Source organism: Fringilla coelebs, assembly GCF_963513975.1.
Source record: "Fringilla coelebs genome assembly, chromosome: 2".
Classification (NCBI taxonomy): Eukaryota; Metazoa; Chordata; class Aves; order Passeriformes; family Fringillidae; genus Fringilla; species Fringilla coelebs.
In genome coordinates, this window is record NC_140029.1 from 87,901,279 (window position 1) to 88,023,174 (window position 121,896).

The window sequence follows — 121,896 nt, forward strand, 5'->3', positions numbered from 1 at the left end:
GGGGTCGAATGCTGGGGAAGTGGTGCAGTAGCGGAGGTCTGGGCTTGGGATATAGGAGGGATGCTCAGGAGAAGGGATGCGGGAGTAATAGTCAGGGAAAGAGGTGCAGGAGGGATGCTCGGCGTGAGAGATGCAGGAGGAACGCCCGGGGTGACGGATGCAGGAGGGATACTCCGGTGAGAGGTACGGGAGGTGTGCTTGGGTGAGGGATTCAGGAGGGATACTCGGGGTGAAGGGTGTAGGAGGGATGCTCAGGAGAAGGGATGCAGAGGGAGTAGTTGAGAAAAGGAGTCCAGGAGGGATACTCGGGGGGAGGGATTCAGAAGTGCTCGGGGTAAGAGGTACAGGAGGAGTGCTTGGGGTGATGAATGCTCAGGGTGAGGGATTCGGGAAGAATACTCAGTGAGAAGTGTATAGGAAGGGTGCTCAGGGGAAGAGATGCAGGAGGGGTAGTCAAGGAAAGGGATGCTTGGGGCATTGGGATGCTGGAGGGATGCATGGGATGAGGGATGCTCTGGGTGAGGGATGAGGTAGGCTGCTCAAGGGAAGCAGTGCAGGAGGGGTGCTGGTGAAAAGTGTTGCAGAAGGGATGCTCAAAGGCAAGAATGCTTGGCAGTAGGAATAAAGAAGGTTTTTCAGGGGTCAGGATGCAGGAAGGAGCTGTAAGTAAGGGCTGCTTGAGGGTCAGGATAGAGTTGGTGTTCCCAGGAACTGGAATGCTCCAAGGGAGGGATACTCAGGATAAAGGGTAGGGGTGCTTGGGAGGGATACTCAGAGGGATGCTCTGGGGTTGCAATGTAGCAGAGGGCTTGGAGTGAGGTGTAGGAGAGATGGTTGGTGTGAGAGCTACTGAAAAGGCTGAGATGCAGGAAGGATGCTCAAGAGAGGGATTCTTGTAGGGAGGAGTTTGGGAGAAAGGGCGGGGTTTTGGGATTCTCAGAGAGATGCTTGGACAGAGGTATGCTCTATGGTCAGAGTGCAGAAGGGAATGGTGGAGGAGGGGTGCTTGAGCATTTGGCTTTTTGGGAATCAGGCTATAAGTGAATGCTTGGAGGGAGAAATACAGGAGCAACATTGGAAAGTGGGAGTGTGTGCATTCCCACACTGCCTGCAGGGCTTTGCAAACCTGTTTACAAGGCAGCATCTTGTTATAATAAACTGGCCAAGACAGATTCAGGTTTTTCCCAGGGAAGCTGACCTGGGGAGAGATGCCTTGGGATGTTCCCATGAGATAGGGAGCCAAAGACTCTAAAAGTGAGGGTCAAATTCAGATTAGCTGAGATCCAATCCAATTTTAGGTTAGATCTGCCCTGGCTTGGATTTTGCAGGTGTTACTGAAGAATAAAGCAGATGTTGGAATATTTGCACTGCTATGATGTTTTCATACCACTTTGGGTGCTCAACTAGGCCATGCTGCAGCTGGCAGCAGGGAAATTTCAACAGCATGCCCTACCTAGACTGAAAGGATACAACTGAGCTTTCACCTGAGAAGGGGTCTAAAAATGCTTTGGGCACCTTTGTGATGGAGTCCATAAAGTTTGTCATGGTCTCACTTTGCATTCCTGCTTTCTGAATTGGTAGATGCAAAGCGAAATATATGGGGGCTGGAGGGGAACTGAGGTCTCAAATGGGCATCATACCCCATTTTTCCTTTCCTGAAGGCACCGCCAAAAATTGGAGATCTCTGTCTCCAAACAGTGAATCAGTGTCTGACGAATCCCAGGCAGCGTTGGCAGTATCCGCCCTCAGTCTGGTATGCTTTGGTGAACAGGACGTGGTTTTTCCTTGGGTTATATCCAGGGTTTTAATTTCTATACAGAGACAAAAGCAGAGAGAAACCTGAAGAAAGAAGAGGGATTTTAATGCTATAAATACCTTCAGGAAAACAACCAGCTTTCCGGAGTAGATGTATTTACAGTCTCCAGGGACAGTGATAGAAAGGACCTTGGCCTGAAGGTCAGTGCAGGATCTGGGCACTCCCAGCATAAAGCCTTATGGAAGTAGGGTGTCACAGCCCAGGCTGAGAGCAGCTAGCTAAGCAGGAAAGCAGAAGTCTTTCAGGGAAAGAAAAGGAAGACGCCTTCAGCTGGAGGATGTGAGGAGGAAAACTGGGAAAAACTTACCTATTGCAGGCAGGACAGAGCTTTTGGGGTTCCAATGCCAAATAAATTCAGAGAGATGAAAAGCAGCTGTGGTGGGTTATTTTTGTGTGGAGTTGGTGCTGGGCTCAGCCACAGAACTAGTGGTTTGTCGCTGCTGGTCTGGTGGTTTGAGCAAGCCTTGCTTCACTACCCTTTCTCTCCTGCTGGTTTTCAAGGGAGAGAGGTACTTGATTCCTCATGTCTTGCTTTCTGTATCCATACCAGGATGGTTGATAGCTAGTGATGTTTTTGAGATGCTTTATTAGAAAAGGATACCAGTAGGTATTAGAGATGTGTGTGTGTGGTTGTTGACTGAAGGGGAGAAATGGAGCTGGGGGGACCAGTCTGGAGAAAGAGAGGATGAAATGTTAGAACCATAGCTTTATTTGGTGGTGCACTGAATGCTTCGACATCCAGCCAAAGCATTTTTTTTTTAATTTGGTGACTGAATGCCTAACAGCAAAAAAAAAAAACCACAGAGCAAGTGAAGAAACTCAGGGATCTGTGCACACCAAAAGGGATCAAAGAAGAAGCACTGAAGAAATAAGAGAGCAGGGTAGGGTAGGTGGGATAGATGGGTTGAGATAGGGCAGTCCTGCCCAGCACTGTTGTCAGTTGGAGAGGGCTGATAGAATTGTATGATGTGGTCAAACATATTTATGATGTTTTAGAGGAAAAAAAGAACTGTGAAATACATGGTACCATAGAAAAAAGGAAAAGGGTCCGCAGTGGTCTGTGGATCTAAAGTATCAACAAATTTTTAAAATGGTAGGGACTACTATATGATAAATTTAGGCTGATTGCAAATAGGTGTCTTCTGGTTGGTTACATTTTTCAGACCTTTAAAAGAGCATGGCCACAAGAGAGGAACTCATTGTTCCCAAAGTGGAGCTCCTGATGTGCAGCAAAGCCATGCAAAATGCCAGCAGTCCAGTTGGGTGACAATGCCTTAAATAAACCTTCACTCTGGAGAGAGCTGAATGTCCTGCAGAGTGTAGGGACAGCCTCCTGCTCCGAATCTGCTACTGCCTGTGGTGCAGGGCAATGTCCTGCTCCAAATCTGCTGCCTGTGGTGAAGGACAATCTCCATCCGTGCTGAACTAAAGGGTGGTTCTGATTCCGAGGATAAAAAGCATGAAGAGTCTCATCAGCCAAAAGTAATTCACTCTAGTGAGTAGGAGACACACAACACGAGTGCAATCTGCCACTGGAAAACAGTCTGGACAGGAAGCAAGGAATACGTGATCTCCTCGAAAAGCAAAGGTGAATTTAGAAAGGCAGATTGTAATCAGATGCAAAAAATTCAGTTAGGCTTCTGTGTTGGCAATTTTTCCCTGTTATGACTGCAAATGGGTAGAGTCTCACTTCTTTTTCTAAAGGGCTATTTAATGGGATTTTTCTGCAGTTATTATCTCTAATTTTCTGGTTAGACCTCATGAAAATTGCCCTGGTGCTCTGCTCTGCTATGACACTTTATGGGCTTCAACTCAGACAGCAGCTGAAAGCAAAGGACAGTGGAGCATCGCCATTAATGTATTTTGTATTTGCAGATCTGGAGAGGCTTGGCTGCTAGCTCTGTCACAACCTATTCCATCTCCTTGAGCAAATGCTTTGGTCTAGATAGTTTTTAAGGTCCCTTCCAGCCATTCTGTAATTCTATGGTCTAGATGTGCCCCAGTTTTCATATTACTACAATAACATGGGTATCTATTATTACCACATCTATTAGATGTGGTAATAATGTGCAGGCTGTGGTTTCCCCTTCTTAGCTGGATGAACAGAGATGTACTTTGAACAAAAAGAAACCTTCTTTGCCTATGAATTCATTGGACATTTGTTCCCTGCAAAAAAAAAATGTTGTTACTACGCAATTACTTTGATTATTTCTGGAAAACAGACCCAGAGAGGTGACAACAGGGCTGATCCTTGCAGAAAGTTTTATACCAAGTCATGGCAAATTTTGTAGAAACTTTAGAGGACAGAATATTTTTTGTGCCTGTTTGATAGTGTCTATCAAGGCACTGTGAGCTCCCTTTTATCCTGCAGCAGCTCAGCATGCTGCAGGATTGAGCCCTAATTGCCTGGCTGCCTGGAGGATGCAGCAGGAATAGCAGTAATGTCTTGGCTGACAGAAAAGAAACCATTTTGGCAGGAGTTAAGGACAATAAAAGGTGAGTTTCATTTCTGTACTTTCAGACCTCCAGGGAGTTCAGAGACGGAGATATTTTTCTTCTTTGTAAGTCAGAAACAAACTATTTTAAGTATCACTCTACGTTTGGATGGTGGGAATTATTTTTCCTTCTTTAGTGGTATTTATCAAAGTCTCTATGATGCCATTGTAGGAAATATGCTGAATTTATTACTAAGGTTCCCTGAAGGTAAGGTACATTTTGCATCTATGTTTTCAGAGTTTTGTTAAGACCTAGGGTGTGGGAACTGGTACCACACTCTGCAAAAAGTACTAAGGAGACTTTACTGGAAATCTGCTGCTGGCAGGGATAAAGGAATGAATTGATTTAGAAGTAATTGGATAGATTTCAATTGAAATGAATCCTAATTAAAGAAAAAGAATGGGCAGAAGAGAACTGTAAGTACAGCTCGAAACAGTACAGAGTATGAAAACTAGATCCAAGCAAAGCCAAAGATGATTTTTCATCCTGAGGTTGGGTTTTGGGGATTTTTTTTGCAGTTTACTCAGTTTGGAGAGTGACACTAAGCTAGCCAATCCAGCTCTTTGCTTAAATTCATTTCCCCTCTCTGGTTTCTAGAGCATGCTTGGGTGTCTGTCTTTGCAGGGACCCATCTTGTGGTCAGCAAGCATCTTTGATGTCAGTAAGGCTTTTGAAATGATGTCCTGCACCATCCTGATATCAAAAACTGATGTGTGGACTGCTAATTGGGTAGGAAGCAGGCTGGAACTATCCTAGGACTTTTCTGTTGCTATGGAACATGAAAGAACACAGGCGCACACTGCTGCTCTCAAGGTGAAGAGCAAAAAGGGAAGTTTATTTTCTGACTCTAACATTTATAGTTTTCCAAAAGTGACAGTGGACTGGAGGGTGACAGTGCCACCTCTCCAATGACACTGGACAAACCAACAGTCTATCAAAGTTCTCCTCTTCCATAAAGGAATGCAAAACAATGTGCTATTTACAGAAAGCCTGTGAGAAAGTTCTCTAAAAGAATGTCAACATCAGAAAGCTTAGAAAATCGTAAAAAATCAGGGTGACACTTTCCTTTTTCATATTTTTTATGAATGATGTGGAGGAAGAGATGAAATTAATTTAATCAAATTTGTGAGCGTGGCCAGAGTTGAAGAATAGTCAATATGCTTGGGGGCAGGGCTGTCAAATGGGAGAGCTAGGACATGCTGTGGCTGATGTGAACCTCATGGAATTCAACAAAGACAAATGCAAAATATTTTGGGATGGACACTGGGAATGGGCTCAACTGGGATGGACTAACCCCTTGAACTGTTGAAGGCTGGGCACTGACAGATAGCAGCTCCCCAGTGCCTACAAGGAGGTTATTGAGGAGATGAATCCAGGAGTACAAGGCAGGTGAATGAAAAAAACAGACACAAATTGAAACAAGAACTTCCAACTGCAAATAGGGTAAACCTTCCCACTATGACCTAATTAGAACAGGAGCAGGTTGCCCAGAGTTGTTGTATGATTTCCATCCTGGAATATTTTCTAGACCTTAATGGATAAAGCCCTAAGTAGCTGGGGTTGATTTCAGCTGTGGACAGGGTTTGGGCTAGAGACCTCCCAAGGTTCTCCTCATTCTGTGATTTTGCATGTGTTATTCCTGCCAGTCATTCACTGGGGTAGCAGAACAGTTTTGCCATTTCCTGGGATGTTTTGTTTTTCCCTCCAAAGCTCACATTGTGTACTCTGTATTTTATGTGAGCTACATAACAGATAGGAACCTCAATGTGACTCTTCAGTTTAATAATTAACTCTTTGACCTTCTACTTCATCCTTGTGTGTTCCAGGAACTCGGTTCTGTTCACAAGCAGAAATGAGCTAATCCTCCCAGCTCTTCAGTGTGTTGTTAATGCTGCTGAGAAAGAAGTGCAAAAGGTTGTTCTACTTCAGGAACACTCATTACAGAAGCCTGCTTGTCTGAATATTTAGTCTCTTTATTTCAGTATTAAACAGAGGAGAACCAGAGACCAGATCTCCAAGGTAGCATTCAGCTGCTCGACAGTGAACCGTCCTTCCCTCTCCGGCAGTTCCCTGGGTTATTTATGACACACTTCCAATTTCTACAACAAATGAGACACTGATCTTTCAGACAACACTCCAAATCACTTTACTCCTCCGCTGCAAACCCTGATTCACTTTCCAGAGAGGTCTTAGGGGGAAAAAAGTTAATATTAGCTGCTTAAACTAATATTGCTGTATATTACTATATTAATTAGTTAATATACCACATATACATACAATTAATATACATTAATATAGACACAATTAATATAGATTAATATAGTAATATACAGCAATATATTAATATTGCTGTATATTACTATATTATATATAACTATATTTTGAAAGCATCTGGAGCTGTGCTTGTCTTGAATTAGCCATCTCAATTCCTAGCCTTTGACATGTGAAGGATTTTTAGTTTGAATGCTTTTTTAGTGTAGTTTTACGACTATAATATTTATTATTGCATATTACAAAGCCACTTAAATGTTGCTTTCATGTCGTTCTAAGATTGTAATATATGGTCTGGCTGGCATCCTCCATCTTGCCTTGTCTGGCCCAAACCCAGGGAGCAGTTTGGTCTGCCCTGATACACAGCAGAACCATGGGCTTGTCTGTCCCCTCTGGCTGACACAGGGTGGTTGGAGAGGTGCAGGTGGGACTGTATTACCTGAAGTCCAGCCTTGTCCTGCAAAGCCCTTCATTGGTGAGGAGAGCATGGACCCTTCACCACAACCTCAAATCAGGTGGTTCTTCCTGTGTGTCTTCAAGGCCCTTATGTCCATCATCCAGTCATTATGATGTTTCCTGCTGAGGAAGGTCTTTTGGGACTTGTTTGCCTATTGACTGCGGAGGGAGTTTGTTTCAGACTTGTCCTACTACAGAATGTCAGATGTGACCCAGTTACACTCCATCAACACTCAGGAAGCCCACCCTCCTGTCCCTTTCTGTGATCAGCCTGAGGAAAAACTAAGCCCTTTTAGGAGATGCAAGTTTATCTCAAAATTCAGATGAAATTAGACTCTCTGCATCAAAAATTTGATGAAGTTTGGCAATGCTAAAGTAGCTAAAAGCACAATCATAGTGGGGACAGTGGTGGGCAGCCATCATATCTGAGAGGGACTGCGAGGGCACCCAACACCACATACACCAGGGGACTGTGGTGATTTATGGGGTTAGGTCTAAAAGAACTGTAGCCACTGTGTGACCATCCTGCCTGTGTCGTGTTTCCAAATCACTGTGCCCAGCTCAGCATGGATTGCTCCAGGGAACTAATAGTGAGACATAACCAATGAGTACTCTAGATCCTCCTATCACTTCCTGGCCCCTTATCTATATGCTAGATGACTGGGGTGTCTGGGATCAGGCTGGGAACCTGCAGAGAGGAGGTGAGAGGGCTACCAGCCTGATTGCAGGTGTGTGATAGTTTGTGTTTGGCCAAGGCCACCACTGAGCTACAGCAAGGACAAATGCTCCTCCTGATTTTGGGCTGTCTGCAAGCCCCATCTGCTCTCTGTTGAGGTGAGAAGACATTATCTGTGGGATTTTGTCTTCTCCTTTTATCTTGTCCTTGTTTCCCACTGGTTTAATGCAGGCTGGTCCCTCAGGAGTCCTGTTTATGTATTGTATCCTGGGAAAACAGTGTGATGGAGAGCACTAGCTCTGCCATAGCTTGTTGCAGGGAAGGCAGCAGTAGTGCTTGATGGGAGAAAAATAAATCCAGCACATGAGCAGAGGAATGTATGAGTCAGCAGGCAGGGGCCAGAAAGGGCAAGGTGGGTCTTGGAGAGGCATTGCAATGGAGCCTGCGGTCATTGCTGGATTGGAGGTGGCTATATATACATGTATATATATTTATCAATAATGATTTTTTGTCTTGTGAGATTGTGGGCAAGCAGTGATGGGAAGAGGTAATATTTGGTGAAGTGGGAAGGCTTCCCAGCAAGCAGCTGTGAGTCAGAGCTTGATGTTTGTGTCTGGCATGGTTTTACTTCTCCACCCTCAAGCAGTTGTCTACCAGGAGAAAAGATACTCTCTGGCTCATATACAGGCTTACTCCAGGGATGGCATGGTCCTTGGATGGCATCTGCTGAGGTCTCTTCTGGCTGTCATCTGTGAAAATCATATTTGGGGTACATGTCATCTGCATATCTATTCTTTCTAACCCTGTCCACTTGAAATCAACTTCAAATGCTTCCCAAGTGCTAATGAAGGATCTTTCCACCAGCCCCTCTAGGAGTTTGTGCATGTTGTTCTCATTTCACAGATTAGGGACCTGAGGAACAGAAAGGTGGGGATTATTATTCTGGTCAGATACACGAGTGTGACTCATTTTAGGCTATAGGCAGGAAGGGGCCTTCTCCAAATGTGTATTTGTGCACTGCATTGTGCTGGGTGGGGGGACCTGCTGTGGATGAGCCTTTTTAGACTCCCTGTAATACATTATAAAAAAATCCTGACTGTCTAATTTTATCACTCTGTAATGGTTTGGTTTTTGTTGGGTTTTTTGTTTGTTTTTTTTTTTTTTTGAGCACTAGTGCATCCAACAACTGGATATAAATGTTATTCTTAGCTTTTCCTTGGGAATTCCTTGTTTTTTTAAAACTCTTCTCTAATGCTTTCTTGTTGGTGAATTCAGGCTGTGACAAATGGGAAACTTTGCCCGACTCTGCAGTTTCTCTCCCCGCTCGCTTTGGTCCTGCATACAAATGCGGCAGGTCCCTGGGGAGCAGCCAAGACTGCACCACTCAGATGGAGTGGCTGGCAGCATGGTATAAATGTTAAACAAACACCCCTGCCATTGCACAGAGAGGCTGCAATCCCACCTCTGCTTTCCAGGGCTTTTCTCTCCTTCCCTGAATGTGAAGACAATCTTCGGGACCATCTCTGCCTCTTAAGACACCTGAACCAGCAGACACCACTGTAAGACGCGGCTCCCTTAATTCCCCACTTGTCCCTTCTGTGGGTCTGTACTTGGTTGTTTGCAAGACAAAAATGCTCAAATGTGTGATTAATCAGAAGTTCTGTATCTTTGCATATTTATTCCATTTGGGATCTTTAGTCTCAGTCAAACATCACCAGAGTGGAAACTTTTCTCAATGCCACATAAAAAGCCACAAGAATTATCCTCTTCAGAGTGGTTCCAGATAGCTCTTCTTTTTTGACCCCCCCTTGCCCCAGCCTGGGCTTAAAAGCTCAGCAGACCCTCCTTGAACTAACCTGCTGCTCTGTCCCTCTCTCTTAGGAGCAGGGAGCAGAGATGGATAAGATACTGGAAGCTGTAGTGATGTCCTCTTACCCCAACAATGTGAAGCAAGGGCTCGTGAGGCGCGTCATCGAGGCGGCGAAGCAGCCCATGGACAGCGAGCAGTGCTGGTCCATGTTGGAGCTGTCCACCAAGCTTTATCTCACCGGGGACACCAAGTATAAAAGAGAGATTGGGAAAGAGGTTTTGGAGGTCTATGGCCACTATCACCCGGAGGAATTTGAGGAGTTCTTCAACGTCCGCTTCCTGCTGAGTCTCCTCCAGGAAGGCTATGGACCTCTGGGGAAGAGAAGCCATTATGTACTTGATTATATCCAGTTAGGACTGCAGTTTGTCCTGGAAAGCCCATCAGCAAACAGCATCTTCAGCTTATTGAGGATCGAGGTGCTCCGGAAAGTGTGCGAGAGGCCCGGCCCCAAGCAGTGTGCGAAGATCAGCAAACTCTTAACGCAGCACCCTCAGTGCATTCCCACGGGAAAACACCAGCTCTTGTTCTGCCAGCAGCTGATCCGGTGCATCGGGCAGTTCCAGTGCGTCTCCGAGGGGGAAGAGGAGATCATGGAGTTTTTGGAGCAGGTGAACAAAGTGAGTGGTCTGCTGCAGAGGATCTGGAGAACTCAGACCTCAGCCATCCTGCCCTCTTTGAAAGAACTGTTCACTATCATTTCTTCAACAGGTAATTTAAAAATAATAATTAAAAAAAGGCTGGGAATGTAAATGTTGGCTTTGATGAAGTCAAACTCAATTAGTTTGACATCTTGCAGGGTTTTCATCTGCTACAGAAATGCAACCACAGATGAAATATAACAGACAAGCATCTCTAAAAGTTACCAGGGCTCTGAGCTGGGAAAGCAATATCACCCTGAAACCAGAGAGAGTCTATAGACAGAAGCTGTTAACAGGATCAAAGCATTTGCAGCACAAGTTTGTGTTCAGCATTTTCCAGCATCAGCTGGGCTTAAGGGAAAGTATCTTATCTGCAGCTTGTTAGAGTGGAACTTGAGAGCTTTTAGAAATGCCACTCCCTTTTGGCTGACTTGGTGGTGCCCCACAGCCTGCTCCCTTCCAGAGACTAGGGATAAAGCTAAGCAGTTATTTCCCACTGACCTAGAGGTATGAAGCCCTACAGACTGCCTGAAGGGTGGCTGCATCTTAGGGCGAGACAGGCAATATTTATCCAACTTCTGGGGCTTTTGGGGTATTGTGGAGAGTTTCAGTAGGTTTTTGGGAGATACCAGTGCCACGAAAGGCTGGTGAGTTCCTGCTTTAGCTATTCCTAAGACAACAGGTTTTTCAGTATGACAGCCTTATCCATTGGAAGTAAGCCCATTTCCAGGCAAGCAAAATTTAAGTTGCATCCTTTTGCAATTATTTGCAGTATTTAGTAAAAAGAGAGCAAGCAGAGGAAATTTGGTACCTGAGTGGGGCCAAACACGTGCCTATAATCTTTTCCTCCTTTGGGGCTACATATGGCTCCAGGGAACAGCCATCTGCTAAGATCCAGCTTCATTATGTGCTACACTGGGATCTGGGGAATTATCCTCCTAGCACAGCCAGTGGTGGACTCCACACTGCTCATTGGCAGCAGTTCAGAATCCACTCCATGATGTGTGGATGTGGCATGTGGGGATGTGGTTTAGTGCTGGGCTTGGCAGTGCTGGGTTAGGGGTTGGACTTGATCTTAGAAAGCTTTTCCAATCTAAACAATTCTATGATTCTATTTTTTGTGGGCAGAAATTATTTGGTTTTCAGGACAAGAAATGACCTAGTGTGCCTGGTTTTCCTGTCAACTGACATCTTCATTGCCAGGGGTGATCCTTGTCTTGTGTCTTGCAGAGGAACAGGAAGCGCCCTCCAATGCCTTGGCCAGCGTGGTTCAGTTTGTCCCTCTGGAGCTCATGGATGGCGTCATAAGAAACCTCACCAATGATGACAGCATCACTGATGTGCAAATGATGATGGCCATTGGCAGGTAGGAGAGGCTGTGGGAGTGAAAGCTTTAACTCAGTTTGGAGAAATTCTCTGTGTGGTTTTATCCCAAGCAGCTTGGCTGGTGCTGCCTGGTGAGGAGTGTGTAAGGGAAAAGGAAAACTTCTGTATCATTTCTTCTAGCCCTGAGGTCCTGGAGAACTAGAATAAGGAGTGTTTTTTATTATGATTATGACTATTATTTTTTTGGCTTAATTTAGTTTATTTTCTTATCAATAATTGCATTATGGGATGTCCAACATAGGCTGCATTGAAGAGGTTTGATTTTTTTCCCCCTGAAGCTATTAAGGCCTTTTTCTTCCCCAAAATCTCATTTTCAGGATTTCATTATGATCTCTGTCTCCCTTCAGAAGGATATATTTTTAAGCCACCAGTCACAGCTAAAACTTATGTGAGGGAGGTGTGCCCAACTGTTTCCAGGTCTCACCTTGGCCTTTGTCAGGTGGGTGTGCTGCAGCTGGACAGCCAAAGTCAGTAGAGACCTAGTCAAAGCATGATGAAGAGTAGTGTGTGAAAGGCTACCTGACATGTCAGACCTGGACTTTGCAGCACCAGTGCCCTCTTTGGCATCACCAGGTCTTTTTGGCACTCTTATGTCCAAGTCCTACAGCTCTTCTGTGCTCCAGTGCCCTGCTCTGCACTTACTTAGGTGTATCTTTGATCATCTTAAAGGGCATTTTCCAGCCTAAATTATTCCATGATTCTATCTTTAACCCATGCTTCCCTTAGAGGTCTCCATTTAAACAGATGATATTCACATGCAGTGGTGTGTGCACTTAACACATGGTAGCTGCTCTGACTTGATCTCACTAGAAGCACCTTTTTTCCTCTTCTTATTACAGTATTTGCGTGTCCTTCCCAATAAGGTTGCATGACAGAAATAGTTATTCCTGGTGGGAAGTTTATGTATACAGAAAGGAGTTATTTCTCTTTGGCTTGCTAGGGAAGGTCATGGTTTTCCCAGAGTCCAGAGCAACCCAAGACAAAATATTAAGTAATCAATTCAGTTCCTAACCCTCTTCTCCATCTTTTTCTCCTTCTGGACATCTGTGGCTACAGGCTCCAGATGAATCTTCTTAGAATGCCAGTGTCTATATACAGAGGTTGCCAAATCAATTGCATCATTCCTTAAAACAGTCTTTGTCACGCAGAAGGAGGAGTAAATAATTAGCCAGAGCCTACAAAATGTAATTAACATCACTTAGGAGGAATGTTGATGTTTTGGCAGCACGTTTATGGCAGATGGTGCCCCAAAACCATCATGACCCCAGCCTGTTTGATATGTGTGCTCCGTGCCTAGGAAATCAAAGGAAAATGTACAAATTGAAGATCTTTTTGCCCAGGATCCCTGACAAGCTGGTTGCATGCAGAAGTGTTTTTCCGACGTTTGGGTTTGGGAGTAGCAGGGGAATAAACTGGATTTATGTGAAGCTTGTGGTCAAGCCTGTAAAGAACAACTAACTGGTGGTAGAAAAAGCAAGGCTGTCACCTGCTGGCATAAGTGTACACCACAAGCTCTTTTACAGAGTTTGCCTATTTTTGGATAAACTCTATTATTGTGCATCTGTGATGTCAGAGGTACTCACAGATTTTTTTTTTTTTCCCCTGGGGATGTATCTGTTCCAAAGAGCCCAGGTCCAGATGCAGAAGGCATCTGCTGTCACACAGCTATGCAGTCACTTGCCACCTCTGGAGATCTGGGTCTAGGCTTTTAAAAGTTTAGTAGACAAAATCAATGACTCTTCTGTCAAATTCAGGTCATCACTACTAAAATATTTGTGGATTTTGCAATGTGAATTTAAAATGTAATTTCTTCCTATTGTAGTAACGCAGGCAGCACTGTAACTTAGCTACCAGTGCCAGCAAAGTATAGCTTCAATCAAAACAGGTTATTTTAGGCCTGTTTAAAGAAGATAGGGAGAAAAAAGACCTTTGAATCTCTGGATCCATCTCCCTGCTTTTTAGCATTGACATTACAGACCCCTTTCATCAATGTTCAGCTCTGCTCCTCAAAGGAGGACAATGTTCACACTGCTGCTCTTTCACAGCTCTTCCATCACTGGGTTGCTTTAGTGGGTCAAATCTCTCTTCTAACAGCCAGTCTGTGTGTATTTCTGGCCATCTTACAGTTCATTTGATCTTATGCCAACAGAAATAGCTGAAATATCTTTTGCTTCCCTGGTGTTTATTCCTTCAATATGTGCAGGAAAAGCAGTCCATTCCCATCTCTGCTTTTTCTCATGGCTGCCCTAAACAAGCCAGGTTATTTTAAGATTTTCTTGCAGGAAGTGTTCTTCATTTCCCCTACCACCTAAACAGGCTTCTTCCACACAGTTCATTGGTCTTTGGCACAGATGGTGGTGTTTGTGCACCACGTTCCCCATGGCAGCCTGACCACAACTTGAGGTGTCATTGTTTTCCTATGGAGAACACCTTTCCCTCTGCAAAAGAGATGGTGATGGTCCTTTCCATGGCTGCTGGTACACTGGGAGCTTGTAGTCACCTGGCATCTGCCTGGTTGTCTTCAAGCAGATGAGTTACTGTAGCCTCCATTTCTGGTGCCTTGCGTGCCTTTTGAACCAATACATTTCCTTCCAGTTCTACATTTCTAATCCTCAGGGTTTTCCTTCACCTTCTTCTTGTGTTGATGATGACTGACAGCTGTGCATCTTCACATACAGGGATTGCATGGCTTTCCTTGTTCTCCTCTGGTGCAAATGTCTGTGCAAGCTTCTCTGGCATTTGCTTTATTATCCACCTTGGCTTGACTTTTATTACTTTTCAACATCCCAACATATTCTGCTTTTCAAGGTTTTTTTACTGACTCGACTTTAATTTTTCCAATTCCCTGTAAACTTCACTAATTCCTGCTCTTTGCCTTGTGGTGATTAGTTATCTATCTTCCCTTCTTGTATTTTGCATAAGATACAGATTGATAAGTAAAAGGAACTGACTAGGTAAGGTAGCTGAACTGAGGTGTAGCCTGAAGGTTTGGGGTATCTTCGAATCAAAAGTACTGAAATGGCCAGCAAAGTCAGATACTTGGAGATCCCAAGGCTTACTTATTTAGTTAGTTACTTACTTACATTTTAACAGAAACAATGTGTCATCACTTAGTCTTAGGTTGTTGCTTTACAAGGAACTTCTGTAAAGTGCTTATTTCTTGCAGAAAGTTGACAACGTGTTGGTTGAATGGCTAGAAATGAAATTTTTAACCTGTGACATTCAGGAATAATTGGCTTCTATTAGAGTTTCCAGGTGGAGTTTTTTTAATATGTTTTTGGAAATCAATGTTTCCCACACAGAGAACTAAAATATATGAATCTGAATGTTTTTTCCTTACCAGTAACAATGCAGAGATCAAACCAGTATCATTTGTTTTCTAATGGTGACAATGCAGAGGCCTCAATCAAACTCTCACGTGAGTAGTATATAGAGCACATTACCAGTTTTAAAAACTTGAATTTGACTAGACTAAAATTTTTGGAAAAAATCCCCACTTGACTCAGTGGACTTGGGCCTGATCCTCTGATAACCACAGCGTGATGGTGACATTAGGGTATTTCTGCTTCAGGCTCTGTTGTGCTTTGAATAACATGTGAAATGCCTTGTGCAGAGCCTGTCTCATCCCAGTGACTGGACACCAGTTTGGAGGAGGTTTGACCCAGAGTGGAGCTTGACTTTTATTGTATATGAATTAAATTTATTCAAGAGTTTGTGTTTCCTTTCAGGATGATTGACTGGGTGTCCTGGCCCCTGGGAAAGAACATAGACAAGTGGATCATTGCTCTGCTGAAGGGTTTGGCTGCAGTGAAAAAGTTCAGCATCTTGATTGAAGTCACTCTTTCAAAAATAGAAAAGGTCAGTTGGCTCTTTTAAAGGTGAATGTGAACCACAGAAATACCATCTTGCACCTGAAATATCACCTTGCCTTTCAAATGACAAGATGAGATGTATAGAGAAAAAAGAGTTTGCTGTCCCAAGGGATACTGATTTTGCTGCTAGGAATGATGTTCTTCAGAACAACCTGGGATTCTGCAGGTTGTGGTCTGCAGAGGTGCTGATATCTTAAAGGAAATAAAGTAGCCAAGGATTTTCAAACCAGTCGAACACTTTCCTTCCCAAACTATGAAGCTCTTGTAAAACTTGCTTTTGGGAATGTGACATCCTGTCCTTTGACCATGCCTGGGTCGTTGCTGGCTGGCACAGGTAAAATACATATCAGTGAGTGTATTAAAAGCCTACACAGTCACAGGTCAGTTCTAAAGCCTTTGCCCTGGCTTGGTTCTTTTATTAGTGTAGAAAGTTTATTAGTGTATAAAGCCCCTGCTGCCGTTGCCATCACCTGTTTCAGCAGTGAGTACTTGCTCTCCCTGAAAACTGTGATCAAGCACTGAAACTGGTCACTATTTCAGAACTTTTTACATGCTGTGGTCCTACTTTTCCCTCCTTCAAATAATGGGGATAACACCTGGCTGAGCCACCAGAAGTCATCACAGAAGCTACTAAGACTATGTTCTTAGGGACATGGCTTAATGGTGGGCTTGGCAGTGCTGGGTTAACAGCTGGACTTAATGACATTAGAGGTATGTACTCACCTAAATGATACTGCCATTCTATAATTATCAGTACTGGAACATTATCAATAACTGCATTTGTCTTTGTGATCCCTCAAGTGCATTGAGCAGTGGGACAGTAGCCAAGCATCTCTGGCTTTTCTTTCTTTCCTTTCATTATTAATACATAGGAAAGGGACACAGCCCATAAAATAACATGTCATTTTTGGAAATCCTCAGAAATTATGATCTAGCAACAGTAGAAGGTATAGAGGTATTTTGTAAAGTAGAACAAATATAACTATGTAGCCTTTGAAAAAGATACTTGCTTTTTATCTCTTTGTCTGAAAGGTTAGTGATAAAGTTCCAAATATCTGAATAAATTAAATGTTCTAGAAAATCTAGCATTCTGCTGTGCTTGCATAGTTTTTTCATGAGGAGATATGGAGATGCAGCACTGTCATAGAGGCATTACACAAGGCTGAAAGGGTGAGGATAACCCACACAGTATTTTTAAGGGTGCCCTGAGCCAATGCTCAGGACAAGAGATGACTCTGGAGACCTAGTTACAGGCTGCTTGCTTCAACATCCAGCATGGAGTAGGAAGAGACCAGCAGCCATGGTGGATGCCCATGCCTCTGTTTCCTGCTGTTTCCTGCTGGTTGAGTGCTATCCTGCCTTCTCATTTGCTTTTTTTTCTCCTCCACCAGGTCTTCTCCAAGCTGCTGTACCCCATTGTGAGGGAAGGGGCTTTGTCTGTGCTGCAGTACATGCTGCTGAGCTTCCAGCACTCCCACGAGGCATTTCACTTGGTAAGGCTGAGTCTGGCACTTGGATGAGGCCATTGTCCTGAGTGTGACCCTGCTTGGGGCAGCAGGGATAGGGGGGCACCTAAGGTGTGGCAGATGTTGCCACTCTGGCTTTGGAGTGCGCTTGGCGGAGCCTTTGCACTGAGAACACCTCAGAGGGCCCTCACTGTGGAGGGCAGGGAATACATTATTAAACAGCCCTTGCTTTTCCCAGGTGGGTGTCTTACTGTCTGTTGGACTCAGTGGGCCCCATCCCACACGTGACTTTAAATTGTCACCAACACGTGGCACCCATTTCTTTTAGTGGTGGGTCATCTTTGAAAGGTTTGAACAACACCAGTGCAGCAAGACCAGAAGACTGGATCGGAACACTTCACTATACAAATTCTCTGTTAAAAGCAAAAACAAATTTTGGCAACATTTGAATATCCACTTTTCATTTCCACAGCGATATTTTATAGTTTGTTTTGCTGCTGGCACTAAGGCACAGCTCTGCTTCCTGCTGGTGTTGCCTCTGGAATGCTAAATTTAAAAAGTGAGGCTGAAGGCAAAAGCATGCTTATAGTGATTGAACTGATAAAAGCAGCGATGAAAAATTACTCCTATTAATGTTTCATTTTGTACTTTCTGGTTAAAGCCCTTATATTTGGCTTTTCACCTGAAGTTCACAGAATAAACAGATAAGGCTAGAAAAAAGCAAAGCTAGCCAACATTTTCAACTGATGCTTTTTCGTTCCTCAGCTGGAGATACTTTGAAGGAACCTGAATTTCTTGAGAAACTCTTTGGTTTCTAAAAATAGTCATTCCAACATGTTGTCTTCAGTCAGACATCAAATTTTGAAACACTCCAAAAGCTGTGAGTTGCTTTTGGCTTGAAGTTTCCATCTGTAGCCCATAAGCATAAATTTCTTCCTTTATGTAAAAAACCCAAAACCCAACAGGGCCATACCATGTCTTTTTGTGTTTGCCCTGGCACTTTGGAAGAGTTTTGAGAATTGTTCACATAACAGCTTGGCAAAATTCTGATGTAGAAAAAGGTGCTGCAATTGATCTTCTTTCCCAACAACCTTTCTTGTTGGAATGGAAATAGTTAAAATCTCAACATTTTGAAGGGAAAGAAAAAGAGGAGAAGAAGACCAAGCGAGGAAGAGAGGACCTGGAAATGGCTGGACTGGGGTCCTGATACTTTTCTCCAGGATTACACTGGGCTAAAAATAACTTAAAATATAAATATGAAAAAGGTTGTGTAAGTGCCTGGGTCACTCTAGCACATCTGCAGGGCTGGAAATCAGTTATTAATTCTTTGTGCAGCTGCAGGGTCAGCAGAGGGTGCCCGTGAGCAATGGATCATTTGCATTTGCATCTGCTCATGCATTTTTTACGTTTTTGAGATGAGAGCAAAATAAAGAATGTGCTGATTGTATGCCTGTTGCCACCCATCCCACCCTACCAATTCCAGTTCAGTGTATTCTGTATAAAATAACATAGACAGCATTTCTTTTAGGCTAATCCCATCTACCTACCTTGCAGGTTTGAATCCCTGCACTTGGCAGTCAGCATATCCTTTCCACCATGGGTGTGGGATTTAGGGGAGACTAAAGAATGGCAATTGCAGCTCAGCAAAGCAGCAGCACAAACCTGCAGGTGTCATGCTACAGAAAACCCTCAAAGGTTGCCAAAATCAACAAGAGAGTTGCTGTTGAGTTCAAAGGGTGAAGGGTGAAGTGTAGAGTGGCACTGAAGTCAACTCCTGTTCCCTGTCTTTTCTGCCTGCAGGTGGATTTCATTCCCTACATGTATTAACATTCTGTGAATAATGTGGAGTAATTTTTATAGTGAATTTTTCTTTTCCAGCTACTCCCTCACATCCCCAGGCTGGTGGCCTCTTTGAAGAAGGAGGACTCCAATTCTGCAACCAGCTCCCTGGAGCAGCTGGCTGAACTCGTCCACTGCATGTTCTTCCGCTTCTCAGGTTTCCCAGACCTCTATGAACCAGTCCTAGAAGCAGTTAAAGTGAGTCATGCCCTTCTCAGTCATTTTACTGCTTTCCATATGGAAATGGCATCTTTGTCAGTAGCTAGAATAGAGGGACTGTCTGGTAGGGATGTCCTGACCCCATCCCTCACTGGTAGGAATGTCCTGACCTCAACACCTCAGGTGGTGGTAGAAGAAAGGGGATTAAAATTCTGAGTCTGAGCCCTGTGTAGGCAGGTTGAAAGAAGTTACTTCTCTAATGGTGGGCCTGCAGAAGTCCTGATGGTACTTGTATGTTTTAGCTATAACTTTATTCTGAAATGCCTCTAAAGGATTAATACAAACAAGTAAACTCTTCTGTGCATGGAGGCAGGTTCATGTGAAGAGCAGGAAAATTAGTTGTGTGAATGCCTCTAGCAGAGGAGTTTTGCAGTTGCCCATTACTAAATCTTCATGGGAAAACATCAGTTATGGGATCATAGAACACCCTGAGTTGGAAGGGACCCACGAGGATCATCGAGTTCAACTCCTGACCCTGCACAGGACAGAAATCACACCGGTGCCTGAGAGCATTGTCCAAATACTTCTTGGCTTGGTGCCATGACAACTTTCCTGAGAAATCTGTTCTAGTGTCCAGCCACCCCATGCTGAACACTTTTCCTAATATCCAGCCTAAATCTTCCCTGGCACAGCTTCATGCTGTTTTCTTGTGCCCTGTCACTAGTCACCAGAGAGAAGAGATTGGTGCCTGTCCCTCAGCTTCCACTTATGAGGACAGATAATGATTTGTAACACACATCTCTCTTTCCAAGGCTCTCCCAATTCCAAATGAAGACCGGATTAAACACCTCTTGGGACAAAATGCTTGGACCTCCCAGAAGAATGAGCTGGCCTGCTTCTACCCACGCCTGGCATCTAAATCAGAGACAGGAAAGATTGGGTTAATTAACTTGGGAAACACTTGCTACATGAACAGCATCATACAGTCTCTTTTCATGGCTTCAGAGTGAGTTTTTCCTCCCTTGCTCCAGTCCAAGGCTGCTCCAGGGGTTGCTTGTCACTCCAGCCTTGCATGTCCCACACTGATTTTCCATCTCATAGATTGCATCTCTGCTTTTCTTTCACAGCTTTCGGCATTCAGTGCTGAATTTAACTGAGGGCAACTCCCAGCCCCTGATGACAAAGCTCCAGTGGCTCTTTGCATTTTTGGAGCACAGTCAGGTAATTATTTCATGTTTTAGTTATTTGTTTGGGCTGTCGGCTGCGGAAAGGCTCGTCTCCAAGTTGCTTCCTGCTGGCTCTAACTGCTGATAAGGAGCTGTGGATCTTGGTGGGATTTTGTAATGGGACAAATTTTGTTTATATGAAGGAGGCTAATTTTGGGAGAGGTGGAGGGAAACTCCTATCGCACATGAAAATGGGCTAGGCTCACACCAGGCTGCCTCTTTAACTTGTGGTCTTCTTGGGCTGGGCTGATGTCATAGCTAATGGTTTTTGACAATGAAGTGCATTAGGTAATAGTTTACATCTGGGGTCAGCTGAGAAGCCTGTTGGTGTGAAGCAGAGGCTTTGTTTCTTGCTGTGCAGCAAGGGAGAACACTGGAACAGCTTGCTTGTCCCACTGCTGCTCAGCAAAGCACTAGCATTTGCTGAAAAATGCTTTAAAAGTGGTTTTGTTAAAAGGATATAAAAATCCCCTTAGATTACAGATCGTTGAATCCTCTCTATGTGAGGGAAAGTAAAATAAAAATAACACCCTTAAACTAAATGTAAATATTCCCATGACAAATGTGAAATTTCATGGAGTAACTCCTGGAGATACAGTTAGGTCATATCTAATTCCTCTCTTAAAAATATATCTTCCTGTCCCTAGAAAGATTTTGGAAAGTCAGTGAATTTTCCCTTGCTGGGTAGCAAGTCATCCAGACTTCTTCATTTCCCAAGCCTTGACTGGCAGAGCTGGCTGGTAGCATTGTGGTGTTATGTCACTACAGATGACCTGAGGGGGAAATACAGACATCCTGTTAAATTTAATATTTGGTAATAGGAGAGTCTAGGGTTTGATGGCAGGTTAGGGTGCCTGTGTTCTGTGATGAGCAAGTACAGAAGCATGTTGTGTAGCTGATGGTTATAGTTTCCTGTTAACTTCCTCTTGGTTATTTTTCTTCTTTGGGTTGTTCTTGAAGTAACTGTTTTGCTAAAGATGGGTCTTTTTCCGTGTTAATTAAATATCTGTTTCCTAATGACAGCAGTTACATTATCTGGTAACACAGATTACCTGCCTGCAGTGATCAGAATGTTAGGTGCAAGTTTAGTGGGTTTTTTGTTTGCTTTTGTTGTTGTTGTTGTTTTTGTTTTGTTTTGGTTTGGCTTTTTGGTGTTTTTTTTAATGAAAGGATTTGGTGAGAGAGATCCTGATCAAATTAAATGGAGTAGCAAATTAAATTCAGGCTGAATTAAGTAGAATTATCTGGATCAGGCCAATAAACCATTTTAAAATTGAGTGATAAACACATATCCGTGTGTTTATTTTATAGAAGTATACGTAAAATAATGTCTGAAATTCGTCCTTACCATCCTGGCTTGCAGCAAATCAAGAAAATTTTCCTGTGCTGTGGGATTAGCCTTTGTAGGGGGAAAAAAGGAACCTTATCAGGCACAGAACACTGTGCTCCCAGTGAACCAACCAAAAACCACTCCTCTCTTCTCCCCATCCCCCTTTGGGAACTGAGGAAAATCACTAGGATTAAATGCATTTCTTCTGTGTTGCTGCCAGCGACCCGCCATCTCCCCTGAGAGCTTCCTCTCTGCCTCCTGGCCACCCTGGTTCACCCCTGGAGCTCAGCAGGACTGCTCAGAGTACCTCAAGTATTTGCTGGACCGGTACGTGACGAGCGCTGTGGTCTTGGAGCCTGGTGACAGCGGCGTCCCTAAACCCCAATGGAGTGTTTAGTGCTAACCCACACAGGGCACGTGGCTGAGACCCAGAGGAGTTGGGAGAGTGGAGGGGTGGGATAGTGAGACTGGTCTGAAATGAAATTCTGTTTAGGGGTAAGGTCAGAACTTAGTTCAACTTGAAAATTTCTGCCTTTGCTCTGAGGACACAAGGAATTCATAAAATTACTGTCCTTAAGGTTGGAAAAGACCCCTATGATCATTGAGTCCAACCATTAACAAGTCCACCACTAACTCATGTCCCTAAATGCCACCTCTACACATTTTTAACACTTCTAGGAACAGTGATTTCGCTACTTCCTTGGTCAGTCTGTTCCAATGTCTGACTGCCCTTCACCCTTTCAGTGGAGAGATTTTTCCTGACATCTAATCTAAAATTGTACCCACCTTAGAAATTCACCTGACAAGCCACTCAGCCTACTCTGTAAAATGTTGAGTTTTGCCTTTACCTTGAAATATCAAATCTCTTGTGTCCCAATGATCCCTCTAGAAGTATGTGATCAGTACATGAAGACTTCAAGTTCCCAAATCCTGTCAGATTCCTTCCCACCTTTTTCCCACAGCATCAAACCCCTGCGTACAGGCAGGTTAACTAGGATTAACTACTTGCAGTGAAGAACAGGAGCCCTACTTTAGAAACTACCTCTTTGTGTTATATTGATGCATAACATAGCTTTTTTCTCCCCTGCCAAAGATTGCATGAAGAGGAAAAAACTGGAAAAAGAATCTACCAGAAACTCAAGGAATCCAGCTTGACATCTCAGGCGGTGGAGCATCATTACTTAAACAAGACATTGATTGAGAAGATGTTTGGGGGTAAAATGATGACAAAGATCCGCTGCTTGAAGTGCCTGAATGTTTCCTCCCGAGAAGAAGTCTTCACAGACCTGTCCCTGGCTTTTCCTCCATCAGACAGGAATGTGCATGGGAGCACGTCTATTCTACCAGTGGAAGAAATTGGCCCGCAGTTCATTGAGCCTCCAGAAAATGCAGGCCAGCTTATGGGCTCTCCATGGATCCAGAGGAAGGCACCCATGGCCAGTGACCAGGCAGCCCCATCAGTGTCGGTGGAAACATTAGGTTTCCAGGAGCGAGGAGAAACAGCAAATCCCGTACATGGCAATGATGTTGGGGTGGATGCAGCCAAAGATCCTCTCTCAACTTTCAGGGAGCAGGCATGTGCTCCCAAGGACTCCAGATCTGTCCCAGATTTAATCAACTATTTTCTATCCCCGGAGAGACTGACAGCAGAGAATAAATACCACTGTGAGAAATGTGCATCCTTGCAGGATGCTGAGAAGGTGGCAGAGCTGACAGAAGGCCCACACTACCTCATCCTCACACTGCTGCGGTTTTCCTTCGACCCACGGACTATGAAGAGGAAGAAGATCTTGGACAATGTCTCCATCCCTGTGGTGCTTAAGCTACCCATCCTTGTTGCTCCAGAGGAAACTGAAGAGGTTTGCCAGCATGGGAAGGACGGTGCTGTCCCAGGGAGTGGCTTCATGACTGTCGTGTATGACCTCTGCAGTGTGGTGGTGCATTCAGGCATCTCCTCCGAGAGTGGCCACTACTACTGCTACTCCAGGGAGTGCACTGACACCATCCCCCACGGGCAGCCCGGGGATGGGGTGCCAAAACCAGCCTCTGACAAACAGTTGGACTTTGAGATCCAGTGGTACCTCTTCAATGACACCAGAGTTTCCTTCTCCTCCTTTGAATCGGTCAGCAACGTCACCTCGTTCTTCCCCAAGGACACTGCCTATGTCCTCTTCTACCGGCAGCGGCCGGAGCGGCAGAGCTGCCTGCTGCACGAGGCGCTGGCTGAGGCCAGCCGCCTGCATGGAGAACCATCCCTCCACAAGGACTTGATGGAAGCCATTTCCAAAGATAACATCCTCTTCTTGCAGGTAACTCCCGCTGCTGTGCACAGCAGGATGCGATCCTGCAGCTGTCCGACTCATGGGCCACGTTCCCACAAATCCAGGCAGCAGTGGGATCCTATCCTGTGGTTAAAATCCTGCAGATATCCACCCACTCCCTGAAGCCAAATCCCTTTTCATTTTTGGCACCCAGATAAAAACAGGTTATAGGTTCCTGATGAAACTGGGTGCTGACATTGGTACAGGTCACCTTGTGGCTGGGCTTGGGTTTGATTTGCTATTGTCTACTCCTGGAAGTTCAGCCTGAATGTTTCTTTGAAGTGCCTGGGAAAGAGAGGATAATGGAATAGTTTGGATTGGAAGGGACCTTTAAAGGCTATCTAGTCCACCTCCCCTGCAGGATGAGCAGGGACATCTTCAACTCAGATGCTTAGGGCCCCCCGCATGTGGCCTGACCTTGAATGTTCCCAGGGTGGAGCATCTACTGCCTCTCTGGGAAATCTGTGCCAGTGCCTCACCTCCTTCATTTTAAAATACTTGTTCCTTTCAATTTACCCTTTCCTCTCCTTCCCACCTTCACTCACTGGTAACTAGCTGTTCCTTCCTACCACCTCTGATGTTCACCTGAACCATTGCAAGCAAAGTCCTTTTTTTTCCCTTTTTCTCTTCTTATCACGGAATCATAGAATATTTTGGGTTGGAAGGGACTTACAGACCATCCAGTTCCAACCCCTCTGCCACGGGCAAGGACCCTTTCTGCTAGACCTGGTTGCTCAAAGCCCCATCCAACCTGGCCTTGAACACTTCCAGGGATGGGGCATCCACAGCTTGCCTGGGCAGATGGGTTAGCTGGGAATACAAACTAGGACAGATTTCATTCAGCTGATGAAGTTCAGTGCTTTTCACACAAGTCTCTCATACGACATGACCTGCATGTGGGGCGGTTTGGGGAGGTCCCTCCTCTCCCACAGGTGACACGGGAGGGCTGGGTTTGATCACTGAACAGCTGCAATGTTCTGCTGCATCCCTCCTGCTGAGCTCTAGAGCACATGGCCCTCACACCGCACTTTAATTTGAAGGAAGCTCCCAGGGGATACCTTAGAGGCTCTTGGCTCCTCAGGGATGGTGGGAGCATCCCCCCACTTGACTCTTTTATCTGCTGATATCCTTGTGCTATTTTCCCCCCTTTCTTCTCCCAGGAGCAGGAAAAAGAAGCAAGGAACAGAGCCGCCTATATTTCTGCCTTGCCGAAGTCCCCGCTGTGGTGGAGAGACTTGGACAGGGACAAGGATGATGACAGCTCATCGGGGGGCTGCAGCCCAGCAGTGGGCGGGGGCGGATCCGGCTCCTTCCACGGACTCGTCTTTTAGCCAACAGCTTGAACCAGATGGGCAGTGCCACGGGGCCAGCCCAAAGCCAGGAGCTCCTCTTCCTCACCCCGATAACAGTGAGCATCTTGGAGGAGGATTTGAGAAACGTTTCAATGGAAAAGGTCTCAGGGGCTGATTTGGAGGTGCCTGGAGGGTCTCGCTGCTTCCTATGCACTTGGTCTTCATGCCTTAATGTACCTAAGCTAACGCTTAATGAGCAGCTGCCAACGGCTCAGAGAAGTGCCCTTTTGCTTCATCATAGCCATGTCTTGCCTGCTGTGAGCCATGCCACTGGGGAGGTGACAGGGACAGGCATGGGGAGGAGGACAGGCCCAGCGGGGCCCCAGGGATGGAGATGTCCCCCACACATCCTGTCTGCAGCCCTTCCCAGGGCGCTGAGGTGGTTCTGGGGTGACCTCTGCTCAGTTGTTATACTTCTTTTTAATGTGGTTTGGGAACCCACCGTGAAAAACCCCAAAGGTAGAAAAGAGTCTGGAAAATGCCAAAATGTAGCAGTGCTGGTCTGTGAGGCAGTGAGCTTGTAAGACAAGCAGTGTCAGGTCAACCAGAGGGGGTTTATGCTTTTTTATTGCTTTGTTTATTGCAAGACACCCAAAAGAGACTGAGGGGCACAAACCCCTCCAGCCAAGAGAGACTGATCTGATGCATTTGAGGTTTCTGGGCTCCAGTGAAGACCCATTGTGTTACTGATGACTTCTGGATGCTTTTAGTGTGCACAGCAGGCCAAGACACACAGCTGTTTATCCAGATGTGTCTTTAGGACTCCATTAGTCTCTTTCTGCTGCTGTCATTTGATGGCTTTCTGGGCTGGATCTGCCCTTTAAAATTCGAGTTTTCCCTTGGGATACCCTGAACTGAGCAGCAGATGACAGAGCGCCCCTAAAATCACGATTTTATTTTTAAATGCTAATTTGCAAGGTGAGTAGCCCAACCAGATATGTCATAGCAATCCAATATCAGTATATACTGTGTAAACCAACATATTATATAAATCAGTAATGGGACAGGGGCTGATTTTGATGGCAGATGGCCAACTCAAGCCCTGGGCAGCACAACTACAGCTCCCTCCCATGTCCCTCCCCAGCTGTTTGGCCCTGCCTGCTGCTCCCTCGCACCTGTAGTAGAGATTTCTCTGGCTCAAGTGGCAGAGACTTGTGCCTTAGGTCCTAAGTGCAAGGCCCAATCCTGACCATGGCGTATTGGGGTAGGAGTGTGGAGGAAAAGGCAAAGCACAGACATTGCTATGGAAAATGTGAGCAGCAAGTCTGCTAGAGAGGACACTTGGGGTCAAATATCTGGTGTAGACTATCATATTCTTTTATTGTCTTTCCTATATATAAATAAAGGAAATTAATTCAACATACAGACTTAGTGTCTTATTGCAGTACTCATAGATATTGGGCTGATGGGTCAAAAAAGAGATGGGGAAGCTGAGGCATCCATCCTCAAGGATATGGGACAGTCCTGCAGAGTGGTGGCTTGGAAGAGGAGATCAGACAGAGGTGGAATGGGAACCTTGGTGCAGAGCTGTGTGCCCTCATCACAATACATCACAATACTAATAGTGGAGCCTTGTAGAGGAGCAGTTGGAGTGTGTTTGTTGTTTTTAAGTCAGGTGCTGAGAGAAATAAATGAAGACCCAAAGATGAAGTGTCACAAAATGTACTGTGTTTCCTGGTTTTATTACTAGGCTTCTATTTATTTCCCGTTCAAAGAGGTTGCCAAAAGTTTTCCTGTTGCTGTCATGCTAGCTCCTTTCTTTGCTCTGGAATATCACCTAAAGGAATTTTCTGTTCTGTTTGCTGTAAGGTGCTTTTGTAGGAGACTGTCTTTAACTTGATGAGATCATAACCTAAGTAATGGAGGCAGATAGTCAAACCAACATGGAAAATGTTGGAGAGGCTGTATCACAGCTAAGCTCTTTCCGAGTATGTCTTGGTTTTTTCCCCAAGATTTTCTGGGATGAGCAGAGGCAAACAGCATGCAGTTCTCAGCATGGATGGCAGCCTAGAGAGTGTCAGTGGTGTAATGAGCTTGGCTGGTTTAGCCCCTCCTGATTTCCTCTAATATTAGCACTGGACTTCCCTTTTGGAGTCAGCCAATACTTCTATGTCTGATGAAGATATTAAATAGTGTTGGTCCCAGTACAGACCTCTGAGGAACACTACTCATTGCTGGTTTGGACAGTCATTGACTGTAGCTCTTCCAGTGTGGCCATCCAGCCAATTCCTTATTCATCCAATGGTCCATCCATCCATCCATCCATCAAACTCTTCAGTTTAGAGCTGAGAGTGCTATAAGGGACCATATTAAAGGCATTACAGAAGTCTAGCGTGGTGTATTACTATCTGTGCTACACCAATTATAGGATATGCTATATTGGTACTAGTGTTAGTAATGCCAGTCATTTTTGCATGCCATATTGATAAAGTATCTGCTATGGTATATGACATATTATGGCTTGTTTTGTCTGTCACACGCGCCTCTGGTCAAGGAGAGCCCACAGGGGAGTCCTCAGCTCTTGGTTTGGGATTCCACGTGTGCTGCAGATGTAAGATGATGCTACTCTTGTCTAAAAGAGCTGTTACACAAGCTGTGTTTAGGGAGGTGTCTTTTCCCCTTTTTTTTTTTAAAGAAAGTCTTAAAGGGAGGGTTGAACTTTTAACTTTGGAGAAAAAGATCTGTCCTTTTGCTGAGGTTCTCTAGGTGACTTGGTGTCCTGAGCTGAGACTCACAGGTGCTAAGCTGCTGATGGGTGAGGCAGGCAGCATTTGTCCTCACTCTGCACGCAGCAGAGCAGATTTATGGTATGAAATTCAATTTAGCAGCTTAAAAATACATGGCTTGGGTTCTGGTATCAGGAAAAACCCTAGCTACATCCTAAAGGCCCTCCTTACCCCTACAGGACACTTGAAGCTGTAGGAGACACTTGGCAACACGCTGAGAAGATGCTTCAAAAGCTTTAAAGGTGCTACATAATCAAACTTGATCTGCTTATTAGTTTCCCCTTTCTTTTCCTGCTCTGAATCCATGCTGAGAATCACCAGGGAGAGATGTCTTTTTATTATCATTCTTTTATTTTCCTGTTGCTTTTCTGTTGCATATACAGTACTTAAAAATGAGATCACCTTCACGTCAGGCATGTACCATGTTTATTAACAGCAAAAAAAGTATTATCTAGGCTTCACTCAAGACCGATTTACAGGATAAATAACTGTTTCAAATTACTTAAAAAAAAAAAAAACAACCAAACAACGACCCCCCAAAGAATAAATTAATAACTTAAGTGATTAGCTGTCCACAGTGATTTGAAAACTTAATAACCATTCAAACAGTGACACCACAAGAAGACACATACTGTACAGTTTGCCACAGATTACTCTTGTCCTTCCTTCTACAAATGGAAATCAAAAAATTAAAAATACTCCTCTTTAAGAACAGTCATAGGCTTTGAAACACACAAAACATCCCTGCGAATCGGCTGCTGATGCAACAGCTTCACAGCCAGGGCTCCAACCCCTCCTCGCAGCAGGTTAAGAAACAAATGGAGAAAACTACCCTAATCTGACTGGGTCTGTTCCCACACAAGGATGCCCAAAGTTCCCACACAACGGTGGCAAAGTCACGTTGACTTTGCCAAGGGCTGGGCTGAGTGGGATATAACTACTCTAAAGGTTTGGTCCTAACCCTACGGGATTCATCGACAGGCTCCCCGTGGAGCCCAGGGTCCTGCTCCCTTCCCCTCTCTGCAGCGTGGCTCAACCACCACGTCCATACCACTGTCAAAAAACCCATGGTATTGCCAGGGTAAATGTGGCAGCAGAACGCTGAAAACTGTGCAAATGACATTTCCCCCACCCGCCTCAGCCAGAAGAAAATCCTGCCAAGTTTTTTTTCACCTTGGTAGTTAAGGACGAAGGGGTTTTTAACGAGTTCTGCAGAGCAGGATGTGTCGGTGCCATGTATGATGCTGGGCATGACAACAGGGTAGCACCACATGCTGCCAAGCCATTGCCTGCAGACTTGAAACAGCTCTTTGCATTATTAGATGTCAATTAATTACACCTCACGACACATCTGTGAGGTGGGGAAATAAGTACTAAAAACCTTCATTTTACAAGCCGGAGAAAAAGCAGGATACAGGGTTCACATGAACCCTCTCGTCCCACATGAAGATACAGTGTGGTGTCACCCAGAGAATGACAATAAAAATGATGGTTTTCTATCTCCTGGTCTGGGGGAAAACCTCTCCCATATAGTCAACCCACTGGCCTACAAATGAACCCGTTGTATGTTAGCAATGGGCTGCATCAAAAGTTAAGAGCCTGCTGACTGGGAGCAAGTCTGTTGAGAAGCTTTTTTAGCTAAAGAGATGGAGCCATGTGGCCCAGCTTCTGTTTCAGGTATTACTGGCTGGTGTTAAAACTTGAACACCACGTGCCAGGACCAGCTGGCCGTGGGCTGGAATGGGACAGCTGTATTGTGACACCTTGCTACATATCAACTTTTCTCAAGAGAAGACACTAAATCAGCAACCTGATCTACAGTACAACACTAGGAGATAAAGTTGTGACTACGATGATGAGACACCAAGGACAGGCTGATAGAGGGATGAACTGCTCCAGACCAAGGAGGTATCATGATCAAAAAGTGCACATCTTGACCTGCAAGAGCCTCATTAACAGCTGCAAGATCATTGTGTACATGTGGGAAGGTTGAGCAGAGAAGAGAGACACTCAGACTCATCAGAAACCCTAAATTGGCTTATTGGCCCTTGTGATTTGATGCTGGACTGGTCCCTCTGATTTTTTTGACAGCCCTTTGACGGCCATGTGTGTTCTCTGGCTGGTGCCAGAGTTAGGCTTTGCTCTTCCCCCTTCCTGTAGAACTGGTGCTTCTCCATAATCACAGCTCTGCTGCATCCATCTCACCTAGACAGCATCCCTTCAATGGGACACACACTGTGGGTGTCAGCTTTTACATGGAATGGGACTTCCACATCACCAGGTGGGAAAACACCAACGCAATGCAAGCACAACTTGAGAAAACCATCCTCTTACATGCCTCCTGGGCCAGAAAGTTCAGACAGCACCTGGGAACTACTTTAATTTCTTCCATAAGACCTGGACATGGCTGTACCCTGCTCCCCACCCAAGGAGACATGATCATTGGATAGCCAAAACAAGCCAACCCTTCCTGGTATGACAGGGTGTGGAAGTGGCGTGGGTTTGCCGAGAGGTCTGGATCTAGCCTGACAAATTTACAGGTTCAAGCTGTCTCCCAGTTGCTAGAACTGCCTGTCCATGTCCTGGATGACTTGTTCTGGGCCAGCCAACCCTTTCCCAGGTGCAAGGGATGGCCCAGCATGGATTAGGTCTTCTCACTGGGGAGTATGGCCTTAGGGTTGAGCTGTGTGCCTTGCCACTTGGCTCCATGGCCAGAGAAGTCGCCCTGTACCTCTTTTGGATGTTACAGGGCTCCAAGCAACACCTTGGGCCCCCTCCCTCACATGGAGGTGTCTCCACTCAACCCCAGCAGCACAGGGTCTCAGTGTGGAAGAGATGCTCCAAGCAGGGTCAGCTATGGGGTTGACCTAGACTGGTCTTGAAAAACTCCAGGGATGAAGATGGCACCTCAAGGGACAGCCCTATGAAAGCATGGCACTGCTGCCCCATGAACAGCTCATGGGAGCCCCTCAGCAAGGTGTCTCCCAGCATGTCCTGGTCCCCACACATTTCCTGTAGGGTTTCTCCTGCCCAGCTCAGAGCTGGGTGAATGGCCCAAGCCTTACTGAATGCCAGAGCACAGGCATCACATTGTCAGGCGGGATGACCCCCTTGAGAAGCGCCCGAGAGTGGTGGAAGCTACCATCCCACCAGTGCATGGCTTCTACTGAGCATTCCAGAACCCACAAATCTCTGCACATCTGACCCAAGACACAGGCCAAAGGAGCACATTGTGAGGACCAAGTCCCAAACCTTACTGGCAAACTCCCCTGCCTTCTCTTGTCCCAACCCCATGTTCTCTCATATCTCACCCTTGCCAGGGGCTGGTGGCCCAGAGTTCAAATCCGTCCCACTTAGCTCTCAGACAAGCCAAACAGCCTTCTCTGTCCTTTGGTTCTGATTCTGCATTTGGCCCTATTTGCCAGACTCCCAGCTTTGCCCTGGCACACTCTGCGCTCACACTTTATTCTGTTTTGCCAACTTGAGACTAAGCCTAAGCCTGGCATTCATTTAGAGCTGGAAATGTATTTCCCACTGAACACTCAAATGCCAGTTCAGAGCAAATCAGCTGCAAGGCAAGCTTACACATCTCACCAGAGAGGAATGATGAGCAGCATTTGCATACTCACAGCAATGGATACACACTCTTGGAGACTTTTGCCTTTAAAACCACCTGCTTAGTCATTTTCAAGCTTGGGGAAAGTTTTGAGCCATGGACCTGGTGCTTCATAAAACTAAACATTGAGGTCATGATGCTTGTCTCACAGACAACCTTCTCCATGAGCACACACACATGAAGGCACATCCCTTTTCTAAATCAAACCATAGAGCTGTAGAGCAGGCTCTGACGTGAAAGCTCAAGCCAGTTTAATTTCAATTAAAATGAATAATTTGCAATGTTCTCAGTTTCCTTAAATACCTATTTCTAACAAAGGAGCCTGTCATACTTGAGAATCTAAGTATAAAGTGGATGTGATAAACTCAATGCCTTCAGGACAAAGTTCTTGGCAGTCCGTGTAATTAAAGCAGCTGCTTTTCAATATGGTTTAAGACTAAATACTGCACAAACATTAATCACCAGGGACTGCTGTAATCAGCTTGGCAATCGTCATGGGTGACTATTTCCACTGAAGCCATTGATTACTTAATGCTTTCAGGAGGGGTTGATTCAATCATGTCTATGTGGCTGAGAGCAGAGTCTGTGGGCTTCTGCTTAGTTTGGTGGTGCTGTTTGCTTGGTGCTTTGCAGCGGAAAAGGTAGAGGAATGCATCTGTTTCAGTGAAAATACAGACTTTGCTGCAAAGCAGAGAGGGACCAGCAACCAGCAGTTGTTAAGTAGCTGCTTTTGAGCCGTTCTGGTCCTTGGTCTGCCAAATGCAATGGACCAGTTACTAGGGATGCTCATGACAGCAAATTATCAAAACACAGGGTCTGAGCCTGGGAAAAGAGCTATCCCATGCCAGTGGTTGCCCCAAGACATTTGTGAAACGTGGAGAAAATAATCTAGTTTCTCCAGTACCACAAAAGGCTTTTCCAGTCTTAATTAACTCCTAGGATTACACGTGGGAGTGGGCACTGGATGCACCTAGTGCCAGTGCAGAAGCACAGGGCACCCACTCAGCAACTTGCATTCGAACCCACTGTGCTCTCTCTCAAGCCACTAAAGCTAACAGCTTTGAAGAAGAAATAGGAAAAAATCAGCTTCCCAGTAGAGTGACATTCCTTTTGGTGGGGATGAGGAGCTCTATCCCAGATGGGTGAATGGACACTTCAGTGGGCTCTGGATCAGGCCCAATGTTTAGCCTCCCCTGAGATGCAGTGATGAAAGGGACAATGGAAATACAAAGTACTGTGTTCTAGTCTTCATTTTGTCAACTCACCAGGCAAGTGGGGAGGTGTCCAACAGAAGGCAATGGCCCTTGCAGGCTGTAACACACCCCCTGACCTTTAGAAAGAAATTTGACTGTGCTAAATCTTCCCCTTTGGGGCTTTGGGGTTTTTTCCCTTCTAGTAATGATTATTTTTAGCATAAACATTAGGGTATTTGCTTTGTTGTTTCTATAAACGTCCAGCACTTCAATGTCTCAAGAGGGTTGTCAGAGCTTTTCCATTAACACCCTTCCCTTGCATGGCATATGAGAACAAAATACAAAATGGTGTTGAAAGTTCAAGACTTATTTTACCAGCACACAGCAGCACACAGCCCTTAAGGGACTGGTATCCTATCCCCATGTGGGTCACGTCTGGCCCTTTCCAAGCTCAGACCAAGATTAAGCAAATGTGTTAATGCTTAAGCATTAATAATCAATACAACTTGGTGGTGTTGGTGGAACACAGAGCCCACGGTGCTGGGAGGGGTTCAGCTTGCAGAAAGAATAGCTCCAGCTCTTTAATAAATATTATTACCTCATCTTTCTAATGTCTCTTTCGTTTGGCTCTTGGTTTGCGGTCAGCCTGTTTATTCGTGTCAGCGCTTGCTGTCTGGCAATCAGGCTGCTCCATGGCAATCATTAGTCCTTCCTGTTTTCATGAGATCATGAATTATTATCTCTGCATTAAACTGTCTCGTCCTTCTCTTCTCTCTGTACTCAGCAGCTGCCTGGCGAGCGATCCTGAAGCCTGGACGCGTTAAGGATGCTGGCAAGGGGCAACAGCAGACTCCCACCCATAATTAGAACCTAGGGCCATTAATGTCAGCAAGCCCCATTTTTGTGTTGAAGAAACATTGATGAAGCTGAAGGGAAAACACTTCAGCCTTTTGCACCCTCCACAAACCAACCACAATGCTATGTTAAAGCTCATACTGAAACGCCCTGCCCTGACTCTCCTGACCAACCTCTTCCCAAGCCCATGACCTCACCATCAACCAACATTTCAATTACTCTTCTTCTTTCTTCCAAGAAACATTCCACCAGACCTCTTCACCCAGGATCAACCTCTGCAGTATACCACCTGTCTTCTCCCAGACCTCACAGCAGCCTTCCACTCCCTTCTTGTCACTCATCCTTATGCCAGTCCACATACACAGGGTCTCCAGAGCCTCCCTGCCCCCTCATACTCAAACACAGAGCTTCTCACAATGGCCACGATGTACGAGTCTCACTCTATGGGCTTCTTTTAGTGCCACAAAAGGCAAATTTTGGTTTTTAGGGTCAGATTCACAGGAACTGGTTTCAGACAGGCAGGGGGTCAATGCTTAAATTCTACCTTCCAAAGCCAATCCCTCCAGCCCCTTCCAAAACCAATCTCTCCAGCCTGTTCACTTTGAGAGGTAACAGAGAATATAAACAGAAGACACCCCAACAAACTTCATGAGAGCATGTGCTGGCATGTATGTATGTGTATGATGGGGCAAGTCCTGAGCTCCTAAGTCAGCTCAATGGGATAGTGTAGATGGTGTGTCAAGCTCCTGGAGGTTAACAACCCCAACCAAAACCTTGGGGGCTGTCTAGCCAAGAGCAGAGGTTTTGAACGTATTCTTTACAAGAAACAGGACAACAAAAGTGATTTCAAAAGCAATGGTCCTTGCTCATTTTTGGGACTGGGAGGAGGCAGAGAAGAGGACAACCCTAAGGAGTGGAGAATCAGAGCTGGGCAATGATATCCTATGGGAGATGCTGCAAACCTGCATGGCATGGTTTAAGGTACGATATGGCAGAAGACGGGGAGAGATGATGCAGTGTTAGAACACACAAGGTGGCTTTAATAGCTGTAAGGAAAAGATGTGTAGGATGAAACCTGGTATTGCTAAGTCAAAGTTCCTGGATAGTGCATCCAGCAGCTAAAGCACAAACCTAGCCACCAAACCGTTGGCCTTTATCACTGGCAAACAGTATCTGCCAAGTCTTCCCCTGAAATTAAGTTTTGTTTTGTTTTAAGAGAAAAAAAAGAAACCAATGACACCCCCTCCCCTCCACAGACAAGTCTTAGAAATCCAGCCCAAGTGGGTCTGGCAGCCCAGCGAGGCCACAGCTGGGGTAAACCAAGAGGACATTCGCCTGTTTGGCTGCCTGCCGCAGGCACTACTGCTTCATGCTCTTGGCAGGCTCCGAGGACTGCCGCACATCAGTCCACTCCTGCATGGTGCTCTGCAGCGCCTGTGTCTTCTCCTTGTCCACTTGCACGTAATCAACCTTCTCATCTGAGGCGACTGACGAGGTGGAGGGCTGTGGAGAGGAGAAACAGGGCACCGTCTGGTCACTCATCAGCTCCCTGCTCTTCCCTCTCACTCCTTTCTGCAGCAGCACAGCGGGTGCCACAAGCCCACCAGCACCATTCCTACTTTCTTGAAGACCTCACAGCTCATCACCCTCCCTTTGACCTCCCAAAGACACTCGGATAAAGGATTTCAATCTGCTCTGCCTCTTGCTGTCATGAGACTGCAGTGCAGTGGGAGGGTAGAAACAGCATGTGGGTCTCTACCTTCTCACAGACTTTGGGACATGAACGTTTGCTTGTAACTGTGTTCTCTAACTGCTGATTTTTTGAGTTCAGCCTTGCATCTTGCTCATTTTCCTGTAATCTCCAGAACTGTTGGAGATACACATAAAAATACCAGCTCTATACCTTTTAGTTGTGCTGACTCTACCTACCTATGGCACTAGCTCATTTTCATCCCCAAAACAATAGATATGTTTGCAGGGTCTCCCAAGAGAACAAGGAGATACTTTTTACCATAATTTCTGGAGTCCTGAAGTTTTTTCTGACTTTACAAGCATTTCAGAGGACCTCCATCTGCTTGTAACTGGAGCCGTATCATGCTTTTTACCAGTCTAAAATCACTTTCCCAGAAGGGGATATAATTTAAATGGGTGATACTTGAAGAAATATTGCAGAAAGAAACCATCAAGGCACAACTGTCAAATAATAAAAGGACCTAACCAGTGGGATGCTTTGCCTAGGAAACAAGGTAGTGTTTGACAAAGTGAGGCCAACTCACAAATGGTTGCCACGAAGGTTTACACAACCCTAATCCTTCACCTTTCAGGTGCAAAATCCAAGTATGGTCTAGGAGGATGTTGTTTTGAAGGAGGAAAAAAAACAATTCTGATACTTCTTGGGATACCTTCTGACAGCTTTTCAATATATAGTCTCCAGCATAATTTGTGTTCTCATCAGCATCCCTGAACCCTGCACATCCATGCTTCTGCTTTGCACTGCCAGCAAAGCTGCAGACATGCATAAGAGAGATAGTTTGACCTAGAGTAAATATAGCAGTGGGTCACAGAATGGTTTGGGTTGGAAGGGACCTTAAAGAACATCTCATTTCAACCATGCCATGGGCAGAAACACCTTCCACTAGACTGAGCTGCTCTAAGTCCCATCCAACCCGGCCTTGAAGACTTCCAGGGATGTGGCAACCAAAGCTTCTTCGGGCAGTCTGTTCAAGTGCCTCACTACCCTTGCAGTAAAGAATTTCTTTCTAATATCTAATCTAAACCTGCCCTCTGACAGTTTGAAGCCATTACCCCTCGTAGTGTCACCATATGCCCTTGTCAAAAGTCCCTCTTCACCTCTCTTGTAGCCCCTTTAGGCACTGGAAGATGGTTTAAGGTCTCCTTGGAGCCTTTTCTCCTCCAGGCTGAACATCCCACCTGTCTCAGCCTGCCTCCATAGTAGAGGTGCTCCAGGCCCTCCGAGCATCAGAGATTCCCCAGACCACAGTCCAGGCTTTGGACCATGCTGTTGCCAATGTGCATAGAACACCTTAAAAATGCATCACTTTTAATCAGAAGTTTATAAAATCCCCCATACCTTCCTGTGTGGCCCTGGTGAGCTCGGCTGGAAGTCCAGGGCCAGGTAATCCACACTCCCCGAACTCTTTTTAGGCGCTGGGCTGTTGGTACCACTAGGAACAGGAGAAGCAGAAATGGGGTTTTGCTAATGCAGGGAAGAGACAGGAGAGATAATGAGGATTAAAGTGGGAAGGAAGAAAGAAAAAAGGAAATTAACACAAATCCAGAAATGAAACACGTTGGAGGCACCTTTAAAAGAGCCTGGGTATTTGCTCACCTGCCTCTGGGACAAGGATGTGCAAAAACTGCTGGGGTACTATAAATGTTGTATATTGTGCTAACAAATATTTCAAGCTCATGCTCTTGATTTCATGTATCAGAGCAGCTCTGCTGCCTTTGTGCTGATTTTCACATGCCTGACAGCAGACGTGGGCCTTAGCATGTCCCTAGAGCCACACCTCAGCAGGGCCAGGCCAGCTCTGGGATCTTTGCTAATCACAACCATGCTGCACAGAGCACAGATTTCCTCTACCCCATTAGTTACATAGCCTCAAAAATATGCTTCAAGTCAGTGGCTTCACCAAAACAGACAAAATCCCCTCCCTGTAAGCAGTGCCACTCCCTGCTTCTGCTCCGATAGCCCCTGCTCCCACAGAAACATGATGTCAGCAGCTATTAGGGGGAAAAAATTGAAAAAAATCAACCTTAATTAGGAAAATACACCCTGACAGTCTGTATAAAATTTTAAACCCCTCTTAATTCCTGGCAAAGTGGGTGATACATGTTTCTGCTCTCATACACATTTAAAACTCCAACGAGACACGTTGTCTTCAGAAGGAAACACCCTGTTTTGTGCATTGAGGGATGCACATACGGATGTACTCCACACTGTGCTATCTGAGCACTTCCATGTCACAAGCTAGGAATGCATCTGCAGAGCTGGGGAGATTTTATGTCCTGCCAGAACCATCTGTCTTAGCCGTGGGGCCCTTACCATGGCCACGTAGTTCTCCTCGCTCTCTCCCGAGTCAGTGCTGGTGATGCTCTGGGAGGAGACAGGGCGGCAGTACTGCAGAGAGCCGGCGTTGAAGGTCTGCCTGCAAGGACAAGGGCCGAGGTGTCACTGATGGCTGCAGGTCCTGCTTGTCCTTTGACAAGCAGGGATGGGAGAGGGCATCACTGCCATCCAGTCTGGGCATGAGGAAGAGCTGGTGGCATTGAGGTTCTCCAGCCTGTCCTTTCCATGGGTCGGAAATCCTTGGTTTTGGTCTCCTCAATTTTTTCCTTCTAGAATTTTTTAGTAACGCCTTGCTTTCTATGTACCCGTAACTCTCCTGCTCTCATCTACACAAACCAGATTCCACTAACTCCTTCATCTCACAGGAAACATTTAATTTTGGAGGATGGAGGGGCAGCCTTGGTGAAGCCTCTCACCTCCAGCCTCACCACAGCAACAGGATTTGTTTACCATACAGTCCCTATCCAAATTTTTTGCCGGAAAGCAAATCCTCTGAGGAACTGCCTTTCTTTCAATTGGCCAAATTTAATTATACCAAACAAAATAATGAAATCAGCTTCTGGCATTAAAGCACGTGTCTCAAAAAGCTTATTTGTTGCCTTTCAGTAAAGCAGGGTCATATGATTAGCTGATAGGGGAAAAATCCATTAGCTTCTCCAGGGTCAGACCTCTTGTCAATCAAACCCTGCTCGCTGCTTCCCAGCGCAGTGATTTCAGCACACAGCGTTCATGCCCTGCAGTCAGTCTCCACACAATCCAATTTATTAGAGGAGTCATAGCAGCCAAGCTTTGCTTCTGCCTTTTACTGGTCAACATCAGACCATGAATTAGTAGCAGAACTGGAATTGTGTGAATCCTGTTATTTTTGGCTGGCAGACACAGCTCTGAAGTGCTTTGGTTTAATTTTGCAGACTTCCTTCAGGCTAAGCTTTGCTTTCAAGGCAATCAAAACACAGCTTGGTCAGACCCTGAGAGTCACCCTGTGCTTTGAGATGACAGTGGGGTTTCGGAGGGGAATAGCTTGGATGTGAAATCATGCCCCCCACACAGCGTGGCTGAGTTGGTCTGGCTCAGCTGCATCATGAATTGTGGCGGACCACAGGTCCCAGGTCAGAGCCACGGCTCTCCAGTAGTAGTCAGATTCCAGAAACAGGAAATGTCTTCAAGGGATCTTAATTAGCTTGTTAGCCACATGCTGGGCTTTCATGTGAAATCCCAACCTAAATGAATTTATCTTCCTGCCACCAGCTGTGATGTGGGGAATGTTTAATCCATGGCAGAGGTGGCAGCATGGCTACCTGTGGACATCACAGGTAAGAATGAGACCAGAGAGCTGCTGCTGGAGCAAAGCAAGAATTCATCCCCCAGCCATTACTCACGTTGGCCTGGACCAGGATTTTGTGACTGGCGATTTGAAGGGAAGCTCATCAATGACAGTGTTGTTCCTCAGGTCCAGTGGCGATGGCTTTGCTGGGGAGGGGAAAAGCCTTTATTCAGAGGCAGCATGGTCCGACAATTCAGCATCCATGACTGGCATGAAAGTGTCCCCAACAGATGGCTGATTACCTCCCATTCTACTAATCAGCTCCCCAGCCCTCCCTGCTGATGCCAAATACTCAAACCAAAACCCCTGTGCTCATTTATGCCAGAACTGGGAGAAAACAGTGAATTTCTCCCTCTGCTCCACAGCTCCAAAGTGGATGGGTAGTGCTAAAAGGGGAATATGCCTTCTAGGGAATAGTGATCTGCTAAAAATGCCCAAACCCCAAAACCACTCACTAGATATATGAGGTAACTGATGCATTAGATGGGAACAAGACCAGGCTCTGCCAGGCCTGAACTGCCTCTGGGTGGAGTGTTTTCCCATAGGGAATAGGAAAGGACATCTGCTGGTTAGTGTGAAAGCTCTTCTCATCAAGAATGGTTCATTAGGTGGAGGAGTTCTATGCTCCAACCCCAGCCCTTGAATGGGGTGTTCATGGGGTTAGGTGTTGACACCCTAGAGATGGGAGCCCTCCTCCCTGGGATCTCCTTGGCCACCTGCCAGACAATGGATTAGGGAGACATTTGGAGAATGTCAGCAGAGCCCTGAAGGACAAATGGCCTGGAACCAGCCAGCAGGAAACGGTAGGAAAAACTTGTGTCATCTGAATACAACATTGAGATTTTGGGGTGGAGCACAGGGAGGGGTGGAGGCCAAGGGGGTGAAATCCTGCCTGTGACATGCATCTCCTGTAAAGGCCTAGAAGGGTTTGAGATGGACTGTTCGAGCACCATGAAAGCCACATTTGCACTACAGAGCTCCTGAAAGGGGAAGGGGACGGGGGACATCTGAAGGTCAGATTGTACGGGCAGTAGCAAAGCGCCCCCCACCTAGGACTGGACACAACTTCACAGATGTAGTCTGAAGTATTAGGAGAACAGAAGGACTCCTGGAAAGATCTGTGCTCAACCAAAGGTTCTTACCTTTGCGGTCGGGTTTGAGGTTGCGGTTGACCGGCGGGGGCTGGATTTCACTCAGCCGTCGGTGGCACTGAGCCACGGCTCCTCCTTTGTGCACGGGCAGGGTGGCCGAGGACAAGCCCACCAGGTCAAAGTGGTGCGGCCCAGGGCTCATGGGGATGTAGAGGCTTTGGGCATTGTCGTTGGCTTTCTCGGCGTGGATGAGGGGCGAGGAGCCAGGGTTCATGGGGACGTAGTTGTCCTCGGAGTCGGTGCTGTGGGAGCGGGCCACCGCGGCCTTGGCCTGCTGGGGGAGGACGTGCTGTGAGCATCAGGCACTGCTCAACCCCATCCGCTGCAAACCCTTCATTTCATCATAACCAAACAACATCTGAGGGGAGACTCACTCTAAAATCTAAGTACAAAGGCAAGGAATGATCTGTCCCCTCCTTGGACATCAGTTTGCACTGAGAGGTTCTACCTCCTTTGCTTCCAAGACAGTGCAACACCCTGAGTTTTCAGAAAGGTCTTTATCACCCAGACCTGAGCATCTTCTCATGATCAGAGTGAGCTGGAGAAGCATGCTTAACCTGGAAAGTCCTTCTTCCCTAGGCTGTTGTCTGTGACTAAAATGGAATATGAAAGGTTGCTTTAATGTCATTTCCAGCTCAGGAAATCTTAGAAAGTGCACAAAAGAGGCTGTTCTGGCTACATGTCAAAATGTAGCTCAGCGGCATCCCAGGCTTTCAGGAAGAAGGCAAACTCTTGGGTAGTTTTTTTTGGGCCAAAGCTGCAGGCAGATACACTGTGTGGAAGCAAAGCTCTGCACATCATGGTTAGGTGCCACTCCATCTGTTCTCTGCAGGCCACCTTGGCTTTAACAGAAACCATGAACAGACCCCTTCCTGACTTAGCTCTGTACTCCTGGCTGTGAGGGCCAGCTTGGAACCAACCTGTCTCTGGATCTGTAAGGTGCAAGTGGTGCCTGTAGTGTGGGGGCCCACACCAAGGCCAACTCACCAGGTAGGAGTGGTAGCCATCGTTCATGGACTCGACGGACTGCACAGCGCTGCCGCCCCCGTGCTGGGGGTACTCGTACGTCTCACAAGAAGAAGCTGCAACACAACCACAAATTCATGCGTCCCACCACAACTGATAACAAAAAGGGGTCCCTGAAAACAAAATCCAGGCACTGGTAGGGCAGTATCTGTTCTTGTTGATTGAGATGCTGGTGAGAAGATGTGGTCTTTAGCTTGCCACAGGCTCTCTGCTATGCTCCTTCTCAACTAGCATCTCTTTGATGCACCAACACAACTGCACATGCCTGTTCTGCTGAAGTGCTGCAAAATCCCAGGGGTAAAGGCGTCAGATAAGGCAGATCATGGTGACAAAACTGGGTTAAGGGGAAGCTCTGTTAGAGCTTGCTCAGTAAATGTAAGGGCTGGCAGCCTCCAGTAAGGAGAGGATGGGTGCAAAACTCTTAAGACCAGTCTGTTTACTGCTGAGTAAGAATCTGATCTCAGCCTAAGTTTGGGCATTTAGGTAGGAGGAGATGGGAGAAGCATTTCAGAGAGCTGTGTGTATAATTTACAGTGCATTTTCTCTACAGCCACCTTTTCTAAGTTACTTTGCAACTATCTCATCCTAGGCAGGAGGTTTGGAAAGGGCATGTACACCTACAGCCCACCCATGGCCAATGGCAATCGTGGCTCTGCTGCACTTGGGGTTGTTGGGTTTTGGAGACATGCAAAATCAAGGTTTTGCACACCCACCTTCGTGAGCAAAACCAAGGCATACTTCCAAGTTGAAGCATGTTCTGATAAACCTGGTTATGAGTTGAAGTAAAGGTAAGCTAAAAATGGCCGAAATCACAACAATCTGGCAAAGGGCTGCATAAGCAAGCACATTTGGGGTTTTGGTTTGAGGTACAACACAGCCAAAAGCCAGGTGAGCAGCTCTGGTGGGCAGAACTCTGCAGGTGCCTCACCATGACTGCTGAATACAAAAAACAGGGCCAAATCCTGGCTGAGCACAGTTTCTCTGTGTTCTGGCTGATGCCACGTGCCCCCCAGCCCTACCACCCCAGCCCTAGGCAGTGGGACTGATCCACCCAAGGCTGCTGCACAGCACAAAGCCACCCCCCGGTCCCCACCTCCAAATTCACCTCGGTGCAGTCTGCTGTTCTCCACTGCTGGCAGCGTGTTTCTCCGGGGAATGGTGGCTGCCATGGGGGTGAGACCTAAATTTTCACCAGGCTGGGGCCGCTGGGGTGGGCTGCCCCACCGTGGCTCCGTCTGCCCAGGCTTCGGGGGCCGTGGGGGCGGCGCAGCGGGTGAGTCGCTGGCGGCCACGGCCAGAGCGTTGTGGTTCTTGTCCAGTGTAAATGTCCTGGGGATCTGGTAGATGGAGAGTGGGGTGGCAGGGATGTCATAGGAGTCCGTGGAGAGCTCCCCAAACTCCTTGCATAGGGTGTTGTTGGGAGTCTTGTAGGTGTAGACCTCCTCATTATCAGTTTCGGAGCTGGTGAGGCTCGACTTGGGGTGGGTGTAGGAGCCGAAGGAGCGCGGGAGGTCGTAGGCACTGTCCCTGAACTCCGAGTTGTGCCGGCTGGGTTTAGGCAGGCTGTAAAAGCCGTGGAGCTGCCCACCAACGCCGTTCATGCAGTGCCCGTTGCCCTGCGAGAGCTTCTGGACCGCCGTGTCGCTCCGCATGAAGAAGGCAGACCTGGTGGCTTGGGAGAAGCTGGCACTCCTGCAGAGGGAGAGGAGAAAGGGGCTGGAATGGGGGGAGAGCCGGTTCTGGGTGCAGAGAGCTCTGCTCCCTCTGTCTGCCACCTTACTGACCAGCACTGCCCAGCCCCAGAGCGATGAGAACACCTCAGACCCCTCCCTCCAAATATGCCCACGAGCCACTTAATCCTGAAACACCCTCAAAATGCCTCTGCCATAGGTGAGAGGTACATGCACACTGCTCCATGAAAGGGCCATAGGCAAGAATGAGCCTTTTGTCCAGACATAAATTGCTCCAAAAAGGGCAATTTTCACACCAGCTGACATCATCCCAGGGCACAGCTGCAAAGTGCCAATCTGCCAGCATTGCCATCGTGCCTCGACCGCCCATCCGCAGTTCAGGAGGGAGATTTCATCTCACCTCTGCCTTGCAAATGTGTGAAGGCCTGAAAAAATTCCTGATGGGGATTATTTCAAGGTCTCCAGCCATGTCATCATACTGCCCTCTTGCAGGACAAGCACTGGGGAGGTAACAGAAGCCCCCAGCTGGGATCTGCGGTTTGCAGCCCTGATGCACACAGAGGGAGGAATGAACCTCAAGGCTAATTTCAGAATTATAAAAGCCCTGGAGTTGTCCAGGGTGAGCAGGGCAGTGTGGTCACTAGATCCACGCCTTGGTAATGATTCCTTGATTTACATGTGGTCATGCCTGGGGACTCATCAGAACAGGGGCCAAGCACAGAGATCTCAGACCTCTAACAGCTGCTGGCTAGCCACTGCTCCTCTGCTGATTCCCCTCAAGGTACTTCATCTCCTCTTTTATCCCTGCTTAGTCCCTCACATGGATCAGGCTTTTGGGGATCACACTCTCCCAGCCAGAAAGGGCTCAGCCAGCGCCATGTAAACACCCCCCCAGAGAAGGAAGTTCTGCCCTGTATCAATCACTGTGGTGAGAAAAAGTGAAATGGATATGGGGAGAGTTTCCAGTTGGGGCAAATCACTGGGAAAGTGCCAGTCCTTTGGGAAAAGCTGGGAGATGCTGGTTTGCACTGCTCTGGTGTGGTTGATGCTCTGCAGGGACAACAGGACTCTGTTCCATGGAGCCAGCACGAGATGGCGCTCAGAAATAGGGCTTACTTAGGGGAAAAGGCAAGGGATGCTCTCTCTGATAAGACAAATGAATCCCTGCCACCTTTGGACCTCAGCCCACCCAGAAGTGGTTTGTGTTTTGTCAGGGTATTTTTGGTCGACGACTTGAAACATCTCATGGGTTAATTATCTGCATTGCCTGCCAATTAGCTACTATTACCCTCATTTTATGGATGAGTAAAGTAAGAGCTCCAGAGCAGAAAGGGGAGGGATTCCCAGCAGTCCTGCAGCCTGACCCCGTGCTCTGGGCGCTGATCAGAGCATTATTTCTGGCCCAGCTGCAGAAGTTACCACTGGCCAGTTTGTTTCTGCCCACCAAAGCATCGGTGCTCGCTCCCTTCTCCTCCAGGTCCCAGCCCCGTTCAGGTTCTCAGAGGGTGGCTTTTAGGTATCCTCACAGCTGGAGCGCGAGAGGACCAGTTTTTTTAAACACTGTTCCACTAACTCTATCTGAAGTTAATTTTTCTGAGCCTTTTTCCATTGTTGTTTTCTGAGTCACAACAATGGAAAAAGGCTCAGAAAGGGAAAGTCAGCTGCAGCAGGGAAGCCCAGTGGAGGCTGCAGCCCGAGCTCTGCACTCACTCCACGCCAGCTGGGTTCCGACTGTCTCTCCCTCCCTCCCTCCCTCCCTCCTCGCCTGCTCCCGCCAGCCAAAACTCTTCACGTCAAAAGAACTCCTCGCTATTTAAGGCAACCGGCTGGGTCTGGAGGCGGGGATTGTCGCTGGCTCAGAAATCCCACACCGTGCACCATCAGCCGCCACAAGGGGTGAGCGGCAGGGTGCTGCAAACCCTGCCCATCCCTTTGTTTGTCCTTTTTCTGGTTAAGGGCCGGAATTAGGGCCCTGCCTGCAGGATCACAAAGTGGTTAAAGTTGGAAGGGACCTGTAGAAGTCATCTGGTCTAAACCCTTGCTCAAGCAGGGCAACCTAGGGCTGTGGCAGGACTGTGCCCAGACAGCTTCTGAATATCTTCAAGGATGGGGACTCCTGAACTTCTCTGGGCTACCTCTGCTAGTGTTCAGTCACACTCACAATGAAAAAATGCTTCCTGATGTTCAGAAGGGCTCTCCTGCATTTAAGTTTGTGCCCACGGCCTTGGGTCCCTGGCACTGGGCATCACTGACAAGAGCCTGGCTCTATCTCCTTTGCACCGTCCCTGCTGGGAAGATAGCCCTGAGACTTTTCATGTGCCAGTTGAACAGCTCCAGCTCTCTCAGCCTTTCCATTTAAGAAAGATGCTCCAGGCCCCTCAGCAATTTCCAGGCCCCTTTGAACCGGACCCAGTACTGACCCCTGGGGTCAATGTGAGCTGACGACATCTTCCCACTGTCATAACCATGTAATGAGACTGATGCTGGAAAATAAAACAGCTCAAGGCACGTTCCTCAGCAGCCCCGTCCCGTTTGGGATTCGAACACAGCCCCCGGCTGGCGACACCACTGACCACCCTCTGGGTCTGGCCACCTGAGAAGCCAGGAAAGGTGGGAGTTTGTGTGGTCACCTCTCAGACCTCCTCCCAACCACGATGAAATGAGACCACCATTCAGGCCTTTCTCCAGGTGTCTTTTGCAGACCTCCAAGGATGGAGGTGGGTCGAGCCACTCACACGCAGCCCTCCCCTCTGCTGTCCCCGAGTGGGTGGGCCACAATACCTTGCATTTTCTGACTTCCTGCTCATACACTGGTGCAGGAAAAGGTAGTCCTGGGGGGCACTGGCAGACAGGGTGCTCTGGAGGTGGCTGGCAGGCGAGTCGAAGGTGAAGAGGGTGGGCTGGCTGGAGTGGGAGGGCGCGGAGGACTTGCGCTCTCGCAGCAGGTGGTGGCCGGCACCGCTGAGCTCTGCCGGGGAGGAGCGCGGGGCGTGGTTCATGGAGGCGATGCTCCTCAGGGTGTCTGTGCAGGGAGGAAGCACACCTGAGTGTCAGACATAGCCACCCCACATCCCTCGTTCCCAGGGTTTTCCTTACGTAAACGCTCTGGCATTATGGAGGTCAGTGTGGTTTGCCAATGGCTCCAAGGGATCCTCTCAGCTTCTCTACTCCGAGCACGTGCAACTACAGGTACCGTGTATGGAAATAAATATTTATTATGTTTTATCATAACCCACATTTCCTAATTTTATAATACTTTGTCACGTGCTTAGTGGCCTGCTGGGATGCCTGCAGGATGTCAGCCTATGTCATGGGGAGCTCAGTGGGTTGTTAAAACCTGATTTGAAAGAGAGGAGCGTTCACACTGCAGTGAGATGTGATTTAAGTCACCTCCATCCCTCTGTGTAAGGGCATCACCGCTATCCCTTTACACTTGGGTTAACTGAGGAATAGGGTGGGAATCTAGATGGACATAATGACAGCAAAGACGAAAAATATTCTCATGTTTCCTAATTCTGTATTGATCTTGTGACCTCAAGAGAGTTGCTGCTGTTTTCTGTGAATTTAAAGGGATGCAGACCCAAGATGAGACTCTTAGTGCCTGTTCCCCCTGCTCAAGGAGAAACAGACTCTAAAATATTAAATTAATTTCAATGGAGAATACCTCAGAGGTCAGGAATAATCACCCAGCTACTCCAGCCCTCTCATAAGTGTGCTCCATTAATTCAAACCACAGATGAATTTTTACAGCCAAGCTGTAAATCCCCATATAATGAAAAAAAAATCCAAACAAAAACAAAACAAAAAAATCAAAGCAAAACCAAAACACCCAGGAAACCCTCAAGCTGCAGAATATTTTGGAAATGCTGATCCTTCTGTGGTTGCAGAAGACCACACAGAAGACCATCCATGCACTCCTGACATGTGAAAATCACTCACTGTGGTTCGCAGAAGTCACACTTCATATAGTAAGTGTGATTTACATTTATTTGGTGCTCAAACAAAACACAGAAAAAACCCAAACCCTAACAAAAAGGGGAAATCCACACATTTTCTAGCCACCACTAATTGTGGGATCGATCTCAGGTTTCCCTGACATGATGGTCACCAGCTCTTCAAATTTGACTTCAGGCACCCATGCTCCAACACAAGGATGAGTGACTTTTTATAGATTACCAACCTCTTTTTTTTCCATTCCTTCCCTTAAATTCCAGATCCTACCAGAAATTTTGCACCTGACTCCTTTATGCTACAGAGAAATGAGTTCTCTACAAAGTGGCTGTAGTGGCTCAGACAAGGAGAAGCTCCACGCGGGGTGATTTTTCACCAACTTCTGAATCATGTCAAGATACAAAATCAATCTGTCTGCTGCTCATTCACAGCTGCTACATTTTTTCCCTGGTGTTACAGCAAACTTCACCCAGTGCACAAAAAGTACATTAATAAAAGCCAAAGAGCCTGGCTTGACTGTGTTGTTTGGTTTGTGCTAAACACAGAAAGGATCAATATTTAACATTGACATTAATGGTGGGGGATGACAGCTTAAAACTCTGATTCTTGTCTTTTTTGCATGGGCATTAAAGATCCCCTGGGGCTCTTCATGGGAGTAAATGGCCATCTCAGTGTCCCTGGACAAAACAGTGTCTTGACCCTCATTCTTATTAAATATTTATCCTATAGCAGTGCAGAATGATCCCCATTGGAAAAGGAGTCTTGAGAGCTATGAAAATTCCAAAGCGAGCGCTTTGAGATCAACCAGGATGAGAGACCCCAAACCCACACTGCCATCAAAAACAGGGGTGCTGCACCCAAAGTGCCCCTCAGGAGCCCCATCTTGCCACCTCCTGAATCAGAATCAGCACCAAGAATTGCCCATGGCACTGTGCTTTGGCCAAGGCTCTTTGGGCATGGTGAGGATGACGGGTTGGTGTTGTGCTCCCATCTCAGCATGAAGGTCACCTCTGGGGACAGCTATGAACTGCATGGTGTTGAGGTCCCTCCAACAGCTCTGAGCTGTCCTCTCACACTATCCCTGCAGGCTCTGCACTTGCCATTGCATCAAAATATCATGGCAATGCAAAATACACCGAGGAGTTAGAAATAACACTGATTTATTTGTGCTAACACAGCCTGAGGGGAGAGATGGGGCTGCACAGAGGAGACAGCCCCAGCAACACCCTAGGGCACAGCAACTTCCAATGGTAACACTTCATGGAGCCCTGGCATTCTGCACTGCCAAGAGACCTTAACCTTTCCCCAAAAATCAGTCTGATTTGGGGAAACCAGAGAACACAGTGCAAAAGATGCACTCATTGAAATTAGGATTAATTACTCCACGGTTACTCCAACCACATAAATGAAAATGGGGGCTGAAGGGGGGCAGGAGGCAATGCCTGGTAAAAGCATGTCACTTCCCTGGGGAAAGCCACTCTATTGGCATCCTCATCGATTTTCAAAATGAATTCCCAGCTTGCTTCCCGCAGCGACCCGGCCACGGAGAGCATTAGTGGGAGCCAATTCAGGACTCACGTACTCCATTAGGTCTGTGAGATGAACTCCATAATAGTAGGTGAGAGATGGATTGCTTTGCAGGGCTGGGAGGGTATTGCAAGGGCTGGGAAGATAAATCCTGTTGAAGGAGACTGCCAAGATTGGTATGGATTTTTTATGTTGTGGGGTTTTTTGGCACCAGAATAAAGGACAGCTCATGTGTCCAGGTCACACGCTGACAGCGGGTCCTGCTGGAGGGCAGGAAAGGGGGCAAGAAAAGAAATCTTGGCAGAAAAATAGTATTTGAAGAGTAGCACATGCCAAGGGAAAAATCAGGACACCACATCAAGTTAAACATGGACAGATCCCCATGAGGGTAAGGCACAGAGGATGAATACGAGACAGAGATCCCAAAGCCACTTCAACTTGCCATGCTGCAGCACCCAGCTGCCAAGCAATGGGGACAAACACTCCTTTCCCACATCCCTGCAGCGCTCTTAGGGAATAAACTCCTTGAGATCCCATCTGGATGCCTCCAGGCAGCGGTCCCACCTGCACCATGACCAAAGATACTCAACTCCAGCTCTCCACAAGGCAAAAAGAATGAGCATTCTCAATCCCTCATGGCCATCCACCTTGGGGCCATGGATAAACCCAGGCCCCTCCATCATTTAACAGTGTAGACGTAACCCTCTAATCCTTTGGCTTGATGGTGATATCTTGAGTTTATGTTGAGGGAATGTATCAAGTACAGCCAAGGAGGGATAAGATCCTGTGCAGTTCCTACTGCCATTCCCAGGGGGCACAGAGTTAAAGTTATATAGTGGGGCCATGTGGGAAGTGTCATCCTAACCCTATGCCTCCTGGCCAGTTCTCCTCTGAGTTTGGGGAATTGGACTCTCACGGTCTGGAAAAGGCAGTGTTGGACGCCCACAAGTTAAAATCCAATGTCAGCAGCATGATTTACACAAGTACATCTTGCTGGGCTCAGGCTGCAGCTGTTGCACTGTCCCTGCAAGAAGCCAGCAGCTCTGTGGGGACAAACCAGCACAGCCCTGCAATTCCCCATGAAGCCAGTGGCCTTTGGCTGAAGGCTTGAAACTCACTAGTCCAGGTTAAGATATACCTTTTTGTCCATGTGTTACAGCAAAGTGAGGAAAAAAACTTGGAAATCCATCCTCAAAGCAAGAATCCACAACTGTGAGCGCAGTCAGCAATGGGATGGACTAGGCTGGGAGCCAGGAATTTTTTATGAATGTTTTCAATCCCCCAAAGCGGTAATTCCCTCCTTGTTGACAGTTCTGAATTCCCTTGCTCAGAGCACTCGACTACTGCTATGTGCACATAGCTTCACACAGTGTTCCTGGGCTTATCTGAACAAAATAACAACTCAGCCTCCTTTGGAAATTGTTGCTCTGAATGTCCTTTTCCACCGGAGCCGCAACGTCATCTTTCCCTGCCTGAAGGCAGAGGCTGGGACTGCAACTCCCTGTATCTTCACATGATGCTGTGGATAAATTCCTGTGCTCCTGTTGATCGCAGCAAGCAAAGGTGCCAGGCTTGCATGGCATCCCTGAGTGGCACAAAATTCCCATGATCCCCACCAGCAAACTGGCAAGGACTGGTCCAAGAGCTCCTCAGATCTGCTCTGGCCACAAAGTGCCTTGGACCACACCGCTGACTTTGTGCCAGTTAAAACTTGTGGCAAATGAGACTTTCTTTATCAAGGGAATAGCAGAACTCTACTACAAATAATCCCCAGGATGGCACAGAGTAGATCATGCTCATGCACCATCATCTTCCTCACCCTTTGGAGCAGTTCCATCATTTATCAGCAAAAAGAGGGGAAACCTTCATCATGGGAATCTCCCTGCACCCCCACTTTTGTTGCCAGCTCTCAACTCATGCACAAATACCAAGAAATAATTAAAACAAGACAAACAATCCTACCAAAACAAGCTATCCACATGCTTCTCCTGGCAGGAAGAGAACAAGCAACATGTCCAGTGGATGAGTCAACACACCACAGGCTGCCAAGAGGCCCTGGGATGCCATGAGGATTAGCATGGCACCCGAGGAAGGTTTATTTGCTGAGCTTTCCCTATTGCCTCCAAGCTGGATGGCATTAGGAAAAGCTGTGGTCAGTCTGAGGATGAACTGGCAGATCACTGAAGGTTTTCTCCAGCAGGTTGGTAGGACACAGCATCTGATATGGATAATTTCCCCTCTCTCAAAATGGAGAGCTGTGTGCATGGACACAGGTACCCCAATTCTTTTCACTGCCTGAATTTTGGGTGCCAAGAAGGGGCACTTGAGCTTCCAAAAAGTGAGGACAGGGCACAGCTTCATCCCCGACTGCAGAAGAGCTGTAGAGCAGAGAGATAACAGTGACACAGGGCTTTTGAGATTTCCCTTTCCAGTTTCTGATGCTCATTTCCATTTGCTTTGGGAAACTGGTCAGGACAGACTGGCCAAGGGAAAGGAGGAGCATCACCCCTTTACAGACAAGGACCTGCTGCACAGAGGGCTGAGGGCATGGTTCCAGTTATACAATTTCACTCATCTAAATGATACTTAACCTATGCTAGTTTCCTTAGGTTTTCTCTACTGAGAACAGTGAAATCTCCCAATTATTTAAGCATTTGACACAGGTTAGGGAGAATTACCCAATAAAGAGTTATGGGAAAGACAGAGAGAAAAAGATGACAATAAATAAACTGACTTTCTTCATTAGTATCAGTGCTGTGCTTGCATTTGTATGAAACAACTGAAAAATATTGGCAAAGCAAGAGAGCATTTTCTTTGAAGAAGCATGGGAAACAGGAGAAAATATCACAGTACTGGAGAGTGAGTGAGTGAGAAGAGAGGGAAAGGAACCTGACCTCAAAGCACTATATAGCTCACTTATTTTAACAGCAATCAATTCTTTGAAGGATGAAGGGGCAGAAGGGAGAGAGACTGAAACAGAAACAATGCAATGCTTCCCCTTGGAGAACAAAGGTTTGCTTCTGCAAGATGAGGCTGTGCCCCAGATCCCATCCCTGCCCTGGGAAATACCTCCTGGTGACAGCAACCCATCTCTGTTCCATATCAACATGTCCTGGACATGGCAGTTGCCACCTGAAGAGCAAATCTGCCACTTGGTGGTGGAGCTCAAACACTCATGTCAACACTTGGAAGTCTAACACTTGACCAGACTGTGCACACTCCCAGTGTGCACCTATTTATTTTTGTTATAAGAGCTTCAGCGCTTTGAGATAAAAGCAGATGAAGGTGGATGCCCACAAATGTGGCTTATGTGTGCCCTTGAGCATCCCACGTGGGACACCCTCACCTGAGAGCCCTGGAGTGGCACAGTGACCCACAGGGAGGGATGAAGGAGACTATCCCAGGGTGGCAGCACGGGCTGGGCTGAGCCTTGTTTGCTGCATGGAACTAACCTCATCTTGCTCTGCTTCATGGATCATCATTTCTGATATTAGAAAACCAATCTACTGAGGGGATGCCAAACCCATCTGCTTAAATGGCATAAAGAAAAGGCTGGAAGAGAGGAAAAGGGCAAAGATGATGTGGTGTAACTGTAAAAAACACAAAGTCGTCTCAAGGTGGGTATTTTTGCCTTTGTCAGGGTAAGTGTATAAGGTGGCAAACCCAAGGCAATGGGGATGTGTAGATTTAGCTGCTTTCTGTCTGTGGGTGGCACATGTGATTCTGGCAGATGCCAGGGGCACCCTTAGCAAGTCTGTCTGGAGGTACAAGCAGTCTGCGGAGGCCAGTGCTGCAGAACAGGGTTCAAGCTGTTGAAAATGAAGAGCTATAGAAAGAGATGACACATTTATATGAGAAAAATATTTTTTTTTTCCCCCCAGAGGCAGATTCATGATGGCCCAGGATCAAACCAGCTCTCTTACAGTGTGGCATAAAGCTCTGGCATCCTGTTTTGGAGGATTGCACTGGATATTATTATTGGTTATTATAATTGGTTGTTATTATTTATGATGATGATGACTAATGATTTTGGCACCTCCTAACCCAGTTTTCCCTTGGAAATCACACTAGAGCAGTCTCAGCCAAGCACTGCAGTCCAACACGTCATCAAAAAAGTCCAGAAGCTGATGAACCACTGACTTCCACTAGCCCAGGAAAAACTTACTTTTAGGTCCTGAACAATTTTTTCCTCATCCTCTTATCATCCCCTGCAAGCAGTATGGGGGAACCTCTCCTTGCCTGAGCAAACACGAGTGCACGCCTCACTTAGCAGGGATGGAGGAGAAAGAATGAATCCTGGTCTAATCCCTGACAGGGCTTCTTAACAGCCCACTTTAAATTTTATAGTCCTTTTTATAGACAGTGGGAGTGGAGGTCTTTAATGTTCCAGGAGAGCAGAGAAAGACTTTCACTAGGAGAAAATGTGAACCCATTTTACTTATGCATGATTTAGGACCATTTCTATTCAAGGCAGAGCACAAGAGGCCCAAATATTTGCACTTTGTATTATAGAAGAACTGCCATTCCCGGCTCTTTACAGAAGTAATTTATTTCGATCTCACCTTACCTTGGGGGAAGAAACATTACAACTCCCAGTTTGTTGGGGAGTCAATAAAACAGCAACACTGTTATGGGTCTGCTCCACCATTGCTCAGCAAGACAATGCTTGGGGAAAAAAAGAGCACCCCCAAATTTCTCCTCTCAGAGCCCCCTTCCTCATGGGTTCATTTGCACTCATGCATACGACCTAACTGCAGGAGTTTGACTCTGTTTTTCTCTCCTCTATATAAGATTAATGTCATTTTTGCTCTGTGGGTGGTGTTTTAGCTGATGAGTTAAAAGGAAAGGGAGGTGGGAAGGGGGTAAGGGGTGAAGATGAGGACAGATGGTTGCACTAGAGCTCCACACTTCTCACACAGCTTCAGGTGAGCCCGTCATGCCCAGCCCTGCAAAAATCCAGAGAGGAGACAGAAGAAGTCATTAACCCTCGTGGACACAATATTGTGTCCCTGAAGCAGCCACAAAGCAGCCTGGAAGTCAATGCAAGCAAGAATCAGTCCAGCTCCAGAAAACATGCTCATTGGGGGGGAGAATGACTTGTTTGGTTTTTTTTCTTGCTGGAAGTAAGCTTCCCTTTTTCATCTCTGCAGCCTTTTCTCTCAAAACAAGCCTATCTGCAACACATATCCCTGTGGTTTTTTTTTTTGGTTTTTTGTTTTTTTTTTTTTTGTTTTTTTTTTTTTTTTTTGTTTTGTTTTGTTTTGTTTTGTTTTTGTTTTTTTTTTTTTGTTTTCTTGTTCTTGGTTTTTTTCATTTAGGGGAATGGGCATACACTGGGATCATCTGAAGAAATCCTGAAGGCGATGCCATTTTTAAGATATTTGAGGGCAAAATGCAAGAAGCAAAAATCTGTATAAGCAATGGGAGGATTGCACCTTGCCCAGCCACTCTCTTGATGTGTTCTGCAACACCAGCACTCCAGGAAAAATGCAGACAGCTCAAAAAGCCATCCTGGATTTTTCTGCCCATCATTAAAAACCCGAGTCCTGCCCATTAGACTATCTATTAACAGTGCTCAGTGGAAGCAGAGAAAGAAAAGGTCCTTTCCAGCAAGCTGTTCATATTGCATGAGGTTAAAAATGCCTGTGACCCCCAAAGCTTTATGAATTCAAAAATCAGGAGTTCAGATGCAGTAAAGGTCTTCAGTATCAGTTAAAGCCCAGAGGTTTTTCTCTTCCTCTTCTTTTAAGATGCAATGATGGCAAAAGGACTTGGAATTTATTCCCTACACATCGCCATAATCAAATAATATGCTAATGCTATTAGCATGGGACCTTGCATGGCAAATGACTTAGACTCATATTCTCTTTCGAAATACTAGAGTTTCATTTAAATTGGTCTCCACAGCAACCAGAAATGAACTGGAATAATGTCAGATGGAAATTTTCATGTCTGGGCATGGCGGACAAGGAATTTTGCATCAGGGATTGAGGGGAAAGCCATGAAAACAGCCTGATCCCACCAGGGTTGGTGAGCTTGTGCTGGTCAGTTCCTTCCCAAACAGTCAAGTGATGACAAATGCAGGACAAAATTCACCTGCAGGTCCAGGAGGACCTTAAAGCATCCTGATGGAAAAAAGATGAGAAGACATGATGTAGCTCATATAGAGTGAAGCCTGAGAAGGTTTTCTTGGTCCCCTTCCCCACAGATGCTTTCTAAGTGGCCTCAGGGCAGACACATGTGACAACTATTTTCATGGATCCTGAATCAGTTCTTGTCTGTTAAACTCAAACCTGGCTGTTTGCAACTGGTCTGAGAGAACCAAGCTTCTCATCATGGGCCACACTCCTGTATCTCAGGGTTGTACAAGCACAGACCAGGAAGAAAGAGTTTGTTACTGGCTTCCCTCTGTTACAACAGGAAATGCTGCTGCTTCCTTTATCTCAGCTGCTCACAGTTTCTCTGTGGTAAGCACTGTCTCCCACGAGGATCTAGGATGTAAAGGACTTGCAGCATTCTCTCACCTGTGCCCACCAGCAGATCACATGGTTCTGTTCCATTGAAAACACTCCCCAAACCCATTTGAAAATGAGCTGAGCTTTGCAATGCCATGGCTGAAAAGCTGCTGGTTAGAAATTAGCTCTAATTTCCCAGAAAGTGTTTTCCCAGATGCTGTACTCATCTTTCCTGCACTTGTTTCACTCTGTGGTAACCATTACATCAGCAGGCATGGTGTGATCCTCATCCTGGCTGGGGCTTCTAGACATTCCCCTAATCATAAAATGAGTATTAGCAATGTGTCCCACAAAAATGTCTTTGAAAGCAATGTCAGAAAGTGGGAAGCATCTTGCTTGAGAATGGCTGAGAGTTCAGGCAATTAAAAGAAAACAACTCTGACCAGTCTTTCTATTCTGCTTGTAATTATCTGGGTTCTGGTGGGTGTTAAAACATCTGTACTGGTTTGGCAGGGACTGAGGAGCACAGCTTGTGCCAAAGGCAAGAACTGGCGTGGGTTGAAAGCAGTACAATACTTTGGAGTGGTATTTGCACTCAGAAACACAGGGCTGGCAGCTCCTCCCATGAGTGATTTTGTGTTAGGGTCATTCCAGTAGTGTCCCTGTCCCCACATTCCCCATCCACCACGGCTTGTACCCCAAGAAAGAGCTGAGGGTGGCTAAAGGAGACGCAGACTGCGCTGGAGTCCTCAATCCCACTGGGTTTAACATCCTGATAGACTTTGGTCACTATCAGTTCAGCTCCCTCTTAAGTTCTTGTTTTTCTTTTCCCTGTGCATGAGTATTTCCACCTGGACACCCTCCATCTCCCCGTCACATCTGGTCATGCACAAGCAAGTATCTCCCTGCTGGATATTTCTGCACCGAGAAGCAGAGCAAACTCCCAGCATGGATGTTGCTGTTTGAACCCTGTGCACTAAAGCATGGGCTGGTTTTGTGGTTATTTTTAACACCCAGCAGCAGCAGAGCTGCGTTTAGTGGAGCAATGGAGTGTAACACATAGCTTGGTCCTCAGGAGACTCAGGTAAGGCAGATTTATCACAACCTCCTTCACGGTTACAGTTTTGGATTTTGGCATTCATCACCCGACTCAGGTGCAAAACATCCACTGGCATCCAAAGACCAGAGCAAACCATCCCTGCTCTGATTCTTGCTCATGGGTTGGGAACCATCCTGTGGGCTTACTCAGCATTTCCTCACCTCCTCTTCCTTGCTCAAACCAGCTCACAGGGCGGTAGGCTCATTCTTGGATGAGCAGATGACATTATCCCCCTTGCAGCTCACCCATCCGTGCACCCACCACAGCTGGAATCAGCATCCAGAGCAAAATCCACCTCTTCTTGCCTGGTGCCTCACCCGGTGCTTCACGCTTGGCTTAGGGCCAGCTGAAAATCTTCTGACATCCTCCAGCTGGAAAATGCCATTTAATCAAAATAGGAGCTTGCCAAGGGATCGTTTGAAGCCAGAAATTACAAGAAACCGTCAGAGAATAAAAGTGAATTTTAAGTAAAAGGGGAGAAGGTCAAGGTATTTCAATTCATTCTCATCAGAGCAGATCATTTTTTGGGGGCAGATTGCCCCTCTTCGACTGAAAATCAGCATGATGTGCTTTTTAGATGTGAAAGTGCAATTCTTGTTTTTTCCTGAAATTCATTCAAATTCAGAATGAAGAGGTGTGAATCAAAATTGACACTGAAAGAGTATGAAAATGAATACCAGAGGGAGTGAAAACGAAGATGCTGAATTTTCATTGCCTTTGAAAGGGAGTTTGTTTTGGGCTTGTCACCTGCTTCACTTGCTGCAAGAACAGCATTTCCCCAGATTGCTCTGACTCCATATAGGCAACTTCTGAGCACTCCTTCTTCCTCACAGGAATGCTATTTATTTAATTTTTGATTTTAATTACTGATGTGACACATGTGTGAACTTAGTGTATTTGGCTGCTGAGATAGATCTGGGTGAGATCCATCTTCACCCTTCATCTACAGGATGAAAAGTGGAATGGTGACAAATAGACAGTACATTAGACCCATTTTTCTCCAGAGATTCTGGGAAGAATAAGCCAAGACATAATGGCTTTTGGCTACAATCACAGGAATGCAGGGACTACTGGGACCGGATCAGACTAGAAGCCAGCCTGCTCCAACCCCCCAACTCCAACTGCTCTGGAGACATCCGAGAACTTCACAGGGACCACTCATGTAGCAATTCACCCACAGGGAAAACCCATTTGTGCATCACCTCATCACACACAAACCTTATTAGAGCAAATATTTTAACTAATCTAATATGATGGAGGGCATTCTTGGAGTCATGGAAATAATAATTCTTTGAGGCACTTTATCTGCAAAACAAACCACTGCAACACAGGTTTGGCCTTCCCTTCAGATGGTGCCACAAGACACCAGACCAGCAGCATGTCTTCTCATCACTGAGATGAGAGTGCATCTTTTAGTACAAAAAGCTCTGTTTGCCCAGGACTTGGACAGCATGGATTTATCTCCATAAAAATGTTACTGGAGGGCAGAGGACAGGGTGGTCCTTCCAACATCGTGCCAAAGAAACGCAAAGCATTTCTGAGCCTGTACTCTTGAGTTCTTCTTAGAGGTAGAAGAAACAGTGGAAGTGAGTTTCTGGAGCATAACAGAAAAAACAGTGGGATCTCAGATGCTCAGAAGGAGTTATGGTGATGCCAAAGAGGAGATCTACCAGTATTTCAAAACTGTAATAAAACTGTAAAAGCCTGAATGAGCTTCAAATGAAACTCACAAATCCACCTCCTTTTCTTAGAATCACGGGGATGAGGAAAAGCCACAGGAGTCAATAAGCTGGGATTGAGATACATAAAAAAAACCCCAAGACTTAAGAGACATCATAGTGCTTTCTGGGAAAAAAAGTCTTCTGCTCTATCAGGAGTTTTTTCAGACAAATTTCAAGAGACGAAAGCAGCATTTTCACAGGATCATAGAATGGCTTGGGTTGGAAGGGATTTTACAGACCATGTAATTCCAACTCCACACCATGGGCAGGGACACCTTCCACCAGACCAGGTTGCTCAGAGCCCCATCCAACCTGGCCTTGAACACTGTGGGCATCTGCAGCTTCCCTGAGGAACCTGTGCCAGGGCTTTACCGCCCTCAAGTAAAATATTCCCTCATAACATGTAGCCTAACTCTCTCCTCTTTAAAACTGTTCCCCCTTGTCCTATCCCTATCTGCCCATGTAAAAAGTCACTCTCCCTTTTTTTAATAAGCTCCCTTTTTGTTTTCAGCTGGAAGACCATGTGTTGGCCAGGTTTTGACCCTAACACTAATCATCAAAGCAACCATCAAGTAGCAGAAAGATTCATCACAGAATTTATGGATTTCAAGTGGGTATTTGAAAGACTTCATCATGACTCACTGGAGAGCAATATGAACCATCATGGCAAGCCAGCAAAAATAATTATCATCGTAAAGGCTTTACATCAAGGTTCAGTCTGTGCGGAGCACACACGGGCTCGAGGGGAGGGTTTACACACACAGCAAGGTCAAACAAGGTGGTGCTTGGCAGGGCAGGGGATCAGCCATGGGATGAAGGTGAGGATGGAGCCACAGGCAGTGCAACAGCCGTTCATGACACCTTTACAGGTGATGATGAAGTATTTTCGAGCGCCCAGACACCTGCCCAACACTTCAAAAAGAGGATTCATTGTCAGTAATGGAAAAAAAAAAAAAAAAGCAATTGCAATGAGTCACTCCACTCCAGCTGACTTTCAAAAGCACCGGCGCACAAGCACAGGGACAGTTTGGCAGTGGAATGATGGAAGGTAATCATGCCAAAACTTGGCACAAGCAGCTGTGCTGGCCGGGATGGGATTAGGTCATGTGGAACTGAGAGAGCACATGATGAAATTTTTGAGGTGAAATGTTATTTTCCATTTTAATAAACAGATATAAAGGGTGGCAATCAATCAAAGGTGCAAACCAGTCACATTCCTCAGCACGAGACAAGCAAGCATGAAAGGAAGCTACATGCCCAGTAAGTGTTGGAGATGAGGTTTAGTTTGGATATTAGGAAAAGGTTTTTCACCCAGAGGGGTGCAGGGGCAGCTACAGCAGGTCAGGACTGTGCTCAGACAGGTTTTGAGTACCTCCAAGGAAGAAGACTCAGGTTGGTGGGTTTTGTTGGCTTTCTTGGGGAGCTGTACTTCTTTTTTCACACAGCTTTAAGTACTTGCTTCATCCTCTGTGGCTTAAAGTGATTGTAAGCATGGAAAAATGGCAAAGACGGTCCTTGGATATCTTATGGAAACTGTAACTCCCTTCTGTGTCTGAATTCCACAGAGAAGCAGCTGACTGTGGTCAAGTGGGCAACAGAAGAGATACAGAATATCTAATATTCCTAGACAGTCTTATTTTTAAACACATTTTTCACGAGCTGTGGCCAAGTGTCCTTTTAAAGACCATTCCCAGCTTGGAGGGAACAGACACCACCCCTGACGTGCCTCTGTCAGCTAATGGCCACAGGCAGGACAGAAGATGCACCAAACACATCTGTACAGTGCCCTAGTGATGAATCCTTCCAAGCAGAGGCTGCCTTTCTGCTCAGGGCTTGTGCAGCCCCTGGCACAGCAGAAGGCGTGTTTGTTGGCTACAGCCACTCTGTGATGGACCCTTAGAGATGTTCTCAGTCTTCCTGGAGGGAGCTGGCACATGGAAGGAGGGCATCCCTGGATCAGGTGTAAGCCCCACAGCCCTAAGTAATTGCCAATATTACAGCTCTGGTATTGTACCACAATAAATGAATCAAAAGTATGTTTGAGGAGCAGGCAGTAATTATAACCGAGGCATAGAAACCGTCTAGGGAAGAAATGCTATCTTTACAGATAAAATCAGTAATAAATGCTACTGCATTCATAAATAAGAATCAGTCTGGAAACAAACCCTGACTGGTGTCATGGAAAGTTCACAGGAATTGACAGCTTCATGTCTCCTTCCTGCTCCATGTGCCTTCACTTGGAGGCTTTAAAGGCTTCAGAAAGCTTTTCCTTTGCCCAGGCTTGGTTTTAATTGGAAATATAAAGCAATACAAACCAGCAAACAAACAGGCACTGGGGTTTGGGAAATGAGAGTCTAAATCTGTCCTGGCTTTTATCGGGTTTTACAAAGCAGTATGCAGGGCATATAAAACCACGCCCCTCTCAAAGCTTTGGAGGGAACAATGGGAAATGCATGGATTGAAGAAATGGGGAAATACATTTATGTGGGGGGGAAGGGGAAGTGCCACATTGTGAAAAACTGCCAGAAAATTATCCTTTGCAAAAGTTGTTTTTTTCCCCTTGTCCAGCCTGCTTGCACTTGCATTTTGGGGTTCTCTGTCCATTGCATTTGCCAGCCTGCTTCCTACATATTGGGCATCACCTGTGGATCTGTGTCCTGCCCTGATGCCTGAGAAACTCCGCAGACACAGATTCATGGCAGCTCCATGAATCCCAAAGTGCATGACTGGGGCACATGGGCTACAACAGTCCCAAGACCCCTCTGGGAAATATAAATGCAGGCAAATCTGACTGTGAGTTTCCTCTTATTGGCTGACACCCAAAAATGCCTCTCTCCCTCCCTCCCTCCCTCTCTTGGTTCTGCTCAGACAGTGTCACTTCACTGCAAGTCCATCAGCTGTTTTTGTTTCCAAGGGCTTTGCATGGTTTTGGTTTTTGATGCTCTGCTGATACCGTCTGCCACGCTCATTTTTCCACGGTCAGTAAGTCACCCTAAAAATTCCTCTGTGCCCATTAAACTAACAGAGCTCATCTGACAGGGCTCGTAGCCATATAAGCCAATTACAAAACAAAGAGTTATGTCAAATGGGTTTCTGATTCTGGGTGCCAGGCCAGGAGACAGCCCTGCCCAGGGCTCAGATGTGAACTCAGCTTGTCAATCTCTGCTAGGAAACCTGTGCTGGAAAGGCTGGGCAATGCTTTTAGTGCTAAAAAAAGCTCAAACCTCTCAAACTTCACATTTCTTCCTTCTCTCCAAGCTCAAATCCCAGCCTCAGCTCAGCTAAACCAGCGGGACTTTGGCCAGGAAAGGGCAGGATTTTCCCCAAAGGCCCCAGTCCTCCAGCTCTGTATTTATCTTCAGAAGATAAAGTTGGACACCCTTGAGCTGGGCGCCAGCTGGGAAACAGTCAAGAAGAGCTGGAGTATTTTGACTGTTGGTCCTTTTTGAAAGCTGAGCATAAATTTTTTTTATTGCTGGTTGATGGTTTTATTATTTGCAGCGAGATAAGAGCATTTTTTGCCTGCAAACCTTGTGCTCCCACAAACAGCTGCATCCTCTGCCAGTTCCCATCAGTGCAGGGTATGGTCAAAGGAGGTTAAACAAATACTTATCTTCCAATGGGCTCTCTGGGATGGCAGAGTTACGGGTTTGCAAACACAAGGCTCACATATCTTCTGGATTTTTTTCAGTTTTACCTCTTCAAAATGTCCACAGTCACAATAAAAACATCTAAATAAGAAAATGCTAAGAATTCCTAAATTTCCAAAACCCAAACTGTGAAGAAAGCCTTGATCCAAGCATTGCAAATGTCAGAGATTTGATTACATCTGATGTCCTGAAGCCAGAGGCTTGGTATTCTAATCATGTAGACACCTTAAGACCTTTTTCCTTGCTAAAACCTTCTGCAGTCCTTTTCTTCTCCTTGCCTCAGCCCTTTCCTTGGCACCTATATGGGCAGGAAACTTCCTCTTGGTATCAAGGACAGTGACCACCCCGGCAGTGCAGCGTTGACTCTGGTCCTGCAATGCTCCTGGGAAGGCAGCATGCTGAAGAGCAGAGTACATCAAGAGAAATAAGGTATGGAAGAACAGCAGGGGCTGCTCGTTGTCTGGTGTAAATGAAATTATGACAATGAAATCACTGAAGATCCAGCTTGATAGCAAAGGCCTTGAGAGCAACCCTGAGACAGGTGGGATGAGTTTCAGTAGAAAGTGGACACCTGAGCTCATCAGTCCTACTTCCTTGGAGAACCAAGGGAAAGAAATGGCCACTTTCAGGGTGCAAATGATTAGCCTCATTCTAGACATATTTTTTCATTTTCTCCCAAGAAGTGGGCAGACTGCAACCACCCAAACATGTCTCACTCTTAGCAGCATCAGTTCCCTCTCCAAACTGCCGGGGCAATCACAGCAAGGACACCCTGACCAGCTGGTAGAGATCAGCAAGGATCTCCCCCTGTTTCTGTCCTCTAGGAAGCAAATTCCAGGTCATTAGTGGCGCTCTGCTCTTCAGCAGACTCATCAGTACCACAACTAGCTTATCTCCAGAGGGAAAGAGGGAAAAAAGGGGGAAAAGACAGCAGGCAGTTAACTGCTCTCAAGCTGCTCCTTTGTGCCAATACCACTCCATCTCCGGTATTGTTTACACAGAAATAAAAGCTCAACAGTGTCAGATCTTAAAATAACTTGCTGTTTGTGGAGCAGGAAAACCAGGGTCAGGGAAGTTTGGAACAAATTTAAAGTGGCAGGAAGGCTAAGGAATGAACTGTGACTTTGGCAAGAAGGTGCTTGTATGCACCTGAGGTTTAACCATGAGCCTGGTGCAAAGTGAGTTTGGGCTACCGGGTCTCCCCCACCTATTCCAGCGAGGCTGGGTCAAACCTGGGGCTGAGATATGACATCTGCATTTCTCCTCCAGAGAAAATCTGCAGCCACAGCTGTTCCCCTTGTTAGGAACGCTCAGAACATGGAAGAAAAGGATGAGGAGGGTCTGATCTAAATGCCCTTGAGGTGTGCAACCAGTGGATCTAGATGTGACATAGGTGTTTTAGAAGAAGGAGCTCCTTGACACTGAGTGCTGAAAGTATTGATGGGAACACTGAGGAAAAGGCTGCATCTGTATCTATGGTGGGACAGCAGGTCAGAGTGCAGGGCTCAGGACTCCACATTCCTGTCCCATCACAGGCTACCTCTATGTCCTGAATGGGGCTGGGGACAGGTCTTTGGGTAGGTGAACAAACATAGGAAGGTGAGATATCTGGAGAGAATCCAACCAGATATGCCCCGTCCATCCCATGGTCAAGCTCAACTCAAACATACTCTTGCTGTCTGAAGGGACAGAGGCCAGTCTGTCTGTGAGCTGATATCCAAGTACAACTCATACCAGGGCTTAAAGATGGAGTCAAGACCAACTGATTTACAGCAACAGAAGCTAAAAAGTCAAGTGGTACAAGGGGGAATAAATTTAAACTGACAGGGGGCAGGTTTAAATTAGATATTAAGACGAAATTCTTTCCTGTGAGGGTGGTGAGGCACTGACACAGGTTGCACAGAAAAGTTGTGGATGTGCCCCATCCCTGGAAGTGTTCCAGGCCAGGCTGGATGGGGCTCTGAGCAACCTGGTCTAGTGGAAGGTGTCCCTGCCCATGGTGAGGGGTTGGAACTGGATGATCTTTAAGGTCACCTCTGACCCAAAGCATTCTATAATTCAAGGAAGTCATGAGGGCACAAGGCTCCACAAGGGCTGCCTGCTCCGTTGCCCTTAGGTGGCAGTGCTGCCTGCAGATCCCAAAACAACACACAGCAGGGCCCTGGTGCTGTCAGGGACACAAGGACACCCCCACATATCCTCGTCCCCATTTCCATATTCCTCAGCCTCTGCACAGTCCCTGGCTGGGCTCCGGGCTTGTAACTCCTCCACGGCACAAGCAGGGAAGGAAGGAGGCATGTGCTAGGCACTACAGCAAGGAACTACCTGGTCTTGTGTATTTCCCCTCTGCTTTGGTTCTTCCTGGCCATGGGAGAGGCAGTGGTGGCAGGAATGTAGGAACTGTCACCTTGCACGTGCTCCCTGGTGCCCTGCTCCTGCATGCAGGAATGGGGAACACTGCTGACTCGCTAGTGTTTGGGAGAGGTGGGTGGTATACAATGTTCAACCGTGGTTTTACTCCACTCTTGCAGCCCACAGCCTCTTCACTGAGTTTTGGGCAGCTCCTGTCCTCCCAACAAGTCTTCAGGGGTATGTCTGTTGTCTTCTTCTCTGGTGCATCTTGAGCTCCCTTTGTTGGGAAAACACCCAGGCAAACCTGGCTGCAAGGAATCAGTGGGGCTGGAGGTATCACTGGCCTGTTTCTAGGACAAACATGTTTTTGGGAGAGAAGTGAGGAGCGTGCAAGAGCAGCCAGATGGGCTCATAACACAGACTTGCAGGCAGCAGGCTTGGGGGGCGACCAGCCTGTGGCCCATGTGGGACCCCCAGCCAAAGCAAGTCAAGTGAGAGCAATAAATTTGCTCTCATGGGCTGGAATGGGGCAACTGGTGGAGAGTCTGGGGCAGAACCAAGCCAAAGACAGCCAGGCATGCGAGGTGCAGATCTCACCAGCGTGAGCAGAAAGGGACTGGTATCCAGAGGCTGATCCACTAAACTGTTAGAACGAGCGTGTCCGAGTTGAAGGAGGAAGGAGAGACCCAAGCAATGCTCAGCCCTAACCTATGTTCAGTGAGACATTGCTGGGATTTCTCCCTGTCATGATGCAAAATACCAACACCATGCCTTGGAGATGGAGTAGGGACTTAGCCAGAACCCAGAACTGCCCTGGGGCAACTCCCTGACACAAAGTAGAGAAATAAAGAAAAGAAATTAGGTCCCAGATGGACCAAAAAAAGAAGAAGAAAAAAAAAAAGAAGATAACATGCCTGGACTGGGTGGGAAAGGCTGCTGCTGCCAGACACAAGCCATCAGGGCAGGAGCCCAGTGCCATCCTTTTCCCACGCCTTCCTCACCCTCTCCAAGTGGAGGCAGCTTTCAGCTCAGAACAAGGTCATTTACTTACACACAAATATTCCCTTCCCTGGTTTCATGTCTGGGTTAAACCTCAGCACAGGGGCATTAAGGATGTGCATGAATAAGCTTTTAAACTCCCACCCATGTCTGCTCAGGACCCACAAATCCAAGCCCCTGAAAGAGCCCCTTTTCCTTGGAGAAGGTAGAAGAGGAGCTCCAGGGAGGCACTGAGGGTGGCACAGTAAATTGACATAAAGTTAATAAAGTTATTGACTCCTTCAAAATAACAAATCCTTGCACAGGGCTCCTGCAAGGACATGCTCACTGCATGGGCACACACACTGGTTCGTGAGAAATGAAGGGCTGCTGCAGCTGCACCTCTGTCACACTGGGGATGGGACAAGGAGGGGTTTGGGCTGAAGCATCAGCTTCAGAAAGGGTTAATGGCACATGAGATATGTTTAGTGGGATTTGGTATTTTCTTAACTTCAACAAACAAAGCATATGAGAAAATCCAGTTCACAGCTGAGCCCTGGCTGCCTGCCCACTAGGGCAGGGAAAATGCTGATGGTTTGAAATACCCACGTGCTGGCCTTTCTCATGCAGCCTGTGGCCCAGGGTCCCCGGCTGGTCTCCCCCCACTGTATCTGGATCACTCAAGGTGGCAGCAGTGCAAACTGCAGTGTAAAGGCAGCACTGACACAGGAGCAAACCTACTTTCCTTGAGCATGGTCAGCTTCCTCAGACACGCAGAGGAGCTGGGATCCTGTGAGGCTCTGCTTGTTCAAAAATCGTAATTAGCTCTCAAAGTAAATAGGTGTTAACAGAAACAAAGAGCTGTGCCACAGTCTGGGTAAACACTTTAGAATCAATTTAATTTCCCTTCTCCTGGCAGATGTAATCGTGCTGCTCAGCAATTATTTTCAGGTTGGGGCAGGGAACAAAGCCACTGGGGCGGCTTTGCTGAGCAGCTGCTCCTTGGGACAGCGGGCAGGACCCTCTGCTTCACTGACATTCAGGCCCCTGAGGCTGAAACGAGCTTCCTTCCGCTGAACCAGATGTATAATGCAGCTGGAGATCAGCAAACCAGCAGTGAGCCATAGCATGACATTAAACCGCCCTAAAGTCCAGCCTCCTTAATCCTGAGAGTCCCCCTGTCTAGACAGAACATGAAGGACTAATGTGAAAACCAAGTGACAGAAAATTTACACTCTCCTGTTGAGCTGCAAACGGAAAGAAGCATCAAAGGGTGTAAATCTGTTTGCCTTTTAATTGTTTTGCCTTTTGGGAGCACGGGCAGCACCTAAGCACGGTCCCACACTGGTGCAGAGGGTTTTGCTTCCAGGCTGCCCATTTGCTTACTAAATCATGCTAAAAGGTTTTTTTACCCTGCCTTTTCCCTGCCATCACGGGGAGCTGGCGCAACAGGCTTTCACCCAAACTGCCCCAAAAGCTAATGAGTTTGTCCTCCATCACTACTGGCTTATAAGCTAACTGGTGACTGGGGCTCAGCTGATGTGGGGCGTCCCTTCGAGGAGGCAGTAACTCAGCATATGATGGCAACTGCAGCCAATGTGTTTGCTGGTGATGGGGTGTTCCCCTAGCTGGGATGTGAGTACAGCCCAGCTGGGAACAGCCTGGCTGTGGGGCCAGACCCAGCAAGGCTTTTGGTATAAAGCAGTCACACACCCAGGAACAAGTACAACCAGAAAAATGTGCACAGTGGCTTCCCTGGCAGTTCCTGATCTTGTTCCACCACGCTGCTTGTCTGCTGGGAGAAGGAGATTTAGTTAATTAATTGCTACAATTAGCATGGAGCTATTCCTGCTCATGATGGTTACCTTTTTGGTTCATCCAATTACCAACTCATTCATTCTCCAAGGCAGAGGCAACAACAAGGCACAGAGAAGCCTGAGGATGAGGGGAGGAAGGTCCAAAAACAAAATGCCAAGTGTCCCAAGCTCTGTTTCTACCCAGGAACTGTCTTAATCTCACACAAACGCTTGTTCCTCTGCCATCCATCCACCCTTGACTTCAAGGAGGTGACGAAGAGGGAGCACAGCACAGCACAGCACAGCAGAATTACAAACATTGCTATGGCTGTTTCATTACTCCCTCCAGCTGACACCCCATGAAGGATGCATCCCACAAAGAGCTTAAGTACGCCAAGATGGACAAGACTTCCGACACCCATCATGCTCCAATGACCCCTCAACTTCTTCACCCAGCCTCATGCCATGGATTCTTCAAATGAACATTACCCACTTTGGGAAATTGATGATTTATTTGCCATTACTTAGCAGGGATGGCGAAGGAAAGGTGAGCATGGGGTCACCGCTTCGGCAAGGACCGAAGTGAAGCGCCAGCCCTGAATAATTCATGCTCCCTCTCTGCTGCAGCATCTGGACACATCTGCTGCATTCGCCGTTGCAGGCTTTTTCTCGGCTTACTCAGAAAATCAAACTTTGGCAGCTGGGTACTGCTTCAAGTGGGTACTTTCCCTACACCATTAACGAGCTGTGATTCTGTTACAAATAGGGATTTTTGTTCCTCTTTTGCTGATGTCACTCTATGATCCTGCAGGGAATAGTGCTTGGATCTCTGCAGCCTGATGATCCCTGTGTGCCCTTTGGGACAGATGTACTTGCAAGCGGGAGATTGTTTTTCCTTTTGCTGCCCAGATTTATATTTCACTGAAGTCCCGTATCGATCCCGCTGCCGCTGGGCTGAAAGCTCATTTTACTAAATGAGAAGAAAAACAGTTCCCCCGGCTGAACGCACGCAAAATGGAAAATCCTGCAATGAAACAGCTCTTAAAAAAGGGGCCTGAACAATTTTGCTGAACCTTGAGGGTTGCACTGCTGACATTGGAACGGTATGTAATTTATTTAGCCTGACCTTTCCCTGAAAGACCTGGCTGGCGACGTTATCAAGGATCCTTTCTGCCACTCGTGCACCCATTGCCAAGGTGACATCCTGCTTCATGCGTCAGTCAGTGAAGATCGCATCCGCGCTGCTGCGATGCTTTGTTTGCTGTCCTGCCTGACAAGCTCTTGGCAGGGTTTCAGCTCCTGCGGATGGCAGCTGCTCCACGAGGGACCAAAACAGATTCAAGCTGGACGTTATTATGGGGAGTTTCACGCAGACAGAGCACAGGCCTGCAGTCCCCTGGATGAGACTGGACCAAGGATGAGATGAAGCAAAGGTACCCAGAGATGCCACCATGTGTAATGGGATGGGCGGGTGACTGCAGAGCTGCACGCCACGCTCACTCCCCCACCCCACCTCGCTCAGGTTTTATATGTGCCCTTGTGGTGCTGGGAAAAGAGAGGCAGCTCACCAGTGCTTAATGCAGAGGCTTGCCCAAGTGCAACCGAGTTTGGATGGCGGAGCACAACTCAGACACTAGGTCCCCTCACTGCACATAAACTGTTTGGAGTTTTCCTTCCCCCTCCCAGCGCTTTCCCTGAGGGTTCCAGGAAGAGATGGGGATGCAGATGAAGAGAATATGTCTGTCCTCCACATGAGAGCCTGCCTGCAGTGGAGAGGAAAATGGCTCCAGTAAAGCTTCTCCCCCTACTCCATCAAGGGATTGAAATATCTAAGCAAAGGGGATTTTCACTGCTCGTTCCCACCACTCTCAAGGGGATTTTGGTGACGGATAGGGACAAAGGCTGCAGCTAAAAAAGTCCCCAAACACCACCAACTTCTTGTAAGAGACTGAAAGATCTACAGCTACAGAGGGCAAAAATGACTGGCTCTCACAATAGCCAAGACAGCTCTTTAGATGTCAAAGGCAGGAAAGCCTCATCAAGTTTCCCACACGTCCATCAGTTTCCCCCTTCAGCCCCCCCAGCCTTGTGGCAGGCTGCACCCCCCTCCTACAGGTCTGATCTGAAAGAGGCCCGGGGCCCCCTGGGAGGACAGGAGAGAAGATGCTCTTAGCAATGGACCTGTCTCTCATGGTACCTGTGTTCTCCTCAGACTGGTTGAAGCCACAGATCTGGCAGATGCTGCGGACCCATTTGTTCATGTCGTCCTCGGTCTCAGCCACCAGGTAGAAGGTCCTGTCGCTCGTCTTGATGTCGAAGATGTAGCTGTCTTGCAGCTCCTTCTTGTTGAAGGTGAGGCCCGCGTCCACTTGCTCACAGAAATTGAGGTTGATGACACGCAGAGGTTTCTTGGAGTGGTCATTTTTGTAGTACTCCAGGACATCGGGGTCGCCACTCATCCGACCGCTGCGCAGGACGAACCAGCGCTTCTTCCATGCCTGCAACCAAGACAACAACCAGCATGAACCCCGCTGCTGAATCTGTGAGAGGGAAAATCCACTGCTAGGCATGGGGGGACAGAGAGGGACACGACACTTCTCCACCATGGGGTGCTCTGGGAAGCTGCTCAGGCATCCCTGCAAGAGGTGCATAGACTCAGCTCAGCTCTTCAGTTTGACACTAAAATCCAGGAGAACTACACATCAAAATAGCATCATTGCATAAGATGACCCCAAAAGGTGCCAGTCTGGAGGTTCAGAGGAACCTTGCTCCTACCCTACAGCCCAGACCCAAATGCCCAAATGCCCATGCTCCCAGGACCCAAATGCTCTTTCCTCCGTGACTGTGCAGTGGCGTTACTGGGTGTTGCCAAAATGCCTTCCAGCAGCTCAGAGGAACTGAGGCACTTCAGATCCAGCACCCTGAGTGTCCTAACCTTCAGAGAAACCCCTGAGAGCGTCATAGGATGTGTCTGCAGATACTGACCATGCCAATCTCTGTTTAAATGCCAGAACAGAAAGACTAATAAAACCAAAGGAGAACAAGTTTGTTTTTTAAAATATCACGAATAATGTCAGGGAGACCCATGGAGAATCCCAGCTTCATTTGTTTTTCAGCATCCTCTACTCCCTGGCATGTAGTTAAGTCCTTAGCAAAGGAAAAGGTTATCATTGATTCTTCCAAGCACTGCTGACAGCAGCTCCTGGCCAAACTACCTGTGGAATGGACTCAGGGGGTTGTTGAGCTTGAAGCAAACCAGCAAAACAAATGTCAGCCATCAGCCCTGGCCCTGAGAGCTGCGGCCCTGCTGCCCTCCCCACACCAGACACATCTGGGAGCCCACTGGAGGGGGAATAGCCACAAGAACAAGGTGTTAAAGGCTAAAACTGAAATTACAGGGGAAACTGTACAGGTGTAACCCCCCCATCCCATGAGGTGAGCAGAGTGCTTCTTTGGGCTGTGCTCTGTGTGAGGATCATGGCACCTGTGGGAGGGATGAACAGGGTTGAGGGACCACCTCGAGCTGCCCCCCTTTGCAGAGCTATGCTCCCTTGCAGAGGCCTCAGCTCCCATGGCCTAGGGAAGGGAAGGATTACACCTAAGCATAGTCCTTAAAACAGCTTGTTCAGGGTGTCTTTGAAGGCAGCAAAGGTTTGAGAGGTGCATGTGGATAAGCATGATGTGAATTGTGACCAGTGCTCCTGCATTACCTGACACAGACTTCAGTTTGTACCAGAGGATGTCAAGGGAGGAGATGCGATGCCCACCATCCTGCCCTGGCTTTTGACACCTGACACCACCTGACAGTGGTGATTTTTGTATGAGATTTACCTTATTTATATTTTTATATATAAACAGCTTTGGAATTCTGATGATTAGAAGAGGTTGGGTTATGAGGAAGCATACCATATTTCTAAGGAAGAACAAACAGCTATAGTAACCCAAGAGAGGCACCAAGGCAAGCAGCGTGCTGGGTCCCTCATGATAATGCCCAGGTGCTGAGCACAAGCTTTACATATTGGTGATGGACACATGCTAGATCTCAGCCAGTCAACTGCACCAGGATCCCACAGTTTTGGAGAATTTCATCGCTGAAATAATGGTAAGAAACTCCTGTGGCGTTTTCCCTGAACAGTCTGATTCACACCATACTTCTCAAAAGCTTAAAAATAGCTTTTATTGGTGTCTTTGAGATTTGTAATCAAATTAGTTTTGCACTAATTCTCAAAACAGCTCCTGGTGCCAGGAAAGCAACTTCAGTGCAATCTTCCAAAGGCAGTGAAGCAGCAAATTGCTTAGCAAGAGGACGTGCAAGGCTAGCAGATTTTGGTTTAATCTCACCCACTTCTCATCAAAATGGCTGCTTTTGAGTGACAAAATAGATGCAGTGGAGCTGTGTCCATCAGGGAGGGAAAAACCAATTTCATCAGGCTGCAGCAATAATTTACTAGCCCATCTCCTCAAAATGGATCACCCAAATCATTGGGAAACAAACCTATGAACATTTTTTTCCTAGTTCTAGGTGGAAAATGTCCCATTAGCTTCTTCCTGTTAACACTGAGTCATTTCTTTGCAGCCACCTGGCAGGACTAAGACATGGGCATGCATCAGTGAAGGGACTGCAAGAAGATGGAGTTGTGCAACCACAGGAACCAGCACCTGAATGCAGACATCCAACACTAGTTCTTGCTGCTTAGCTTGTTGCTTTCCAACCATCCAGAGTCTAGTCCTGCAGCCTCCCTTCACGGCTGAGACACTGCATTACAAAACCCACAAAGAGCAGAAACTAGACTTTGGAATTTAGAGTTTTCATGGAAAAATCAGGAGGAAATGCTGCAAGCAAGACGAATGATGCTACCACGACCTCTCCTTTTATCACCAGTGCACAACTCCTCCAGTTCTCTTTGGCCTGTCTGGTAGCAATGGAAGGTACCACACAGTCAAGATCTGGCAGAAAAACAGCGTAACACGCACAGTCTGGTTGTTTTGTGTAAGTTTTAACATAGGCTGGTTGCAAAAGAATGGGTTTTTCAGGCACAACATTTCTTGGAAAGCTTCAGGAGGTGGAGCACCATTGGAGAGCGGGAGCACAGGACAGGGCAGGAGTCCCACAAGCTTGGGAAGACCACCCTGTCCATCTCTATGTGGTGCCCTCCTGATGACAGAGAGTCACTGGTGTTCTTGTAATACAGCTTCTGACCCAGAAAAAGAGCTCATGGCACCAGTCTAAGGAGTGCCTGTCCTGGACAGGTGGCTGCAGGCAGCACAGCTGGAGGCATCTCCCACCACACTTCCCCACAGCAGGACCAGCTGTTCCTGCCTCCTAAGATCAGCTTCCAAGCCAGAGGAATAAGCGACGATTGCTAGAAGAGAGTGGAAGTAAACAGGAAAGAAATGACAGGAACCTCCTTATTTTTGTGGACATTTTCTCTGAATTTTTGATTGCTGGGCTCAGCAAGTGTATTTTATTTCTTCCCTGCGGATTTGCTATGCCTTTATTGGGACCAGGGCTCAGTTTGTGTTTGCCAGGCTGTGGCTGCTCTTGGGGCATCTCTGTTGGCACCAACGCAGCTTGCTTCAACAAGTCACTCTATGCAGCAAAGGATATGCAGTTTGCAGCATGTGGCTCATCCTCCTGGGACACCTATTTTCCCATTCAAAGCTACCAACATCATCCAAATCGTCGACATTTAGGCTTCCCTAGGATATCACCTTCCTGCAAGAGAGTGATTTAAGCGTCTGCTGACCAGCAGCTATGACAGTGGTGAGATGTATGGGATCCGTAAGTGTCTGGCAATTTTATCTGATGCCAAACCAGGGAAGGATGCAACTCCATGTGAACCTACACACTCTTTCCAAGACCACCTTCTCCCAGCATGAGGCTGAGATGGCACACAGGCATCTCAAGCTCCACCTGAATTTTCCTCCTCTGCTTATCTCTACCTCTTCACAGCTCTTCTGAAGCCCCTGTTGCCATCAGTCTGCTCCTGCCAAAACACTGTGCCTCCCTGACACGTGTTGTGAGCCAAGGGCTGTGTTTGTTTAACAGCTTTACAATGCTGAGAGGCCAGCAGCTTAACAGCCATAAAATGCTGCTTTGCAGCACACATTTCCAGCTGTGCGGTCCTTTGCCGGCATCAGGTTCCTTCACGGTTAAATTACGGCTGCCAAAGGCCCTTCATATCACCGAGAAACATTTTGACACTTGGCAAGTACTTCTTTTAAAGACTTGTTTCTTCAAAAAAAAGTGCCCATCACGCTCCTATTGCGATGTGAATCCTCCCTGGGCACTGAGGACCGTGGCTGCTGCTCAGGTTTTTTCCACCTCAATAGCATAGTGGCAAAGTTAAAGTTTACCAAACGGAGCTCTTTCCAGCTGGATGCTCCCTGGAGCTGGTTGTTTTATAGGGAGCTGGGTTGGCAGAGGCGGGGCAGCACTGCTGGGGTCACTGTCTGAGTGTCCTTAGCAAGGATGTTCGGGGGGGCTCAGGCAGTGCTTGGGACCCTTCCTGTTCCATCTGCTGGGTGAGGAACCAGAAGAGCCAAACCAAACAGGCGGCTGCTCCTGAGCAACTGAGATACCACCCTGGGTGGTAGGAGATACCATCCCACTGCTTCAGGAGCGAGGTCCCTCATGTCCCCCGTGGCTGTCCTGATGGTGCAATGCTGTGACAGAGCTGGTGGCATCAGAGTAGAGAGCTCAGAGAATCTGGGGCCTCCAAGAGCCTAATCATCCAAATGCTTTGACTGACAGCCCGAGGGAGGCTTTATTAACTATGGTTACAGTGATGGACATTCAGACAACATTTTCCTCTTTGCTCCCCTGTTCTCTGCAAAGTGGACAGAGAGATCCAGCCCATACGCTGTTTCAGAAAAAAAGGAAATAGGTGAGGAAAATAATAATTTAAATATCAGTAAAGCCAGGTATCCATCCCTGGGGAACTTGCAAAGTGCCACAATCATGAGAAAGAAGCAAATAGTGACAACATGGAGAGGTGGCTCTTGGTGGGGCCTGTAGGAGTGGCACACCAGTATTATCTTAGCTTCGAAGTAAGGAGTTTGAAACAGTCACAAAATGTCAGCTTTGGGTTGAAAGGTATGTTCTTTCAATTAGGATCAACTTCTGAGCCACATCTCTCTAATCTGAAACACTAATATTGTTACCACTACACCCTTATAGCACATATAGGGAGAAGAGAAGAGAAGAGAAGAGAAGAGAAGAGAAGAGAAGAGAAGAGAAGAGAAGAGAAGAGAAGAGAAGAGAAGAGAAGAGAAGAGAAGAGAAGAGAAGAGAAGAGAAGAGAAGAGAAGAGAAGAGAAGAGAAGAGAAGAGAAGAGAAGAGAAGAGAAGAGGAGAACTACCTGTATATTTCCCAGGAAATCTCTCTCTCCTGTTCCTTCTCCCCCTGACAACAACTTCATGCCCACCAGCACTGCACACCAGCAGTGTGAAATAAACCTTCCAAAATCTGACCTGACACAAATCACAGCATCTAATCCAAGCTGGCAGGCAGGATGAGTGACCTAGCCATGACATCAGGCAAATTTCTCACACCAAGATGAAGCTGGGGACTGTGTGATTCAAGGAAACCCCAAAGCAGGGCAAGCAGGGCAAGCAGGTGCTTGTGTCCCAGATTTGCTCATAACCAGAGGCCCTGGGTGCAGGATGGCTCCTGTCATTGCCTCTGTGGCCACCAGCTGCCAATGGGGGTGCCATCATATCCACAGAAAGCCACAAGTCTATCCCAGCCCCACAGTTTTTACTCTGCAGTGCAGATTAGTCTTGCACCCCACTGAGCACGTTCTCCCTCTGGCTCCATTCACATCTGGTGCGGCAGAGAGGAGTTCACACTTCAGGAGCACGTGAGAAAGACCACAACACCTGGAAAGGTCTCACTGTTCTTTCCATTCACTGTGTCACTCTGATGTCCCCTCCAGGCTGTCACCACTTTAGCCATCCAGGCAAGATCACCCCTGGGAAAGGGGGACAGAGATGCCGGGGGTATGCTGAGAGCATGTTACGGGTGGCTTGGGTCCTTCAGTGGTGCTGCTGGTTTTGCCATCTGCAGGAATTACAGCTGTTGGACTCTGTAACCCAGTGCTGGGGCGGGTCCTGTCCTGCCCACCCCTCCCCACAGCCCTGCAGCAGGAACAGGGTCCCCTGTAGTGGCTGGTGCTACCAGCATCAGCGACTGAAGCCCCATACAGGAGGATTGTAGAATAACCTGCTGGTGACCTGTATAATAATGTTGTCTTCCTCTGAGTCCCTAGGGGCTTTTTATCTCGTCTGACGGACAGGAGGATGCTGGTTTTATTATTCATGCAAGAACACCTCTCCCCTCCTTGTGTAAGTGTTAACTCAAAAGAAATGTGGCTTGGAAGTAGATCTGTAAGCAGCAAGAAAGCCCCCTGTCTGTGCAGGTGATTGTTTGTGCTCACTGATTGCCCTCACACAGCCCCAATTCCCAGGGCAAACAGGAGCTCCCTGAGCCCCACTCCTGCCCTTCCAGATTCCCCCGTGGTTCTCCCTACCCACTGCTCACAGCACCCTTCCATATGGTGCTGGGATCAGGCAGGTCCCAGCCCAGCTCCTCGCACCCTTCAGAGGGATGGAGACTGCTCCCTGCTCATCACGCTCCAGCCGCGGCCGAGCTCACGGCGGGTTCATTATCAGCCCCGCTCCGGGGAGCCGTGACTGGCAGCGCTAATAACACCACGCTGCAGCTGCCGGACCTGCGGGGCACGGCAAACCTCGCCGGGGCACAAAGAGCTCTTCCTTGCTGAGGAATAGAGTGAAGGGGATGCAAAAAGAAAAAAAACCAACACCCCAACCCAGCGCATATCTCAGACTGTCAAACTGACCTTCCCTCGCGGGAGTTTTTTTCCCACTCCTGGAGGTGTAATTAGGCTTCAAAGCACATGTGGAATCACTACATGTGACATCCACCCAAGGGCAGCAGAGCCAGCAGGAGACGTCCTGCACCGAGCATCACTCACAGCTGGGTGAGAGAGGGGGTTTCAAGGAGGAGAGGCACAAACACAGGCTAAAGCCTATTTATTTGTAAGATCATTTAAAAAAACATAAGCTTCATAAACCTCCTGCCATCAGAGATATTTGCTACCAGGGAAGGAAGGGTGTGGGATGGCTCGGAGCTACAGGTACACTGGGGTGAGCTGGAGGACCCGCTCCCCACCTCTGCCCGCTGTGAACAGGATGAGCAACAGAGCAGTGACACAATGTGGAAAACATTTCCCTTCATATTTATTTTAGGGGAGTTCTCTGGTTGGAAAGATTTCAGTAGATTTGTGCTGCATGGTCAATCTTAGGAAAATAAAGATTTCTCTCTGGGACGTGAGGGCACTGACAGCATTTCTGATGGGATGCTGGAGTGCCTGATTAAGGATGGGATGGAAAAACAAAATACCAAATAGTAGGGCTGTACTTCCACCACCAGACAAGCTGTGACTGTCTGAGAATATAGGACACAGGAAACCCTGGAGGTCCAGGAGTGCTCCTGTCTGAAGGGTGTAGAAAGGATGGACCCAACTCTACTGGGAGAAGCATGGGGATAGCATGAGACGTGACAGAAAAGTCTCACTGGATGTAAGGAAAAGGCTTCACAATGAGGGGCAGAACAACAAAAAACCCAGATGGGGTGGGTGATGTCCATCCTTGGAGCTGGTCAGAACCTGCCTGGACAAGACCAGGAGTAACATGATTTACCTCCAGACTTGGCCCTAACTTTAAGCTAGACCTGCCTTGAGTGGGAGCTGGTTCAGAGGCCTCCAAAGGTCTTTTCTGACCTCAGTTACCTCCACATCTAAATTACTCTTACATAATCAGGTCCGCTCACAGTGAAGAGTGTTGAACTTGTCATATGGAGACCTGATGAGGCCACTCAGACTGAGTCCTGACCAGTGTAGCCATCCATTGCACATCCACCCACAGCATTTAGCATGGGAATGGGCAGCACTGGCATTTTTCAACTCTCATTGACTAAAGCAATTAGTCCCCCTTTTCTGAGTAATTCCTTCTGCTGAAAGCTGGATGGCAGTGCCCCTACAAGTGGGAAGGTGCTAGGAAAGCAAGGGGTTCACAGGAAGAACCTGGAGCCCAGCTCTTGCCTCGGGGCTGGCTGCAAATGGTCCACGTGCGGAGCCTCCAGTGCATTCCTGCCGCTGTGCACGGATTTTGTTATCTGCAATTATTTCCTGCTATTCAGCCCTGTTCTGTACTCCACTCTGTTATTCCTTGCTGAAATCTCTCCCACCGCCCTGCCATGGCACATCCTTTGTGGGGCACTGGAGCAGCGCCCAGAGGAGGTGCAGGCAGGTGAGTGGGTGTGGGATGGAGAGAACCAGCAGCTCCCTGGAGATCTACAGGATACCCAGCCTTGTACTTTGTGGCCTCTTGGAAGGCTGACAGGACAGGGGGCTGCAACAACCAAACAGGATGTTGCAGCAGCCTATGATGTGATATTTCACTTGTCATACATACTATGATACTAGAGCCATACATATTTTACATGATGCACATCAAGGCTGCTGCTCTCCAGGTCTGTTTGCAAAAGCCAGCTGCCACCACTGGATACACTCAACCCCACGCTCAAGAGCCAACCAGCCCACCAGACCATGTGAGCACATCAAGAGTAAGAGCAGAGTTTAGTTTGGTTTTTCAAGTTTGGGTTTCTGGAAGCAAAAGCAAACTGCTCAGAGATTTTTTTCCCCTCCTGAGACTCTGGTATCAGTCTCTGATAAGAGCTTTCCCGGCCGTTACACAAGTAGGGCTGGACATGGGAACGCAGCATGAATAAATGACTTGGAGCAAAGCATTTTGATAACTGAGTTTTTCTAGCTTTCTGGCCTCTGCAAGAGCAAAATAAATTCCACAGCACTGTCAGCAATTTCCCTTCCCTCAGCCCTAGCTTTGGGCTACATTGAATTCCTACCCTCATTGCCCAGAGAAGCTGTGCATGCCCCATCCCTGGAAGTGTTCCAGGTCAGGCTGGATGGGCTTAGAGCAACCTGATCTAGTGAAGGTCGCCTGTGGCAGAGGGGTTGGAGCTAGATGGTCTTTAAGATCCCTTCCAACCCAAATTCTAGGATTCCACGAACAGGGATCTGCTCCAAAAGCACCCATTCTGTGCTGGCAGGAGCCACAGATCCTGCCCCAGGATTCTTTGGCAAATGTACACCAGCCTCTGCTCTCAAAAAGCTCATTGCACAGATGAGTCACCCCATGAGTGCCCAGTGACAGCCACCCCAGGACAGGGCATCATGAGACAAAACAGCGCTGCACATGTCCCCTCTGCCTTCTCCTGGAGGTTGTGGCTGCTCTCCCACCCTGTGTCACCTCTTGCCAGCCCTCTGTGACACCCAGGAAGACGCCCAAGAGAGGACAAGGTTTACTTTCACCAGGCTTGGGCTTTGCTGAGAGAAAATTTCCAGGCAGGGCATCACATTTTGGGGCTTCTTTTGTCCCACACCCATGAGAGTCCATGAGATCCAGAGGGAGACAGGGAAGGGGCTGATATCTACGCCCTATCAGTGAACCCTTTCAAGCTCTAAACACTGCTTGTGTTTCAAAGCAAGCCTGAATTAAAGCAGTGCTTTTGAACAGAGAAAAGAATCCAAAAAAGCCAATTTGAGATTCAGTTTTAATCAGCTGGAGATATACAGCCATGTCAGGTCTAGCAGGGAATCCTGTAATTAAACTGCTCTGCCCTCAATCTCTCAGGTGAAGGCAGATGGAAATACAGACGGACTTAGAATTGGATATCAGGAATGAGGGGTGTGTCAGGATGCTTTCCCCTTCCCTTGGCATGCCACTTCCTTTTGCTTAAAGGCTGCAGAAAAAGGGCCTTACAAGGTGATACTGAGACTGTTCTGAGCTTAACAGGCTCTGTGCACAGCAAAAACCACCACCCAATTTGGTTTGATAGGATGAGCTAGAGATATCATGGGGGTGAAGCTGATAGTAAAGTGTGAGGATGTTTTTCCTGTCATCTGAAGGAGTCTGGCTTGTAGCAGGATATTAGGGATAGGCTTGCCTTTCCAGGGATGATTTCTAATTTTAGAAAAGCTCTGAGGCTTGTTAATTTTCAGCCACTTTAATGAGCTGTCTCATCATCTGTAACTACTTCCAGCTCAGCTAACCTCTGCAACGGGAGAAATTAGCCTGATTTGGCTCATATTGAACTCACAGTCTGCTAGACAACCCTTTGCACCTCCTCGTGGTAGCTGCCTGGGTGACAGGGCCAACATCACAGCTGCTGGCACAAAGGGGGCAACAAGGAAGATCAAAGGGCTGTAATGGCTTCTCTGCAAGGAACTAGGGAGACAGGTCTGGAAAAGGGTCAGCATAGGAGAGATGCTGAGGAAACCACCAGTGGCAGGAGAAGGTGATGGAGATGACCTATTCCCTCTCACCCAAGACAAGAATGACAGGACATCATAGGAAAGTAACAGGAGCCAGGCTTGGGGCACACAAAAGGCGACTTCCCTTTGGGCAACACAGTAATGACCTGGCTGAAGGGTGCTCAGGAGGATTCAAGTTTAGCTGGCCCCAGCTGGAGACTGAGCAAGGTCACAGAAACAAAATCCCGCCAAGGTCGCCGAGTGCCACCATGTGTGATGATGGATGTCTGCAATGAAAACTTAACAACAGTGAAAATACTAGGAGGAGGAGGAGGAGGAGGGAGTCTTGCCAGCCTAGATGCTGGCTCGCTAACCACTGTGCAACATTCCCCATTGAGAGGATTTGGGAGTGACCCTCTATGGATGTCCAAATGTGCCAGGCTTGGAAGGGGCGAGGGAGGCACCACTGTTCACACCAACTCTCACGGCAGAGCTCAACCTTCGCGGCTTCACGTGGTGCCCTTGCTTTGCTCCGGGAAACGTGGGTGTTTCCATTTTGGCAAGACAGAGAGGCAGGAGGCTGTGAAGCCAAACACATTAAATGTGGGCAAAAACGAGAAATGGAGCCAAGAGCTGCTATGAGAAAGACAGCTCTGCAGAGATCAGCACCAATGGCACTCACCCCTCAGCTGGATTCTCATGGTTTCGTTGATTTTAGGGCCTCAGGTTCGTTCCTGCAGCTTGAAAGGGCACTCGAATGAGTGGATTCCCTGGTGCTTCATAACATCATAGCTCATGTGAAAGCCTTTCCTTAGTTAAAAGTGATTTCTCTCCTCTTCCAGCTCACCCTTTTGGATGAAACTCATGGAGACTTAATTATCTCATTCTTCTGTCAAGCCCCTCTGAAACCTGCTGGGGGGCTCACTGGTTTCCAGGAGGCACTCACAGAAAGCACACACACAGACACTCCCCGAGGCTCTCCCTCAGCCCTGCCAGCTCACAGCCCTGCCCACTGCTCTGCTGACAGGCACCCTGTTCAGGCAGTCAGGGATAATTCAGGGTACACTTGGGGACAGCCCTAAATCTGCACCATGCAAGGGTCCAGATCTTACCTGTTGCACAGCTGGTTGAGGGTGGCCAGATAAAATATGTAGATTGCTGTTTTCAAGCCTGCTACAATGAGGTACATCTTTCCAGATGTGCCCAATAGCCAAAACATCTGTCAGTGACAACACTTGGTTGGGGTTTGTGTTGAGTCCTCACAAAACTTCCAGTTCTACAATCTGGTGCCTACAAAAGGAAATTTTCTCCAAGTTCCCCCATATGCGTGAGAAACACAGATTCAGGCAGTTCAGGACTCCTAAGGTCCCTTCCAACCTGAATTATTTTGACTGTAAACTGATTTCTTTTATATCACAGGCTTTTAATTAAATGCACACTTATGCCCATATGGACCCCATTAACCGTTCATTTGTCCTCATATTTAGCCACCACTTCCAGAAAGAAAAAAACAAGCAGGGGGTTGCTTCCAATCTGTCACTTTGTGGGTCTGACATCTTGCAAGGGGCTCTCACGATGCCCTTTTCCACTAGACTGGAGCTCTCTTAGCATGTTCACAGAGAGAAAATATCACAATTACCTGGCTATTCCAACCCTTCATCTCTTCCAGGAAACGAACCAGCCGCCAGTCTACGAATTTCTGTGCTAAACACCATTTCTGCAATACTGTCATGTTTCCTTTCTTCCTCTTCAGCATCAACATTAGCAGCCAGCTACTCCAACACATTTTGCTGTTGCTGCACGTAAAGAAAAATAAATGCACCTCCTACCCCTTCATTTAGACATCAAAGGTCACTGTAGCTGTTTCTGCCGCAGCCTCAACTCACATCAGGAGCTGCTCACGCAGTTTCTTTCTACCAAACCCAGAAAACCCTGCATTTGGTGATTCACTGCCCCTTTCTGTAGGAACAATCCTATTTCTTTCTCCTTTGATGTTCAATTTTGCATTGGGCTGTCCTCTAATATATTTTTTTCAAATGTGCTCTGCTTGCCAAGTGATCCAGACTGCCCTGTCTGATGAATTTGTCTTCAACATTTACCGTTTCATTACCCTTTGTGCCACTGGCAGCTTCTCCCCACAGGAGCCATTAGATCTGCCTCACTTAGGGAAATGCTAAGATTAGTATGAATCCCTGAAAAACAGCATGAAGAAGAGCCCCATTTGTGGGTGACATCTTCCTGGGATCTGCCAGGTTTTAACTCACCTGCCAGGTGCTTGGGGCTGTATGGACTAAGCCCTCGTTACCCGACAGCTCGCCTGACATCGGCAGACCTGTGGGCTCCACCACTTGGCCCAGGATTGATGCTGGGAGTCCCTTCTGAATGTTTCTTCTGCCTTCCGCATTGGAAGTAACTCCCTTACTCGCGTTAACCTCATCAGTTTCTTCCCATATCTGGAAAGCTGTTGTCTTCTTTTCCCATGCTTTGGTGGAAAGGTGAGAAGACCTTTCCTGGACCTCCATGTGCTTTTCATACTGCTCTCCTCATCTTTTCCTCAAATACCAGATTTTCAAACCTCTCCATGGCCCTTCAGTGATGGGAACCCTTATGAAAACCAAGGGAAGATGGCCATTGAGAGTTTTGGTTGTAGCAGAAGGCTTTAGCAGAGGCAGTCTCCAGAGACCATCTGCAAAGAATCTGGAAGAGAGCAAGGAAAGCCCTTGTCTCTCTTGCAGGAGGAAAAACCTTCCCCAAAAGGTAGCACCTCAAAGGCAGATGACCAGGGTTTAATGGGTGCTGCAAGAGCAGATGACTGGGCGTTGGCAGAGTCTCTCACCTGATCAACCACGTGTCTGCCCCAGCCTTTGCCTTTTGCCAGCAAACAAAGCCCAGGGAAGATATTCCTGAGCTCATATCCTCTATTTGGCTCTGGGAACTCAAGTGCATAATAGGTCACTTGATAAACAGTAGTATGGTTTAGTCAACACATTGATGTGCAGATCAAATGGATGAGGAGTTGCCCATTCAAAGACAACCTATTCCTAATGAAGGGTCACATCACTATTGTCTTCTACAAATTAGAGCCTTAAGAAGCCCTTGTAGTTGTATATTTGGGATTCTACAGGCTTTCTGGTCGTTCCTCTTTCCAGTCTGACCAACAGCACAGTGAGAACATTAAATATTCTGACTCTGACCTGAAGAATGGACACACATCTAGCTGGACAAGGCACGAAAATAACCTTGGATCATGGTGACAGACTGCCTTATTTAATACTTCTTTAAAATCAAAGAAGCCAAAGGGAAGTAAATCAGCTGAGGTGCTGAAAAACACCTCACAACAGCCAAGGCTCTACCAGATCAACAGGAGCATTTTGTGTGGCTTCTGTGGATTAGCCTTTTCTCCTTAAATTTAAATTATTCCATTAAAAATGGCTGCAGCCAGACACAACTGAGGTAGTCTGCTGTTTCCCCTGGCTGATCACACAACTCTCCTCATTTTGAAAACCCAGCTGGAAGCCCAGCTTGATGCCCGTGTGCCTCAGGCTTCAAAGAAGTGGACAGCAGGGTGGGTACTAATTCCACATTACCAGCACTCCATAGCAGTTCCTCCATCTGCCTGCTAATGTGTGCTCAAAACCCGATATAAACACTTGTATCAGTGCGCTGAAACAGGGGTAGCTCTGTTTTGTCCTGACAGCACAGATATGGTCATCGGAGGAGGATGATGCCCACCACCTCTCCCTCCACTGGAATCCCAATGGCCACTGACCCAGCTGTTGACCCCATCAATAGCTGAAAAGCCTTTCCAAAAGCAGCAAACCTCTCTCCTTTCATGTATTATTAAAATTCTCACTGGTTAATTTATTAGGGTACTTTGCACTGGGAAAAACGACCTCTTTGTTGACCCACTTAAACATGCTCCACTCCAACACAAAACGGTCAGAAGGGCGAAAGGGAGAGCTGGGGAAGTTGTGCGCAGACTGATGCCCTTTGTCTCAGTGAGACAGCTCCAGGATGGAAGTGCCGGGACTCCCTGGCACGAGAGCAAAGGGCTAGACACAAGCCTTCACAGACCAAACCACAAAGGAAACATTCAGCCTTTATGCCAAATGGACACAGCCAGAGAAACAAGACTTCCCGGTCCCGCTTCCGAGGCAGTGCTCATCCCTCCCTGAATCTGTGGGTTCAAGAAAGAAACCTTGATTTCTCCCCATGCTGCCTCCTCTAACAACCTAAATGGAAAACATGATGAAGGGTGGTGGACAAACCCAACCACATGTGGTGGGATTTGCTCATGAGCAGCAAAGGTGCATCCTGGCCATCCTCTAGTCAAAGGTGTCCAGACCTACACCCAGAATCTCCTCTTACCTGCTCCTGTGTTTCTCTAGCAAGACAATCACTAGATTTGCTCCACACGAATCCCTGATTCAAAGTAACTTGTATGGGATATGGAGGAGCAGGGCACGGCTGAGCAAAAGCCAAACTGACATCGCGAACACCACTCAGCACCGAAAGTAGCGCCGTACGTGAAACGAGCAGGATTAGCTGTAATTGGGTCTTGTTTTTCCATTAGTGTCATAAAGATAAAGCTGCTCTCCTCCCAGAAAGGCAGCCTGCAAAGTGCTCAGACTCTACAGGACTCTCAGGTTATTAGAGAGGACACAAAAGCTCCATTTGCTTTCATCACTGACAAAGCACCTGGAAAGTGCAGCAATGACAAAAAGACACCACAAGGTGCCTTCCAACATGGGGGGATTGGGAGCTCCATCCTGTGCCCTGCTCATTGCCCTGACCATCACACCAGACTCCTGCTAGGGAGTATATTAAAGCTCAAGTGCTTTTCTGTGGCTCATCTCATGTGATGCTCTTTATCTCAAGCAAAGGGACTGCCAAATAACTTTGATACTAAGAGAGTAAGCAAAGAAAGGTTCATGAGGACACCTAAAACGTATCTGAAATTTCACCCCTAAGGAAATGACCTGGAAGAAGGACCTTGAAGAAAGACGTGCAACACATTAACCCCTGCTTATTCTTAGTTTCACAGAGCTCATAACATATCCTGGGTGTAAGATGAGCAGAAGTACACAGAATGGGAGTGAACAAAATAAATTACAGGAGAAGGCTGAACACAAGTTTGGGAGGTAGGAGTTTGCAAGATCCGACTCTGCAGCTTCCATTAATCTGTCAAAAACCCCTGGAGAAATGGGGTTTTACCCTGTTGTGCCACCTTCTTCCAAGCATCAAATAAAGACTCAGACACAGAAGGATGTTACAAAACAACGACTGAACTGGCATCTGCAAAAATACTTTGGGGGTGGAAAGTGCAGTTATATGGTGGCTGAGGAGTAATTTTTCTCCCTGCAACAGTTCTGCAAACCGAGAGGTAGAAAACAGCTTGTGGGAGCCTGAACCTGCAGCAAAGAGGGGTGGAAAGAGCAGTAACTGATGAGTTTTATTGCAGGATGTGTTAATCATCTCTCTAGACGATGGACGGGGATGGGGGTGGAGGACTTGGCAGCTGGGATTTGAGATTTATTTGTAATGCTAACACACATCTGGGATCCATCCTGGAACAGGAACACCGTGTCTGGACCAGGCAGGCCAGAAGAAAATGTTCTTTGTGGCCAACCTTCACGAAGGACCTGACCTGCAGAGCCAAGTGTGGCCATCAGAGGTGTCCCTCAAGCAATCTGGGGTCAAGGAATGCCACAGATACTTTCCAATGGGAGCATGGAGTTTCTCTGAGTGATTTGCTCAGAAGCTGTAAGGACTGTCTTGCATGGACTGCCAGGGAAAAGCAGGTCCAGTTCTCACTGTGAGCCCTTGTCCCCAAATTCTTTGGCAGGGTAGGCTGAGCTTGGTGCTCTGGTGGCTCAAGTCTGTGCACAATGAAGTTAAAAGATGCTTTAACCTCAGTTTTAGGGCGCTGCACCTCCCTCCTAGCATTGCTCAATTAAAATTTTTCTGCTTATCTGACACACATGGTGCATCTCTCCCACCAGCATAACCCTCGGTATTTCAGCGCAGTTATCTCTGGCTCACAGCAGTGAGCAGGGGACCAAGGTGTGGCCACAGGCACCACCAGGGACTGCACCTACAGGTGATAAGAGAGTCATTGTGCTCCTGCACAGGCCCCCATTTACAAACTCCTTTGGAAGCATTTCATCTTCAGAAAGAAACATTAATAAAATATGGCACTTCTCTGGCTGTTCTAGAGAACGCATGGAGTACGTGGCTTTTCTGCCCCAGAGTCTGCACCGGTATCTGATACCTCAGATTCCCTGGCTGGGTGTTTCCAAGGGTATGTTTTTTCAAGGACATTCCCTGTGCTCTGCAAGAGTCTGAGGGAAGGCACTCCTCATTACATCACCTCCTGATGTGCAGGGGATCCCAAGCTTTGCATTTGCTGTGAACTTCCTGGACACCCCGTGCATCCCTGCACTTCCAGTCCACCCTGATTCTGCCCCACCAAGCTGCAGCAGCCCTGCTGCACATGGTTTGTGTTGGCTCTGTGGATGCCCTTTGTGAGTTCAAGTGGTTTCTGCAGCTGTGTAAATAGGAGCGAAGCCCATGGTGGATCCCTGACCTGTCTACACATGGCCTCTTCACCCTCCCACCAGCAAGGATGAGCAATGAAGACCCTGCTGGGTTCTCCAACCTGAGACAACACTGGAGAACAGCTGTCCTTCACAGCAAGGGTGGGCTACACGTGTAGCCCAAGCTCTCCTCATAACTGCTCTTAGCATCCCAGGATGCAGAAGAAAGTCCAACACCAAGCCAAGGATGTCTCCTTGCTACAGACAGCAAAATCAAGTGAGAGACTAGAACAGCAGGAGTATGGAAGAATGGAGACTTGGAAGATCTGCCAGCAAGACGATCTGACTATGTCTAGGGATAATGTTTAGCAGGGGTTTTTTCCTATGGAAGAAAGCAGCCCCCCACACATAGGTGAGTTGGGAGAGAAGCTCTGAAGATCCCCTTGATGCTGTGGGTCTTCAGAGCGATTTGAGTCTGGCAAAGCTCAGTTTCAGCTAACTTCACTAAGGAGAAGGCAGGAGGGATGAGCCCAAGGAAAGACCATGAGGAGGGATGAGCCCAAGGAAGGCACCCACTGACCTCCACAAAGATTGGTCCTGTATTAGTAGTGAACAGGGTGGAGCTGGGTTAACAGCTGGCCTTGATTAGCTGGTCCCTGGGTTCGGCCAAGGGGCCTTGGGGCCACCTCCTGTCTGCACTTAGTCAAACAAGAGCAGGAAGCCCACAGACCCTATGAAACCCAGCACTCCTTCTGGCTTCACATGCCACAGGCACCTGGATTTCCTGTTCATCACTTGGTTTTCTTCTAGGATGGCACCTCCTGTATCACCATCAGGTTGAGGTGCCAGGATCCCAGGAAAATATCAATAAACTGCAGGAAATTCAGAGAAGAACAAAGCAAACTATTATCATGGAGCCAGAGAGACTGACTTTCTGAGCTCATGTGTTTAGCTTGGCTTAACAGCAGCTTAGCAGGGGCTTGGCAACTCAACTGTCTGCAAATATTTGAAGGGTGTAAACACCAAGGACAAGAGAGAAATCACTGAGGGAGTTTTACAGAGTAGGCTGAGCAGGAATGTAGGCACTCACTCACCACCACTGCTAACTGGGGCTGGGGTCTCTCCATGTAAATTTACTGAAGCTCCCTGACCTTACAGCTGCTCTCAGGTCTCTGTAGCACCTGCTGTGTCATGATGGGACTCAGAGAGGCACAAACAGCCCTTATGTCAGGTTTTATACCTGAGGATGCCAACAAGGAGAAGGTTCTTGGATGCTGGTGCTCACCAAGGCAAGGGCAAGTGCTATCTAACACCGCACAGCCCCGTTCCCAGCAGGTCTCCAGGCTGTTCAACGAGCACACTTCTGCACCTACGCCCTGTTTGCCTCTTCTATCTCTCGCAGTTTCAAATCTAAAGCACATGGATGAGGGCTGATTTATAGCTGAAGTCTTAGACAGACATGGCAAGAAATGTTTTGCTTATTCATAATAATCCTGCAAATATTTTTTCGGTTTTGTTGGACAAAAACATCCTTGAGTTTCCCTTCCAAGCTCCTGAAACAAATAATTTTATAACTATATTTGGCATTTTATAACTATATTTGAATTTTTCAGCTCAAAGTCAGACTGACTTTCACACTGGAAGGGTTAAAACAATCGCTCCAAATCAAAATATTTATATTTATAGTCAAAGGAAATACTTATTCATCTTTCAAGCTAACTTCTGTGGCTTCACAGAACTGCCAAAGAAACCCCCCAAAACAAGTCACCACGTCTCATGTCTCATAAGGTGCCTCCAAACTGTTTGGACACCCTGGAGTGACGTTGCTAAACCCCAGACGAGGATATATCCCAGTAGGCACAAAAAAATTGCTTACGGAAGGGAAGATTCAAATTTAGAGTGGCTGCCTATCTATAAATAGTCTGCAGAACTAAAATACATTCCAGTTCGGCTGGAAATGCCTTTTTGCCTCGTACTCATAAACACTCCTGCCTTTTATAGTTGAAGCAAATATTTGGTTTCTATAGTTATAACAGTGAGTACCCAGTGGTCTTTATTTTTAATCTTCACAGTGTTTGCCTGAAAAGCAGGGTAGTGGTTTGTGGGGACCCTGGAGGAGTCTGGACCACAGGTGCATCATTAAAAATAAACCTGTGAACAACACAAAAAGCCCTCCCCAAAGTACCCACACGCAGAGAGGTTTGCTAGTAAACAGCATTTGGCTTTTAGATGCGGCTCTAAGTGCGCTGAGAGCGAAAAAGGCCAAGGATCCGGTGATTGCTAATATAATAATGAGGCTCTGTCCTACTAATCTGATGTTCTCAAAGCACTTTGCAAGCATTAATCATCCTCCCAGCAGGGCACGGTGGGGATCATCACTCCGAGCACGTTGCAGGGCCCGGGGTGGATGGGGGAGAGCCGTGCGCAGTCGGAACGATCGCGGATGTCCAGGGAGGGGGCGGCCCGCATTGCTTTATGGATGTGTATATTCCAAAAGCCACGGCCACCTCCCTGAAACTTGCCTTCAAAGGGGCCTATTTATCTCTCTGACAGCAATACACACCAAAGCCCTGTTATTCAGCGCTTAATAAATCAAACACCCATCCACTAGCATTACTGATGGAAGGAAAAGGAAATTAAAGGTGACCTGCTTGGCTTGGAGATCACAGGATGCTTCCCCATCCACTTAGAATAATTTAAGGTGATTAAATCCTGCCTGTAACAACTAAACAGGTTTCACCTATTTTCATGTCCCGGCTAGGAAAGGATTTCAGGGTGGGATACTGGGCTTCCCAAGGGATGCCTGGAAATGATGGTGCAAACCCTCCATCCCTCCAAGGAGTGACCTTGCAAACCCAGACTTCTCCATGGGCAGTGCTTTTCCTGGAAAACACCTGAATTCAGCTTTTTTGCAAATCCACAGCTGTTTCACTTGACACCCCTGAATTTATTATCAGGCTGGACATGCCAAGAGGATGATGGGGCAAGAAGGGTGAAAGGGGAGTGAACCCAGTCCCAGTTTTAGCAGGGCTGGGCTCCCACCGGCCAGCCAGAGACCTGTTTCCCCTGCTCATGCTCAGGAATGAGGGCTATCTTCATGCCTCATCCTATATTGTCTTCCATCAGGAGAAGAGACTCACACTTGCTGCGGTCTGCCTGGCATACTCCTGTGCCTGTTTCTGGTGGGCTGATGGATGTCAATGTGTCAGACAGTTGTGTGAAGCTGCATCCACCTGGGACAATTCGCCATTTCAGCTCTCCTACCCAGCTACAGAAAGACAAGGGAAAGCTGCATGGGGAGAAAAAAAAGCATCTGGAATCACAGGAATTCACTAGAAGGAGAATCTTTCAAATTGCAACAAAGGGGCAAGTTTCTGCATTCCTCATCCATTCCTGACCTCTTGCTTTATTAGGGAAAGAGAATGTTGAATTATCCCAGGCCATGGCTGTCCTCGCAGTGCTGGATGTGAAGAATGGATAACAATGGGAGTTAACAGCCAGTACAAGACCCAGCTTGTGGCAAGGGGCTAAAGGGATCTGAGCACACCCACTCATGGCAGTCCAAGAGCCACTGCTCCCCCCCTTAAATTCTTTAGGAATGAACATGGATGTTCCAGGTGAGATTAAAACCCTTTCCATGGCTTTTTGTTACTCACACAGGGCTCTGGGAAGAATTCAACCAGCATTTTTTACCTCAGCAGAGGGAGTTCAGGCATCCCCACCACTCTGCATCCTCCCAGACCTGGCTCTTAGCTCTTGTTTAAAGGCAGAGCTGCTGGAAGAACCTCATTGCCCTGCTGTGGGCAAGCTGCCTGCTGGCCACAGTGGGACATCTCCAAAGGAGTTATGACAGCAGTGAATGCACCTGTTGGATGCCTTAGAGCCAGACTTTCAACTCTCAACAGTTGAAAGCTGCCTTAATTTAGCAAAATTAAGGTGCCACAGAGATGCCTTCCTAAAACAAAGAGGTAGTACCAGGTTCAGCAGAGTACTCTTGTGCAGTTTAGGACACTTGTGCTCCCAGGACCCTCTGCAGAGATGCCACCTCCTCTGTGATGGCACAGAGCTTTGAAACCCTCTGAACACTGTGATTTGCCTCAGGAGCTGATGAGGCTCCAACACTTGCTCCTTAGCATGCTGCTACTTGCACACAGCATGTCTTTGGCACCTCGTCTCTCCCTCCTCTCCTCCCCAGCATTAAAATGCCTCACGCTTGCTGGGTCACTGACTTCCAAGCCTGTGGCCACTCTGCAATATTGATATTCTTGTATTTACCATCAGCCATCTCAGAGCAGCCTGGAAAAGACCTACAGTAAATTGCTTCCGTGATTCAACCACCCCCTTGGATTCCCAATGCATTTCCAAGCAGCGCTGGGAAAGCCGAACGTCACAGTATCAATCCAGCGCTGCTGTTTCAGAACCAAACCCTGAACCCATCTCTGGCTGAGAAAACCCCAGCTTGCATCAGCTGTAAAACCTGACGTGTTTTGGGGTGCTGGGGGGGCACAAGATGGCTTTGTGCTTGGTCACTACCAGTGGCTCCAGGAATTCACGTTCCTGGCATGGGACACAATTCTTACATCACAGTGGAAGAGCTTATGCCCTCTGTAGGCCCACAGAAATGCAGAGTGGTTCTGGGATGGTACACTCATCCCATTTGGGACTACAAAGCAAGACATATGGCCAGTGTTTGTGACATGCAACAAACCCCATTTCGAACCCATTTCTTGTGAAAATTGCCCTGTTCACCTCCTATGACCTCTCACAGCATCACCCTGACTGTACAAAGCTGTCTTTTCCCACTCCGCATGTCTCAGCACCCCTGTGTGCTCCCCAGGCAGGTTCCTACAGCAGCAGGGAAGCTCCTCCAGGGAGTCCTGGAGTTATTTGGGCAAGAAGGTGAAAATACCAATGATTACAATCATTACTTCATCACGTGGCACCATGCAGAGCATCCAGGAACCATCCAAGGTTACACAAGGAGAGCACATAGGAACTGCACCCCAGGCAGATCTGTGTGTGTTTCCTATGCACAGCCTCACAGGATGAATAAAATGCTTGTGGCTTTGCTGATCAAGGCTGGGTGAAAAGCTTATCTAGGATGCCACACATGAGCAAGAACTCATGGGCTTTTTTCAGAATAAGACTCTTCTGTCAGGTCCAGCAACCACTCGCTACATGTCCCAATCTCTCATGCGTTTTATGCAATTTGAAGAAATTTAAGGAAATTTATTTTCTTTCTTTTTTTTTTTCCTTTTACAAGAAAGGAATCATTTAACTAAAGAAGTTTAAAGTGAAGCTAGGAGGATGTGACTGCTCTTGGAGAAATCTGGATCCTGGGATGGGGGAGGGAATGGACAATAAGACAGCAATGCCCTAATGAAGGGGTTGAAATAACAGGAAGAAGACATAGGTTTTGTATGGAATAAGGTGTGATTTTAACAGCCAAATCTGCTTCAGCCTGGCCCAAGCCAACACTGCAGCAGAAATACAGATTTAGGGCAGGATCCTGATGTCAGACACTCAGGCGAACATACAGACAGCCTCCACTGCTTTTAAGGTCTCCTGGATTCACATCTCCGAGAGGCTGCAAGAACTACTACAGCCATAGAAAGCTGCAGCCCCTTGGCATTCCTCCAGGTGCCACAACTTCCCCGCAACTTGGCTCAGCTCTAAGTGCTGAATACAAGAAAACTGTGGCTGGACAGCAGCAATCTCCCATCTGCCAACTGGGTAAATTCCCTTGGTTTTCCAGAGGAAGATCTGAAAACCTGCTCAGATATGGGAGGTTTTGGCTTGGGGATGCTGAACACTCAGTGCTCAGTATGTCTCCCCAATGACTACCTGGGTCTACTAGCCTGGGTCATGGCCAAAGGCCTCTTTTTTATCCCCAAAGTGCAGGTGGTATTGCATGTCTCAGGGAAAGGTGTAGAAATTCCATAAACTTTGAAATAGCTTGATTGTGGGAACAGCATCCCCCTAATCCAGGCAGCACAGGACACGTACAGCACGCAGGGCTCAGCAACCCCCTAACTGCAGCTGCGGCCGATGCGCAGAAACGGATCAGATAACAGTGCTCCCAAAGCTTTTTGGCTATTATTTTAATGTCATTAAAAAGTGGGTAATCTCCTCCTCCATAAAAGCACTGGCTTCCTCTGGGAGCCTTTTGGCTGCTCTGTTGAGACAGAGCAATGCAAAGGCTGGCTCTGTACCGAACCAGGAGACAGCAACTAAAGTCATCAAAAAATGTGGCATTTTGGAAACTCAGCCTGGGGTCTTCAGAGATGGGCCTGAGCTGCAGCAATGGAGCTGTGCCCCTAGAAAGCTGAGAGTCACATATTAAAATGTGGTGACTCTCTGGCGCTGGCCCCATGCAATCCCAAAAGGAAGGACGAACAAGTAATTTTCTTCTCCTCATTTTTCTCCTTTGTTTTACTTCAGAAACTTAAAAACAAATTTTTTACCATTATTACTATTTTTCTTTCCATTGCAAGAAATGCCTACTGCAGCCGATGAAGCTGGGAATCATCCATAGCTCTTTGCCCGCTGTTATTTTGCCTTTTGTGTTTCTTATTTGCCAGCTCTCTGAGGACATGAAGAGTCTGGTTATAAGAAGAGCCCTTTCGGATGAGCACTAGGCACGGCAAGGAAAGAAGAAACAACAAGAAGAAAACTCAATTCTTGGCTTCTGCACTCAGACCTCACCTTTGCTCCCCTTTTTGTGCATGGATTGCAGCAGCAGGAAGACAAGCAGGTATCCAGGTGCTGCCACATACTCCCACTTGCCCATGCTAGAGCATCAACACTGTCAAAACCCCAATTATGACACTGCTTCACCTGCTGGTTGCCTTGCCCTACAGCTGACCCAGCCACACAGCCCAGGTGCCTGTGGAGTCACATCCTGCTCTCAGATACACAACACCCTCAGACTCTGTGACACATCCCATCTCATCCTCTCTATTCCTCACCTCTTCCCAGGCATGTGTGAGAGATCCAGGGTTTCCCCCAGCCCTTCCCTTTTGCCAACGCTTCCCTTCCTCCATTCCCATTGCCTTCCATGACAGACTACAGATATTTTTGGGAAAGGGGGGAAAGGAAGAGCCAGCTCTGCTTTGCATCAATCCATTGCCATTGAATGAGAAGGAGAGAGCTGCAGTGGATGTGCCCTTGGGAACTGGCTGATCCATCCTCCTATCAAACCGGAGGGTCCCTGTGGAGGAACTGTCTAGTGAGGTCAGACAGTTCTTGTTATATTTAGGAAGAGCTTCCCCTCCTGTGTTGTCAATTTCATGCAGCAGGAAATCTTTTATTGGATGTTTTATTTTAAAAAAAGAGCACAAAACAACAAAAAATCACCTCATTTCCTCTCTGCCTCACTTCTGTCTTTCCGTTTTCCCTGTTTTTTAGTGTTTGTTTCTAGGGCATGACAGCAGCTTTCCCTCTACATCCAGCTCCAATCCTTGGATGCCAGCATGGACCTCCACTGAACTCACAACTGCAGCATGGAAGGAATCAAATGCCCTGAGCTACTTCTTGCACCTGGAAAACTGCTCCAGGGAGCATCCTCATCCAAGTCCTACCCCAAATGCCATTCAGCACGTGAAGCTATCCCACTGCCTCTGGCCACTGTTAGAACTGACCCTTGGGGCACAGCAGGAGCACGTGCAGGCTCCTCTTCCACATCCATATGCTCCATCCGGAAACATCAATTCTCTTTCTATAGGAAGGCAGGTTATCCTGGGGCAGAGGAAATGTTTCCTCTTCCTGGCAGGATGTTTGCAGTGAGCCCAGAGTGAGGTATGTATAGAAACCTCCTGATGCAGAGACTTCGGTAAGCACCTCCCAGCAAACAGCCTGGACCAATGTTCTCTTGGAGCAGACGAGAGGCAGCCCAGGGAAAGACAAATGTAAAATCTCCATCCTACCCTTGTCAAAACCAGGCAGAATGCCCCCTACTAACCACAGTGATCAATATTTGGAGGGATCCCTATGGGGAGCTCTCCATACATGGGATTCCCTGAACCCAGGGGTGATGGCACCCAGGTCTGGCCAGAAAGGAGTTTTTATTCTCCACTTCCACTGAATTTTCCTCTTGAGCAAGGAAAAGCAAAGTTTTAAAGTTTTTAAGAATAATTTAAAAATTTTCTGACCCTACCTCAGCCTGTTAGTACAGTTGAGATCTCAGCCCTTCACCTGGGTTGATGCATAATTCCTGATGCACAGCTCCTCAAGACAAGCCTCTCTTCCAGGCCCAGGTACCAGGCAAGGTACCTGGCTTCAGGGTTCAAAGACAAAACTTTTAAGAAAATCAGCCCTTAAGAAAATTTAGGGGTTTGGGAATATCAACCCCAAACATTGCATGATGTCATTAGCTAAATCAGAGCTTCATCCTTTTGGTATTCAAACCACAGCCTCCAACACTGCTTGCGTGAAGAGATAAAGTGGTGGCTGAGCAATAAGCTCTTTTGGATGCTGATAAATCCCCCCCTTTTAATTGCTTGATGTGATTGTAATTATTTAATTTGCCTCTATTTCCCTCTCATCATGAATCCAGTCCCTGTGAGATCCAGCAGGGTTGCAGCTCTGGCACTCTTTCTCTCTCGTGATCTTTGGGGATGAACACCAGGGAGTCAGAGGGGTAAACACGAGCTGTCCATACACTTCAACAAGGTTTGGTACCTAGTAAATGTAGGTATTTTTGAAATTTTCTGCAACACAAACAAAAAAATTATTGGATTTGAAAAATGTCAGGGTTTTTTTGTGCGAGTAAACCATGCCTACATCTTGTTGCCCTACTGTGGGACATGCCTGAGTGGTGCACAGCTGGTTTTACCACTAATGATGGGTCAGTCCATCAAGGTTTATTTTGATTTTATGACCTTTACGAGAAAGTCGTGTGTAGCAATGATTAAAATAGCAACCGTCTCCTGTTTGTGCTGCAGTGAAACTGTCTGACATCAACACAGATACACCACCAAGATGGAAAACATCACTCTTCCTAACTCATCACATAAACACTGGTGGCCTGAACTCATCAAGCCATACAGTTTTTGGACTGACCCAGTGCTTCTGCATCCCTCACCAAGGGATTCATGCCCATTCATGCAGGAGATCCAGCAGCACATTTTCCCATTGGGATTTGCAGAGCAGGGTTGAAGAGGATGTCTGCAGTTGTGCCAGAAGCCTCACAGACATGGTGTGCTTATTCTCGCTATCTCTTCTTTCTGCTGAACCTGTCCCCAGGGCTGATCCTTGTCATTGCCAGCAGGGAAACTCAGACCCACCAACATGAGCAAAGCCATTCCTCCTGCACAAATTCTGTACCAGACTCATACAAGCATGGAGCACAGCACAAGGAAATAAGAGTGAATGGTTGGACTGTGGGATGGGATGGAAACTTGCTTTGCTAGCCAAAATTTCCAAAACCTTAATAATTATGATGATGATAATAAGAAGAATAACAGTAGTAATAACATTTTCAGGCATCTGATATTCAGAAAGGACCAATCACCTCCCTAAGGAAAGCCAGGTACCTCCTTGCACCAACTTGAGACCTGCTGCTCTTTCGAACCACTGGCAGCTAAAAGCTGCAGTTGCCCTACTTGCATTTCTGCTTTTCTTATTCTTTTTTTCTTTGAAGCATTCACATGAATGAAGTTTTGTTTGTGGAAAAATTACATCCCTTGGGCTGAAGGAGACTTCCTGCTTTTTTTCATCTTATTATCTCATGACTGCTGTCTCTTTGCAACATGCTCACTTAAGTATTTTGGGTTTTGCTGCATCAGTGAGATCGGTGGAGGGATGTGGAGGCATGAGACTGAGGGCATGAGGGCAATGCTGCCTTCTTGGCCAAACATTTTCCCTCTCATTGCTTCCCCCCAGCCTACTGCTTTTGCCAAAACACACAAAATTAAGGGCAGAAGGTTGAAGGGGATATTTCAAAGACCTCAGCCCAGGCCCTACCCAAGAAGGTCTCCCAACACAAGAAGCCATCCCTTCAACTCTGAGAACAGGTCCTGAGAACTTACAGAAAAATGTGAGAAATCCACAACATCTCAGCAAATTGAGCAACCCTGTTTCCAAAGGCTTGGGGTAAAATCCCAGATTTCAAGTCCTCCCAGCTTCACACACAGTCACTGGCTCCATCACGAAGGCACGCAGGTATCCGGCTCTGGAGGCAGATAAACTGCAGAGCTAAAGGAGCTACAAAGGTAATTGGGGACACATTTCAACCTCAGAAAGGCTTTGGGTGCTTACACAGTGCTAACGATAAGATAATTTAGAAATATTTCAACCTGACAACATAATGTATCAGCTCTGGCTGCAATTTAGTGCGTGTTATCAGGTTTTTCATTGCTTTTCCCTCGCTGTGATGGATTCCAAGCTTGCTGTTATTACAGCCATTACATCCTTGATTTTAATGGGGGGTGCTTGCAGCTGTCACAACGGGCTGAAAATATATTCTTTATGTCAGATAGCACAGGAGACATTTCCTTCTCGAGTCACTGACAGGTCACCTCCCCAAACCAATTAGCTAATTGTCTTGTATCACTCCCTGAAGAGCAAGAGAAATGAGTGACTTGTGAATGAACTCTGCCAATAGAAAACACTTGTTCTCTCTCTCCCTCCCTAATTTAAAATTTTTTTTTAAACCTTAATTTAATCTGTCAGCCATTCCAACAAACAAGGCAGTGTGCCTGCCCATTCCTTGCATTCTGACTCTGCCAGACCATTTTATTTTTTGTAAATAAAGGGGAATAAAAATTAATAGTGTTTCTGTCCTAGTATATATAGGCAAGCCACTGCAGCAAAGTGGGTCATCCACCATCACTGGATCATGCTTGGGTCCTACTCCCAAATCTGCCATCAGCTCTTTCTGGCTTGAACCTGATCCCCAAGAGCTGTCAAGGCTCCTGCACAGTGTAAGGACACACTCGTGTCTTCTTCAGCTTCAATCAGCTGTGTTAGAAAGTGTTACTTTGCTTGGCAGAACTGCTCCTCAGGCAGAGCCCCCTCTTGGCTGCTGGCTTCACCAGCGTACTGAGCTGTCGCTCTTATTTCTCTGAGATCTGCAAAAGTGATGCAAGTAGGGGAAAATAAAGAGAAAAAAAATTTGCTCCTCACTAAACATATCAACTGCGTTGCATGCTGTATTTCAGAGAGGACAGAGGGGAGTGGGGCTTTACATACAGCAGCATGGAGAGAGGAGACCCTTTCCCCTGGCATAGACAGGGATGGGAGTGGATCAGGAGAGACATGCTGGCGTCAGCATACCCATTACAGGGGCAGCCATGGGGGCAAATCCTGAATGACAAACCCCTAGTGCTGCTGAGCTCCACAAAGAAGCCCTGTGCCATCCCAGCCAACACCTCCCCTGCTGCTAGATGTTATTACAGCACTGAATTTAATTACACTATCATGGCTGAAATGCTCCCAGAAAACTGAAATATCTGTTCCAATTACCACTAAATCATATCTCAGCCTTCTACAATCCCCTCTGACCCCATGTGATTCTGCAGTAAGACCCCTAAATCACCCTTGACCATCTCCCCAGCCCTCTATGGGGAGATGACTGGCTTAGTCAGAGCAGGGGTGCTTCTTACTGGGATGCTAATAAGGCTTTCTTCCAAAGCATCCCCCATAAGTCCTCACAGACAAACTGCTGAAGTATGTGCTAGGTAACTCTGCAGGGAGATGGGTCTCGCTGGGGCAAGACACAAATTTAAAACACCACCAGGAAACATCCTTTAAACATAAGGATCACCTTTGTTTTTAACTGTGAGGATGGTCAAGCACTGGCACAGGCTGCTCAAAGAGGCTGTGGAGATCCTAAGCAATCTGTACTTGGTGACCCTGCTTTGGGAAAGGGGGTTAAATCCAGAGGTCTCCAGAGGTCCCTTCTAACCTTACTGGTTCTGGGCTCCAGTGGATGATTGCCTCTCTCTCATATCCCACATCTTCCTTCTGAGCTGCTTGTCCCTTCTGTGTAGCTGCTCAACACCCTCTCATCCTCCCATCTGTGTCTCAAAGCTCAACACCCTCTCATTCTCCAACCCCCCCAGCTCAGCAGAGGAGTTGAGACCCTCAGTGGGTCAGGTTTGGGAGGAACCAAATGAAAACGGCAGGTCAGGAGTCAGCATGTCCCTCGTGAAAGCCAGATATCCTGAAGGTACAAATTGAGCCTGATGCTTTGCCTCTGGCTTCTCCATAATAATAATCTGGGATAATCATGGTTTGCTTGAAGCTTTGCCTTACAGGGAGGTGAGAAGGATAAAAACAGTAAAGATCTTGATTTACTGAGATACAATGCTAAAGGAGATGGTAAAAATAGACAGAGATGGTTAGGACAGGAATGTGACCTGCTCATTGATTTTTCAAGTATTGCTGGACTTGAGATAAAACCTGTAGTCACCACAGCAGAAACACCCCCTAGAATGACATTTTCTTTACTGGGTTTTTGAAGGAATAGGAGGGACAATGAAATAAACTGACAGACAGCAAAATATCTTAAGGTGAGGAGGAAAATGAAAGCAGCAAGAACAAACAAGGAAAAAGCCAGTCCTCACAATCCTAGAAACTGTCCTAACAGCTACAGATTTTAATCCTTATTCAAGCTCACCCAGAAAGGTTGAACTTGGCTTCCCACAGCACCCTGACCCCACAGACAGTGACCCAGCTAGCCAACACTCAGGGGATGCTCATTAATCCAGCATCTGGAAGGTTAAGCACATTAGAAGAACCTGCCTCAACACATCGCTATCCAGTCTCTTTTTTCCTTCGGAAAATGCCAAGTCACTCTTTAGCAAGAGGCCAGGCGAGAGGTTGCTTAGGAACTAAATTACTTCTCATTCTTAGACAGTGATGCTAGCTGGCACCCAGGGTGTGTGGAGCGTTCAGAGAGGGGCCAGAGCGCTGAGAGAGCTGCAAGCAAAGGGCTGCAGGGTCATCCCAAAGACCAACCATCAGCAGCAATCACTTCTCTCTGCTCCTCCAGACAACCATCCTGGGCTCTGGCAGGAAAACCTTGGGTTTGGTCCAAAAAAGGAACCCTAAAAGGCAAAAGATGTCTAAATTAGAAAAGTTTTAACAATGTTATAAGAAGTGGTGCATGAGCTCATCTTCAGTGTCAGGGTTTCTGCTGGCACCGTGTCCAATGGGAAGAAGCAGGGATGCTTCAGGAGGAGCAACCTTTCATCCAAGATTTCAAAAATGCTTTCAAGACCCAGATGACACGCAGCACACAAAGCTGTCAGGTGAGCCTCCTAGCCACTCGCAAGAGCTGCTCTCTTTTAGGTAAAAAACACTGCTGAAGAAGGTTTTGCCCTAGATGCTTTTAGGTGAAGTTAAAAACCTTGTAGAGAGCAGAATCATGCTGGAGGAACTGCCAATACTGCAGCTTCTCAAAGAGAAGTTGTGTCACTGAGGCTGTCCCATCCTCATGCCATCTGCCTGGAGGAAGCTATTTCAAGGGAATCACAGGAAGAACGACTGCTGAGTCAACAGTTCGGACCCAATGAAGCAAGAAAAACTGCAGGAAGAAGCCAAATTGTCAGACTTCCACTATGCATGCTCTTGGGGAAAGGACTGGTTTGACTGAGCCATACAGGAAAACTCGGAAGTGGCAAGGTAGGGATATGAGAAGTCATATCCCTCTCTCCTCATCTGCTGAGATAGTCCAGCAGCTTGTGTTGACAGCTCTATTCAAGATTTTACACCATTAACACTTGATGTAAAACATGCCCAGCTTTCAGACTTTGTAAGATTGAAAATCCCAGCAGTTCTCTGGGATACACAGTCTCTGGATACACAGGAAAAGAGGTTAGGCTGAGCCAGTGGATGAGCAGCTGGTAAGGACCTCATTGGCAGGGAGCTGCCAGAGATAAACTGTTGTTCCTGAATGATTTTCTGGATGTTTAACAGAGCTAGATGCCCATCTTCTGCCAGATTTCCCATCCATCCACAGAGATATATTTGAAAAATCAGTCTAAACCCATTATACTCCAAGATGACATCTTGTAGCCACTCCAATTGGACTGAACCATACCCTGTTAGATCTTTATGCTAATGTTCAAGTTAGTCCCTTTTACCCCAGATGGACTTTGTACTCTAGGAGATGGAGTCCCCTAACACCTGAACAAAAAACACCCAGGACCAAGTCAGACATCTAATGATGCTTTCTGGGAAAGTCCTTCACAGCTGGTTCTTTTCAGCACCATCAAAAATGATGGAGAGGATGAACACAAAGATAATCAGATAATCACACCACAAACCCAAGTAATTAGTTTTCAAAAGACTTGGCAGCCTTGCACCTGTATCCCTAAGCCCAGCAGACCAGCACTGATGTCTACCACCTGGAAGGGACAAATCTTCATTGCAGGAACCACATCGACACTCCACATGGATGCAGTCTGTCACAAGAAGGTCAGGGCACCCAACCAGATCTTTTCATATGTCAGTTTCTGTACTATTTTATGGAATATCATGGCTGAGTTCAGGATCCAGCAGAGTCTGAGATTAAACACAGGTCCTGGAAGCATCCTCTGCCAGCCTGTAGAACACAGATGTGAGGAGAAGCACACACTGAAGCAAAGTTATTCCCTAATGGACAAAACCGCAGCTTACCGACCTGAATGAGAAAGAGGTGAACTGCTCCTCTCTCCACTACTCCCACTGCCTCCCTCCTAAATTCCTGTGCACCACGGATTCAAGTGAGACCCCAGATTCATGTGAGACTTCTTTTACCCCAGGGTAACCCAACCACCTCAGGTCAGTTCCACAGAAGGAACAGGGGGAACTGCAAAGTTCCCAGGACACAATCAGCTGGAGCAGCTATAAACCAGCCCATGGGATGTTCTATTCTGGGCACGGCTCGTGCCCGTAAAGGCCCCAGCTCTCCTGTCCCAGATGTGGGTATCACAGCAGTCTTGTGGACAGAGCCCCACAGATGGAGACGTGAGTTGCATCCCTGCAGTGTGATCAAGTTGAGATGAGTCAGTTCACTATTAAATTCTCATTTAGTGTCTTTGTATCAGCTCCCAGCCAGAAAACAAAACAACTGTCTAGAGAAAGAGCCCAAGGAGAATTTAGCTGGCTAGAGCAGGTGCTTGAAATTCAGTGCAATATGCCAGCTTGCAACCCTTGTCTCCATCTTTATCTAGGTCATGGATTTTTTGGCCAAGGCAGTCCAGATGTCAGGGACCAGCAGATGTTCTACATCACTACCTTCCAGAGCAGTACCCTACAGCTCACTTTACTCAGGTCCACCACACCTTCTGGAGGCGTAAGCAGGAACCCTTCAGGCTCCTGGGTGGTATGAGGGTTTAACTTCACAAGATGGTTTCATCAGTGAATGGCCTCCATGCCAAAGCAAAAAAAATAAAGCCAGAAGGCAACCACCTTCCACTCTGAAAACCCTCTGCCCCACATCAGGACACTCATAATACTCTGGTTTTCTCCAAAATTGCTAAATCCTGTGGTTCCCTCTTTTGCCCTACACTCCTTCCTGGCAGCTGGCTCAGCATGCTCAGGAGTTCCATCTAATACATTTTGACATTCCCCCATCTTGCTGCCAGCCAAGCTTCACAGCTCTTCCTTGGGATGCACCATCCCAGGGTAGACAAATCCACATGCATTACTCCTTGTACACACTCCCACGGGGACAGAGGTTTATTTCTCACCCTGCTGCCCCTGCACAAACATAAGAAAGGACTTAGCACAGATTTGACTTGGACTTCAGTACCTGCAACCAACTTCACCAAAATTGCTGTACCACTGTTTTCTCTTCAAGAACAATTCTGCCAATCTCAGTGCATGAAGAAGGGTGGAAATCATCTGCCCAGACTTCCAAACTCTTCCCCAAACAACTCCCTTCCCTTCTGCCTGCCAAAGGCAGCTCACATCTGCAGAGCTGCATTCGCTGTGCCGACAGCCAGCATACCCACCCTGATCCCCACAAAGGGCATGGGAAAAGGCAGCGGGGATGGTGGACAAAAATGCACAGATGGGAACGTGGCAGGGGAAGGAGTGGGAGACTTTGACCTGCAATTTGTTTGCTCAGCATTTCATCTCTGGATGAAGCAATGTTTCGTTTTTGGAGGGTAGGAGAGAGGAGCCTGTGTGCAAGAATAAATTTGGGAGAGGGAAAGGGCGACAGCTCTTTGCTCCCCAGTTTTAAAGCCCAGGAGCCAACTTTTCTTGCACCTTGTCCCTTTTTTCCCCTTCAGTAACCAAGTCATGGGGCAAGAAAAGAGGACACAGTGTGATACTGTAGCCCATTTCCTCATTCAGGGACTTTGGGGAGTCACAAGGAAAGGGGATGGATGGTCAAGCTGGTGACAGTAGTAGCTTAAGATACGGGTTTTACATGAGGATTTGAGAGGCTCCCTAAGACTTTGCCACCTTTACACTCATTCATCCAAAGTTGGATGACAACTTGCATCAGGCAGAAAAGATTTACCTTTCTTGTATTTACTCAGCCTCGTCCATCTGAAAGGTATCACCCCCACCCTCCTCACACGATTCCCAAGCTCTCAGTTACGTTTAAAAAAAAGAAAGGGAAAAAACCTCCCGAACCACCACTCAGCAAGCAATACACTACATGGACACATGTTTTTCTGCTCACTTGAGCTAAACCTCCTCCACAATTTTTCCTTTTGCCAAATGTTTCTGAGTGGGAGCGCTGGAAAAATAAACTGCCCTGGTGCGGTGGGACACAGGCGGGTAGCCAGGCTGAGCTGAGCCCCGGGGGCTCACGGCCACAGGCAAACCCCTGGGAGCCCCTTCCCAGTCCTCTCTGAGCACAGGCTGTCAGCTTGGAGACATTTACTGGGAACAAGTGCCTATTGTCCCCCGTCAAGACTGAGAGGCAGCTCAGTGGGATAAAAATATAATCGAGTGGAATTTCAACCTTCCTTTCTGTCCTCTTGGCTTTACTTTTACTCTCATGTCTGCATAAAGCCCCAGCATTGGTCCTTCTGCCTGCCTTGCTTTTAAACCTAGATAGGCAGCTTTGAAATGACACCTTGAGAAAATTATTATCATTATCATCTCCAGAACAGGTCTCTCCTATTATTACTATTATTTTTCCTTTCTTTGCCTTGCAGCACTGCTCCAGCCCACAGCAGGCTGGGGGTTTTTGGATAGCATAATGGGGAGGAGTGCAAGATGGAAGGTGGCAGCAAAGTTGTCAAGTTTGCTGGAATAAAGACCTGGGTAGTACCTGGTTTCCAGGGCACAGCTGAAGTAGTTCAAAGCAAGCATGTGTCAATGATTGCAAGGTCCATACTGCCTCTCAGGAAGAAATCACGGGCAGCTCTGTCGGGGCATGCCTGCAGCTGATGCCCATCTGGTTTCTTTGGTGCCTCTGATTCCCCATGTGGGATAAATACACAAATTTCTCCAAGGCAACGGCTCCTGTGATCCTTGCGTGACATTTGTTGCACATATGCCAACTAATAATAATAAATATGCTAGCACTATTGCTGAAAGGATACACAGAGCAGTAAAAAACAAACAACACTTAAGAAGGACAAGGAGAATAAAAGATGGCAAAGGAAAGCAGTAGCATGGAGTTAGTGATCTGAGATCAAACTGGAGGAACCAATGGCCCTTTTCTCACAACCTAGTTAAATGCATGAATATTGAAAACCTTCTTCATAATCCTCCAGCAGGGAAACACGCAGCAAGTCTAACAAGTGAAGAAAAAATTAGCAGCCACTTCCCCTAGGAAAATGAGGACATTAGGGGAAGCTGGTTCATAAACTGGCCACAAGGATAAAAAACCCCTATTATTTCCAAAATCCTGCTGCAGGATGAAAGAGGGTACTGAGCAGGCATGAAACCCCTGCATCCCCAGAAGCCAAATTCTGCTCAGGCTCTGCAGCATCTGCCCCATCCTCTTTTCCTCACAGCTCCCTCCTCAAGTGCCTGGGAACAGTGATGGCCAAAGACTCTGCAACACATGAGTACCTGGGAGCCATTTCAAGCCAGATCAGGACCCCAAGCATGTATTGATCAGTTTTACATCCAGCAGACAAGGCCTCCCCACTGCTGAAAATAAACCCATAGAGGTTAATACAGCGTGCCACAACAAGCTGGATGGATCCATCCACACAGACTGGCATTGCCTGGTGTTCCATCCTCTGTATCCCTCAGTCCTGAAGCTGGACGAGGCATGCAGTGGAGAACCAGCTGCCACGTGCAGATTGCCACCCTGACCTCGCCCCAAAGCATCTGCACTTTCAATCAGCCCTCCTTACAGCTGTTTCCTTTTATTTTCATGGTGTCTGTCATTAAATAAGCCTCATTAATGCAACAGGAAGATGAGGTTCGCCTCAATTTTAATGCTGTGAACCAGCAAATCCTAGATTGCACGGGAGGAGTTGAGGTCTTTGGGAGCATCCTCGGGCCAATGCTGCCCAAAGCACGGCTCAGGGAATCCCCAGGAGCAGGAAGAGTCTCCAATTCATTTGGGGAAGACATTAAAAAGCTCTTTTTGCCTTAGAGCAAGGAATCAAGGCAAGGTTGGATGGGCTCTGAGCAATCTGGTGCAGTGGAAGGTGGCCCTGGCCACAGCCAGGAGCTGGAAATAGATGATGTTTAAGGTTCCTTCTGACCCAAACCATTCTGTGACTCTGTAATACCACAAAGTATTGCTCTGACATTAATACTCATGTGCTGATGATGTTACAGCACTGGAGGTAAGTGCAGTGATTTCCACAAAGAGTGAAAAGACAGACAACATGAAGGCTGGTCTCAGGGAAAGCTGATGCAGAAACCAGATTCACTGGACAGAACACTGCCACTGCTGCTTGGCTGGAAGCAACCAGAGTTGTGGGATCTCTGGAGGCATCTCTGCTTTCCTGGGAAGGCCAGTGTTTAAAAAATTAAAAAGCAGGCACAGCAGTTCTGAGCTCCCCAGGACTTTCTGAGCTTTTTTAGATGGTCTTCACCACACAAATTTGACTTTCTGAAATTTTTTGGGTACCACTAGATATAAATTATTTTTGTCTGCAAACCTTTATGGTTTCAGACCCAAATTCTGGTTGTTGTGGCAAAGAACAAGATTTACCACACGACTGCAACTTCAGCTTCTGTTTGTAAAGGACTACAAGATCACCACCTTCACTTCTTCAAAGGATCATCCACAGGCAACAGCAATTAAAGATGTGGACCTGAAGCTTTGCTGAGGTGCAGGCTGAACTGACCCAAAAGAAATCAGCCTCATCTCTACTCCCAGCACGCTTCAGTCATGCAACACTTGCTGGATTTACTCTCCTGACAGGTGAGATTTGGTTCAGTTTAGTAAATATAAGCTTGATGGAGATACACAATCTGTCCTCCATATCCTTGTGATCCCCAGGCCAAGAAAATGACTGGGAGTTACCTGTTCCTTGTGATGCAGTGCCAGCAAAGTCCCTAAGAGCCCATGCCACCATAAACCCTGCCCATGAGCCCCATCCATTCCATGGATGCCCACAGGACTCTCCTGCCCATTTAAAACATGCTTTTTGCATTGAGAGCCCCCACGCAACACCACACAGACTGCAGCTTCTCACACCACCACATGCTTCACTGGCTGCTACAGAATACCTCAAGTTTTTGAAAACAGCAATTTAGCATGCCTGAAGTTTGGCAGTGGGATTTATGTCAGCCAGGAACTGAGAACTGGTCTCCAGAAGTTATCACCTGATTTATTTCAAGGAGAACAAAGGAAATTAAAGAGGACACATAGGTTATGGAGAGAAGATGGGCAGAGCTGGACTACAATCCCAATACTGCCCTGGCACTGATACTCATCTGTTGATGATATTTGTCCAGCATGGAGGGAAGTGGGGTGAATTTTGTGCAAAATGGAAAGATGGAGCAACTTAAAGGCTCGTTGAGCCATTTTCAGCTGAGAAGTAAACTCACACTTGCATGCAACAGGCAATAAACTCAATCTGCTAAGAAAAGCAAAGACAGTCTGTATAAACTGAAAATGCCACCAGCAAGCAAACTCTAGCCCTGAGGCCTTTCTTGCTAGTCTTAAGTTTAAAAACAATGACTGAATTTTAAAACCTCATTTGCTTCAGTGCTCTAGGACCTGGCTTTTTATTATGAAATGGCAGAAAAGGACAGAAAAATATAAAAACACAATCAGCCTTCCTTTTTTGTTTAGTAACAGCCCCCAAACTACTCAAAGTACTTGAACCTGGTGAGATAACTGTCCTGATTTCAGAGAGGACGGGTGTGGGTGGCACCTCCCGGCACGGGAGGGGACGTTTGCATTGGCAGCCGAGGCAGAAAGCCTCCACACAACCTAGGGAAAAGGGGAAAAAAAATGAAAGAAGAGAAATAAAAGAAAAAAAACCCACCCAGCAAATAAACAAAAGCATTCCTAATAAACTGGAAATGTCATACTACATCAGGGATCACAAGATCGAGCCCAGAAAGGTCCAAGTGGCAAGAACACGCTGTTAAAAACAGATGGGAAAAACAAGCCGGGAAAGGTTGAGACTGTGTTTCTAAACTTCTGTTCCCAACACAGCTTTTAGAGCTGGTGCTGCTGTGGCTGGGGAGACAGCAGGGTGAATTACCAGCTGTCTGCATCATCCCAATAGTCCCTGTGGAAACCTTTTGAACAGGAGGATGGGGAAAAGAGTTTTTTACTCTTTGGAAATGTAGATTTTTCCAGCTTCCTAAGCACAGGCTCATCACATGGAGAGGCAGATTAATAATACTTTTTAAAATTTTAGCCTTGGTTTTGTGGAGTCCTGCTTGGAATGGGATTTGCTCCTCACAGCATGGCTGTGTCCAGGCAGAGGTTGAGGCTGGGTTTCTGGATTCTCTGCAACACATGGGGATGGCCATGTCACCCTTTCTGTGCTCATTCCTACTCATCTTTAGATGGACTTAGAGAGGCAGATCCACACAGTGCCATAAAACCAGGTGCTCAACAACCAAAATACAAGTCCCATGCTGGGAAAAGTGTGTTCCTGCTGACAACCCCCCTAAAAGGTTACACATTACATGAAAAGGAGAAAGGAAGACTAAAATAAAATGGACAGAAGAGGGTACCAAGACATGCAGCCTGCAGAGAGCTGTGCAGAGGAAACCTCTGTGCCTGCCACCTCCATGCCCAGCCCATCCACCCAAAAGTGACTGGAGATGAAGCTCCTGGTGACACACTCCTAAGACACACCAGAGGGTACCAGCTATTCCCTGAGACCTTCAGAAGCCTTTCCATGTAACAAAATAACAGAAGGTTATTGTTCTAGAGGACTTCTTTAAAACTCCTTCCCCCAGTCCTGAACCCATGAAGACACAGCTGGAGCCAATACAGCTCTGCATGCACACGGACCTGTTTGGGGTCCACAGTTTTCAGACACATTCAAGCCAAGATCTGTTATTCTGAGAAAGAGGGTCTAGCCTGGAAGAACTCAAATACTTTTGAGCTCCAGCACCTGGAAGATCTCAAAAGTATTTGTAAATATTGGGGTTTGGCTCAAGTGTCTCTTTATGCAGGAAGAGCGTGGGGGAGAACACTTTTTGAAGCACAAACCAAATGCTATTCTGAAATTTAACAAGTTTGACTGATTTCCTCTATTATTTTGCATTCCTTCATGCTTTAGGCTCCAGAAGATGCCTAAATATCCCAGTGCATAGGCTGCCAGCACAGCTTTTCCAGCCCAGCAGGAAGTAGGAGATATCTTCAGGGAGAGCCTATTTTTGGAGAGCTATCCAATTCCAAACTAAGCCTTCAAACTTTTTGTTGTTATTATTTGGATTAAGACAGCAGAGTGGGAGAGCTGAGGCATTCCCACAGCAGATCACATTGCTCACACTCCTTGTTCTCAGTGGTGGAAGAGGGATTTTGTAGAGATGCAGGACATGGCTGGAAGTCCAGGGCTAACATCCTGCAGGATTTTGTTGAAATCCTGAACTGATATGTGGGCACCCGGGCACTTGGATGCAGCTGTGTTTAAATTTCAAAAACAGGTTTTTAATTCTGAGCAACTTATCCTGTGTGAAGGCAAGATGGAGGGAGAAGACTATTTTCTCTTGTACCCAAAACACTCCAAGTGAAAAACATGTATATAATAAAGAATTGCATTACAATAGCTTTTCACATTACCCAACATGTCTGTAGAATCAGCAGCCAAGAGCAGGACACCCCAGAGCCCCGCTGCTGATCAACTAGATTACACTAAATTAATTGCAACATCCAGTGTTGGGGTTTTTTTTTCCCTTTTACACTCTTATTTTATACATTAAAAAACATTTAGTCGCCATCCCTCAGCTTATTCCTTAAGATTAATAAATCAAAACAGAAACACTAGGGAGTATACAACAACAACAAAAAAAATTCTAAAACCCCCTTGGCTGAATTTAATTTCTATTAGAATCCTTAGTCATGATGGAAATGTTTTTATAACCACAAACCTCCACTAAATTATCTTAACAGCCTCTAGCTGTTGTGCTGATGGCCGAAACAGCACAGTAAATGACTGTCTCACCGTACAAAATTATACACATCGCTATTACACCATGTTCCAGCCCCAGCCTCTCAAAAGCGGTGCAGATTTACTCTGATTACCCAGCTGAGCTCACCCACCAGCACACACATGTGCCCTGCCACGTGTGTGCTCCCAAAACAAGAGCAAATCCACTGATTTTGGCACAAACACCCTGCCCAGTGCACAACAGCCACTCACCTTTTCCCCCTCCTTTCCCATGTCTGACTGACTTTCCGCTCATCAGGTTTTCCTGTCTGGCAGCTGGACTGAGTTTTTTAGCAGGCTGAATTCACTCCTAACCTTATCCAATGAACTTCAAGGCAAGGCACGTGCAAGTGAACTTGGCTCAGGAAACCTGGAATTTCTCAGCATGAGACTGCAGGGACTGAGCATGCTGGGCTGCAGCTTAGGAATGGGAAGACAGAGATGAGACTGAAGGATGTTGGTGTCTGGTTCCCAGCTCTGTGATAGACTTGTTGCAACCCCTGAGATATTCACTTAGTCCCTGTCTGTACACTCTGATTTCCTATTTATAAGGCAGGGTCAGTAAAGATCCAATATCCAGTAAGCAACCTGGGTGGAAAGGTTGGAATCTCACTGGGTGTCCAACCTGTTGTGCCAACTCTTTGTTCTGTTGGGATGTGCAAAGCTAAAACAATTTGTGTTTACAACCCATCTCAGTGCTACCATGCCAAGACCCTGGAATATTCAGGGTAAGCATATGAGTGTTCTTGAGAGTTCCAAGTGCAAGGACCAAAGCTTGGGGGAAAGAAAATGAACCCAAGCCCAGGCCTCACGACTGGGCTTTGGGGACAAAAAGGATAAAGGTGAGAAAATAGAAGAAGCAGCTATGATAATATCCAGGAATATATACTGACCAGGAGTGAATGTCTTAAGTAACAACTTGAAGAGCACCAGAGCCACATTTCTGATTGTGCTTTGGTATCTTGTTTTCCATCAACCAGTATTTTGTTGGGGTTCTGTTCGGTTTGGGTTTGCGTGGTTTTTTTGTTTTTAAATACATATAGCAAGTCAAAAGTCTCCCATGCTTTCTAGGAAGGAAATCCAAGGTTTTGACCAGGTCCTTCCACACTGGCAATGCAGAGCTGAACCATACCTAAAATACAGCTGACTCAGCAGCAATGTGCACAGCAGAGGGGAACACATAAACCCCAAACATGTCATTCTGGCTTCTCACCTTCCTCCACAACCTGAGCTACAGTTGGTTAGTGGGAGGCTCCAGGTACAAAGAAATGCAAAGAACAGGCTTTAAAAGCTCTTCTTAATTACAAATGCAAATCTTGAAGCTGGTCCTTCCCAAGTGGTATTCAACAACTCAATTCTGTCTGAATTTCCAAGCGTGTCAGAGCAGCAGGACCACACTTCACCCCACATGCCCTAATCACAACATTTAACAGCACTGAGTTGGTCATGGCAGGCTCTCCCAAAAAAGCAGGATGGACAGAGAAAAATCACCAACAGAACATTGTCCTGAAACATCCTACTTAACCAAGTACTCATAAAATGACCGACACATTGCACAAGTCAGGATTTGCTTTATGTCCCTTTTTCTGTCCCAGCCCAGAGCAACCCATGAGGCCCAAGACAAACTCATTGTCAACTCCCTGTGAAGATCTAACACACCCTCCAGAGCACAGGGTATTTTGTGAAACACCATCCATGACACCAACCTGTAACACGCTCTGTCTTTCTGCTGCACGTGAGACGCCTTCGGTGTTAAAAATCCCCAAACAAATAAAACTTGCAGCAACCTTTTTCTCCACACGACTCTGTCTTCAAATCTTGCTCCTCAACGCACCTCCCTGCGACAGCACATGATACATCAGCCCATCTGCATGCCAGCTGGCTGTACTGATTTGATGCTAAAAAGAGTGTACTGATTGATTCCCAGTTGAAGCCTCAGCCAACACGTTTTGCAAGGGTTTGAGACAACGGCCTGATCCCTTCAGGCCCGCCCTCCCTTGGGTTGACTTTGGAGGGAGTGTAAGGCAGTGGCTGGAAACGGCTTTGGGAGCAACTCTATGGCTATGGTGCTGGATCTAGCTAGTCTTGGACCAATGCACATCCCATTACAGGTGGAAACTCACTAAAGAGGAAAGAGCTGTATCTCTTGTAAAGATCCATCCTCACCTCTTTGACTGCTTTAAAACTCAAAGTAACATTTTTGTTCCTTTCCACTGCTTTCTTTGTGCTATCGACTTCTAAAATTGCAGATATTCACAGTATTTACCTCATCTACTTTATAAGGTGCAAATTCAGAGTTGGTAGGAGGAGGCAGCCTCTCCCCCATTGCACATCAACAGCAGAGGCAGAACTTGCTGAAGGATGAAGAAACAAAAAGATCTTACAAGCTTTAACGTCTGTGACCTGCTCCCCTTCTGCGTTTGATGCTGAGGGGTCAGACACACCTGGTCACCTCTGCCAAGCACAAATCTCGCCTCTCCAAGAGTGGGTTCCAAGATGGGATGGGACCTCACTCTCCCTGGTGATGTGCCAAATGCACTTCCCGAAGAAGGACCCTGGGGGGCTCACATCAGAAGTCCCACAAGCCAAGCTGAAATGCTGCCCCCCCTCTGCACGGACAGCAGCCCTGAGGACTTTTATCAGGGCACTTTCTCGTTCACTTTCCTTGGAAGGTGGCTGTCCTTTGCTGCTTTGGAGGCCTGTTGTGCAAAGCTTTCCCAGGCTCCTAATCACTCTCATCACCCATCTCCAAAGACGCTGGTGTCAGGGGTCCACCCACACACACATTGCTGCAGGATAAAGTCCTGATTGCTGGCAGGAAAACTTCCTGCTCCCTGTCCTGCCTCACTCCATGCACACAGAGGGCTCAGAGAAGGACCTGAACAGATAACGCTCAGTTAAAACCTCAAATGCCAATTTTGAACCCTTGAGCAGGGACCAGCCTACATCATTTCTCAGCATCTCCTTCTGGCCAGGACAGCTAAAAGGATCCCTGTCAGTGTGTACACCCCATACCTTCTGCATCTCTTCTTTTCTTTCCTTTCATTGATATTATTTATTTATTCCCCTCCCTCAAAGGCTTTAAGGAGCCACGGTCACAGAGTGCCCACTGTCTGCATGGCTGCCCCTATGGATCACATAAGGCCATGCTGGAGGTAGCAGGAGGGCTCAGCTGCCAGCTCTGCGCCCCTCTCTCCTGCCACCCTGGCCCTGTGCCCTGACCCCCGAAACAATGAGCTCTTCTGTTCCCCACAGCCCGCTGGAAACTCTGGCCTGACGTGATGTGTGGTGGGCAGTGGGCGAGGCAGGCAGGGAAGGCGAGACGGGGGGAGAACACAAGCCTCAAGTCATCAATTCTTCCTGGGTCAAGGCAAATGAGGTTTTCTCGGGAGCTTCCTATCTGGAGGGAGCTATTTAGGAACAACACAGTGACCCAGAATCAAAGGAGCTGTGTGCAGTTGATGGCATGGAAGTAGTGTGGCTGATTTATGCTGTCAATCAGCCAGAAGGGGCATTAATAGAGGGGCATTTGTGGAAGGGGCCTGGAGAAGAAAAGGCTCTGGGGAGACCTCATTGTGGCCTTCCAGTACTTAAAGGGAGCTTATAAATAAGAAGGAGCTGTTACACAGGCAGATAGTGATAAAAAAGGGGGATGGATGAGTTTAAAAATAAAAGAGAAGAGATTTAGCTTAGATGTTAGGAAGAAATTCTTTACTGTTGAGGGTGGTGAGTCACTGGAACAGGTTCCTCAGAGAAGCTGTGGATGCTCCATCCCTGGAAGTCTTTAAGGCCAGGCTGGATGAGGCTCTGAGCAACCTGGTTTAGTGGAATCTGTCCCTGCCTATGGCAGGAGGTTGCCTCCAACCCAAACCACTGCAATTCTATGATTCTATGGTTTATTGCACTTGCCCCTTCCTGTGCTGCATGGCTCTCAAACACAGCATCGGTGGGCAGGCAGTGTGAGAAGAAAGGAGATCTGGAGCTGCTGATGTGGCCTCTACAGGAGTGGTAAGGGAGACTTTTAAATGGAGAGGTGACTACCGAAACCCTGAGCTGAATTGCACAGCCAACCTTCCCTTTTCCATGGGGCACAGTTTCAAGCCAAGTTCATCCAGAGAGCAGTAAAACCACATATTTCCCCCTACAAGTAAACAAAAAAAGCACAAAAAGATCCTTAAATGACAGTGCGGGTGAAGATTTGAAGAACAGATCGGTAGCAATGACTAATAGCCCCATTAAGCATTGTTACTGAAATTATTATGAGATTAAAACATGCAGACAAACGAAAGCACTGCCCAGTTCAACAGCAGCACATGGTACCAAAGCTCCTGTGTACATGCAACACAGCTCTTCAAAGCTGAAAGTTTAAAAGACACCCCAATGTCACCAGTAGAGAGGAGAGAAATGAAGGCTTACTAGTCACTTTTGGAAACGAGACATAATCCCGGGTTGGATGTTATGTTAAGTGGACAGAAAGTGGATTTAGCAAGTCAACTTGCAACTTTTGGCAGCCACAAAAAAGTCCATTGACTTGTTCCGAAGGTCAGTGAGGAACCAGAATGGGTGAGGCAGCAGCTGGGATCATCAGCAAAACTTAATCACTGAAACTCCATGAAATTCAGAAGACCACAAATCTTTGACTCAAAATGTTATTTCCATCTTACCATATGGATGCGGGACCTGGAACTCCACCAAAGAAATGTCTAAATGCCTTCCAAAGCAAACGCCTTTGGAAAATACCAGGTTTAAATGGAATAAGATGCATAACAAGTACTGAAATACTATTAGGACAGGATCTTCAATCCGGAAGACATGATGGAAATAGTTTGGATGTGTCCAAAAGGCAATGGGAAGCAAAAGAAAGAATAAATAATAATTAAAAGAAAAAAACCAAAACAGAAGATAGCTCAGTCAATAGATATTCATTTCTGTCAATAGATTATTATTTCTGTAATAGAGAGAACAAACATACAGCATTTAAAAATTCAGAGGCCATGTGGAATCTGGAGTAGGCAGGGACAGAAAAGCTTTTGAAACAACAGAAAAGAAGAAGCAATCTGAACACTTAATACAGAAAAGTCTAAGAGCTGTTCTCAACTGGTCCTGCCTCAAAACCAGATTTAAACTATAAATAAAAATGTTCCATTTCTGACCCAAGAGAGAACTTCCTACCCTGAACACACATCATTTTGGGGCGAGAATATTCACATTTGGATGGAGAAGTTCATTTCTAGGCATTAGTGTAATGCAGACAACCAGACTGATGCAAGATTTCCCAAATCAGAACCTTCTCCAGGAAAAGTGCACAAGAACTCTGCAAAAAAATAGGAACCAAATATGAAAACACAAATCCAGAGATGAAATCAGCTCCCCCCTTTCCCCCCAGGTTGCTGGATTTAGTCCAGATTCAATGGAGAAACAGGTACTGCTGGTTATCTTACACAGCAAGAAACATATGCTTCCAGCACTCAGATTTTCCTCCTGTCCTTCAAAGGCACAGCTTGCAGGCTGAAGACAGCTAAGAACAATTTTTTTTGACCAAATCTGCTTTTAAAATATTTTTAAAGATTTTCTACTTAAACACAGCACGTATTTAAATTGCTGTATGACTAGATATGATTGATGACATATGTACGATGGCACCGTGCAGGCTTGCACGCTGACCTTGAGGAAATCCTCTTTGTGTGTTGCAAGGTCGTGGCAGGCATGCCTTGGTGCAACTGTGTATGCCTGGCAGCATGCAAATGGTCTGGGTCTCTTCTTAAGGTCTCAGGTCTGGTTGTTGTGAATCCACACAAAGAATATTTGGTTTTTTTCTGTCACTAATCACAAAGAAGAAAGAAAAGTGATCATAGAATTACAGAAGATCCTGAGCTGAAAGGGACCCACATCACTGAAATCCAGCTCCTGGCCCTGCACTGGACACCCCAAGAGTCACACCATGTGCCCGAGAGCATTGTCCAAATGTTTCTTCAACCCTGCCAAGCTTGGCGCTGTGACCACTTCCCTGGGGAGCCTGTTCCTGTGCCCAACCACCCTCTGGGTGAAGAACCCTTTCCTAATACCCAGCCTAAACTTTCCCTAACACACCTTCATGACGTTCACTCAGTCCTGTCACTGGTCACCACGGAGAAGAGATCAGTGCCTGCCCCTCTGCTTCCACAGCAGTCACAGACCACAATGAGGTCTCCCCTCCTCAGTTTCCCGTCCTCCAGGCTGAACAGCCCAAGTGCCCTCAGCTGCTCCTCATGAGGCTTCCCCTTCAGAGCCTTCACCATTTTCATGGCCCTCCTCTGGACCCTCTCCAACAGCTTCATATCTTTCATACACTGTAGCACCCAAAACTGCCGCCCCAGTGCAAAGCAGAGCAGGACAACCCCCTCCCTTGCCCAGAGTCAGCTGCCAGGGCACTGCTGGGTCACATTCAACTTGCTGTCCATCAGGACAGGACCCCCAGGGCCCTTTCCGTGGCACTGCTCTCCAGAATCTCATCACCAGGCTGTCCCTACACCCAGGGTTGCCCCATGACAGGTGCAGAATCTGATACTTTCCCTTGTTGAACTTCATATGGTTGATGACTACCCAGACCTCTAATCTGTCCAGATCTCTCTGTAGGGCCTCTCTGCCTTGGAGGGAGTCAACAGCTCCTCCCAAATTATTATCATCAACAAACTTACTTAGTATCCCTTTGAGCCCTGCACCCATGTAATTTTTTAAGATGTTGAAGAGCACTGGCCCTCAGACTGAGTCCTGCAGAAGACTACTAAAGATCAGTCACCAGCCATGCTCTACACAGGCTCCATCTATAGAGCCTCCCACAATCACTGCCAATTTGCTGTGGTTTAACCCATGATAACCACATGATAACCACAAAGCTGGTTTCACTTGGCAGCAAGGTGGAGAAGCTACAGAATGGCAGCAAAATGTCCCTCAGCTCTACTGCTGCTCTAGGGCACCCTGAGGTAAATAAAAACCCCTCTCTCATTTCTTTCACCTCCTGAAATATATTTTGTCACCACTGTAAGGTGCTGAAAGATCCACCTAAGCATTATGATAGTAAAGTGAGAGTTTAAAGACTTTAAATGATTACTGAAAGGAAGAGCCATTTATATTAAAAGCAGTAGTTTCCAAACCTTTTGGGTCAACTCATAGAGACCCTTGATGACCTTGGCAGCCTCATCATCCAAATCCCTGATAGATGTATTGTGTATCCTCTGGACTAGCTGCAATCCGTTTCCACAGATTCCCACATCCTCAGGAGCTTGTGAGCAGCTCAGAAACCCCTGGCTCAGGTAGAAACCATAAAGCCCAGGTGAGTTTCCAGCTGTGGGAATGACCCCGAACACAAGTGCAGCCAAATCACTGACTTGCTCCGTGCCTTGGTTTCCCCATCAGACCAAACCTTTCATTGCAGGTGTGGTCTCCCCAAACACAGCACGTGGAGCCCCAGTCGCCTCAGCTACTATTCTAATACAGATAAAAAACTTTTGTTCTGCCTTTGAGTCACTAGTATAAATTATGTGCTTCGGTCTGGTAAACACGTTTGCATCGTGTCTTCCATCTGATAGTTGCTAAAAGAAAAAGGGGGAAAAAAATTGTTTCAGTGTCACTTCTGCTCTCTTTCAAAGAGAAACAAAGCCGGCTTCCTCGCACACTTTCCTTAAGTACTGTTTGTCTTTCTTAAGTTCAACCTGTGCTTTGCCACCATTAATCTTTTACATCCACTGCGGACTGCCAAGACAATTAGCCAACACTGAAGCCATGACAGATAGCTGAGGATTCACTCAAGCTGTCTCAGCAAAAGCCAAAGTAGCAGGAAAATACACCAGGTTCACCCCCACACAACAGATGGACTCCTCACTTCTGTGGGCATGTCCACCTCCATTGATGCAATGCCTCGGAACATGCAGGGGTTAGCCCTAGCCAAACCAGTTTGGGTTTCAGCATTTGAAGAGCTGCCCCAACACGTGCGTTGGCAGCAAACAAAACAAAGACTGTCCACCTTCACAGCGAGCTGGGCTACAACAGCTCCACTGCTTCTGAGACTTGCGGCTCCACCTTGCACCTTACAGAGGCGTAAGAAATCTTGGGTTAGAGGCACCTCAGGAGGTTTCTAGTCCAGCCTTGCTGACTTGACATTTGAGGTGTCATTAGATCAGGTCAGCTGGAATTTTCTCTAGCCAAGTCTCGAAAACCTCCAAAGACTGAGACCCTGCAGCCTCTGTGGGAACCTGTTCCTTTACTCCATGACCCTCTTATTGGAGGGGCTTTTCTAAGACCCAACCTGAACCTACAATCTGGGTTGTGGTTGCTCCTTATTTTGTCACCTTCTACAATCAGGAGTTTGACTCCATCGTTCCCACAACCATTCTTCAAGTATCTGCCTGTCACTAGATCCCAATTATCATGATGACAATACATCACCACCTGGCTGTTTCCAGAAAATGCTACAGTGGGCAAAGGAATGCAGCCCCACAGTCAAAAAAATGACCCCAAAAGGAGGGGGTAAGACCTCTTCCCCTCTTGTAGGGAAAAGGCCGTATGTTTTGACTCATCAGCAATGATGCAGCAGAGAAACAAGTTAGAGAGTGGGACCTTTGTGCAGCATTGCACAAGAGAGCTGGTGTAGTAGGAATGCTGGCAGGCACTGCCTTTGTAAGCAAAATGCACCCCCTGACCTGCAAAACCTTCTCTGGTGGAGCAAGTGTTCATCCCTCCAGTGAATCACTGGGCAGATTACAATAGCTAAAATATATGATGGTCTTTTGGAATCAAGCTGGGAGATTACATGGGAGGAGCAGGGTGCAGCAAGGCAGTTTGACAGATGGACTAAGTGCAAACTCATGGAGTTTCAGTGCAATCAAAACTTTCTACAAAGAACTTGTCAGAGGACTTCCCTAAGTCCCATCAGGAGATCCAGGTGACATAATCAGCGCCCTTAAGCCTCTCAGCTACCCCTCCCTGCATCCAGGCTCAAAATCCATAAATTCACCCAAACCACCACTGGAAGGAACTTCTGGAGAATTTGTCAAATTTATTCCATTGCCTCTAAACAGATTCAGCTCTCTGAAGTGGAGTTTGGCCAACCTGCACTTCAGAACTGCCACGATGGAGACTCCAAGCCCATCCCAAACCATCTGTTCCACTGCTCCACTCCTCTGGCAATCAGAGGTTAGGAAGATTTTCCTACACTTGTTTCCCCTGCTGCAGCTCAAGCTCAGCACTTCTTGGCCTCCAATCACCAGCCATGTAGAACAGTTTACTCCCTTCCCCTTCACAGCCACCTTTGGCATACTCCAGGACTGTTATTTCTCCTCTCAGCTCTCTCATCTCCAAACAACCCCATTTCCTTCAGTCTTTCTGTTTTCTATATTTTTGCTGATTTTTTGGTGCTTTTCTCTGGCATGTCTGCAACTGTTTCCTATTTTTGTTAATGAGTAGAGCATCCCGAATGAGGCAGGGCACAGCTGAGCATGGGAGTGACCAATTAAAACTCCTCAGAAGCGAGAAAAAAAAGGAGATTATTTTGCACAATACCTATCTTTTGTACTTTGCTGCAGAATAAAGAAATGTTCTTTCTTCTCCCTCCTATAAAATTTCATCCCAATCAGCACTGTGCCAAACTCCACCTGGCATCTCCACTACTTGACAGCCTATGATAACCCTACACTAATGGTCCTACTTCAGTCCACATCCCACATTCTCATTTAAGGAGGACATCCTTACAATGCATTTTCAGGTGGAATATGAAGGATCTGCTTCAGGAACCAAAATAAGCCCTTCATCAAGGAGTTGCCCCTAGGAACAGGGCAGCAATCAGTAAATCAGCCCTTTAATCTCTTCTGGCTTGTCCCATCAGAGAGGAGCAGCTCTTCCAATAACCTTGATTAAACTGCTTTTGCTTGGTGTAAGAACGAAACCGATGCACAAAGACAAATCCAGATAAACCAGCTGGGAGGGAAAAAACCCAAAATCCAAAGCACTAGAGGACCGTACAACCGGCACACGATGAGAAGCTTTTGTTTTAGTCAGAACTGCAGACATACATCTCAGCCAGACAGAAAATACTCTGACTTCATGGTACATAAATGAGCAGGCAGAGCACACTGATCTAACGATAGGGAGCTGAGCTGCTCTATGACAGCACTTGTTTTTCACAGCGCTTCCCTGCCAGACAGTCCAGCCCTGAGCCCATCGTGCCGGGCGGCGGACAGACACAAAACACTGCTCCAAACCCACGTCTAACACAGGAGACAACAGACAGGCACGTCCAGCAGGAGAGGACCAGGAGACAGTGAGTCAGTACAGGACCAGCACAACATGCGCTGGTCTCGCCTCGTTGGTCACACAACTAAAGCCTGGGGTTTTGTTTAGGGATTGGTTTTTTAAATTTTTTTTTCACATTTGTTTTAAGGAGGAGCCAGGAGGAGAACTAAAAGACAGTTCTGTGCTTTGTGGCTGCGTTCAAGGAGACCCTTTCATGCATGAAAGTCAGAGAGGCAAAAGGTAGGAACAGGCTTTTTAATAGGGACTGTAGCAACAGGACATGGGACAATGGTTTTAAACTGAAAGAGGGTAGATTCAGACTAGATATGAGGAAGAAAATTTTTTAAAATGGGGGTGGTGAGCCACTGGCACAGGTTGCCCAGAGAGGTGGTGGATGCTCCATCCCTAGTAACACACAAGGCCAGGCTGGACAGGGCTCTGAGGAACCTGGTCTAGTTCAAGATGTCCCTGCTCATTGCCAGGGGATTGGGATAGATGAGTTTTAAACCTCTCTTCCAACCCAAACCATCCTATGAATGTACAAGAAGTGTTTGTCTGAAAAAAAGCAATTAAGCAAGAGGATGAGGGAGCTTGATGTCCCAAGCAGAGCAGAGGTGAAAAGAGATATTTTGGTACTTCAATTACTTTTGACCTTCAATTGTTTGCTTAGCTTTTATTATCAATATTACAGTAGCATTTACAGCCAAACTGCCCAGAATCTACATGAACCCCTGTCTGCAGTTATGAGGCTGAAAAAAGGCATACTTTGTCTCAACCTTTAAGCAGTCATCGTTTGATCATTTGAATGTCCCTCAACAGAAGAGAAACCCACAACACTGATATTTCCCAGAGCGTTGTACAAATAGGTCCCACAATCTCACATAAACACAATCCTCTGAAGTGAAACAGAGCAGGCATTGCTGTAAATGCAGATTAATGCTGCACAGATCAGGTGTGGAGAAGAGCCCCTTTTTCAACCACCCTGGGTGGAAATCAGAGAGAAAATTTAGTATTTTCCTTTCTTGCCATAGATCTCCTTGAAAAATAAAAGCAAAACAAAACCAGGCTTATAAAAGCACAGCACTTCAAGGACAGCGTTAGCAACACACCCATGTGCAGACACATACATTTGAAATGCACTCGTCAAAGAAAAAATAAATCTATCCGCTCCCCTGTGTCAATAGAGCCAGAGCAGGAACTTCAAACCCCATTAGCAGCATCCTGCAGCCTGAGATTTCTCCTCTGAGATCTCAAAGCAGAACATAAACCGAAGACATAAGGAAAGTGGCAAAGCCAGCGATTCAGCACCTTCCCTTTGAGGCCATACAAAAGCCGGCATAAACCGCCTTTTGTGCACGAAAACCAAAGTCCAACCATGTGGGTTTATTGTGGACAAAGGCAGGTTTTACGGGAGGAAAGCCATCACCCTCAGGCTCTGGACGAGCAAGCTGCTCTGAGCTACACTCGAGGAGAGCCTGATCCACACACCAACACCCTAAATGCACACCACAGCTACATAAATACAGTATCAATAATAATGCGTGAAAAAGCAAAGGGAGGAGACACCACCAAGTGAGACACAGTCCAAGCTAAAGGCCTTCAACGCTTTGAAATCCAGCCACCGATGCAGGAAGCTGGTGCAACTGGTGCGACTGGAAGGGAAGTCCCACTGACCACAGCGCCGGGACCGCTTCAGCGCAGAGATCCCCTCGAGTGACATCCGCCAAGCATCGCTTCCTGCCCCGCGGAGGCTGCGTGGGATGGCCGGGCACATCTCAGCATGGCTGCATTTCCTCTTGGGGCAATGAGGATGTTTTGAAAACATAGGTGGCTTGCAAAGCACTTTGGGATGTATGTGGATGAAAAGCACTCTTATGCACATCGATAATTAGCACTAACCGCCGGCGTGTCACACCCTCCATGTAGAGCATTTAGCAGATTTATTCAGCTCTTGCTGGAATGCCAGAGCACAAGCTGGATATTCAGACAGTGATGTGAGCGCCCTTTCATGGGGCAGATGCTGGGGAGCTAATGATGTTTGATGAGTTAAGGCCATTGGTGACTCAGGATCAGCAATTAGTTGATTTCTGCGGGAGGAAGGTGCTTTGCTCCATTAAGCTAAAAGCATCCTCCACAGTTCAGCATGCACAAAGTCACTCTGTCCACCTCCCACAAAGCCTACCTACTGCTCATTAGGGGGTTGATACTTCCCACATAAACACTCAGGTTTACATTTCTGGAGTCCCTAGTAGTACCATCCCTCAGCCCTGTGCCAACCCAATATTCCCTGGAAGAGCATGAGGCACACAAGGAAAGAATTGCCAAGAGCAAGTGGACACACAGTCTAATGCAAGGGATGTGGTACCACTGATGTCTGTGGGCTTAACCCATTTTGGCAAGGTTAATAACACTCTATCACAAATCAGACACAGCCCCAGTCCTGCTCCAGCCTGCAGTACGGGACTACAGACATCCATCTCCCTCTCAAGGGTAGACAGCGATGCTTCCATCAATCAATAACAGGCACTGGGGAGACACCAGCTGCATTTGTTCTGCCTGCTATTCCCCAAATGCACGCAGGCAAAAGCAACAGGACCAAAAGCATGACCTGGCTGGTGTCCCCCCAGGAAGGGAGAGCATCCAGCTCCCTTCCAGAGGCTGCATTCCAGTCATCTGAAGGCTGGCTGAGGCTGTTCATTGGTGTCAGGGAGTGGGACCCTGGACATCCTAGGGAGCGATGTGCCAAGTCACAGGACGGCAGTGCCTTTCTGAGCGCTAATGCTCGTGGCACATGGCAGGAGTGTCAGGCGGAGGACGCAAAGAACAGTTATTTCTTTCAATGAGTGGGGAATGTGACAGAGCAGGCATTTGGACCCTCTTTTTACAACTTCTTTGAAGTGTTTGATCTCAGCCGCTAACGACACAAAGGCTATCGAAGCGCTACTGGTGCTATCTTCAAAGGGTTTGGACGTTCAATGATTAATAGGAGCCCTGCACGGGATGGGGGAGAGCGGCTATTATGGGAATGTTGGGGGAGATCCAAGATGCGTTAGTACCTTTACTCTTTGGGACCAAGGTACTCCCAGCCTCCCCTAAAACAGACGACTTCAAAGGCGGGGGTGTGACCGTCGCAGGTCCCGGGTGAGCCCGGCCACCGCGGGGCGCAGCCAGAACGGCCCCAGCGCCGAGTGTCCGCTCCGGCCGTGGCCGTCACCGCCCATCCCACCACCCCGGGGCAGGGAGCAAGCCGGGGGGCTCGGAGATGCTCCCACCCGCCTTCCCCGAGAGGTGGGGAGCCAGAAGCGTTCGTTCCCTGGCCGGGCAAGGGGCACCCCCGCCCAGCCGAGCCTCCGCGGCGCCGGGAGAGGCGGCGGCAGGTGCACCCGGGCTGGCGGTGGAGGAGCGGGGATGGAGGCGGGGGGGGATGGATCCCGGCTTTCCTGGGGCCGGGGTAAGGATGAGATGGGGTGGGCTGAGACTTACGTATCTCCGTAACTTCTTCTCCGGCGGTGACTTTCGGAGCCAGCCCGAGCACACCACCTCCCCGCCGCTCATCGCGGCAGCCGGGCGCCGCCGGGCGCTGCCTCCCGGCGCTCAGCGCCGGCCGCGCCGGCCCATGGAGGGCGGGCGGGGGTGGGTGGGTGAGCGGACGGATGGATGGATGGATGGGTGGGTGGGTGGAGGGAGGGACAGAGGGAAAAAGGGAGGGAGAGATGGAAGGATGGATGGGGGGGCGGCGAGCGCCTCCCCCCGCCGCCGCGGCCGCTCGGCTGCGAGCGGGGAAGCAGGAAACTGGCTCCTTCCCGGCTCACCACGCCTCCGCCCGCCCGGCGCCCCGCCAGCCGTGTTAAAGACACAAACCCCGCGGAGAGAGGGGCTGC

At 47.1% G+C, this 121,896-nt stretch overlaps 2 protein-coding genes across 6 annotated transcripts; one reads left to right on the top strand and one right to left on the bottom strand.

Moving 5' to 3' along the window:
• Positions 1–9,596: 9,596 nt before the first annotated feature.
• On the top strand, positions 9,597–25,153 carry USP35 (ubiquitin specific peptidase 35; the record flags this gene model as incomplete). The annotated part of the gene is made up of 10 exons (XM_084225520.1): positions 9,597–10,293; positions 11,454–11,589; positions 15,338–15,467; positions 16,873–16,974; positions 18,826–18,984; positions 19,758–19,951; positions 20,073–20,166; positions 21,722–21,828; positions 22,595–23,810; positions 24,983–25,153. Exons 1-10 carry the CDS (start codon positions 9,612–9,614, stop codon positions 25,151–25,153), a joined length of 2,991 nt encoding a protein of 996 aa, XP_084081646.1. The 5' UTR covers positions 9,597–9,611.
• A 3,126-nt stretch (positions 25,154–28,279) lies between these two features.
• GAB2 (GRB2 associated binding protein 2) lies at positions 28,280–121,632 on the bottom strand. Of its 5 annotated transcripts, none has more exons than XM_084201153.1 (10): positions 121,499–121,632; positions 68,573–68,873; positions 45,628–45,868; positions 42,261–42,847; positions 41,117–41,211; positions 40,121–40,400; positions 39,034–39,124; positions 37,631–37,733; positions 36,656–36,781; positions 28,280–35,067 (listed from the first exon to the last, which is right to left on the bottom strand). In XM_084201153.1, exons 1-10 carry the CDS (start codon positions 121,568–121,570, stop codon positions 34,924–34,926), a joined length of 2,040 nt encoding a protein of 679 aa, XP_084057279.1. In that variant the 5' UTR covers positions 121,571–121,632; the 3' UTR covers positions 28,280–34,923. The 5 variants fall into 5 exon arrangements, 4 of the variants coding, with proteins under 4 accessions (XP_084057279.1, XP_084057278.1, XP_084057277.1 ...); XM_084201152.1 differs by having other exon boundaries at positions 40,121–40,403; XM_084201151.1 differs by having other exon boundaries at positions 42,249–42,847.
• Positions 121,633–121,896: the final 264 nt, after the last annotated feature.

Excerpts from the sequence above, each read along its gene's own strand:
- GAB2 (XM_084201150.1), bottom strand. The coding sequence starts at position 121,570 with ATGAGCGGCGGGGAGGTGGTGTGCTCGGGCTGGCTCCGAAAGTCACCG. Across the intron at positions 42,848-45,627 it reads AGGAAGTCAGAAAATGCAAG|GAGTGCCAGCTTCTCCCAAG; the intron begins GTATTGTGGCCC and ends CTCCCTCTGCAG. Across the intron at positions 36,782-37,630 it reads AGGAGAACTACGTGGCCATG|CAAAACCCCATTTCTGCTTC; the intron begins GTAAGGGCCCCA and ends TCCCTGCATTAG.